Genomic DNA, 144,179 nt, shown 5'->3' with positions numbered 1-144,179 from the left:
CTCCCATAAGCATTCCGCATTCCAGTCACACCTAACCACTAGCAATTTTTGAAAAGCCCCAAGTTTCCTCCTGCCTTGGTGTCTGTGTCACAGTCTCATCCTAGATAGCTCCCCCTCACATTCTCCCAGCCCCTGCCCATGGCCCCCAATTAACTTTTCCCTCCAATTTTTTTATTTTGGAAAATTTCACAAAGTTTATTAGTACAATAAACACTTACATATCCTTCACCTGCATTCATCAGTTGTTAACATTTTGCCACATTTGTGTTCCTTTGTTCATTTGTTTCCCATGCATGTTTACTTTTGCCAAATCATTTGAAAGTAAGTTGCAGACATTAGGACGCTTTACTCTTAAATTGTTCAGCATGTATCTCCTAAAAATAGGGCATTCTCTTACATAACCACAACACAATGATCACACTCAGGAAATTTAACATTAAAATACTAAAATTTAATTGGAATACACAGTCAATATTCAAATTTCTCACAATTCCCCAACTGGCTGACTATTATTTATCATTCAAGACTAAGTTCGAATCAATTATATGCCAATAAAAATTAACAAGAAAGATTAAGCTTTAGAAAAAGGACATGCCTTTCTAACACACACACAATGCGTCAGGTGTCTCTCTTCCTTATTTTTACTGCCCTTTTCATACTTCTATGGAAGCACTTCCCACACGATCACATTGTCCATTTCCTTTTTTGTAGTATCTGAAACTCAGCTAGACTCATTTCAACTTCTCTTGCACTTCAGAAGTACCTGGCGTTCGTTGTTGACTGAATGGATGAATGGTGACATTCGAGATGTTCATTCCACTCTCTCATTATAACTGGTCAATGTGTCTCACAGCCTCTGGGCACCACTCATGTCTCCTCAGTTTCACCTCTTATTTCAAAAGCTGCCACTGGTGCCCAGTCCTGTATAGGCTTCTACCAGCCTTGTAAGCAGATGCGACCTGACAGCACCTTGCTTTGAGCCTGTGCTGTGAACTCCCCTTTCTGGCCCCAGGGTTACACTGGTGTGGGGACAAAGGACTCCAATGGGAACCACTTGGCCTTCAATCTGGCACGCACAATACGGAAACAGGGCGGTGAAGGTCTCTAGGGCCACCTCTGACCATTGAGAGACAGGAGCTCAAGGAAAAATGCTTCTCCCACTTCGGACCCCAAGGCGGCCGATTCTCAGATACATTCTGTAAGGTCCCTCAAATGCTCCCACAGGAACAAGTAGCAGATATTCCCGTGGTTGCCAATTTGAAGAGGATCCACAGATGGGCTTTCTCTCCTTGCTGGGGTCATTCCCTTGTCTCTCACAGCCTGTTCCCTGCGGTCACATTCTCAAACGAGCTGCCTGCATCCAAGTCTTTGGGGCAGTCTCTGCTTTCAGGAGAGCCCAGACTGACACGGTGTGGTAAAGGGACAAGAACACAGGCTTGGGAGTCAGACAGGCTTGAATTTGAATCCCAATTTGGGCATTCACTAGCTATGATCTTGAGCTGGTAATTTAACTTCTCTCAGTCTCACGTTCTTCAGTTTATAATAAGGATAATAATACTTTGCAGGACTATGATAATTAGAAATTAAAAATTCCTTCCCGGGACTTCCCTGGTGGTCCAGTGGTTAGGACTCTGCGCTTCCACTGCAGGGGGCACAGGTTCGCCCCCCGGTCAGGGAACTAAGGTCCTGTATGCTGCGTGGCGTGGCCAAAAAAAAAAAAAAAAAAAAATTCCTTCCCTTCCTCATATATGATGTGTGTGTATACGTACATAGATTCCTAGAGTAATACTTAAACATAATAAACCATGTTGGGTGTCTGTACAGCCTAGGAACCATCTTCCTCCTTTCCATTTCCCTTAAAACTTACCACCTCTCCCCCTCAGCTCCTTGGGAGTGGGCTCATGTGCTCACATGTCTACTAGGAAACTTTGTGATCCTCCCCCTCTAGCCATAGCTAATTGGACTGTGAGTAGATGCTTTATCTTAGGAAACTGAACTTTAGAAAAAAAAAATAGTTAACCTCTCACATGGCTTTAGCTATAAAATATAAATCCAGGGTCTGTGGATTGGTCATACTCTGCCACGTGGATGATGACGCACAAAAACCTAGTCTACAGAAAGAAGCAAATATGAAGCGTAGCACTTCATTATGGTATTTCATGAAGCAGCAGAGACAAGGGAGAGGACGGAGAAAGAACTTCCTGGAGCCTTGATGGCTCCTAATACCAGCGTCCATCCCCTTCTTGAGGCCCAGCTGCATTCTTCTACCTACATCCCTTTTTTCGCATTGGCTACTTTTAGTTAGTCATTTTTATTAGCAACCAAAGTTCTAACTAATGCACTGAATACACTAATACCCTGAAAAAACAATGTATACAATTCTTTTAAAAAGTAACCATCCTAAATTTAGGAAAAGACAAACCACATTTCACAGTACAATGTAACATAGTAAATCTAAATTTCTGGAAGAAATTCTCAATCGGTAGATGAGAAATTTAAGAAAACTAGTATAGCATTAGTATCTCATAGGAATATGTTGTCTTATTTCTACCTAAGATTTTCAAAGCCTTGGGACCTCAGAAGCAGTCTTGATCAAAACCTCTATTCATTACCATAATCTCCATTATCAAACCAGAATGTATAAGGATTATTATGTTTGAAATATTAATCTGTATCTCACAAAATACTCCAGGTTGTTTATACACTTAGTGGGAAATGAGAATTACTCAGAAGAAAAATTTTACTTTCTCAACAGGAGAAGTGTCAGAAAGTTGCAAAGACCTCAGAAAAAGCAGCTTTTGGAAACAGCTGCCACACTCGTCAAAAACCAGGCGACACCAGCAAGTCATCAAAGACAGAATTAGTTACAATTTATCGAATCCTTAAGACAGTGAAATTTATTTACACAACAAATTAAAAACAAATTATGTCTTATGCTAATGTTTTTTAACATAGCTTTTTATGATTTTATGTAAATATTTTAAATGTGCACAGTAGGGAAGAGTAAAAATTGTATAATGTGATTTTATAGACTAATAAAATTTGCATTGAATTCCACATTTTTCAGGGTTACCTTTTTCCCATGGTTTCATCTTTATTTTTATACAAGCAGTGTTCTAATGGAAATAAGTCCCCCAATCCTAGTAAAAAATATTCTTTGGTTGCCACACATCAATCTAAATAAAGTAATCTCTAAGAATTAATTCTAAACATAATCATAGTGATCTTCAACACAAGTTCTGGGGCTAAAAAGGTAATGCCTAGTCTGCATTATTTTGTGCTGTTATTTTTTATGTGTGTATGTGTCTGGAGGGCAAAGATCATGCTTATATCTCTTGTATGTGCCCAATGCCTAGCTTTGTCTATAGCTACCCTCCAGTAAATGTTGATCAAAGAATCCTAGATTTATAGATTCACCTTGGAATTACAAGGGCTTTGGAGGTCATCTAGCCCAATTCTCTACCATCCTACTTCATGAAAAGCCAGTCTTTGCAAAAACATGTCCAGAGAAAAGAATGCCTCTACACCAAGATAAACAATTTCATTAACCATGACAATGCTAATTGTTACACAATTATTTCTTAAACTGAGTCAAACTTCACCTCTTTTTAGTTTTTCACCCATTGGTTCTAGTTCTAACCTAGGGAATTTTGTAGAATACAGTTATGGAAAGAACAGGGGACAATGGGGTGAGTTAGACAAGAAAAAGAGTTAATCCTCCGTACTGAGAGATGGACTTGAAACTCAGGTCTATCAATTTGGTATGTGTTGAAGAGGTCACTGAGCCTGGAATACTGTTACACCAGTGCCCCAGAGGTTCCTGTGCCTGACTCCCTCCTCTTTTCACACGTCTGGCATATTCTGTGTATGCCTGAGAAGGATGCATACTAAAACTGTAATGACATATATACCTAAATTAGCATCATACAACCTCCCCAAATCGAGCCTATGCAAAAGCTATTTAAAAAAAAAAGGATAATGGAAGGAACAAGGATTTAAGCTACTGCTTCTTGCCTTTCCCTTGGAGCCTTCCCAGGCAAATATGGAGCATAAAGCTTTTCTTGTCAATTGTGACTTGTGGCAATCTGGAAACTTAACCCTTGCTATGTTGATTGCCTGACTATATTTTTCAATGGGAAAAGTAAAAAAAGATAAAATATTCTAGATACTCTGTTATCTATAATATGATGCGATTCAGTTTATGTTCACTTGGCTAAAGTGAACAGTGCTGAATTTTAAGAACTAGTGTCTATATCTTGCATCTCATTGTTAGCCCAAATTGTGGAGTTTAAAACCATTTGCTCACCAAGATGTCAGCAGGAAAATACAAAAGAGATAACTGAAACGAACACATAATTCACATAAAAAAATAAACTTTTTTTTTAAGATGAAAAAACGTTCAACCTTGTTAGCGTTACAGAAACATAAATGAAAACAGCTGAGCTTTCAGCAATAACACTAGTTCTCAGTGAAACACTAAGTCTATCTTTAGCGGCCATGGGCTATGAAATCTTCCTTCCTCCAAAGACATTCTGACAGATACAATCAAGTCTTAGTGTCCCACATATACTCCCAATGTTAAACTTAGTGTCCCACATATACTCCCAAATTACCATAGACTGGGTGGCTTAGACAGCAAACATTTATTTTTCATGATTCTGGAGACTGAAAGTCCAAGATCAGGATGTCAGCATGATAAATTTCTGGTGGAAGCCCTCTCCCTGGTTACAGATGGCCATCTTGTATCCTCATAAGGTGAGGAGCAGGGAAAGAGGAAGCAAACTCTCTCTTCTCAAAAGGGCACTAATCCCATTAATGAGGGCTCCACCTCCTGACCTAATTACCTCCCAGAGGCCCTACCACCTAATATTATCACATTAAGTAAGATTTAATTATTTTTTAAAAATAATTCTTTAGGGGACTTCAGAACTGGGTTTTTTTTTTTTTTTTTTTTCCAGTATGCGGGCCTCTCACTGCTGTGGCCTCTCCCATTTCGGAGCACAGGCTCCGGATGCGCAGGCCCAGCGGCCACGGCTCATGGGCCCAGCCGCTCCACGGCATGTGGGATCCTCCTGGACCGGGGCACGAACCCACGTCCCCTACATCGGCAGGTGGACTCTCAACCACTGTGCCACCAGGGGAGCCCTCATTTTTAATATTTATTTATTTTCCTTATTTTTTGGCTGCGTTGGGTCTTAGTTGTGGCACACAGGATCTTCATTGAGGAATGTGGGACCTTTCATTACGGCACACGGGCTTCTCTCTAGTTGTGAAGCACAGGTTCCAGAGCATGTGGGCTCTGTAGTTTGCGGCAGGCAGGCTCTCTCATTGAGGCACACGAGCTCAATAGTTGTGGCGTGCCAGGCTTAGTTGCCCCATGGCATGTGGGATGTTAGTTCCCCGATCAGGGATCGAACCTGCGTCCCCTGCATTGGAAGGCGGATTCTTTATCACTGGACCACCAGGGAAATCCCAAGTAAGATTTAATGTTAAGATTTCAACATATGAATTTTGGGTGGGACACAAACATTTAGTCCATCGCAGAACTACAGGTGTTTTCTGTATCCCCTAGAGCAATGGTTCTCAAAGCGTTATCCTGGACCAGCTTCATTGGTACCACTTGGGAATTTGTTAGAAATGCAAATTCTTGGGCTCCACCTCAGACCTACTTACTGAATCAGAAACTGGCAGTGGGGCACAGCAGTGGATTTTAATAAGACTCCAGGTGAGTCTGCTACACTGTTAAAGACCACTACTGCAGACTGGATTATGTCCTTGAGGGCAGGGACCAAAACTTGTTGAAAGTTGAAACTGTGGCACATGGTTCATTGTTGAATACATAAATAACCTACAAATTTCCCCAGAAAACTCCGAATCTATATAGAATTATTTTTTAAAATTAAAATTACCTTTTGAGTACTTCACCAGAAATAGGTGAATCTGTTTCTGGCATCTCTCACAGGTGCAGTCACTAAATTGTTACATTTCCATTCTTCCTTAGATTAGGATTTTTCACTTTGGGTACTACTGGCATTTTGGACAAGATCATTCTTTGTCTGTGGGGGTCTGTCTCTTGCACTGCGTGATGTTCAGCACCATCCTTGGCCTCTGCTCACTAGATGCCAGTAGCGCCCACCCAATCATGAGAATCAGAAATGTCCCCACACATTGTCAGATGTACCCAGGGGTTGGGGACAAAATCATTCCCTGTTGAGAACCACTGACTTAGATCTTCCCTTACCAACGGAGATGAGACGCTTGCCTCACTCCAGGGCTGGTCGCTTTCCGTGCCTTTAGAATGGCTAGGGAAGCACACCATGGCCCGAGGGGTGGGAGGTGACTGGGGGTCGACACTGCTTTCTCACTGTGATGACTGTCATTTACAAAACAATGGACGATTTTACAGGTTAAAGCCCCAATCCCAGTCAGATCGCCAGAGCTTCAATGCTGATTTTCAATGCTTCCTCCAGGAGCAAATCCAAATAATTGGTCCAAATTCTGAAATGATGGAGGTGAGACTCAAAGCAGCTGTGTATTCCGTCCGCACCTCTTCAACAACATGGCACATCAAAGAGGAGTGCTCATAGCTGTGTTTGTGGTAGGCTGCCTACTCTAACACATGAAATCTAAATTTAGATTGCTACACGTGGAGAACCGACTTTGAAGAAAGTGAATGGAATTCCGTTTCAGAAAGATGGGCGCCTGGAATGCTGTGAAGCCCTGCTGCTGCCTGCTCAAGTAAGGTAAAGCTGAGCTGAGGAAATTTACAGAAACGTCCCCAAGCCCGAGATTCCACATAACTACTAAGAAGAGGCTGAGAAGGAGACTGTGCATAAAAAGGCTAAAAATACCTCCGTTTGGAAACAGCAGATTGTGAAAGCGTATGTGACTGACAGTTATTAAATAATTAAGGGCATGACTAAGATGTATATGCATTCATTCACCAAAGTCTCATATTGAAGAAGGAAGGCAGTACGGTCTGATGGATGACTCCTATTTATGCTTAAGACCTCAGGTGCCCTAAGACTAGATCAGGCCCCTAACACATGCTCTCACAGCACGGTACCAGAATTCGTAATGATTTACAGTTATTTGTGCGATTATGTGATTGCCTCTCCTTCTTTATACCCTGGAAACTCCACGAGGGCAGGGATTATATTCCACTCATCACTGTAGCTCCAGAGTGTAGCTCAAGAAATATCTGTTGAGTGAGTAAATGAAGAAAGACGTGCTCCCAAAGAAGCTGCAAAGGAAAAAGCTAGAAAGATGGGAGAAGTACTAGGGCAAAGTAGGATCCTGTAAATCGAAGGAGAGAAAAGTTCCAAGGAGGGCGATCCGCAGTGTCTAATATCACAAAGGCGCAACGAAAGATAAAAGACAGCACACCGTCTATTGGTTCTGGCAAACATGAAGGTTGTTGGCAAGTTAGCAAGAGCTATTTTATCAGCTTTGGGAAGAGAAGTTAATTGTAGTGGGTTGAGGAATCAAACAGGCATCAGGAAGTGGGGATAGCCAATCACCGGCCACTCTTTCAAGAAACTTGAATCTGAAGGGAAGCAGAGCTAGGTCCATGACTAGAAGAAAATGTGGAGTCAAGGGACCGGATTTTCCAGAGTGTAAGAGTGTAACATTGGGTGAAACTACTTGAGATAAAAGCCAATATCAACAAGGAAGTTAGAATACATTCCTGAAAAGCTAGGACGGATCGGATTAGGCTTAAAGAGGTAGAATTGCATTTCTTCCCCTAAGACAGAAAATGAGGACGATTGGGTGGGTTCTCACGGAAGTAAATTTCTAAGTGTTACGGACGAGGCTCAGAAAATTCTAGCATCATGCCCTCATTCTCTGCTCCCCAGCCCCTTTTTTTAAATGTAAAGCAGGTGGCAAAGTCAACTGCAAAGAGAGAGGGTAGTGGTTAACAAGATGAAAGGATTTGGAAAGTGATAAAAATTTGGAATAACTACTTAGACCAGCAGAGGCTGGAGTTCACACATCAGAACTGGCTTCAGGTCACAGTTATATACGTGGTGCAAGAGACAAGAGAGCAAGGTATTGGAAGAAATGAAAGATCAGTACAGCTAAAGCTAGTGTGAGGTGGGAAGCATCTAGAGAAGTGGGTAGGAGCCAGAAAATGACTGGATTTATAGTTCACCCTGAATTCAAATAACTGAAGTGCTTAAGTAGGAAAGTGACAGGTTTAAGAAGACTAAGAAATATTTGAGAAAAAAAAAAAAAAGGAAGAAAACCAAGGCATTCTGGAACCAGGGAAGCCAAGAGAAGAGAGTATTTCACAAAGGTGGGAACGGCCAACAACTTGTCTGGGGCTCAGAACGAGGAGGTAACTCTATCCAGTGGTATTAAATCATGGAGGTAGCTGAGATTACCCAGTCTGCATGTGTCAAATGAGAAGAGAAGGACCAGAAGTTTCTTAATGTTCCAGGCAGTGGTGGGAATACACGAAAGGTTTCAAAGGAGACTGGGCAACTGTCCCCAGAGAGGTGGGACAGTGGACTCAGGGAAGCTGAGGGAAGACGTTTCCAAAAGGAAGAATGAATCAGTAACAGTGAGATGGCTGCCAAATATGGGTGACAAGGAAATCTCTGAGGACCCTGTTGAGAGTGAAGTCAGTGAAGCTGCAGGAAAGAAGACAGATTATACTGGGTCGGAGAGTGAGAAGAGAGTAAGAAGTGTGTGCATGTGCAAACAGAGCACAGACCACTCCTCCAAGGCCTTTAACTGCAGTTAAGAAAGAAAGGGGGAGGGACTTCCCTGGTGGTGCAGTGATTAAGAATCCGCCTGCCAATACAGGGGACACAGGTTCGAGCCCTGGTCCGCAAAGATCCCACACGCTGCGGAGCAACTAAGCCCGTGCGCCACAACTACTGGGCCTGCGCTCTAGAGCCCGCGAGCCACAACTACTGAAGCCCGTGTGCCTAAAGTCTGTGCTCCGCAACAAGAGAAGCCACCGCGATGAGAAGCCCGTGCGACGCAACGAAGAGTAGCCCCCGCTCGCTGCAACTAGAGGAAGCCGCGTGCAGCAACATAGACCCAACGCAGCCAAAAATAAAAATTAATTAAAAAAACACGAAAAAAAAAAAAAGAAAAGAAAGGGGAGTAGCTGGAAAGCAGCCTGTGGCTGAAGATTTTTTTTTATTAGACAGGAGACTTAAGCATGTTTAAATGTTGGTGGGATGGACTCAAAGACCTGAAGAGACACCTCATTCTTGGAGTCGGTGGGGGTCAGGATTTGGCCAACACATTTAAAGAGGATAGAACTGCCCCCGGGTTGGCTGGAGTGGGTGCTGCTTCTACGATGGCAGGGGCTTGACCCTGATGACAGGGAGCAAATCAAGGAGAAAATCTCTGCTTTCCTCTGTTAGTATGTAAACTAGAGGATTCCGAAAGGGTTATGGTTAAGAAGGTTTATAGAAGGCATAAAATCATGAGATTAGCTCCAGAAAAGGAAAGGAGGCAGATTAAGCGTTAATGACTGCATGTCAGAGTTAGACCTGGGGTGGATATTCTGGTTTGGAGTCAGCCTCCAGAGCACAATGCATAAGGCTCCACGTAGCAGTGAGAGCAGGAAGTCTCCTAGCCTTGCATTCTGAGGGCAACTACTCAAGCAAATTTACTTCAACAAGGAAGATTTGCTTAGATGTCAAAATGGATTCCTGCATTTACAGAAGCATCTAGCAGTTCTCTTGTTTAAAGAATAGGGGAAAATTCCCACAAACTTAATGTCTGACAGGGTGTCCCCTACACTGCCTGGCCAATATTAATAACATTGCCTGGCTATTAATAATACAGCATTTTCATTCATTTGGTACATTATAGCCATGTGCTTCAAAGTCTAGTAGCTATTTTTCTGCAAATCTACATTTAGGTTGATTCTAGTCAAAAGTAACCTGAGACCTTCACGTTAGAGGTGTCTTTAAAACAAGTGTAGGGACTTCCCTGGTGGTGCGGTGGATAAGACTATGTGCTCCCAATGCAGGGGGCCCTGGTTCCATCCCTGGTCAGGGAACTAGATCTCACACGCATGCCGCAACTAAGAGTTCACATGCCACAACTAAGAAGCTGGCAAGCTGCAACTAAGGAGCCAGCTGCCGCAACTAAGACCCCATACAACCAAATAAATAAATAAATAAATAGTTAAAAAAACAAGTGCACATGGGAGAGATGTATTAACAACTGAGGATAAAGACACTTCACTGCTGAGATATAGCTTAAAGATTCTATGTATCCAGTTCATTCATTAACAACTTGTTTAAGCTTTATTAGCTGGTTTTCGACTCTATAACTGTGTTCTTCCTTAATTTACAGGGCAATAAAAATTAAAATAGTAACTGGAAAACCTATTTTGCTTTTCAATAAAGAGTTTATTTTAATAACTTCAGGGGCATTGTGCCCAAAACGTTTTAGCTGTGGAAATAAAAATTCACATTTTTTTCGAATCAATTTTATCGAAGTGATAGATTCTCGAAGGAAATGTATCCAAATGATCAGGGATAGCACATGCTTAAGATACCAACCACTGCCCTGTGCCTGCAAAGATCTGTTTTTCCTCAATTCCAAGGACTGTTGGTAGTAAATTTCAGTAAGTTTATGATAACTAAGAGTAATCATTTCTACCCTACAGAAAGGTTCTTCTGAGAGTTTTCAAGTGTGGTCAGCAGTGGCAATATTCCAGAAGTCATATATAAAGAATACCCTTAGGTACACTCAGCAGTTTTTCAAATATGTACTTTTAATATTCGTGAGGACAATTTCTCACATTGTCCTGCTGGTATAAACAACTGTACTCTGTGAAGCCTCATGATGACAGAAACTGGAGGCAGAAATAGAAGTTGAATGCCTAAATCTGTAATCCAGAACTCAGCGTAGATCACTCAGCAGCAATAGCTGTAGCAATTCTATTGCAAACTGAGTTAATAAACTCTGACACTCTGGTTAACTAAGGCATAAAATACCATGGTCTCTGAATGGAGCAAATTAAAACGAATGACGATAGCTGTAATAAATGGAGTACATAGTTCTTGCTGAGCACTGCGGTATCTCCTCTACATAGATTACCTTTCATACTCATTTTGTTAACCCCACTTCAGAGATGAGAACACTGTGGCTCAGGAAGATTATGTGAATTACATAAAATCGCAAAGTAAGTGACAGAGTCTGGGACTTGAATCCAAGTATGGCTGGGTTCAAATTAAGCTTCCTTTTCTGATTTTATATTACGTCAATAAACTCACCTGTGGCCCTTTAAAATATTATTTGGCCCTGTGACCTACACAGGCAAGCCGTCGTTTATAAACAACCCACGTCTAAATGCCCTCTCCCCCACTGCCTTTCACTGTTGGGGCTCCTGGTACACCGCCGTGGGAAATGCTATAAGCTAAAGAGGTTTTAAATCTGAGGGTTTAAGAAAGGAAGAAGCAGAAAAGCAGGCATAGCCTAGGGGAGGAGGCTCCCAGGGACAGCTCTCATGTTTACAGGTAACCTGCAGGGCCGAAACTATGTACCCCCAAGCCGCCTGAATATTTCCTTTCACTTCATGATACTGCCTGGAATTCTGCCAAATTAGGACTTTATTTGGGCATCATCTCAGTTTTTAATGCACACGCAAATCACCTGGGGATCTTGTTAAAATTCGGAATCTGATTCGGGGGGTCAGGAGACGGGCCTAAGGAGGCTGCGCTTTGAACACGCTCACAGGTGATGCTGATGCTGGGCCTCAGACCACAGTTCTAGTAGCAAAGATGTAGAAAATGTCTGATTTACATTCTCTGGCCGCCTACCATGGCTTCTCACTTGGGGTCAATCTCCTCTGTGCATCACAGTGGAAGGGATGAGTTGCAAATCAGCAAATTAGAACGAGTACCTCACTCTCCTGTATCCTGACAATTAGGTGCGGGCATGTGGCCTGGGTCTAGCCAACCAGAAGCTTCTTTCCAGGGCCATGATTCTTGAGGCCACGTTGCAAAAATGCAAGGACAGTTTAGAAATAATTCCCAGCACGAGTGGCATTGAGAGCTCAGTGTCAGTGGTGCCAGGGGCAGTGTCCTGTTCAGACTGTTCCCTGGCTTGCCTGCCTCTGTTTGGTCATTTCCTGAACACTGTGGAGAGTCTGCCAGTTACAAGTGCCCGGACACTGCCTTCAGCCCATAGGAGGGAAGCTGGGCAGCTATTTGATACAACACATCCCTACTTTCCTCGGGTCAAACTGCAGATTGAGGGGAGAAGTTCAAGTTCTTGATATTCTGAAATTCAAAAATCAGCATTTTGATAAACACTGCACTACAGCAGGAGTCATCAGACTTTTTCCGTAAAGCGCCAGAGAGTAAATGCTTTAGGGATTCTCAGCCACAAATGGTCTCTATTGCAACTACTCAATTCTGCCATTGGAGGGCATAATTAGCCATGGACAATATATAAACAAATGAGCTGTGTGCCAATAAAACTTTATTTGTTTTAAAATAAGTTCCTGAATTTCATATACTTTTCATGTGTCATGAAATATTATTTTTCTTTTGATTTTTGTCCAATCATTTAAAAAGGTAACCACCATTTTTTTTTAAACTATTATTTCCCCCACTGAATTGTCTTGGCCCTTAACCTGTGTTATTTATCTGTTTTTTAAAACAAATTTATTTATATTTTATTTATTTATTTTTGGCTGTGTTGGGTCTTCGTTGCTGCATGCGGGCTTTCTCTAGTTGTGGCGAGCGGGGGCTACTCTTCGTTGCGGTGCGCGGGCCTCTCATTGCGGTGGCTTCTCTTGTTGCGGAGCACAGGCTCTAGGCATGCGGGCTTCAGGAGTTGCAGCACACAGGCTCAGCAGTTGTGGCTTGTGGGCTCTAGAGCTCAGGCTCGGTAGTTGTGGCTCATGGGCTTAGTTGCTCCGTGGCATGTGGGATCTTCCCGGACCAGGGCTCGAACCTGTGATCCTTGCATTGGCAGGAGGACTCTTAACCACTGCACTACCAGGGAAGTCCCATAACCACCATTTTTTAACCTGCAGGCAATACAAAAACAGGCAGGGAGCTGGGTTTTGCCCACAGGCCATAGTTTGCTGCTCACTGTTTAGAAGCAGTAATACCTTGATCCGATTTATACCAACAAATTTTTCTCCTTGAAACTGTGCATTTATTTCTTTTTACCAAGAAAACAATAAGTTATCCTGAAAAATTAAGTTCATACCTATTCAATCCAGCATTTAGGTGATATCGTTTACTTTCTCAATATTTTGATCTTTATGGAAATCAATAAGAGCAACTTAAAAGGTGAGCAGTGATACACTAAGTAGTTGGCTGATTAAACATCTCCTAAATAAGCACTGTAATAGGAACCACAGACACAAAAAGGAATAATGTAGTAATTAACTTTGAGGATGTCTTGGTCTAGGTAGAGATCTGATGACCTAATGAGTTGATTTTAAAAATTTGTGCAATGCTCTTTTTCTGGGCAGCTTGCTATGCATGTTGGTAGGAAATTTTATCACATGCCGTTACAACCCTCTACCAGCCTGGGTCTTCTTGAACTAACCATCATTTTAGGTAGAACTACTAGGATCAAACTCTATGTCTCAGGTAAAGGGCCCTGGTATTAACAATGTCCTTCTTCCAGTCACAAGTCACACGACTGTGGTGAATAAAATTAGGTGATTTCCTTTATCTTTCCTTACTCAGCCCTTGCAGCCAATTTCCAGTGCTCCATTCAGACCAAACCCAAAAATGTCAAAAATATTAAACGCCTCCACTTATTTACTTGTTAACAAAATTTCCAATTACACACCCCTGAGGCATGGTAAATTCCTGCTGAAAAGGGGTGATGGTGGTGAAGTGACTGAAGGGGCTAATAAGTACTATGACCTATGGCTATCTTCCTCAGCTGGTGCTTCTTAGAACATTCCACCATAGCTCTCAAGCCCAAACCACAGGCATGCACTTCTAGCACCACTGCTTGTTCTTTACCCAAAGAGAGTTAATAGGCTTCAGAAATTAGACAGCATTGACATACTTGGAAAAGAAAGGAAAACTGGACAAATCCCAAAGCAGTTCACTGCAGCTGAAGATGAAGACTTGCCAGTTGGGCAGAGGTTTAACTGTACCTAGAAAACTAATCTTCCATGGTCCCCGTGGCCACACTGGCAGCAAGGCTCTAGTATTCCCACTCTGTGGGATCTTCAGGAAGTACGGTTTTCCTTTCCCAGTTCATCTTCCCATTCTCTGGAGTCTGGTTCTCGTACACAGTACATACTGGTTGAATGGTGGTTCTCCAAAAAGGTATGTCCACGTCCTAATCCTGGAACTTGTGAATGTGACCTTATTTGGCAAAATGGTCTTTGAAGATATAATTAAATTAGAAACCTTGAATGAGATCATCCTGGATTTAGAGTGGGCCCTAAATCCAATGACAATTATCTTTATAAGAGAGAGGCAGAGGGAGATTTGAGATAGACACAGAGGGAAGGCCATATGAAAGATAGGAAGAGATTGGAGTGATGCAGCTACAAGCAAAGGAATGCTGGCAACCCTGGAAGCCAGGAGAGATGCATGGGACAGTTTTTCCCTCAGAGCCACCAGAAGGAACCAACCCTGCTGATACCTTGGTTTTGGACTTTTGACCTCCAGGACTGAAGAATAAACTGTTGTTTTAAGACACCAAGTTTGTGGGTCATTTGTTTTGCCAGCATTAGGAAACTAATTCACAGTATAAAAAAGTAAAAATGGTTCATCCTAGGACATAGCCAAGCTTTAAGTAGCAAAGAGGTTGATAAAGGTCTGTAGTTCAGTATTCAGCAAAACAGGCATGTGCCTATGGTTACAGGAGTGCTGGGATTAGCTCTTTTAAAATAAAGCCTTTTCCACCAGCTGCGCTGTATTCCTAATTTCATATTTAGAGATTATTTAAATATATCATATTTAGAGATTATTTCCTTATCCCCTGTTAAAAAAGTGAATTTTTTTGAGAAAAGTCACACATTATCTTATAAGTTAAATCCAACAGTCTAGTTCCTTTTTCATTTTTAGCTGTTTATTCAATAGTATGTACTTCTATATGCTTGGCAGTACACTAAGCACCTTAAAGGCACTACCTTGTTTAACCTCTACAGAATTCTGTGAGGAAGGCACTATTTCTATTTTACAGATGAGGAAATGGAGAAAACAATGCCATTAAGGGTCTCACTTGTCTGAGATGATATATTTATTAAGTGGCAGAGCCAGGCTATGAGCTACTCTGAGTCTGGTTCCCAAAGCCTCTGTTATTAACTACTATAATGCTCTTCCTTTATCGCCTTCAGAGTATGGTTTGACGGATAAAGAGCAGAAAGCACAGGTCACAAGATAGGAAAGGAATGTGGAGGGAGGAGGAAAAGAAGATAAAAAACATAAAAAATAAGGTTTTAAGACACCAAAACCAAACCTATATACTTAGAACTTGAATCAGTTCTTGTGTTAATGAGGCCAAAGGTCATGCATTTCACCTCTGCATGTTTTATCCTTGCTCAAGTCTAGAGAAAGCTTAGGTTGTCTAAGCGGAGTCTGTAGCCATCCATGGTTCTCTAACAACCTGCCCAAAATTTATAAATGCATGGGCTTAATTAAAAGGAATATGAATAAAGCAGAACTGATGATTACAAATCCAGTGCATTCCCTGACGATGGGTGTTTGTCCCGACCCTCCCCAACCCCATTCATATGTTGAAGCCCTAATCCCCAACGTGAGATCTGGAGGTGGGGGCCTTTGGGAGGTAACTGGGTCATGAGGGTGGAGCCATCATGAATGGGATTAGTGCCCTTATAAGAAAGCCACAAGAGAGGCAATCTCTCTCTCCCTGCCATGTGAGGATACAGCAAAACAGCAGTCTATAAACCAGGAAGAAGGCCTCCACCATAACCTGACAATGCTGGCACCCTGATCTCAGACTTCCAGCCACCAGAACTGTGAGAAATAAATGTTTGTTGTTTAAGCCAATGGTAATTTATTATAACAGCCTGAGCAGACCAAGACAATGGGTCAGCAGCATTTTCTTTGTGTGTGAAGGAAAGCACTCTGGTCTTGATGACTCATAAGCAGGGAGAGTAGGAGTGAAAATGAAATCTGAGGCATTGCATAGAAACTACCCTTCTGCTTAAACAAGTACACTAATAAAGCAAGCAACAAATGATTCAGTTCTCATTCTTTGAAAAAAATCACTCGTGAACTTCTAGATGTTAGTGAAAACTTCTAAGTGTTGCAAAACTGCTTTAGTGCATAATTGGGTTCTCATTTCACTCTTGATCTAAGGTAACTTTCTCACTTTGAACTTCTGCATTTTATTTTATCATCAGTTAGTTTTCAGAAAGCAATTTCAGTAAGTGCTTAACTTAATTTACATCCACATAATGACACATGGGGCTCTACTAACATATCCTTCATGTAATTGGGCCTCCATAAATCTTGATCTTTCTACATGGTATACTTCTGATTTTGTGTGCAGCTTTCTCGTTCAAGCACTATATTAAAATGCTCTGCTTCCTACACTTGTAGAGACAATGAGAATAAAAGCAGTTTTGGCTACTTCATATCTAAGGAAGTTCATTCCGTGATTATTAAAAGCTTTTTGTTAAATGCCCATCGTTTTGTGCAACTGTGCTAGGTACTCTACCAAGACGCATCAAATAGGTAAGCCCCATGCTCCATAGAGATAGTTCACATTTTCTGGAGGAGTTCTATTTCATACAATTCTCTCTTCTTAAATAAAGGCAATTTGCATCTTCATATCCTCATAAGATTTTTCAAATAAATTAATTCTCAAAAAACAGTATCAGAGGTCCTTTAAAAAGTCTTGTTCAAAAGTCAGCTTCACAAATGTGTGTATTCATTATAAATGTTTTCATAAAGTCAAATGTAAAAGAGCAAGAATAGCTGGAAGGTGGTACAAAAATCTTATTCTGACTAGAAATGCAAGTCATAAGGAAATTTCTGACATATATAGACATTTCATCCTGTATTGCTTTACTTTTGATTATGGTAGGGAAGCACTTTTACAGGATTAGCAAAAAATGACTAAGTTATTTTAAAGATAACTAAGCTCAAGAATGAAATTCCACTTTTAATAGATGGCATAGTCTTGTGGTTTTGAAGCCACAAACAGATTAATGAAAAGCATTTAAATCTATTCAAGTCTGGAGAAAACTGGGATTGTCTAAGCAGAGACAGAAAACAGTTTAAGATTAGTAAGAAAAGTTAATAAATTTCAGTATTACATTTTACAAGTATTACTTTATATATTTTTATATTATAGTATTAGTAGTTAATATTTACATCCACCCATTTTAGTGAGTTATATATATATTTAAAAATTAATGGAAAACAGATATATTGGCTCTCAGTAAATTTAGTGTACCATAAGTCTAGCTGTATAGACCGTGAGACTACACTTGAGACTGCTTCTGTATTGATATGTACCTGGATAGCGGGTATTACTTTGGAGGAAAGAAAATAGCTTCAGGCCTAGCTCTGCGGGCTTATGATGTTGCAAGTAAGCATGATTTCATTCCAAGAACTGACTTTGAGTTAAAACTTAAAAGGATAAATGTGATGTCACCAGGTATGAAATGATTCCAGGACTTTTCATGAGTATTAGGGGTAAGTGGTATTAACACTCCAATTAGGAAGTAACTTTCTTTCCTCATGCACATCAGCAACAGACTGCAAGGACATATCAGAGATATGCAGAGTGTGCATCTTGGTCTTTGGAGACCAGACTGCTCAGTTACATTTTGTAACGGCATAAGAATTTAATTTTGAAGGCAATTCTAAATGCGAATTCTCCACCTTATTGATAGAAATTGGACTATTATAAAAGCATAAAAATTAAGTAAAATATATAATTAGCATTATACTAGCACAGGCAAATTTAGAATTCAGGACTTCACAATCATGGTTAAGATTATTGTAATGCAACTCTGTTAATTAACTAAAATTTCCTTTAACTCACACATGTCTTTTATTTCTCAAAACATTTTTCTAGTATTTCACCAGAGCATAATATCAGAAGAGTAAATCTTGTATCAAAGAACTTTGCTAATTCTTAGTAACTCTGGCATAAGGTTTAAGGAGAAACAGAATGAAATTTTCATAAACTTCTGCTTTCCTTAACTCCTAAGACCACTCTAGAGAATAAGTATTCATAGATATTATTTAAAAATTTGGATTGAAAGAGACCAGGATTATATGTCATGGATTTTATCAAAACTTAAACAGTTTCATTAGAAAAGCCCAGAGGCCTCCCACACTCGTGGTTTAATTTCACAATTATCTAGATATCTATCAACAAAACTCTAAGTAGTTGTTAACTACAGATGTCAAGGTCTGACAGTTTCACTTTCAGTTTTCAGAATATCTACTGTTTCAGTGGTGTAAGAACATCATTAGAATCTCTACAAAATAATTAGTTATAATTGTACCTTCCATTAAATTCAGTACTAGAGAAATCTAGAAGACACAATTCACTATGGAATTTGACTAAATTCTTCTGGGGGGTTCTGAATTTCAAATGAAGGCATCTTTGCAAGTCAGACTGAACTCCTCATTACTCTGTGATGCAGGCTCCTCCAAATGGCAGCAGAAATGTATTACTGTCTAGAAATTCTGCAGTGGTGCTAAAATTTTATGGTTCTGTAGAGATAAGGACAAATTAAAAGAAATATATTCTTAGTAGAATAGTATTATTTAAAATAAAAATGCTGTCATGACTGCTTACCAGGATAGCTTCTCTAGAATACTAAGTTCTTTGCGATTTTCAGTACATTATTTACATATTAGAATTGTATTTTTTCAATGTGCAAAAAATAAGTGGTTTCAAAATATGACATTTTTGTGTATTATTCAACAAAATTAAAATATGTCATTAGTAGGTGGATATGCTCAAATACAAATATGTTTGATAAGCTTTGATTATGAACAAAGTATGTCGATTATAAAAAAACTCAACTATTCAAAACTTCATGCAACTATAGTGACCAAATTAATACTGGAGGGGAAAGAAAGGGAGACAAGTGATTCTAGCATTTTCCATAAGGAAGGATCCAAGGGTGAATGGTAAAATCACTAACCATGTTCAAGACTATCAGACATGTGGGTCTGGGACAGATGGGTGGAAGAGGAAAATAATGAATATACCAATGGACACCGTGGATTTGAGATGCCCAAGATGCCAGTGGGATATTCTTCAAAGTTCAACTCATAAGTGACTTCCCCTATGAAACCTTGCCAAACACTGCCACCTCCAAATGGAATCAGTTTCTATTCTAGGATCACACAGCACTTCGTATTTTGATAATATAACTATATCTTGTTCGTAGGTACTCGTATGATTGCACTATTTAATAGTTATTTGTCTTCATATTTCTCCTGTGGCACCAATTATCTTATCAGAGCTGTTTACAAGTTCTTCCCCAAACTCACCACTTGAAGGTCCATCTTACTCATTTTTGTATTCCTAATGCCAACACAGTGAGCATCTACACATAGATGATGCTCAGTAAACAATTGCTAAATGAATCCTCTTATGATAATAGCACAATGTTAATATAACTCCCAGCCAAAATTTCTTCTTAATGTTTTACTTAACAGAATGTACTCATTTAATAAACATTTACTGAATATTAATTTCCATGAACCATGCTAGCATGGAAATATGAATATGAATATGATAAGCTCCCCATTCTCTTCAAAGTCTTGACTAGTGCAGCATTATGGATCAAACTTTTCATTAAATGCCTTCAGTGGTAAGATTTCATATTTGGGGGGCTTCCCTGGTGGCGCAGTGGTTAAGAATCCGCCTGCCAATGCAGGAGACACGGGTTCGAGCCTTGGTCCGGGAAGATCCCACCTGCCGCGGAGCAGCTAAGTCAATGCACCACAACAACTACTGAGCCTGCGCTCTAGAGCCGGCGAGCCACAACTACTGAGCCTGCGTGCCAGAACTACTGAAGCCCGTGTGCCCTAGAGCCCGTGCTCAGCAACAAGAGAAGCCACCGCAATGAAAGGCCTACGCACCACAACAAAGAGTAGCCCCCGCTCTCCACAACTAGAGAAAGCCCGTGCGCAGCAACGAAGACCCAACACAGACAAAAATAAATTAATTAATTTTAAAAAATTTCATATTTGGAATAACACGTACCATGGGCCGTGCCAAGATTCTGATCCCTCTGAAGCTATGCTTTGCCTATTTCACAATGTTGCTGAGGGTTCTCCTGATGCAGAAACTTACCCTACTGTATCAAACACAAACATTCTTTTTATGATGCAAACTGCAGGCTATCTAGTCCTTTTATATGATGCTTACATATTCCCAGCTTGGTTTATTTTCCACATAATGTGCTCTTTGTAATATGCATATACCATATAAAAATTCTGTTAATGGCCTAGTACCAAAGCTGTGTCTGTTGGTGAATCAGTTATTTTCTGTACAATTCTACCTTATTTGATATGTTAAAATCTATCAAAAATATAAATACAGAGCAAGAGTATCTTTATGGTATGTATATACTTATTATTTTAAACGTTAGCTTACAGAGTTATAAAGTGGGAAAAATAGTTTTTTTATTGTGTTACTAAGTCAAATTCATGCTTGCTTAGCTGGTAAAAAATAAGAAAGCAATTAATATACAAGCCAAGATGGTGGCTAAACCTGCTTCAGTTTTGTTTGCTTTTAAAATATTGAAAGGGATAAATACAAACCAAAGGCAGCTCATATTTTCAATGGTAAGCACCGATGAGGACATACCGGCACTACTGACCCCACTGACACCATTAAAATACTTGTGAGTCTAAAGGTTTACATGACATTATTGGTACCTGAAACAGATTCTAAATGTCTTACAGAGGGACTGTATCCAATTCATTAATATTGATACAACCTACAAACCTGAAGTGCTTAGCATAGTGCTTTATATAGTTAAGACTCAATATATACTTCATTAACTGAATTATAAGACAAATGGTCTCTCTCTTACCAACAGAAATTTTCACTTAGGGGAGTCCATGAGCTGAAGGCAACTTTGAAATCCTGTAAAAGAGCGAGCTACTCCTCTCCAAAAGTAATGAAGTCTGACAGTTTGAAGCCTATAATAAGATACTGACTTAACACTAATTTTCTAATAATATGGTATTGCTAAATTCCTAATATGGGGTCATTGATAGGAAAAACATAAAAAGGAGTCACATGTATAAATGTGTGCCCAGGGCCTAACACGTGACCCTGACAGTGTGCCATTTCCATTCTAAATAGAGAAAAAACAGAATCCCTGTCTCTAAGCCCTAGTCAATTTTCTTATCATCATTCAAGACCAACATGATTAGCCTCTCCTTTCGAGTTTTAGACATTTTATATACTACTTCTTCCTTTACCCAAATCATACAATAATAAAATTCTGATGCTTCTTTCTCCATTTTATTTAGTGTAATGTTTTTACAACTTAGACCCAATTTTCAAACCCCACAAATAGATTCAGTCTGATATACTGTAAAAAGCACTGGATTGAAGTCAAGAGGCTTGGGAGACCTAAATTCTAGTTCCTCCTGTACCATGAAAGAGACAAATCCCTAGGCTTTGCAAGGCTTCAGCTTCCTTGTTTATAGAATAAGGGGATTGGAAAATCATCTCTTTGGGCCTATTAGGCAATAAAATGCGATGATTCTGGAACTGTTTCCTTTTCTCACCTAAGAATACAAATCTGACACACAAGAGGCTAAAGAATTTGAGTGTTAACGATTCCCTATTGCTTGAAATACTCTCTTCCTTTGGATTCAGGGATAGAAATCTCCTGTTTCTTGTATCTCTCTTTGCTGTTCGTTTGCTTACCTCTTAAGTACTTTTCCATTTTTGGCAGTACTACCTCCGTTCACTCTACATTATTTCCCTAGGTGATTTTACCCAAACTGTGGCTTCAACTACCATCAAATGCTGATGCCTCTCCTCAATCAGTATTGCCAACCACCTCCTGGATGCTTTCCAAGTGCTTCTGATTTACTATAATCCCAACGGAACTGTCATTTCCCCCAACAAATTTGCTTTTTCTGTATCCTTGGTGAGAAACCTGAGAGTCATCCTAAACTCTCCCTTCCCCCTTGCTTCCCACACCAGATCAGTCACCAACTTGTGCTGATTTTATCTCCTAAATATTTTCTGGAATTGTTGTTATGGCTTGAGTATTTGTGCCTCCCCCCGCACCCCATTCATACGTTGAAACCCTAACTCCCAGTGTGAATGTATTTGGCCAAGGGATGCCTCTAAGGAAGTAATAAGGTTAAATGAGGTAATAAGGGTGGGGCCTGACTCGACAGGGTTAGCGTCCTTAAAAGAGACATCAGAGAGCTTGTTCTCTCCACATGCACACACAGAGGAAAGGCTAAGTGAAGGCACAGCAAAAAGGCAGCCATCTACAAGCTGGAATGAGAGCCCTCTCAGAACCCAAAACTGACAGCATCGAGAGCCTGTACTTCTAGGCTCCAGAGCTGTGAGAAGATAAATTTGTGTTGTTAGGCCACTCAGTCTACGCTATTGTGTTATGGCAGCCCGAGCAGACTTCTCTCCATCTGCTACCATTACCCCAGGGCAGGTCATCACAATCTCTTCCCTATAGTCTGGCCACTCGCTCATCTACCCAGCACCATTATCACTATGGGTTAGAGTCAGATCACTGGGATTGAGTCCTTGCTCTGCCCCTGACTGTGTAAACTTGAGCAAGTTACTTAATCTGTGTGTCAGTAATTTCTCTGTAAAATGAGACTATTAACAACAGGGTTGCTTCAACAAGGTGATACATGTAAAATGCTTAACAGTGCTTGGCATATTACATGCATTCAATGAAAGTTAGCTGTCATTATCCTCCACATTATCAAAATAAGCCACCTCAACCACAAAGTTGCCCATGTCAGTCCACAGGCTCCCCACCAGTGACAGGATAAAGTCTAGGCTCCATACAAACCTGCAAGTTCCACTACAAGAACTCATGTGAACCTTTTACTCCTACTCTGGGCTCATTCGTATCATTCCTCATCCACACTGTGCTCCAGCAGTACTGAACTACAGGTAGCTCCCCGCAGGTTCTTTAATTCTCAGAACTGCTTTCCTCTGCCCTCTGCCTGTAATGCCCCTTGTCTCATCTTTGCTCTTTTCATACTTTATGCAAGTCTCTGTCATAACACTTGACCATTATAATACAAAACTGATCTATTTGTTGTCTTTATTTCCCATTAGACAGAAAACTCAAGATCAGAGACCAGTTCTTATTCTTTTTTTTGTATCACAGTATTTAATAACCTGACATACAGTTAACATTCAATAAATGTCTGACAAAGTGAACTGCGGAATTCGGACCATGTTTTCCATACTTAGCACTGCTATCTTAGTTCAACCTTTTATTTCTCATTTGAAGCAATGCAAAGAATTTCTTGTCTCTAATATCTCTTTTATCCTTACCACCCCTTAAAGAGCCGACCTGTCTTCCTGAAACACAAATATCTTACCTTACATATCCTAGATTCAAAACCTCTGGGCTTCTCACTACATAAGAACAAAATCTAATCTCTTTAACAAGGAACACAGGTCTTTCAGTCTACCTCTCTGCCTTATTTATCTTTACGCTCCTGAACTCTTGCTACACTGAACTTCTTACTGCTGCTGGAACAAGTTCCACCCTTTCATACTTCCCGCCTGTGCATACAGGTCCCTTTGCCAGGAATGCCCTTCTCTCTTACACCTGGAAAATTTGCATTCATTCTATATAACCTAATTTTCATAAGTCACCTCCTGTACTAAGCCTTTCTTGGATTTCTGCTGGGAGAATTAGTTGCTTGCTCCTCTCTGTTCCCATAGTACATTTTTTATTCTGATATTATAATACTTACTAAAAGTTATTATAACTTTGTCTGCCTTACCCATTTGAGTTCAAGGGCAAGGACTGAATCATACTCATCTTTGTATATCTTGGGACCTAGAACTGCATCTGACGTACAGTAAGCACTCAATATGTACAAACATTTAAAAATAAATTAATGAACAGAATGGCTAGAAAAAATGAGATGAACCTCTTAAACGGCTTATTGAGTATCATACTGTCATACTGAGAATACATACCGAGTAAAATCATATTAGATCACTATTTTACAAACTGTAGGTCATGATCCATTATGAAAAGAATTCAAATAATTGAAAACCTCAGAGGGCATCACATACAGTAGGGGTGGGTACTAGTTCACACAATTTTGTTTCAGTTGCTTGTATGTATGTGTTTGTGTACTAGTTGACATGTAAAATGCTTTTGCCACTGAGGAGTGTGGTTTTAAAAATCAGCTTGGAAAACACTGCATGTGATCATTTCTTAGTTTAGTATAACTTATTATTTTTTTAATGACCTCAACTATAATATAATGCCCATGACAGAGTTTGGGGAACATTCAGTGAGATGTGAAAATATGTTAGGCAGACTGGGTTCATAGCATAGCTCACAGTGATACCTTATAAAACTTTCCCTAAACAAATCTACTGTATCTATTTAATTCAATTACGACCTTTTACATATTTCAATGTTATATGTGGCAGTATAAGAAGAGATATTTCAGTAACCTTGTTAAAATCCTTAGATATCACAGGATATTTGGAATCAGCTTGGGTTCATGTTTGGACATTAGCTTTGGCTTGTTTTATTTATCAATTCATCCACTGATTCAAGTTAACTGAATCTGTAAGAGAGTAATTTACAAACAATATCAATTTATTGATTTATAATAGGAAATACTAATTCAGCCACAAAGATTTATTAAGTATCTTCTCCATGCCAGGGAGTGAGCTATATATGCAGGAAAGCAGATGCCAATTGTTTATATTAGGCATCTTTTCCTAGTAGAAGGATACTCTCAGGAGACATGGCTTAGCACTACACCTTGCACCTAACAGACATCAACAACTATTAGTTGAAAAAATTAGAGGCTAGAATGACATCCAGAGGCAAGAAAGAGGGTAAAGCTGGAGAGACAATAATAGGTTTTTATCTATTTCCCATTTTTTCCATTACCACTGGTCATCATCATTGAGACACCCTTTCCCTAGAAGCCACTGGCTACATGAAGACATTCTTCCTCTTCAGCATTTCTACTGTAGATAATGCAGACTTATAGCTGTGTGTCTACCTGCCTTTTACAAAAAAAAATTTTTTTTAAACAAATGCGAGAGAATCAAATCCAAAAACTGAATCTTATAATTTAAATTACTTAAAGAAGTAGATATATGGTGGCTCCTTCTAATCATATTCCATAAATAGCACAGCCCAGCTTTGATGAGAGCTGAACAGTGTAACAAGTTTGTCCTTCAAAGGCCTAGAGAAGGGTTTAGCAAACAATGGCTCATGGGCCAAATCTTGCCTGCTATTTTTGTAAAGTTTTATTAGAACACAGCCATTCCCACTCATTTTTGTATTGCCAATGACTATTTTCACATTACAAGAGCAGAGCTGGGTAGTTATGGCCCACAAAGACTAAAATATTTATAACCTAACCCTGTATTAGTCAGCTTGGGCCGCTATAACAAAATACTACCATAAACTGGATGGCTTATAAACAACAGAAAATTTACTTCTCACACTTCTGGAGGCTGGAAGCCTAAGATCAGGGTGCCAGCCCAGCTAGGCTCTGGTGAGAGCCCTCTTCCCTGCTGCAGACTGCTGACTTCTTGCTGTATCCTCACACTGTGGAGAGCAGAGAGAGGGAGCAAGCTCTCTTTGACCCTTACAAGGACACTAATCCCATTCATGAGAGCTCGACCCTCATAACCTCATCTAATCCTAATTACTTTCCGAAGGCCCTACCTCCTAATTACATCATGTGCGGGTAGGGTTTCAACATATGTATTTGGGGGATACAAACACTCAGTCCGTAACAGATCCTTTACAGGTAGTTTGCTGATGCTTAGAGAGTACAAGTACTCTATGTCGCTGACTAAGAGCATAGCTACATGTATTAGAAACCAGACAAGCAGGTGATAAGGTTAATAATCTATAATGGAAATTGAGGTTCCTAATCAGGACTCCTGCTTTGATATAAGGCCACCTTAACGAGGAGGGAGACACCTGTAGACAAAGTCAGAATTTTCTGCAGGAAGAAGTTCTGAGTTCATTTCAACATGTGAACAAGTGCTCAGTTATGTATTTAACCTGTTAACCATGCTTCTATAGGTGGTTCTCCCTGGCAAAGACTGCTTTTTTCAATAAGCCCCAAGACCTTCTGGGAAGGTAGGAGAGATGAGAGAAAAAGTGTTTCAGGACTTTCTGAAGGGAGCGTTTTATGATTTTCAACAGAATTACCGTATCATGCCAGAACAAATGGGCATCAAAGCTGGAGCCAACAACAAGAGGGTAGAGTATAACAAGACGTAAGTAAGAGAAGTAGGGTAGTTTAGAATTATGGAGTTTGATGTGGTATGCTTCAAAAAAATTGTTTGAAAAATACATTATTTTTTAAGTAGAAAGAAAATTAATTTTATGGTACCATTTAGGTGGTGAAAAAAACACACAAACCAAAATGGGAAGAAGTGATGAAGAATTACTATCCAAGAAGGAAGGGAAATAACTGCTTAAATCAACGTGTACATCTGTTATCTGACACGGCTCCATATCAGGACAGGTACTTAGAAGTGTTTCTGCTGAACAGGATGATCCTCTTTTCCTTACACCCCACGTCCGATCCACCCTCAATCTACCCATTCTCCACCATCTCCGCTGTTAAGACTGAGTCTGAACTGTTGCAATGCCTCACTCGGACTGCAGATGCCTCATGTTCCACACAGCATTCAGACTGATCTTCCTAAGCACAAATCTAATCATGCTCCTTCCCTGATCAAAACCTTTCAATGGATTCCTATTAAGGAAAAAACCCAAATCCAAGTTCCTTACCCTCCTAGTCAATAAAACTAATAATCCCAACTAGCTCTCTGAACATTTCCTACCATTCTATTCCTAGATGACTCCAGATTCCAGTCACACTAGCCTTACCTTCCCGCTGCCAGCCAAATATAATCTTGCCTCAACATGTTTACACTTGCTCTTTTCTCTGACTATAACCTCCTGCACCCATTATTCAGTCTTTTTAAAAAATATATTTATTATTTATTTATTTTGGCTGCGCCGGGTCTTAGTTGCGGTATGTATGTATTTTTTAATTTTTTATTGATTGATTGATTGATTGCGGTACTCGCGGGCCTTTCACTGTTGTGGCCTCTCCCGTTGCAGAGCACAGGCTCCAGACGCGCAGGCTCAGCGGCCATGGCTCACAGGCCCAGTCGCTCCATGGCATGTGGGATCCTCCTGGACCGGGGCACGAACCCGTGTCCCCTGCATCGGCAGGCAGACTCTCAACCACTGCGCCACCAGGGAAGCCTGGGATCATTTTTTTAGTTGCAGCACGCAGACTTCTTAGTTGCGGCATTCGAACTCTTAGTTGCAGCATGCATGCGGGATCTAGTTCCCTGACCAGGGATTGAACCTGGGCCCCCTGCATTGGGAGCACAGAGTCCTACCCACTGGGCCACCAGGGACATCCCCCTTTATTCAGTCTTAATTCAAGGTTACCTCAAAGAGGCTTTTCTTGACCACCCAGCAAAAGTAGTTATCGCAGTCACTCTACTACATTTTCCTCACAGTACTTGCTAACACTAAGCTAAGTACTAAGTAGTACTATACTTGGTACTTAGCACTTACTACTATACTAAATAGTATGTGCTTGTTGTCTTCCCCCCACCTCCTAAAATGTAAGCATTCCTTGAGGGCAGACACCATTTCACTCCTGTATCACTGATACCCAGGACAGTGCCTGGAACATAGCAGTGCTTAATAAAATTTTGTTTACTGACTAACTACAAAACATTCTACTTAGATCATCTCATTTTCTCAGCAAAACACATATGCTTTGAAATGTAATTAATCAAACGTTATTTTGCAGGTATTTTCTAATTATTTAAATAAAATATTTACTATTTTGGTCAACCAGAGGCATTATATTGGAAAGTGTTTTAGCAACTGGATAGCCTCAAAAATGCTTACATTAATACCAAGTTTGCAATGATGGAAACATCTGACATGTGCACTGTCCAGTAAGGTAACTACTTGTCACATGTGGCTGCTGAGTATTTTATATGTGGCCACTGCAGCAAGAACTAGATTTTTAATTTCATTTTAATGACTTTAAAGTTAAATTTAAATGGCTACATGCAAGTACTGGCTATCAGACCACACAATGCAACTCTAATTGTGAAAGTTAGATGTGAGCAAGGAAATGACAGACTGTTAAATGTTGTTAGAAGATGAAATGCAAGGTGGACTGGGGCAGAAGCCATATTACAAAGAAACCCATTTTAAGGTTGAATAATATAAAATTTCCAATATTCAACCAGTTTTGATTTTAAAAAGAAACACCTGGCAATTTTATATACTATACTGTGCTATGAAATTTAAAACATTTTGTATTCTGCTAAGCTCTGTGCAAAGCAACAGGGATTTTAAGATTTAAGACAACCCAGTCGATTCTAAATCATTATTAACAGTATAAATAAGAAATAACCTCTACATAATCTACATTCCATTTATCATCAGATTCAGAGCTTACCTTATGTTTCACAATACTGTCCTACTGTAGGCAGCCGAACAACTAAGGTAGTTTGAAAGGTCCATTACATTTATACACTAAAGTTAACGGCATTTAAACTGCACAGGTGAAAAGCATCTGTGTTCTTTTCCTCTCAATTTTAAGAGAAGACAAATTGTCAAAATTAGCTTATTTGAATGTCATATCAGAGAATTATTTTGATTAAAATACATACTTATCAATAAAATATTTCTCTTTCGTCAGTATTTACCAACACAGGAGCAAGGACATATATACAGTGACTTGAAAAAAAAATCTTTCCCAATCTTATATTAGATTTTCGGATCTTCTTGAATTCCTTTCTGTTCTCTAGGTGCCTTTTAAAATCTCATTTCTGACAATATAAAATCATAGTTCCTTTGCTTTAGCCTGGTATTTGGTTACTGTATTAACAAAATATAATATAGAATTTAGAATAGATATTACATTTTATTTTTATATTGAGAATTACATGAAAATATCAATCTTTCATGTGATATAATTTTAGTTAAAGATAAAGAACATCTTCTACAATAGTACAACCATATCCATTCCCCTATGTTATATTTGGGAAAAAAGGAAATGATCTTTAGTGGCACTCTTATTAGAAATTATCCCAGTTTCAGCATATTAGCATTTTATTTCCAAGTTTAAATTACAGTATTTTAGGCAGTCATGTATAATGACATTTCCCTACACCAGAATCACAAAGTTGAGTGGCTGAGAATATATTAGTCTTCAGATGAAATGAACTGCCTAGGACACTGCCACATGGAAGGAGTCAGGAACAAAGCCATAACTATGATCACAGCATCAGAAGATTCAAAGTTGTTTTATCTTCAGCTTTTAAGAACATTTTTCACCTTAAAAGTTTTAAGCCTTTGCCTGTGATACTGTTGGGAATGATGCATACAAAAATAATAGCCTTTAGTGCTATTATTTTTTTAAAAAAATGAATTCCTAGGCATTTCATATAGTACAAAACAACTGCAACAATCCAAGATTTTAAGCATTAAAAGAAATAAACTCTTATCGCCCAGTCTCTTAAAGGGATTACCTGCACTAAATTATTCAACTTGATCTTGTCATTTTTAATACACAATAGGTAAAAATGCCAAACAACAGCAAGATAAGTTTTTCTAGCAGGTGGATGCGACTCTTACAGGAACAACAGGAATTTCCTTTTGGGCAGAAAAGAGCATTTAGGCTTTCGCACTCCAGTGTGGTTACAACTATTCCCAGGCAGAGGCTCCTCCTGACCTCTGTGGCATGTCGGCCTCTGTGATTGTTTTTTAATATACAGCAGGGCACACGAAGTCTGTTATGTTCTTCTTTGTATTCCCAGGATCCACGCCAGTGTCTGGCAGATAATAAGAATTTAATAATGTCTGTTAAATAAATTTAGCAATAGTTGGAAGAAAATCCTTTGCTTCCACAGAAAGATACCACTGGCTTTCTGGGGAGGCAAGTTCACGATGAAGCTAGATGAAACCACCTAAGGTCACCCCAATGCCAAGACACTGATTGACTTTTAAAAATCCAGTTGTTGAGTCAATCAATACTATTTACAGTAACGTGAAAGATAGAAAACTCTTATTCTAAACATTTTCTAAGATTCTACAACATGTTTTGGTTTTCCATTTCAGCTTCTAATAATTCCTTTGAACTAAGTTTGACCTAAATGTTGCTTTAAATTGATCCTTTGAATGGAATATTGTTTTCTCACTTTAGAAAATTTAAAAGGATACTGAATCTAATTCACAAGGAAACACCAGAAAACCCAAAATGAGGAGCATTCTTCTAAAAAAAGAGGAGGAAGAACAGAATGTTCTTCCAGAATGTCAATGCCATAAAAGACAAAGTCTATGGAAATGTTACAGGTTAAAAGAGACTAAAGGTACACAACTAAATGCATAACCCCATACTCAATCCTGTACTGGGAAGGGGCAAAATGGCATAAAGGACATTACTGAATCAACTGACAAAACTGGAATACCAACAGTAAAGTATCAATGTTAAACTTACTGAAGTTTGTTAACTGTACTTCTCAGGAATTAACACACTTAAGAATTTAGGAATGTAGGGCTATGATGTATGTAAGTTACCCTTGAATGACTTAGAAAAGATACAGTGTGTGTAGATACATGCATGTATGTATCTACAAACACATGCTCTGAGAGAGAGCGAGCACACAGGAGTATAAATGATAAAGCAAATGAGACAAAAAATCTTAATAGACAAATCTAGGTAAAAGGTATATAGGTATTCTTCTTGTTGTTTCTTTCAACTTACCAACTTATAAGTTTTGAAATTACTTTCAAATGAATAAAAACAGGTAATCAAAAAAGGACATTCTTTTTTCTCAGTAAATTCTTTAGAGGTGGCCAACTCCAACAGTTCATCCTGGTTCTGCTGTGAGTCTTTTCCCCCATTTGTTTAGACACTTGTTAAAATGTTAATTCTCATACAAATAATTGTTTTTGTTTTATTTACATTGTTCAAACATTCTAACTCCTTCTGCATTTACTTTCAAATAAAATAGCAGAGGTAATTTACAACCTTTTCAAACAGAAGCAATAGGTGCAACCCAGTTGTTCTAGGCTTTATATAAGTTAATCATATACAATTAAAAATATTTTCAGAGCACTGTAATAACCTCTGTAAGGCCTACAAAAGTGAGTTTAAGACCCCAACTCTGCCCTTCGGTAGATAAAAATCCAGCGGGAGATAAAGATATAAACTATGATCTGAAAAAAGGGGCAGAATCAACAAAGGTGGTATTTCTATTGTTGCATAACATATTTCCCCCAAACTTGGTAGCCTAAAACAATAAACATTTATTATTTCATAAAGTCTCTGTGGCCAAGAATCCAGGAGGGCTTAGCTGGTTGAGCTGCAGACAAGATGTGGGCTGGGCCTCCAGTCCTTCTAGGGCTTGACTAGGGCTGCAAGATCAACTTCCCAGGTGGCTCCCTCGCATGCCAGGCAAGTTCGTGCTGGCTGTTGGGAGGAGGCCTGAGCTCCGCATCACATGGGCTTCTCCACAGGGCTGCTCTAGTGCACGCGTGACATGGCAGCTGGCCTCCCTGAGAGTGACTGATTCACTCACTCGCAGGGAGGCCAGAGAGCACGATGGAAGCCACAACGTCTTCTATGACCTAGCTTCAGAAGTCACACGCTGTCATTTCCACAATATCCTACTGGTTACACAGGTCAATCCTACTTAGTACAGGACGGGACTTCACAAGGGCATGAATAACAAGGGGCAGGAATCACCAGGGGCCATCTTGGGAGCTGACTACCACAAAAGATAGAAAATACCAAGGGAGTACCAAGAAGGTGCAAATAACTCCATTCCTTGGGCTGCCAGTGATAAAAAAAAAAATTAGGTTATCTCTGTGGTATAACCTTTTAAATTTAGTTCTTCACTCAGAAAGTAAGCCAGTAATTGTAACAGAGAATACAACAGCCTGGCAATGTTCCTCCCTCTTTTAACCACGCATACACTAGAATGTATCCAAAGAGAGCTTTACAGTTTTTTATAATCAGATACTGGGGCCCCACGACTTACACTCATATGTACTACTTCAGGTGGGCACATAAGTCTCAGTCCGTACAGAGGTGTGCCGTACACTCCTTAATATGAAGTTAAGTGTAGAATTGCCCCTAACCAGTAAATACCTCAAACACAAGAGTCTTATCACATTCACATTCACATAATTACAGAATCCTTGAATTACAAGGGATTTTAGAAAACCTCATCCCTTCTTTTAAAGAAGCAGGAATGAAAACTTTAGGCAACACAGATCCAGACCAATGCACATGCCCACAATGTTCCAACAACCACTACCTAGTGTATACTCAACACGTATGCTTAAATTCTCTCTAGCAACAACAGACCTTCAGCAAATTCTTTCTCAACTAAATGTACTAAGATGGTTTCAACCCAAAATAATGCATGATGTACTTGTGTTTCTAATGGAAATGATGGATTAAATTCTTATCCACTTATAATTTATTGTTCTTCTGTGATTAGTGGAAGGCACATAAAAGATGAGTGGAATAATGCAGCCAGCATAAACAAGTACTGTACTTGATATGAACCTCATTACTCTATAATCAATTGTGTATTATGGCATAAAGCATGTAGGTGAACAACTACTGGACCAGTCAGAGAACCTTCATTTTAATATCAGTTCCGCTCCTAGATAGCTGTAGGAGGTGAATGACTTCTTTATACTTTCTTGGCCTCTGTGTTATTTGTAAAACAAAGGCTTGGGTTGAATTGTGTCCTCTAAAAAGATTCACAGTACCTGTGAACACAACCTTATTTGGAAATTGAATCTCAGCAGTTGATAAATTAAGATGAAGTCATTTAGGGTGTGACTGTGTCCATATGAAAGGGGGAAATTTGGACACAGAGTCAGAAATGCACACAGGGAAAATGCCATGTGTACATGAAAACAGAATTTGGGGTGATAACGTGTATAAGCCAAGGAACACAGAAGTCTGCGGGTGAACAACCGAAAGCTAGGATGGAACAGATTCTTCCTGACAGTCCTCACAGTGAGCCAACCATGTGACACCTTGATCCTGGACTTCTAGCCACCAGAACTGTGACACAATAAATTTCTGTTGTTTAAGCCATCTGGGTTTTGGTACTTCGTTACAGCACCCCTAGCAAACTAATACAGAAGAGACGATCTCTTAACATTCCAGAAGGTCTAAAATTGAGTAATTCTATGAAATACTACAGATGTTCAGGAAGATTTCTCATATTCAATTGTTTACAGTATACCACCAGTCTTTCAACAGAAAACAGAAAAGATCCTCTGTAACTATATTCAAGGGATGGCAAACTTCTTCTACAGAGTCAGATAGTAAATATTTTAGGCTTTGTAGGACATATAAGATCTCTGTCACATATTATTTTTTTAAAACTCTTTAAAAATGTAAAAATCACTTAGTCCAAGGGCCATACAAAAACAGGCCTCATTCCACATTTGACCCACGGGGAAAGTCTGCTCACCCACGATGTGTAGGGCTAACAAGCCTCTTTTTCCTTAGGTTCCTTTTCCTCATAGTTCCAAGCCCAGGGAAACGATTTCACATTCTTTTCACAACTAGATGGAAGATATTTTACACTAGATAAGGCATGCTTCCAAAGTTCTTAGAGCTAGCTGTCCCTTCTTGACTATTATAACTATTACACTATAATAGTCCAGAACTAGCAGCTTTCCCCATTTCTCCTTCAGTTACTCTCCATTAAGAAGGAGGCATGCACATGCAAATTACTTGTGACTGTCAACTACACACTCTCAGAAGCACTAGTACCCCCATGCTATTTCCAGGGACATTCCCAAGAATACCCCAAGGATATGCTGCTTTCACATCTCACAAAATGATTAACATCTAGAGGTTTAAACAGTTAAGGTACTTTTCATAATCACCAGGTACTGTGGATCTGATAGCAGGGCTAAGTATATAGAAAGCTAGACAAGGGCCAGAGACTTAAAGTTTCAAGGTGATGCCACAGGCTATTACTGTTGCTTTTCCTTCTCTTTTTCTAAATTGGGCCACTGCTGTTTTCTCACTAAAGGGGCTGGTTTCTGTAAAGTGAATAACTAGTACCTCGCATAAAATAGGTGCTCCATAAATGTTAAAGCCCTCTCTCCTTAACTGGGCTACTCATGTGTTTTACAAAGTGAAGACAGAAAAACAAGATGGATGATTTTCCTGTTGCTTAGGAAAAATAACTAAAGCTTGTTTAGAGAATATACCTGAAAATGCAAGGTGAAAGAAGCCAGCTTTCTGGTATGCATGCATGTTGGAATGGCTCAGGGTGATGTAGGGTCAGGTGAAAAGGATTGAGAAGTGGAAGGAAAAGGGGTTACCATGGCCATAGTGGTAAAATAAAGGAAGACACTTCTAACCGAATTTATTTCAAATACCACATCATATAACTTAATTGATTACTTATTAAGAAAAGATTCCTATAACCCATTCCTGATTTGTTCTCCTATAACAAAATTTTCGGTTTTGAAAAAACAACAAATATTAAACAGCATCTATAAGAGTGGAAAATGGGCCCTATATTAGTTTGCTTGGGCTGCCATAACAGAATACCAAAGACTGAGTGGTTTACACATCAGTGATTTCTTTCCTCACAGTTGGAAGCTGAAGTCCAAGACTAAGGTGTTACCAGGTTGGTTTCTTCTGAGGCTTTTTTCCTTGGTTTACAGATGGTTGTTTTCTCACTGGGTCCTCACGTGGTCTTCCCTCTCTACATGGTACATCTGTGTCCTGATCTCCTCCTCTTATAAGAACACCAGTCATAATGGGTTAGGACCCACCCTAAAGATTTCATTTTAACTTAATCACGCCTTTAAAGAACTTATCTCCACATACAGTCATATTCTCAGGTACTGGAGGTTAAAGCTTCAACATATGAATTTTGGTGGGGGGGGCACAAATCAGCCCATAACAGGCCCAAACTTTAATTTGTCAGCACTGTAGTTTGCATTTATAGTACAATGACTGCATCTCTATTTATCTACATGTCACATAAGCAAATGAAGTAATACAGCATGATGACCTCAATTTATTAGAAAGCATCTCTTCTTCCTATAGAAACCCAAATCTATGAATTGCACACAAAGTGTGGTGATCTACTTGATAATTTGCCAGGGCTGGCCCACGGTAGTAGGCGGACCACAAGGAGCACCAAAGTTCCCTTTCCGAATCACCGCTTCCTCACTGGCTTGCCATAAAATCTAAAATTCTTATATTTTATTCCTTCACTGGCATTTTGTTTCCTCTGAAAATGTAATATATTAAGTGATCATTAGCCACTAACACCTTAGGGTAGAACAACTAAGTTCGCAGTCTTAAAATAACTAATTCCATCATAATGGAATTTTCTTTATTATGGCTCTGCTATTGGAATGTTAATGACAGTCTTCTTTAATAATAATTCTAGTATAGGTCATTCAAGTTTTTTTTTAAGATAGAGACAAATATCATGTATAAAAACACTTCTTCAACTAATAAAGAAACCTGAGAAGATTAAGAGGAAGGTGATGAATTAACATTTTTGAGTACCTGCTCTGTATCATGTACTCTGCTATGTACCTTAGAAAGCAAATAATTCAATCTTAAAAATAATTCTATATAGTAATATTAACCCCATTTACAGATGAGGAAACAGGCTCAGATAAATTAATATCACAGAGTTTGCTGATAGGTAAGGAGAGATTAAAACCCATGTCTGGTTCTGTGGCTTGCCTGTTGGGTACCTGTGGTCAAACTACTAGTACTGAGCTCCGGTTTCCTCATTTTAAGAAATGAAGGTAATAATGGTACCCTACTTTTTATAGCACTATTATGAAGTTTAAGTGAGTAATGTGCATACATAATAGTGTGGTGGAAAGCAGCAGAAGTGATGTGCAGCTTCTGAGACTAGGCCTAAAAACCTTGTCGCCTTTTGCTCTTGCCCTCTTGGAACACTCCTGCTGCCTTGTTAAAAAGTCCAAGGGAGACTATGAGTGAGGAAAGATGGCTTGGAGACAGAGACAGGCCCAGCTGAGATGCAGCATCCTGGCCTCAGACCCTTCAGCCCCAGGCCAGCTGCCAACTCACAGCAGCTACATGAGTGGACCCAGGTGAGACCAACAGAACTTTAGAGTCACCTATAGAATTAGCAGAAATTAGAAATCATTTTTAAAGTCACAGAGTACAGTAGATGCTAGGGATACTTCTAAGCATCCTACAATGCACAGGACAGCCCACTCCCCCCAAAAGAATTATGGTCCCAAATGTCAATAATGCTGAGGTTGAGAAACTCTGTTATAATGTGTCATAGAATGGTGGCAAGGATTAAGACAGTAGTGGGGAGAGGTGGAGAAGTGCTTAGATTCTGGATATATTTTTAAATATTTTAAAAGTAAAGCTGACTGTATTTGCTGAGGGATTAAATGTATAGTACAAGGGAAAAGGATTCCTATCAAAGATGACACCAAGGTTTCTCATCTGAGCAATTAGAAGAATGAAGTGCTTCGTACTGAGATGAGAAAGGATGTGGGAGTAGCAGGTAGGGAAAAAGTGCTTTGTTTTTATTTGGGAGTGAGAAGTAACTGATGGAATTCAAGCATTCGATTTTGGACATACTAAATTTGAAATATCTATCTACTTGGCGCCAAGTGAATAAATATATCAGGTAGGCAAATGGATATGAGTCTGAAGTTCAGGGGCAAGGTTGGGGCTAGAGAAAACTTGGGACTCTTTAGCATCTGTATAGTATTTAAAGCTACAGAACAGGCTAATATTATTTAGAGAGCAAATGCAAACTGAGAAGAGCTCTGAGCTCTGAGGCGTTCCAATGTTTAAAGAGGAGGAGCCAGTAAAAGATACTAAGAAGATGAAGAAGACAACTTGAGGTAGGAGGAGGAGAGAAGAGAATGATCAACTGTGTCAAATGCTGCTCAGATGTCAAAAGGAAAATGAGGACCAAGAAATGCCCACCAAATCTGGCAACATGGATGCCAACACTGATGTGGAAATGAACAGTTTTGGTGGGGACATAGAAATGAAAATCTGAGTCGCCTGGACTCAAAAGAGTTAATAGTAAAGGAAGGTAGAGATAGTAGCTGTAAATAGTGATCCACTCTCTCCAGGCCTTTGTAAAGCTGAGTAAAGAAACAATAATATCTGGAGGGGATTTTTTTTTCTTCCAACTTCTTGTTCTACATATGCACATACAGAAAAGTTTACAGTATGACAACTCCCCTTACATCCACCCCAGAGATTCAAATTTTAACACTATCATATTAGTTTTCCTGTATATACATATACACATACACACACACACATTTCTGTTATTGAAGATAACTTCACCTCTACATATACTTCAGATATACCTCATTTTAAAAAGGCCTTTCTCCTTCATAACCATGATAAACATTAACACACCCAGGAAAATAAAAAATATATTCCCAAATATATTCTATAGCCAGGCATACTCAAATTCTCCCAATGTGTTTTACAGCAGTTTTGTTTTTCTTTTTTTCAAACCAGGATTTAATCCAAGGCCATGCATTGCATTTGGTTATCAGGTTTCTTTGGTCTCTCTCAATGACTTTTTAAAAAGACCTGTTTTATAAAATGGATTGGATTGATTCTTTGTTATGACATTTAACTTGTTCTTCTATCCTGGAAGGGAAGTTTTTGAGGGTAGTAAATACATTTATTATTCCTGGCACAATATCCTAAAATTAACATTTCCCAATTTTCTGATATCTCTCTGCAATGCCCTTCAGTTTCAGAAAATTCTCAATTTACCCCAAGATTTTTAAAAAATATTTAACTGCCACCTATTAGTTCTGAAGACTCAACTGAGCAACTTTCAGGGCTTATACACTCTATATTCAGAAAAAATATACTACCATCTTTCATTTACTATAAGAATTCAAGGGAGATCTCATCTTAAAGCTAATCAGTACCCAAACCATACAACATTTTATTGATTAACCACAACAAATTACATTTAGAAAGTAAAATGAATTATCTGGAATTTCTTTCCTGATTAGCAAAATAGTGCCTCCTAATACTTGAGGGTGAAAGCTGCTGTTAAATATGCCTACATGACTGGAAATTATAACAGCCAGATGAGTTCACTGGGCTGGTGCTGGTATGTTCTGTATGCCCTTCTGTCTATGTAGTAAACAGCTTAAATACAGATGAAAAATTTGATTATACTCATATTTGGGCTTCTATAACTGGTCATTCATGTATAAATTCTTTAAACAACTTAATGAACATTCTTTAAGCAACTTAAAATGCAAATCGACCCAACAATTTTTACAGCTATAATTCCAAGGAACATTTAGGTGTTGTCAATTTATCTTAAAACATTTCTGCCATAATCTTCAAATTACTGTCTTTTCCACAGTGTTGGAAAACATTAAAAATAGAATGTTTTATACAAATGAATTTTATACTCTAATTCAATGAACATTTCAAGTTCCCTCTAACTTGCATTGCTATTTTTTTATCTTACAAAACCTGAAATTATTTAGCATTTATATGAGATCTAAATTATGATGAAATAAGTGAGTTCATCTCATATGATGAAATAAATGAGTAAAATAAAATGGTTAATGATTTTTAGTGCCTTGGCATTGGAATCTGAATCAAACCACTGGCGCTTACTTAGAGAGATGGAGACTCCTTTGGGCCTATGGACCATCTCAGGGCGGTAAATGCCCTTCACCAGCCGTCTAGTCCACCTCAACCTGATTACAAACCCTCCCTTGAATAAATCAGAAGCTGATCAGACTTTAAGAAACACCTTCCCTAAGACCAGGATTATTAATTCATATAAAAATCAAAACTGTAGCTATTATTACCTTATAATAAGTCAGCCTGTAGATCACTTGAACTTTCACAGACTATCTGGAAGACCATAATCATACTATGTAAACTCAGATTTAGACGCAGAGCTAGATGGGAGGGAGGGACCAACCAGCAGCGGAAAATCATCCTCTCAATTTATTCTCCAGCTAGGAAATTATACAGTAATATATACAAAAATACAGTTATTTCACAGAACTACCTTAATACTTTAATAATTTTAATGGGATAGTCAACATTACTGAATTACTTGCTCTCATATGAAGCAACGTGAGGTAACAAAATCAAACTAACGTTATGTATTTGTGGTAGCCGCCTACAAGACGGGCTCCAGTGGGCCCTGCCTCCTGGTACTTACAGCCTGTGTACATCCCTCCCACATTATATCAAGGTGGATCTGTACAACAGAGCGACGGTGTGTCACTTCTAAGGCTATATTATAAAAGACACTGAGGTTTCTGCCGCTCTCTCAGACACTTGCTCTGGGTGAAAGCCAGCTGTCATGTTGTGAGGACACTCAAGCAGCCTTCAGATGAATGCAACCACATGAGAGCCTGAATTGGAACCACTCAGCTAAACCACTCCCAGTTTCCTGACCATCAAAAACTATGTGAAATAATAAATGTTTGTCTTTTAAGCGGTTTTGGGGAAATTTCTTACAAAGCAAAGGATAATATAATAATATATACTAATTTGGCTGGTTGAAGTTATAACTCTGTAACTTCTCATTTAGGTATTAAAAATCACAGCATGCTGATGCAATGTAAGGTAGTAAAAAAATCCACTAACAAATGCCTACTGAGTACCACTGAGGGCAAAAAAGCTCTCTCATACTCCACATGAAACTTCCTCAGGGTAATAGTCACGGCTGACCTCTAACTTCTCATTAACTCCTCCCTAGGTAGGAGGGAGTAACTGGTCTGATGACAAATTTGAGAGGAGGAATTCTGAGGCTCAGCTACTTCTCCTCTCCTTTCCATTTCACATTTGTCTGACTAAAGAGAGCCATTTGTTCTGGTCTGCTGTCACACAGTAAACGTAGTGGGACAAGCTTTACTCTTGAAGACATTGAAACCCGAGGTTTAAGTCTGAGTGATTCTGGAGCGCAACACTAGGAAGCTCACTGTTGCTGCAAACCTCAGCCGCATTTTGCAAACAACTTTTTCGGTAATTAAACTTACATTTGGGCGGACTCTGGGGGGGTTCACGCCAAGGAGTACTTCCCACAACTTCTACTGCCCGTGTCCTTGTCCCCACGGTGAGCCACTGCCACCCCCCGCCTCTGCAGGAGACCCTCCAACACTAGCAGGTTTCAGCATCAGAGGAGCCCAGGAGGGGGACCCTCCCGATCCCCAGCTAATGAGACTGGACAATATGCTTTTGGCAGAAGGGGTTTCAGGTCCTGAGAAAGGCATGTAATGAATTCACTCCACACGTGATGAACCTTCCCCGAGAGCAGAGTAGAACACGTCCCATTTCCCCAAGAGATGGAAAGAATGGTGGGCATCATCCATCGAAAGTTTAGTTCCATTCAGATGCAGCTCAAACAAAGCACTTGTGAAGCAGTTATGATTTTAAGATCAAGGTTCCTTGATGCCAGACGAAAAAGTCGTAACTTCAGTAAACAGACCACAGAAATCTTGAATGAATACTTTTACTCACACCTCAGCAACCCCTACCGCAGTGAAGAAGCCGAAGAGGAGCTGGTCAAGAAATGCAGCATCACAGTGTCACAGGTATCCAACTGGTTTGGCAACAAACGAATCAGGTACAAGAAGAATATCGGCAAGTTTCAGGAAGAAGCCCATCTCCACGCTGCAAAGACAGCTGTGACAGCTGCACATGCAGTGGCCGCAGCCGTGCAGAACCACCAGACCAACTCGCCCACCACGCCAAATTCTGGTGGGTACCCTCCGTCATGTGACCAGTCAGATGGGGGGATATGCACTGATGGCCTTGGAGGAAATTCACTGTACAGTCCACATACTTTAAACGCTAATGGAGGCTGGCAGGACGCAACAACTCCATCTTCTGTGACTTCTCCTACAGAAGGCCCAGGAAGTGTGCACTCTGATACCGCTAACTAATCTCTGGCAACACCTTTCCCTGAGCTGACATGCCTTGATAAGTGCATTCAGAGTAACAGGAGGAAAAGGAAAGCGTTTTTGTAGCCCACCATCTACAGCTTTACTGTAAAACCTTGTCTTAATTAGAGAACTTGGTGAATCTGTTTTTTAAGGAATCATAATCATTTGAATTTATACTTAAAAACACACAATGTTAAAAAAGCCCTTTAACCAATTAGGCCAAGATTTAACACTGTTGACAGTCCTATAGCTATTTTATTATAATTTATTACCAATATTTTACATTAATGGTTTCTCACTTGCCAATTACTTGGCCTTAAGGGTAAAAAGTACAATATATGCTAAACCTCAGTTGCTAAAGCAGATACAAAGACTCACCTCACCTAAATGGAACTTCTTGCATATTTCCACTGCAGACTTTGATTGTCCTTCTTTCATATCACTAATGGAGTTGGAATAAAGGAGCTGTTTGGCTACCTGTTAATGATGGTTGTGTTTAAGAATCTTCCTCGTCACACTTGGGTTTCGATCTCTTATGTTATAATTAGATCAGAGACTGGTAGCATCTTTTCTCTCTCTGAAAGCACCAGTGCCCAGAGTCTGCTCAGAAATTAAATTATGGATCCAGACTGTTTTGAGAGCTGAAGATACTTGCTGCTGATAGAGGTGACCACGAGATCCGTCTGGGGTTTTATGGTGTGCACTGGGTGCTGCACAGACTTGTCAAGGTTTGCTATGTCCTCTGGGCATTCACAAAGGCCCTGCTCTCTGGAGTGCTGTATATAGTGTAGCAAAAGAGTATTTATACATCTCACCAATCAAAACACAGCTTTATTACCGCATGCGAACTCATACAAACCAACAGAATTTCAACATGTTCTGTAGCTTAGAGTGCTTACTTACTACCTCTGAACAATACTCACGCTGTAGTTTGTCTCTTTCTTATCTTTTTGCATCTTGCAATTAACTCTTTGTTTCCCTTAATAAAATGTAATGTACATTGTAATCTTTTAAAAGAAAAATCAGGGTTGCATTTGCAACTTTAAAAAAACTGCGAGTGGTCTTCCCTGGTGGCGCAGTGGTTGAGAGTCCGCCTGCCGATGCAGGGGATACGGGTTCGTGCCCCGGTCCGGGAAGATCCCCCATGCCGCGGAGCGGCTGGGCCCGTGAGCCATGGCCGCTGAGCCTGCGCTCCGCAATGGGAGAGGCCACAACAGTGAGAGGCCCGCGTACCGCAAAAACAAAAAACAAAACAAAACAAAAAAACCTGCGAGTGGAAACATTGGGTCTTAAATTAACACAGGATCAGTAAAACTGTTGTAAGTAAATAAATAAAATAAACCTACATTTGAATCTTCATCTATCTGACTTCTGTGTCCTATTTCTAAACTGGATCCAAACTTCAGTAGGGAAAAGAAAAAAAAAGGGGGGGGCAACTTATCAACCTTTAAACTAAGTACAAAGTACTATTATGGGTATTTTGTGCCCTTGTGGAGTTTACGGCCTATTTGGGTATAAACTAGAACACCTGAAGGGTTACATAATAATATAAGAATTATCTAACAAATATAAACTATAAGAAGCACATAATTACTACCAAATATGTGGGAAATTATGATCACCTTTGAGAATCAGAAAATCTGAAGGAGAAAGGTAAAACACAGATGCCCTGACCTCCCCCCATGCCAAACCCATGAAATCAGGAATGGGACCCAAGCAATTGCATTTTTAATAAGTTCTCAATACAATGCTGACCCATACTAATCTATCAATAAGAACCCAAGATATACAAAGCAAGTGCAATAACTCTGGAAAAAAGGAGCATGCTATAACCTAGCAAAGGAAAGATTATAGCAAACAAAACTTGAAGCAAACTTTAAATGATATGCAGGATTTAGACGAGGTGGAAGAGTATGAGGGGAAAACAACACTTGCTGAGGGCTTATTAACAGCAGACACTTTTCTACATATCACCTCATTTAAGACAATTTCATTTCATATATGGAAAAACTGAGGCTCAGACAGATTAAATAATTTGCCTGAGGTCACAAAACTAGTTAAATGACAGAATGGGATTAGTAGATATTTTCATTTTAAAGATGAAATTGAGCCTCAGGGAGATAAAATATTTTGTCAGAAGTAACAAAACTGAAAAGTGGCAGAACTGTGATTTATAAGTGGCCAAGCTGAAATCAGGTCTGTGAATCTAAAGGCTATGCTTCCTTTTTTTTAATAAGGGGGGAAGGAGAAGATCTACATTGCTTAGGAAAACACACAAAAGAAGGAAAGCAAAAGCAAACTTAACAAAAGAAATATTAGACCATTACAAAACAGATACATCTTAACTTGTGATGCAGCCAGAGACCATACATTAAAGGCCACCAATGGCTTAAAAAGCACTCAAAAAATAATTGTTTAATCGTTATGGTTTTGTGTCAATTATTTCGTTTACTAAATAATTACTAACTGCCATCAGCAGTCAGTCAGGATCCAACTGTTACACTGAAGGGATGATGGAGCAACTAGTTGGAAAGCACCAACCTAGTCAAAACAGTCAAATTAATTTTATGATTGGCCTCAATTTTAGAATTGTAATGTTAAGGCCAGAGTAATTTTATTTATAACTGAAATTTTTTAAGATTGCTTTATGACAACGTTTTATAAGATTTTGTGGTCAATATTACTATTTTAAGAACTTTTAAAAAAGCGAAACTAAACATTTATTGTCTCTATTCTCCATGTATAGGGACTTCAGTTCTACTTTTCTATCTACAAGACCAAAATCAAAATTCAACTCTGTGAGGCCCTTCCTGTAATTAAAATTCATCATTTTTTCTTCATTGCTGCTATACAACATTGCTTGTACAACTCTATTTAGCATTTATTTCATTTTGCCTTGTATGAAAGCTATTGGTTTAAAAATGTTTCTGCTTCTCTTTAGGGATAAGGACTATGCATTATTCACCTTGGTATTCACGCAGCATTTAGCACAGTGCCTTGCACATTTAAAAAAAGCTTGTTGATGAGTAAGCTAACATTTTTCTCATTAAGAAGATGAGCACATAAATTACATATACATTTCCTAAATCAACCCTGAACGAACAAATACAAGAACAAGGGGAAATATACTTTTGAAAACATTCCACTTTAAGAGTGGGTTTGGTCAGCCATGTGAATTGGGAATTGTGGACCACCAAGATCATTCATACATCAACAAATATGTACTATGTACCAGGCAATGTATATATTAACAGTGATCAAAACAGATTAGCTCTTGCCCTCACAAAATTCACACCTAGTACAAAGAGAGACAATAGCAAGCATATATACACACACACACACATATATGCATGCTATGAAGAAAACAAACAGCAAGCGATAATAAGGAATTAGAGTAGGGGTGGGGGGTAAAAGGCTGCTCAGATAGGTGGACAGCTTAACAAGCGAAATTTAAGCTGAAACTTGAAGGGTAAGAGTCAGTTGTGCAAAGAGGAGAATAGTCAGCAGTTAAGGGACTAAAGGTGTGTGTGGGTCATGTGCCGCAATGCCAGTTTCAGGGGGATAGTTATTATAGCACATTCCCCAATCTTCTATTTTTTCAATTCTTTTGCTATTGTTTCTATCACCACTTCTTTTCTGATGGTTCAGATTTTCCTGGCTAAATTAAATGACAGCACTAACTCTGGGGAATGTAAGATTCCTTCCAAATAATCCTGATTCCCTTTCAGTCCTTATGACTGATAAATTCATCTCAAAGTGACAACTCTTTCCCAATTAGGAAAGAGTGTTTCCTCTATATCGGCTTTCATTTTTTGATTTGGAGCCCTCCTGATTGCTAATCAACGTGTTGTATGATTACTTCAACAATTACGTATAGAATATTATTTTGTCATCATAAAAATGCACTGCTGCTTTCGGAACTCTACATTGCTCTGGAGCCTAGGCAGAGTAAAGTTCCCTAAAGTGCTCCCTAATCACTGGGCATGCTCAGATCTGCTGGTGCTACATGTTAAATTAGAATAGAATGTGACATACTGGAAAAAGTTCTGGATTAGAAATTAGAGAATGTAGGTTCTAGTCCTAGGTCTGCCACTTTGTTATGCAAATATGGGTAAATTGTTTACTACTTTTAGAGCTTTCTTATTGGTAAAGAGGGAATACATAGATGTTGCATATTATACAAATTTGACTATATGTGCTTGGCAAAAAATTTAAAAGAAAAATATCAACTTAAATAGCACTCAAGGAGCATATGCCCTGGAGTGAGCATGAGCTGGAAAGCACAAATCTGCTGTTACACCAATTGGTCTCAGCTCTTATATGCCTCTCACTGAAAATTTTACTCTAACGCATGATTTTAGTGTTTAAAATTTTATATATTTTTTTGTTTGTTTAGGACAAGGTCCCTACACATAATCCTTTATCTAGGGCTCAGGAAGCTCAAACGAAGAAACAGCCATGCAGGTGATGTGATTTCTCTCACGTTTACTTCAGAACCAAATAGAATGCTGAGTCTACTATACCATCATATTATACTGCCATAGGGAGCACATAAGTCAAAGTTGATGGAACTCTAGAAGTACACTTTTGAAACCCTGATTTATCAATTTATTTATGATACTGGTTACTAAATAACATATTTCATGAACTATGTCACTATTCCAATAGAGCTGTGTCACTGTCATTCACATATGTAGGAAATGATGTACAAAGTTATTCACTGCATAACGCTTTTTTTTTTTTTTTTTTTTTTTTGCGGTACACGGGCCTCTCCCGTTGTGGAGCACAGGCTCCAGACGCGCAGGCTCAGTGGCCATGGCTCACGGACCTAGCCGCTCCGTGGCATGTGGGATCTTCCCGGACCGGGGTACGAACCCGTGTCCCCTGCATTGGCAGGCGGACTCTCAACCACTGCGCCACCAGGGAAACCCTGCATAACGCTTTTAATAAGATCAGACAAAACCCTAAACGTCCAAAAAGAGAGGACTGATGAAATGATACATCATATGATGGAATATGATGCAGCCATAAAAAGGAATGAGGAAACACTGTATACAATGATATACACAACTTCTAAGATAAGTGGAAAAAAAAGGTACATAAACTATATGTAGTATGTACCATTTATGTAAAAAGATAGAAGAGAAAATATATATACTACTTATTTGCTTGTATAAGCATACACTTGAGGGGGTGGGGAAATACACAAGAAACTGTTAGCACTGGCTGTTTCCTAGGCAAGGAAACAGGTGGCTGAGGGACATGTGTGGAAGAAAGACTTTTCACTGCATATTCTTTTTTTTTTTCGTTTCGAATTTTGAACCATGTGAATGTATTACCTAACCAAAGAGAAAACACAAAATTTACATCAGCAAGAAAGTAGTTTGTGATGAAACAGGATCACGTTCTTAGTGAAAAACATTTATAAAAAGTAGACATAGTTATAAGGGTAAATACCTGCAGGTAGACTGTTTTAACTGCAAGGGACCTTCCTTAAAAGATCCATCTATCCCAAACTTCTCACTGTATAAATATCTAAACCAAGGCCTTGCAAATTAAGTGACTTGTGTAAGGTCACAAAGAAGAGTCAGCATTAGAAATCAGAAATTTCAGCACCTGCTCTAAGACTCTTCTTTATCTTTCTGTCTTCTCATTTTGTGTGGGTAAACCAGGGCCAAGTTAAGTTTAGGCTATATAATGGGCTGTCATCTGTCTAAATTTTAGAGTCTTAAAGTACAAAATAACATCAAACCCTTAGACTACTAATTTCTTGTATGGTCACTATATGGCTATACTTACAAATAGGTTGTGCATATCTCTATCACTGCACATACCACAGTATGAAAGATCTATCCTTCTAACTCAACTGAAATCACTGAGGGCAAGAACTAAAATGTCTTAACTTTTTTTCTTTTTAAATATGCCATAGTTTTCGAAATTTTAGCCACAGCAATCAGGGACAAAAAAGAAATAAAAGGAATCCAAATCAGAAAACAAGAAGTAAAACAGTCACTGTTTGCAGATGACATGATAGCATACATAGAGAATCCTAAAGATGCTACCAGAAAACTACTAGAGCTAATCAATGAATTTAGTAAAGTAGCAGAATACAAAATTAATGCACAGAAATCTCTTGCATTCCTGTACACTGATCATAAAAAATCTCAACAAGAAATTAAGGAAACACTCCCATTTACCACTGCAACAAAAATAATAAAATACCTAGGAATAAAGCTACTTAAGGAGACAAAAGACCTGTATGCAGAAAACTACAAGACACTGATGAAAGAAATTAAAGATGATACAAACAGATGGAGAGATATACCACGTTCTTGGATTAGAAGAATCAACACTGTGAAAATGACTATACTACCCAAAGCAATATACAGATTCAGTGCAATCCCTATCAAACTACCAATGGCATTTTTCACAGAACTAGAACAAAAAATTTCACAATTTGTATGGAAACACAAAAGAGCCCGAACAGCCAAAGCAATTTTGAGAAAGAAAAACAGAGCTGGAGGAATCAGGCTCCTGGACTTCAGACTATACTATAAAGCTACAGTAATCAAGACAGTATGGTACTGGCACAAAAACAGAAATATAGATCAATGGAACAGGATAGAAAGCCCAGAGATAAACCCACGCACCTATGGTCAACTAATCTATAACAAAGGAGGCAAGGATTTACAATGGAGAAAAGACAGCCTCTTCAATAAGTGGTGCTGGGAAAACTGGACAGCTACATGTCAAAGAATGAAATTAGAACACTCCCTAACACCATACACAAAAATAAACTCAAAATGGATTACAGACCTAAATGTAAGACCAGACAGTATAAAACTCTAAGGGGAAAACATAAGCAGAACACTCTGACATAAATCACAGCAAGATCCTTTTTGACCCACCTCCTAGAGAAATGGAAATAAAAACAAAAATAAACAAATGGGACCTAATGAAACTTAAGCTTTTACACAGCAAAGGAAACCATAAACAAGATGAAAAGACAACCCTCAGAATGGGAGAAAATATTTGCATATATTTTGAAGCAACTGACATAGGATTAATCTCCAAAATTTACAAGCAGCTCATGCAGCTCAATATCAAAAAATCAAACAACCCAATCCAAAAATGGGCAGAAGACCTAAATAGACATTTCTCCAAAGAAGATATACAGATTGCCAACAAACACATGAAAGAATGCTCAACATCACTAACCATTAAAGAAATGCAAATCAAAACTACAATGAGGCATCACCTCACACTGGTCAGAATGGCCATCATCAAAAAATCTACAAACAGTAAATGCTGGAGAGGGTGTGGAGAAAAGGGAACCCTCTTGCACTGTTGGTGGGACTGTAAATTAATACAGCCACTATGGAGAAGAGTATGGAGGTTCCTTGAAAAACTAGAAATAGAATTACCGTATGACCCAGCAATCCCACTACTGGGCATATAACCTGAGAAGACCGTAATTCGAAAAGAGTCATGTACCACAATGTTCATTGCAGCATTATTTATGATAGCCAGGACATGGAAGCAACCGAAGTGTCCATCAACAGATGAATGGATAAAGAAGATGTGGCACGTATATTCAATGGAATATTACTCAGCCATTAAAAAGAAATGAAATTGAGTTCTTTGTAGTGAGGTGGATAGACCTAGAGTCTGTCATACAGAGTGAAGTAAGTCAGAAAGAGAAAAACAAATTCCATATGCTAACACATATATATGGAATCTAAAAAAAAAACACGAAAGGGTTCTGAAGAACCTAGGAGCAGGAATGAAGACGCAGATGTAGAGAATGGACTTGAGGACAGGGGAGGGGGAAGGGTAAGCTAGGATGAAGTGAGAGAGTGGCATGGACATATATACACTACCAAATGTAAAATAGCTAGCTAGTGGGAAGCAGCTGCATGGCTAGTGGGAGATCAGCTCGGTGCTTTGTGACCATCTAGAGGGGTGGGATAGGGAGGGTGGGAGGGAGACGCAAGAGGGAGGGAATATGGGGATATATGTATACATATAGCTGATTCACTTTGTTATACAGCAGAAACTAACACAACAATGTAAAGCAATTATACTCCAAAGAAGATGTTAAAAAAAAAACTAAGAAACGCGGCAAAAAAAAAACCCAAAAATGAAAAATAAATAAATAAATATGCGAATGCCTAGCACAAGTGTACTGCCAAAATTATTAATATAGGTTCACATTCCTTAACCAAAACCCAGGGGCTGAATGTGTTTTAGAAATAAGAAATTTCGGGAATTAAAAAACGTCACAAGGCACACAACCCATTATGTAACACCTCATATACCAGTGGCCAAGAATAGCACCCCGTAATCAAACATAATATTTCTTCAGCAAAACATATGGGATAAGTACATAATATATATAACTTTTCATTAGTTCAGGTTGTATTTTGCTACCAAATGAATTTTGTCTCCAAGCTTAAAACGTTTCTGGTTCTCAAAGCCTTCTGAATGTTGGAATTAGATATGAGACTACAGACTACTTACAACGGTGCTGCTAGAAAATATGGTTAGTCACTTCGACGCTCATCTTTTTGATGAGCCCGGAACAAGCAGTTATAGCAGGCAGCTCTTATATCCCATGTTTGGGCAGACTTGTTTTGTTATTAAGGAATCCAATCTAGCAGAGGGGGGCAAAAGCTGACAATGTGAGAAGAGGAAAAAAAAATCCTAATTGTACAACACTGTATTCCTATTGGGGCTGCTTATTAATTATTAATTTAATAAAAAACTCCATTTGATTAAATCATGTTATTTAAATGAAAATAGATAAATAAAACTCCTCCTGACAGGAGTTTTATACATTGCTAACAACGGTATGGAGGCAATGAGCTTGAATCCTACTGGATGGTAACTGCACTCTTGGGGACCAATGTTCATAGAAAGAGGCATTCCAAATATATTGGTGAGAAATAAGCAGAAATGTACACAAATTTTCTCACCTTCGGACCATTACTCTAATGTAAACGAAAGGGGAGTTTTCTAGTCAACCTCCCCTTAATCGTATTAACTCTTTTATGCCTTTTTCTACTTTTTACAAGAGGAAAAAGTCTGGAATCAAAACACAGCACACACTAAAATCCATTCTTTTCTTTCCACAACTCAAGCCCCACCTCCATTTTGTTTCTGTTACTATTACAGAATTTCTCCTGGCAAAAAATCAAATTTGCACTAAAAGACTATAAATCAACTTTGCAGACAACAATGACTGATATGATTGGGCATGTTGAGTTTCAATCTTAAAATTTTAGCGACATTTTAACTGAATCAATTATTTGTTCAATGTATGACGTTAACATTCAGCAAGTGTTCATTACAAAAAAGTGTATTCCATTCTAAAAATGGAAATACCAAGGGTGAAAAAGAAAAACCTTCTGAATTACCGCTACTATTTCAGGAAGAAACACTTACTACATCCTCGCATTTTCATCATAATTCATTAAAATAAAAGAAAATCTAATTAGCTAGATCTGACAACCAATACACCGGCACGTTAGGTATCTAGTACAACCACAAAAAAGGTAAACAAAAACCAACCAGCCTATTTTTCAGTTTTCTGGAGAAAAACAAAACAACAAACTCTCTGTTGGATTCTTGGCCATTTGCATTCAGAAGAACCGAAAACTAAAATTCCTTCTCACTGAAGAGTTTCTTGGTACACGGGACTTCCTCTATATCACCCTATCAAAATTATCAGTATTCCAGAATATAATTTGTTTGAGACCACTTAAAAAAAAAGCCACAGTCCAAAATTCCCACGGTGATTATTCTGTAAAGAAATGGTCAAAACCTACACATTGTTAATCCAGGAAACAACTCAGTCGAGCGAAGGACATCTGGAATATGCTGCCCCCAAGATTCAGAACGCAGACTCAGAAATAGCACGCGCGGTCACGATGTCCCTTAAACCACATGACCTTCCTACGAAAGCAGAGCCTTAAACTTAGAAACTCCATGAGAACTCCCCCCTCCTCTGAAGTTAAAACAAGGCAGGGCAGCTGAAATGAGCGCAGCAGGGACACGTCGGCCACTGCCTAGTAAGAATGGGTCCTGGAGAGCAAAGTCCCTGTGCTTCGGCTACTCCCCTTACCGTTAGAAGATCTGGGAGGGAGGAAAGGAGGAGATACACCCAGAATCCTGGTGGAAAAGCCCCTGGCCTCGCAGATGGGGTTTAGGGAGACAGGGAGGGGCAGCTCCGTGTATGGTGACCCTTTGTGAACACGCTCTGTGGCAGCTCGGCTCTCACCGAAGCTTTAGGAGAGCGGACTATGGGGGCCTCGCGCGGCCCGCCGTCGCGGTGACCTCGGCGCTGCAAGGAGTCGCCGGCCAAGAGCCTCCATCGCACCCTCCGCCGGCTGGGGTGCCCTTCCCTCCTCCGCCGCCCGCCCACCCACCCAAGTCACTCAGGGGCGCGTCGCCTTCCGACCCGGGCTCGCGCTGCCAGAGCGCAACGAGACGCGTTCCGGTTTCTTTCCTCAGCGTAATCCCTCCGCTGCCGACCGCGCACTAGTTTTAATCACGCCCCACCCCCTGGCCGCCGGCGTCACCTCCGCCACTCGAGCGCTTTCCAGCAGCTTCCAGAAATGTCGCCACCCCAAACCCGCCACTCACATATGGCGGGCTCTGCAGCCACCGGCCCCGCCCCTAGTCGTCGCCGCAGCTGAAACTGCGACTGCGGCAGCCGGGAGGACAGCCACGCCTCTCTGCGGAGGCCTGACGGAAGTGCTCCCGTCCTCGCCTTCCCCACCACGCTTACGTCCTTTCAGGCCCCGCGCGGGGCAGGAAGGGGAACTCTTTAGCCGCGGACTCAAACCGGAAGCTGCTTTTCTAGCGGAGGGGCCGGTGGGGGAGGAGCAGGTTGAGGGGAACGTGGGCTAAACGTTGCACTCTGGTGTGGAGCTCAAGCTGGAACAGGAGTTTGGAGCGATCCGGCGCGAAGAAGGGGAGAACCCGCGGCAGGTAAGGGAGAAGACGGAGTAGTTTCCTTCAGCTCCTGAAATAGGGAAGGGGGACAGAGCTGGGGTGATCTATGGGATAGTTGCTCGCTGAAAGGAGGGGCTAGGCTGGGAGGGGGAAAGGATGGGAGTAGGTTCAGGTGGGAAGGCTTGGTGGTTAAGGTATTGGAATGGAGTCACAGATTCATTCGTTTGAACTCAGAGAGGTAAATGCAGAAGAGAAACCAGAGTCTCCCCCGCCCCCGCTTTCCCAAGGAGCGTGGAGATGGGGAGAATTAATGAAACCCTGCTCATCCTAGGTTTCCAGGGTTGGGTTTTGCAAGTGACGTGTCTTAGTCTGTGGTTCTGGACGGCTGGGTTGGGTACCTGACAGGGCTGGGCACCGAAAGCCGACCCCATTCCTCGGTTTCAAGTCTGTTGTGGCCTTACCTTTGACAGTTCGCGTGCTGAGCCCACTTGGTCTTGGAGGGAAAGCTCAAACGGGTATAAGGCCTTCTTCGAACAGCTGGTTCTCTGGGTTTCCCCATTTTTCACATGGGGCTGTGAATTAAGCTTAATTGCTTCTTTCGCTATCCCCAGAGCCAACTTCACACTTTGGTTGTGCTGTACCTGGGTCCCTACTGGGTTAGTAATTGACATTCGGGCTTTTGGAGCATCAGTAGATCACAGAAGTAATGAAAAGGGGGGGGCATCATGAAAAAGATGCGGAAGTTGAAGTGAAGTAGAGGAGGGTAAGGCTGGAAAACCAGTGGTCTCATAAGTGCAGTGAGCTTTAGGTCATACTGAGCTGTTTGGACTTTCCTATAATCACACTGGAGTCAGTAGAGGATTTTAAGTTGAGTAGTGTCAGACTCAGACTTGTGTTATAGAAGCATCACTTTGGCATGATAGAGTGGGAATGGGATAGAAAGAGAGGTGGGGATTTGAGATGCTTCCAAAGAACTGTCCGTAGGATTTGATGACTTTCACTAAGTAAAGAAGAGGGAAGTGAAAGAGTAGAGAACCACTCAAAATTTTCATTTTCTTTTTTGTGCGCGTCGTGTGACATGTGGTATCTTAGTTCCCCAGTTCCCCGAACATGGATGGAACCCGTGCCCCCTGCGTTGGGAGGACGGAGTCTTAACCATTGGACCACCAGGGAAGTCCCGAGAACCACTCAGATTTTCCAGTTTGTGTGTTTGTATGGATGGAGATGCCAAAATCTAGGTGAGATACAAACAAGAGGAGCAGAAATAGGTAATTTTGAAGGGAGGACAATGAAGGCGGTCATTTAGAAACAAGTTAAGTTGTAGGAATCAGCCCAGGGTTCTGTACATAGGACCAAGTAAATTGTATTTGGAAGACCTGAGTAGCCTACCTTTGATATTTTTTTAAGTGAATTTTCTTTTGGATGTTCTGCATGTTAAGGATTTCAACCACCAACCTGCCTGTTTTTCCCATTGAATTGTTGGGTGATAGGATCAGGAGAGCAGATTTGAAGGCTCCTCATGTTTTACTTATGAGAGAGAGAGAGAGAGAGAGAGAGAGAGAGAACCAGCTGGAAAAGTTTTCTTAATCCCTCAGGTGGATGGAAATTTTCATCAAAAAAAATTTGTTCAAGATACATAGGTTACCAACTTCTCTTTTGAGAATACTGCATAATGATCCAAGCTATGCTGCATATTTTCTGCATAAAGTATAAAATAGCACCAAATAGTGGTTGCAATTTACTATGTGTCAGGTGCTAAGCATTTTACATGTATTATCACATTTAATTCTTAGAAGAAACTAACTTCACAAATAAATTTCTGAACCTAAAGCTCATGCTTTTATCCACTCTGGAACCAGAAGTTTGATACTTTACTATATAGTTCCCTTTAGTAAGTAGATTATAAATAGAACCAGCCAAAGTTAACAAATTAGTATTGTCTGTGAGGAGCTTAAAAAGAAAAAGTTATCACCACACTTGTTTTTACCCTTTTGGCAGTGGTTCTCAATGGGGTGATTTCCCCCCCTCCCCCTGGGAGGGGAGAGGAGGGAGGGACATTTGGCAATGTCTAGAGACATGGTCACAGCTGAGGGGTGGGTGCTGTTGGCATCTAGCACATAGCGGTCATTGGTGCTGCTAAACATCCTCTTAACACACAGGGCAGCCCTCACAACAAAAGAATTATCTGGTCCAAAATGTCGATAATCCTGTGGTTGAGAAACCCTGCTTTGGATATTTCTTTAGGAATAGCATATTGACATCCACTGATACTTTTTTTTTGAATATTTGAATTTTATTTTATTTATTTTATATAGAGCAGGTTCTTGTTATCTATTTTATACGTTATAGTATATACATGTCAATCCCAATCTCCCAGTTCAACCCACCACCTCCACCCCCCCACCACTTTCCCCCCTTGGTGTCCGTACGTTTGTTCTCTACATCTGTGTCTCTATTTATACCCTGCAAACCAGTTCATCTGTACAATTTTTCTAGTTTCGACATATATGCGTTAATATACTATATTTGTTTTTCTCTTTCTGGCTTCACCATGTATGACAGTCTCTAGGTCCATCCGTGTCTCTACAAATGACCCAATTTCGTTTCTTTTGATGGCTGAGTAATATTCCATTGTATATATGTACCACATCTTCTTTATCCATTCATCTGTCAGTGGGCATTTAGGTTGCTTCCATGACCTGGCTATTGTAAATAGTGCTGCAGTGAACATTGGGGTGCATGTGTCTTTTTGAATTATGGTTTTCTCTGGGTATATGCCCAGTAGTGGGATTGCTGGGTCATATGGTAATTCTATTTCTAGTTTTTCAAGGAACCTCCATACTCTTCTCCATAGTGGCTGTATTAATTTACAGTCCCACCAACAGTGCAAGAGGGTTCCCTTTTCTCCACACCCTCTCCAGCATTTACTGTTTGTAGATTTTTTGATGATGGCCATTCTGACCAGTGTGAGGTGATGCCTCATTGTAGTTTTGATTTATACTTCTCTAATGATTAATGATGTTGAGTATTCTTTCATGTGTTTGTTGGCAATCTGTATATCTTCTTTGGAGAAATGTCTGTTTAGCTCTTCTGCCCATTTTTGGATTGGGTTGTTTGTTTTTTTGATATTGAGCTGCTTGTAAATTTTGGAGATTAATCCTATGTCAGTTGCTTCAAAGTATATGCAAATATTTTCTCCCATTCTGAGGGTTGTCTTTTCATCTTGTTTATGGTTTCCTTTGCTGTGCAAAAGCTTTTAAGTTTCATTAGGTCCCATTTGTTTATTTTTGTTTTTATTTCCATTTCTCTAGGAGGTGGGTCAAAAAGGATCTTGCTGTGATTTATGTCATAGTGTTCTGCCTATGTTTTCCTCTAAGAGTTTTATACTGTCTGGTCTTACATTTAGGTCTGTAATCCATTTTGAGTTTATTTTTGTGTATGGTGTTAGGGAGTGTTCTAATTTCATTCTTTGACATGTAGCTGTCCAGTTTTCCCAGCACCACTTATTGAAGAGGCTGTCTTTTCTCCATTGTAAATCCTTGCCTCCTTTGTTATAGATTAGTTGACCATAGGTGCGTGGGTTTATCTCTGGGCTTTCTATCCTGTCCCATTGATCTATATTTCTGTTTTTGTGCCAGTACCATACTGTCTTGATTACTGTAGCTTTATAGTATAGTCTGAAGTCAGGGAGTCTGATTCCTCCAGCTCCGTTTTTTTCCCTCAAGACTGCTTTGGTTATTCGGGGTCTATTGTGTTTCCATACAGACTTTAAGATTTTTTTGTTCCAGTTCTGTAAAAAATGCCACTGGTAATTTGATAGGGATTGCATTGAATCTGTAGATTGCTTTGGGTAGTATAGTCATTTTTACAATGTTGATTCTTTCAATCCAAGAACGTGATATGTCTCTCCATCTGTTTGTGTCACCTTTGATTTCTTTCATCAGTGTCTTATAGTTTTCTGAGTACAGGTCTTTTTATCTCCTTAGGTAGGTTTATTCCTAGATACTATATTCTTTTTGTTGCAGTGGTGAATGAGATTGTTTCCTTAATTTCTCTTTCTGATCTTTTGTTGTTAGTGTATAGGAATGCAAGAGGTTTCTGTGCATTAATTTTTGTATCCTGCAACTTTACCAAATTCATTGATTAGCTCTAGTAGGTTTCTGGTGGCATCTTTAGTGTTCTCTACGTATAATATCATGTCATCTGCAAGCAGCGACAGTTTTACTTCTTCTTTTCCAATTTGTACTCCTTTTATTTCTTTTTCTTCTGTGATTGCCATGGCTAGGACTTTCAAAACTATGTTGAATAATAGTGGCGAGAGTGGACATCCTTGTCTTGTTCCTGATTTTAGAGGAAATGCTTTCAGTTTTTCACCATTGAGAATGATGTTTGCTGTGGGTTTGTCATATATGGCTTTTACTATGTTGAGGTAGGTTCCCTCTCTGCCTACTTTCTGGAGAGTTTTTATCATAAATGGGTGTTGAATTTCGTCAAAAGATTTGCTGCATCTATTGAGATAAACATATGGTTTTTATTCTTCAATATGTTAATCTGGTGTATCACATTGATTGATTTGCATATATTGAAGAATCCTTGCATCCCTGGGATAAATCCCAGTTGATTGTGGAGTATGATCCTTTTAATGTGCTGTTGGATTCTGTTTGCTAGTATTTTGTTGAGGGTTTTTGCATCTATATTCATCAGTGGTATGGGTCTGTAATTTTCTTTTTTTGTAGAATCTTTGTCTGGTTTTGGTATCAAGGTGGTGGTGGCCTCATAGAATGAGTTTGGGAGTGTTCCTTCTTCTGCAATTTTTTGGAAGAGTTTGAGAAGGATGGGCGTTAGCTCTTCTCTAAATGTTTGATAGAATTCACCTGTGAAGCCATCTGGTCCTGGACTTTTGTTTGTTCCAAGATTGTTAATCACAGTTTCAATTTCGTTACTTGTGATTGGTCTGTTCATATTTTCTGTTTCTTCCTGGTTCAGTCTTGGAAGGTTATACCTTTCTAAGATATCGTACATTTCTTCCAGGTTGTCCATTTTATTGGCATACAGTTGCTTGTAGTAGTCTCTTATGATGCTTTGTATTTCTGGGGTGTCTGTTGTAACTTCTCCTTTTTCATTTCTGATTTTATTGATTTGAGTCCTTTCCCTCTTTTTCTTGATGAGTCTGGCTAAATGTTTATCAATTCTGTTTATCCTCTCAAAGAACCAGCTTTTAGTTTTATTGATCTTACCTGTTCTTTTCTTTGTTTCTATTTTGTTTATTTCTGCTCTGATCTTTATGATTTCTTTCCTTCTACTAACTTTGGGTTTTGTTTGTTCTTTCTCTAGTTCCTTTAAGTGTAAGGTTAGATTGTTTATTGGAGATTTTTCTGTTTCTTGAGTTAGGCTTGTATTGCTATAAACTTCCCTCTTAGAACTGCTTTTGCTGCATCCCATAGGTTTTGGATCATAGTGTTTCATTGTAATTTGTCTCTAGGTATTTTTTGATTTCCTCTTTGATTTCTTCAGTGATCCCTTGGTTATTTAGTAATGTATTGCTTAGCCTCTATGTGTTTGTGTTTTTTACGATTTTTTCCCTGTAATTGATTTCTAATCTCATAGCGTTGTGGTCGGAAAAGATGCTTGATACGATTTCAGTTCTGTTAAATTTACTGAGGCTTGTTTTGTGACCCAAGATGTGATCTGTCCTGGAGAATGTTCCGTGTGCACTTGAGAAGAAAGTGTAATCTGCTGCTTTTGGATGGAATGTCCTATGAATATCAATCAAATCTATCTGGTCTACTGTGTCATTTAAAGCTTGTGTTTTCTTATTAATTTTCTGTCTGGATGATCTGTCCATTAGTGTGAGGTGTTAAAGGCCCCCACTATTATTGTGTTACTGTCGATTTCCTCTTTTATAGCTGTTAGCAGTTGCCTTATGTGTTGAGGTGCTCCTATGTTGGGTGCATAAACATTTGTAATTGTTATATCTTCTTTCTGGATTGATCCCTTGATCATTATGTAGTGTCCTTCCTTGTCTCTTGTAACATTCTTTATTTCGAAGTCTATTTTATCTGATACGAGTACTGCTACTCCAGCTTTCTTTCGATTTCCATTTGCATGGAATAGCTTTTTCCATCCCCTCACATTCAGTCTATATGTGTCCCTCGGTCTGAAGTGGGTCTCTTGTAGACAGCATATATATGGGTCTTGTTTTTGTATCCATTCAGCAAGCCTGTGTCATTTGGTTGGAGCATTTAATCCATTCACGTTTAAGGTAATTTCAATATGTATGTTCCTATTACCATTTTCTTAATTTTTATGGGTTTGTTTTTGTAGGTCCTTTTCTTCTCTTGCCTTTCCTACTTAGAGAAGTTCCTTTAGCATTTGTTGTAGAGTTGGTTTGGTGGTGCTGAATTCTTTTAGCTTTTGCTTGTCTGTAAAGCTTTTGATTTCTCTGTCGAATCTGAATGAGATCCTTGCTGGGTAGAGTAATCTTGGTTGTAGTTTCTTCCCTTTCTTCACTTTAAATATATCGTGCCACTTCCTTCTGGCTTGTAGAATTTCTGCTGAGAAATCAGCTGTTAACCTTATGGGAGTTCCCTTGTATGTTATTTGTCGTTTTTTCCCTTGTTGGTTTCGATAATTTTTTTGTGTCTTTAATTTTTGCGAATTTGATTACGATGTGTCTCGGCGTGTTTCTCCTTGGGTTTAACCTGCCTGGGACTCTCTGCGCTTCCTGGACTTGGGTGGCTATTTCCTTTACCATGTTAGGGAAGTTTTTGAGTATAATCTCTTCTTGGGTCCTTTTTCTCTCTCTCTCATCTCCTTCTGGGACCCTTATAATGCAAATGTTGTGTTTAATGTTGTCCCAGAGGTCTCTTAGGCTGTCTTCATTTCTTTTCATTCTTTTTTCTTTATTCTGTTCCGCAGCAGTGAATTTCACCATTCTGTCTCCCAGGTCACTTATGCATTCTTCTGCCTCAGTTATTCTGTTATTGATTCCTTCCTAGTGTATTTTTCATTTCAGTTATTGTATTGTTCATCTCTGTTTGTTGGTTCTTTTTTCTTCTAGGTGTTTGTTCTTTAATTCTTCTAGGTCTTTGCTAAACATTTCTTGCACCTTCTCAATCTTTGCCTCCATTCTTTTTCCAAGGCCCTGGATCATCTTCGCTATCATTATTCGAATTCTTTTTCTGGAAGTTTGCCTCTCTCCACTTCATTTAGTTGTTTTTCTGGGGTTTTGTCTTGTTCCATCATCTGGTACAGAGTCCTCTCCCTTTTCGTTTTGTCTGTCTTTCTGTGGCTTTCCTTTCACAGTCTGCAGAATTGTAGTTCTTGCTTCTGCTGTCTGCCCTCTGGTGGATGAGGCTATCCTCCACTGATACTTTTCTAAAAAGCATTTTTATTTTTGAAATTATTCCTTGGCTTGAAAGGTGTGTAAAGTTTATACAGCGGGAAACAATAGCATAACTAGTTTTTAAAGTGAATCTGTGAGCCCCAGTTTCCTAGAAAGTGGTTGTCATAGAATCATGGATTCTTAGATTTGGGAAAGACTTTTGCTTGAAAGTGTTTTACAACATCCCTGTGAAGTGGTGATTCACTCTGCTTAAATTTCTCCTTTATCTTGTTTTCCTTGTATTTTAAATCCATATCTGAACCACTGTTAACAATTACTTTTGCCTTACACTGAGCTCCAGTTTCATAATTTCAACTTTACTAAATGTGATTCTACTCCATGGGCCTACACTCAAAACATTGTACAATTGACAGTGTTTATATTTTTGTTCCGTTACAGATTATTTACTTTAATGTAAAGTAGTATTTTGTTCACAGCTTTTATTTAAAAAGTGGCACTGTTCTCAGTTGGTGATGTATTCTTGGCAGTTGAAAGCAATAGGAATGTATGGGGTTCTTTTGTCCTTGTTAAGTAATGGCACAATGGATCTGTGTTTTATTTAAATGTTTTCTTGGTATAATGCTTACATATTTGTTTCAAGTTGTGCGTAGACTAAAAACTTAGGTTTTCAAGCTCTTGTCAATATATTTAAGTAATAGCTATCTCTATTACAAGTTTTGATAAATTTGTTTACAAATGAGTCTACTGTGAAGACTGGTCCTATTGCCAGTTTTTGCCCTCTCTCCACAAATTTGCTAGATCTTTAAATAAATTTAGTTATTTTGTTTTCACTTCAAGATTACAATTTCAGAATATGTTTAACATAAGATATATAGTTCTCAAAATATACTTAATATGCATACATCTTATAAAAATTGTCTGTTAACTTTTTTTTTTCCAGGGTTCATTGAAAAATCCTTAGTGATATTGACATGTTTCAAGTGACATAAATTAGCCAATGACTCGGAATGATGGATTCCCCGAAGATTGGAAATGGTTTGCCAGTGATTGGACCAGGGACTGATATAGGGATATCTTCACTCCATATGGTGGGGTATTTGGGAAAAGTTAGTGAACTTATTTTTTGCCTCAGTGCAAAGTTGGTTTTTTTCTCTCCTATTTTTAAGACTTAAATTTGGTTTTAATTTTACCAGTTAATTTGAAAAAAATTGTATCTTCCACGGAAATCTTACAGTAATGGCGAAAGATTGTTCTCTGTTTACCTCTCTCTGTTTTATTGATATGTAAAAGTAGAAATAAAACATAGACCGTATAGTTTACTATTTGAAAATGTTGAACGTATTTTCAGTGACAGTTGACATTACTTTTTTTCTTGCAGATAAAACTGATGCTATTTTTAACACTTAATTTAATATTTAAAACTAAAATATATTCTTTTTGGAACAATAGCTGTATTAAAGCCTATATGCATTTATTTTATTTGCTGTCTTTAAGATATCTTGCCAGGACACTTCTAGGTAAAAAGTGTACATTTTTTTTCTGGTTACTTTTCCATTTAACTTTTTGTAATTTTATACAATGTAGGAATGTCTATATTTTAATTTACTTTTTTTCTCTTTTAGAATTATGATTCATCTAAAGTACCGTCAGATGGGTATTGCCCTGCTTGTAGGACGAAGGGAAAGTTAAAAGCCTTAAAGACTTACCGAATTAGTTTTCAAGAATCTGTGTTTTTGTGTGAGGATCTGCAGGTAAAGTATTAATCTTAGATGGTATTGAAGTTTTCGCCTTTTGCTTTTCTCTTCAGTGTTTAAATTTGTACTCATTTTGTAGTTTTTAGATTGTATGTTTTTAATATGTAGTTAGTCTCTAGATCTGTCTGGTATATAATTTTAAATATTTTATTTTGCCACTTGATTTCCTGAGTTATTACATGAAGATGTTTGTTTTTATTGTCATTAGACTTGTGAGAAGAGAGAGTATATTTCAAGATTTTTTTTTTAAACCTTGTGGAGCTCCTTTTAGCTGTTGTTATTCTCATGTGTTGTTTATTAACTTTGGGACTTATTGAAAAGGTTATTAGTCTCTAAATATTATGTACTTAAGGCTCTAAATATCTTAGAATTATAGTAATTTGTACCCACTGGCACAACTTTTTACACAGGAGCTCGTTAAATTCCATAATACTCTATATTTTACTGTACTTGACAACTTATGAAACTGTCATATACATACTTAATTCTCAAAACTTTGCAAGGTAGGTATTCCCATGTTATGAATAAGAAAACAGATGCAGAGGGTTTAGGAACACAACATCTTCATAAAGCAGCAGAGCAGTGATTGGAATACAGTCTTCTAATGTCAGATATGTATTATTCCAGGTAAACTAGCAGTTCATCAGAATCACTTGGAAAGCTTTTAAAAAATTTCTGGGTCTCACCTAGATGCTTATTCAATAGAGTTGGTCCAGAATTCTGTAGTTTTATAACTTTTATAAACTGTCTGATGATCAGCCAGTTTTGGAAAATACTAGACTATATTATACTGTTGGTGGTAGATACTTTTGTTGGGTAACACTTAAAGAAAATTTCAGGTATTCTTACAAATAGAAATAAATTATTTTTTTGCATTTATGCAATAAATATTTATTTGTGTGTCACCATGTTGGCACTGTTCCAGATGCTAGGATACAGTGAATAAAACAAAAATTTCTTGCTCTCAACAAGGCTATATTCTAGATTGGGAAAGAAAATAAAAAAGGAAAGCATACTTTTTTGTGTGAGGTAATGAAAAGTGCTGTAGAGAAAAATAAAGCCACAGGGACTGGAGTATCAGAGAGTGGGTAATTTGCAATTTTAAATAAAGTATAGGAGGAAACTTAATTGAGGAAGTGACATTTGAGCAAAGATCTGAAAGAGATGAAAAGGAACAAGTCCTGTGGATACCTGAGGAGTGAGCCTTCCAGGTGGGGAGAGTAGCAGATACAAGGTCCTGAGAGAGTGGAGGCTGCCTGTCCATGTTTGTGCTACTGCAGGGAAACCAGCAGAGCTGGATCGGAGTGAGTGAAGCAGAATAAGGGAAGATAGAATGGATCCAGTAAAGCCTTGTAGGCCGTTTGCTGGCTTTTACTATGAAATAAAGAACCATGGTAGGGATTTTGACAGAGGAGTGACATGATCTGGTTTTCATGTTGAAAAAAATGTGATGGGCAAGATCTGAAGCAGGGAAATGGTTGGAAGGCAGTTGTAGTATTCCAGGAAGAACAAGTAGTGGCCAGGTTGATGAGGCATGGTTGGATTCTATATGTATTTTGATAGTTAAAAGGATATGCTGAAAGAGTGGGGTACATGGTAGGAAAGGGAGGAATCGAGGATGATCCCCAGATACTTGGCTTGAATAATTGGAAGAATGGAGCTGCCGGTTGCTGAACTGAGAAAGACTTTGGGAAGAGGAAGGTCTGGGGGAAAGATGAAATCAGGAGCAATCAAGCTTGAGGCATCTATCTAATAACTGGGTATATGGAGTAAACAGTTGGATCTATGTGTCTGGTGTTAGGTGGAGAGTCTAAGATTGGATATATACATTTGGGAGTCATCAGCAAACTTACATGAACTTACATGGTTCAGTAAGTAATTGAACCATGAGGCTGGGTGAGTTTACCAAGAGTGTAGATAAAGAGTTGCAAAACTGAGCCCTGGAACACTCCAGCATTAAAAAGTTTGGGAGGTGAAGTGGAACCAGCAAAGAAGTGAGAGACATGGAGAGTGAGGTAGGCGTAATCTCAGGAAGGAAAGTATATTGTCCTGGATGTCAAGTGAAAAATATTTAATGAAGGAAGGAATGATTTACTGTCAATTCCAGTGAGAACTCAAGGTGGCTGAGGACTCAACTCACCATTGACTGGAGTGTCATGGGGGTCCTTGCAGGCCTTGATTAGAGTGGTTTTGGTAAAGTAGTAGTGGTAAAAGCCTGATTGGAGTGAGTGATGGAAAATGGGAGAGGAAGAATTGAGAAATATAGACGTCAGGTAGTACCTGGAGGGAAAAGTTTTACTTCTGTTTGTTTTTAAGTCGGGAAAAATAGCAGCATGTTTGTACACTGGTTATATCCAGTAGAGAGGGAAAAATAGGAGAAAGTGTCACAGAATTGCTGGAGGGATATCCCTGGAGCAAATGACGGGCTCTATTGCACAAGGGGAGGGCTTGACTTGAGGAGACTTGACAGCTCAGCTCATCTGTAACACCAGACTCTACAGAGTTTACTAATTAACTAGCTCAGAATAAAGTTGTAGAATTGTGAGCACTGGAAAGAGAGAAAAATAAAACTTACTGATTCTAGAAGAAAATTACTTTTTTCCCTCTTCTGAACAATACGTGATATTTCAGTAGAGTTCTTTAACCAAGGACTACCAGAATAGAGAAGTCTCTGTTCTCAGAACAGTGGTTTTAACTATTATGGTTAGATGTGTTTTTTGCATTTTTAGTTTTTGAAGCATTATTTTTTAAGCAATGAGGAAAAAAAAATAACCAAGACTTTAAGTATATACTTTCAAATGTAAAAAAAGAACTTTAGAGTAGTTATTGATCTAGTTTTTAGAAAATGTTTTCATCGTCAGTAAGAGCCCAGTGTATTTTATGAAGTACATTGGTTTACACCAGGAGTCAGCAAACTCTTTGTATATTACCCACTGGCTAAGAGTGATTTTTGTTGTTGTTGTTTTTAATTAAGTAGGGGTGCTGGTGGGATGTGCACACCATGATTTTGACTCTGCTTGAGAATGGTAAAGGTTTTTTTTTAATTTTTTGCCTTTAAAAAAAAAGTAAAAATTTTTTTAATTGTTAAAAAAACATAAAATTTACCACCTTAACCTTTTTTTTTTTTTTTTTTTGCGGTACGCGGGCCTCTCACTGTTGTGGCCTCTCCTGTTGTGGAGCACAGGCTCCGGATGCGCAGACTCAGCGGCCATGGCTCACAGGCCCAGCCGCTCCACGGCATGTGGGATCTTCCCAGACCGGGGCACGAACCCGTGTCCCCTGCATCGGCAGGCGGACTGTCAACCACTGCGCCACCAGGGAAGCCATCTTAACCATTTTTAAGTGTACAGTTCAGGAGTGTTTGCTATATTCACATTGTTATACAACATATCTCTAGAACCTTTTCATCTTGCGAAACTGAAATTCTGTACCCGTTGAATAACAACCTCTCTTTGTAGCCCAGGCAACTACCATTCTACTTTGTCTCTATGAATTTGACTACTCTAGGTACCTCATATAAGTGGAATCATACAGTTTTTGTCTTTTGTGATTTTACTTAGCATAATGTCCTCAAGGTTTATCCATATTGTCGCATATGACAGGATTTCCCTTTTTAAGGCTGAATAATATTCTATTGTATGTATATACCACGTTTTCTTTATCCATTTGTTTGTCCATGGACATTTGGTTTGCTTCTACCTCTTGGCTATTGTGAATAACGCTGCAGTGAATATGGGTGTGCAAATATCTCTTTGAGGTTTTGTTTTCAATTTTTTTGGATGACTCTGAATACAAAATTACTGCTATTGATTTTTAAAGTGTTCTCTGTCTTCTGACATGTGGTAGGACTAAGGAAATAATCTCAGGGTATAAAGTTGAGGGTCAAGTTGTTAATTGATGGTGATCGCACAGCTAGTTGGTAACAGAAAAATCAAGAACTTGTCCTATTAAACTAAAGAATTTCGAAGTAAGTACAGTATTATGCATATAGTGTTCGCTTGTATAGAAAATGCTGTACTTTAAATGAGAGCATTTCAGTTAGTTGTTGCTGTGAAGTGAACCATCTCAAAACTTAGTCACTAAAGTAACTTAATGGCTTCACTTATGATTCTGTGGGTTGACAAGGCAGTTCTTACACTTCACATACTGTTGGCTGGGACAACTAAAATGTACACATGGCAGGCTGTGGATGCTAGCTGCCAGCTGGGAGCTCAACTCAGGTAGTCAGCCAGGATCTCACTTCTTTTCCATGAGGGTCTCTCGGTGAGGTTAATTGGGACCCTTACAGTGTGATGGCTGGGACTAAGAAAGATTGTGCAGAAAGAGGGCTCCAAGAGGGCAAGCCCAATAAGCCAGTGCTTATTGAAGCATGGGCATCCTGGTTGCTAATGTCCCATTAAAGCTAGTCACGTGGCCAAGCCTGAGGCTGTGTGGCAGGGGGCTGACGGTACAAGGGCATGAGTATCTGGAGGTATAGTTCTTTAGTTCACTAGAGGCCACCAAGGGAGCAATCTACCATACTTGTGTAGAAGAAAGCATATTTTAAATGAGGGCACACGGTATGTAGATTTCTTGCATTCGTCTTATAAAATATTTTACTAGTTTTCACACTTAGGGAAAATTCATTGATTATTTTAGTGATTTGTTTACTCTTGATATTTGCCTGAAATTGTGTTCATGCATGGTGAAATTATTAAAATTCAGCCAGTTTGATTCTTAGACCCAATATGGGTGTAAAATTGATATGCTGATGTGCTCTCAGATTAATACTCAGTTTCAAAACTGAGAAACAATACAGATTACTCTGTGCAACTTTTTTGGTTTGAAAATACTTTTCTAGTTTTTAATGCTATGCAGTGTACCTATCTTAAAAAGAATAATACACTCATAAAATGTTGGAATTTTTAATTCACTCAACATTAGATTCTTTATTAAAGCAAAATTATGTACGTTTTCCTTGCTAGCTTACTCTAGAGTAACTCAGATTAAACCCTTGATTGTTCAGATTAACTAGGAAAAATTACTCTTTGGGGATGAAATTTTTGATTAAATAGCTGTTTATCCCTGGTTCCTTCAAATTTAGATTGATAATATTGTATACCCTCTCAGGTCAAAGTAATGCTAAAATTTTATACATATTTTTCATGATGTAGAATCTGTGAAGTTAAAGCTTGAGCTTATTTGAATTTTTAGTTTTTGTTATTTTTTTCTTTCTAGTGCATCTATCCCTTGGGCTCTAAATCACTTAATAACTTAATTACTCCTGATTTGGAAGATTGTCACACTCCAAATAAGCCTCAAAAAAGAAAGATCGTGGAAACCAACTATAAAGAGTCACCTCTTTTAGCAAATTCCAAAAAGACTAAAAATCATAATGGTATTGATGGTGAACAAGTTTTGAACAGTAAACATAATGAAGAAGAGTGTGATGAAACCTCATCAGACTTGCTTGGTTTACTACACGGTGGTCAACAGAATCCAGTTAGGACAACTGATTCCTTGGAGCAGAATGAGATTTTGGAAGCTGATATTGTTGACATGGCTGCTGAAGAAGATTCTACTGTGGTTGATGTTTCTGGAACTGGAGGGACTGCCCCTCAAAATGAAGGATGCACATCTGAACTGGAAATGCCGTTGGAGAGCAAGCATACCTCATTTTGCCAGACTTCATGTGTCCAGTGGAAAAACGCATATGCTCTCTGTTGGTTAGACTGTATCCTGTCAGCATTGGTGCACTTGGAAGGGCTGAAAAACACTGTGACTGACCTATGCTCTAAAGAGGAGTCTGTGTTCGGTCAGTTGTTTACCAGGTATAATCAAGCCAATGAGTTTCTGCACACCAGTCAGTTGGATGGAGTTAAAGGTTAGTAATAACATTTTATTTCTCTTTAATTTTTAAAGAGGTTAATGTTGAACGTTGTAGCACGTGAAAAGATGCCATCAGTAGCTTTTGTTTTACGTAGAACCTCGGAGCAAGGAGCATAGGGACCGAGTCTGTCATGAAGCTTGAGTGAACACCAGTTGTGTTATCATGACTGCCCAAAAGGCAGTCTTTTTCAAAAACTAAGAGTAAAGAATAAAGAGGCTATGGCTGTATCTTAGCTGTCAGGGTAATGGTGGTCAACATAGAGTACATCAAAGTACAACTTTAAGTTTTTGAGTTGCCGTAAAGCAGAATAAAGAAGTAAATACAAACCATCCATAATCCCACAACTCCCCCAAAATCTCTTTTCACAGTGAGGGCTATATTTTTATTTTCTATAAAATAGGATACCCATGAACCCAAGATAAATTAAAATATTTCCAGTGACTTGCATCTACCTATGTGTTCCTCCACATCCCATCATCTACCTCCCCCAAAGTTAATCATTATCCTGACATGTGTTATATCAATATGTTATATCATTTCTTGTTTTTTAATAGCTTTTCCTACATATATATGGCTAAGCAATATATTGCCTAATTTAATGTTTTGAACTTTATAAAAAAAGACATACTGTACAGTATTTCTTCTGGGACTTTTTTTTTTTATAAAGATTTATCTATGCTGGTTGTACTGCTTGTATTTGTGTTTCATTGATTTTTGTTGCTATATGATATTTCCAGTTCGTAAGTATATCAGTCTGTAAGTACATATGTGTATTTATTCATCTGTCATTCGGTTGTTTTTTGCAATTGTAAATACTGCTGCTGTGACTATTCTTAGGCAAGTCTCCTGGGGCACAAGAGTTTTTCTTGGATATACCATAGGATAGACTCTGAGTTCAGATTTACTAGATAATGGCTAATGGTTTTCCAAAGTGGTTGTACCAGTCTACTCCCATTAGCAATGTAGAAGAAATTTTCCTAATCCATATTTCCTCCCTTGGTTTTTTTCACACATGGTGATTTTTGCAATTTGAATGATATATAAAATGGTTTGTGGTCTTGATTTGCTTTTCCCAGATTTTAAAGAGGTTGAACAGCTCTTTGTATGTAGATTGACCCTCTGTTCCCTGTGTGAAGCCTGTTTGTGTCTTATCCCTGTTTGTTGTATTGTCATGTTCTTATTGATTTGTGTGAGTTTTTATATGTCCTTGTTGCTATATTTATTCAGACAGGTTACTGAATCTCCCACTTTGTATCTCATGTTTCTACTTTTTTAAAGATATCTTTTGATGACAGAAATTGTTAATCTTTCCTTTTATAGCTAGTAATGTCTGTGGTTTTAAAAAGAAATGTTTCCTTTCTCCAAGATCAGAAAGTCATTTACCTCTGTTTTCACTGAGAAGTCACAGAGCTTTGCTTTTTACATTGAAATTCTTAGTTCAACTGGAGGTAATTGTGTCTGGTATGTGGTAACGTTTCATTTTTTTCCATTGCATAGCCAGTTTTTCTAGCTCCACCTTTTTCCTCAATTGATCTGCCATGCCCCCTTTGTCATATAACATTCTATGTATGTGTGCAGCTGTTCCTTAACTCTGCTTTGTTTTCTTGGTCACTTTATCTGTCCCTGCACCAATACCACACTTCTAATTATTAGGGCATTTTAGGTCTTGCTATCCTCATCTTTATTCAACTTGACTTTGATCATGCAATCTTTTACACAGATCTTATACATTGTTTCCCCATTGTTGACTATTTTTCTGTCTCTGTACCAATGCCATACTCTTTAATTATTATGGCTTTTGGGGTTTTGGTATCTGGTAGGTGGAGAATCCTAACCTTTATGCAGTTTGACTTCGGTTGTGCAACATTTTACTTTATTAGTATACTCTTATACATTGTTTCCCCATTGTTAACCATTCAGGCTACTTATCATTTTTTTTTGCTATTATGTGTAAATACTGTGGCAGATATCCCTGTATCCTTTGAATCCATTGCTGATTATACCCTAGAAGGGATGTTAAAATATTTATATAAAGGGTAGCCCCCACTCGCTGCAACTAGAGAAAGCCCACGGGCAGCAACAAAGACCCAACACAGCCAAAAGTAAATAAGTAAAATAAATAAATTTATATTAAAAGAAAGAAGGGGATCCCCTTGGGGATCCTTTAAAAAAAAAGAGTCTTTCTAAATGGCTTTCCGAAGGGTTATACCAAGATAATAATTCCATTTTCATATGTAGAAATAAACATCCCAGAACACTGTAATCACCTTTGCGTAGAAACGTTTAAAAAGTTGTAATTTTTTTAGATAAAAAATATTTTGTTTCAATTTGAGTTTCTTTGAGATTGAAGTTTTTTGCAATTTTTAAAATTCAGTTTCTCACAAGCATATTTGCTTCTGCCTTTTCTCTTTATTCCTGTTTTGTATAATTATAGAAACCCCAGTACTAAGTTGGTGACAGTTGTTTGTTGTAAAAGAACATACCTCATTCAAATTTTGACTTGAATATTAAATTAATATTAACTTTTAATTTTAATATTATATTAATTTTTTACAAGATAATTGTAGTTTTTACAATATAGTTGTAATTAACATTTGTTCAAGCTACATTACTTTGGGTAAGTTTTCTCTTTTCTTCAGTGTGGTCAAATAAAAATTCTGGTTAATGCTTACTTCATATTACAGAAGACTCCGGATGTTTTCATAGTGAAACATATAAGCAGAGTGTGATCAGGCTGTATGAATTATTTATTCATAAGAGATTTGAGTGAAAGGATCTATTTGTAGCTTAAAAGTAACTAGAGTCAGATGCATATGGCGGTTTTTATTCAAAATAATTTTCTTATTAATCTTAGGTAGTTTTCTGCCAGAGTAATTGCATCTTGAGGACTTTTACCCTAAAGAAATGATGAAAAACATGGACAGGTGTGTGCCCAAAGATGTTTAACATGATAGTATTTATAATAGTAAAAAAAGAAACAACTTAAATGTCCAGCAATAGGGAATGGCTAATAAAACTATGGTTCAGTCAGAGTATAATTACTAGCCTGCACATTTTTTAATGAAGCAGATTTGTGTAAAAAAGAAAACAATGTAGAATTGTATGAAATGTGATGATGTCATTGAAGGCCCTTCAAAAGACATAGGAGGAGGAAAACATACCAAATGTTAGTTTGGGAAATAATCATGACTGTATTAAGACTCCTTATAAATTTGTCTGCTCCTGTGATCTAGTTAAGTTCAGTAAAAGTTAAACAGAGAGGATTAAATGGTTAGATTTTGTCTCTAGCATAAGTAATAATTTCATGAAAAGAGAGCTTCAGCTGTTTCAGAGATGGACAGAATATCTGAAATGTGGCTCTTTAGCTAGGCCTGAAAGACTTGCACTGAGAGTTTACTCAGGCAGAATGATGTTGAGCCAGGCAGTCAGTACTAATGATATTGTGCTGTTAACACATACTGAGGGAATATATGGTATACCACGGAGAGAGGAAGAAGAATTAAGGAATTTTGTATTTTCCGTTTTTGTCTCTGCAAAATTTGTTGACTCTGGTAAACTTTCATTTTGGTAATGTCTTAATTGTCTGTAGAAAGAAATAGGTTGATGAGAAATTGATAATGTTCTGTATTTTATTATCAGATGGAGATTGTAAAAAACTTCCTTCTGAAATATTTGCAAAGATAGAGACCTGTCTGAATGAAGTCAGAGATGATATTTTTATTAGGCTTCAGCCTCAGCTTAGGTGCACATTAGGTAAGTAATTTATGGAATTGAATTGTATTACTCATCTACCATAAAGACATACTTACATCAAAAGGAAATATAATACTGTTTTATTACTTGGGATGATCAGATTCTTGGAATCTGATCATTTAATCACTGGTTAAATCATTCGTGGATGGAGGTGTTCTATATAAATATGCAGGCATGTGTTCCACCCCTTCAGCGTGGATGCAGTTCTCAGAACCAGCTGAATACTCACGGGATACACCATCAGTTGCTTTCCCAGTACTGTCCCCCAGTAGACTACTCCAGCGTTTTCAGCCTTGACTGACTGTGTATTAAAAAAGCACCTAGGAAATTTATAAGTAAATAACTAGTGCTGGGAGCCCATTATATAAGAATCTCAGGATGGAGTTCAAGTATCAGTAATTTTTAGAAGCCTCCATGTGATTCTTATGGACGGATGGGGTTGAGAATCTCTGTTCTACACCAACCATAATAATTCTATTTCCCCTGCTAGTGATTGGTTTAGGAATGGACATATGGTACAATTTTAGCCAATGGAATATGAGGAGATATATACTGATGACCTTTTGGGAAAGTTTTCTTACTTTTAAAAAGGGCATAAGAATGAGACCTGCTTTGTCCTCTATGAATTGTCTTTTGGCCTCTGGGAGCAGAGTGGAACAGGGGCGCTAGAGTCTCCAGGTCTTTATAAATTTTTTTTGTATTGCAAAAAGGAGCTGGTAGTGATTTTTTTTTTTTGAGGGGGTGCCTTTTGTTTTATTTCTCTTTATGTTTTATTTCTCTTTATCTTTTTTTTTTTTTTTTTTTCCTGCCACACGGCTCGTGGGATCTTAGTTCCCTGACCAGGGATAGAACCCAGGGCCCCAGCAATGAAAGAGCTGAGTCCTAACCGCTGGACTGCCAGGGAATTACCATATTTCTCTTTATCCTTTTTTTTTTAAGTCTATTTTTTAAAAATTTTATTTATTTTATTTTTGACTGTGTTGGGTCTTTGTTGCTGCATGTGGGCTTTCTCTAGTTGCAGCGAGCGGGGGCTACTCTTCATTGCCTTGCGCGGGCTTCTCATTGTGTGGCTTCACTTGCTGCGGAGCATGGGCTCTAGGTGCGCGGGCTTCAGTAGTTGTGGCACGTGGGCTCAGTAGTTGTGGTGCATGGGCTTCTCATTGCAGTGGCTTCTCTTGTTGCAGAGCACGGGCTCTAGGCGCACGAGCTTCAGTAGTTGTGGCTCGTGAGCTCAGTAGTTGTGGCGCACGGGCTTAGTTGCTCTGCGGCATGTGGGATCTTCCCGGACCAGGTCTCGAACCCTGCATTGGTAGGCGTATTCCCAACCAGTGCGCCACCAGGGAAGTCCCTCTCTTTATCCTTGTATTAACTCTTCAATTAATATTGTGTTGTAGTAGCTGAATATATGATACTCCTATTAGTATAATACTCCTGTTAAATCATGTACAATATCAATGCCTTCAAGTTTTTCTCTCAACAAGTAGCATTTTTTTCATCAGACCCAGATAGTGTATCTGGAAGCAGTGTCTTTTTTGCATGGTTGTATCCCCTTATTTCTTTGTCCCACAGTTCTGTCCCCTAGTTTTACTATTTTGTTTTTCATGAACTCCTACATATTTAAGTTTACTCTGTTCTTGTAAACTGATTTTCCATATGCCAGATCTTTGGCATTGCCTCCTCTAGGACTAAAGGGCTATTCTAATTCATCATCAGGTGGGATCTCAGATGGGACGAATATTCTTTTTATCAAAGTATGATTTACATATAGTAAAATCCTTTTCAAATGTATACAGTTGTGTTACCATTTCCACAATCAAAATATAGAACAGTTCTATCACCATGAAAATGTTCCCCTGGCTCCTTTATGGTCAGCCCCTTTCCTTACCCCCAATCACTGATCTGTTGGGTGGATACTCATTTCAAAGGAGCCTTTTTCATAAGATTGCCAGAGTGTAGACTGAGGGGCTCCCGTGTTGCATTTTGCAGGTATCATTTCCCTCCTAGAGTGACCTGAGATGTTTTATTCAGGTTCCCTACTCCAGTTCCCAATTGAATTAAAGAGTGGTTTCTTCCCCAGTCTGAATCATCACCCTTCTTATCCCTGCTAATTGTATTTACAAGGTGGCGTCTTGCTCCATTGCTACCTTGGGTCTGGGATTTGTAAATTTTGTGCACTCATAGCAATTGGGCAAGCATACAGCTCTTCCAATACAGTAGAATCCTCTCATTTGTGTTTGTACTACTCAGTCAGCAGTGAGAGGTGCTACATTAGAGGCTAAGATCTTACTAATGAAATCTTTGTTTCAGGGAGCACTTTAGAGTCTTACAACGTATGTGTCCTCATTCTGAATATTAACGTGTATTTTAAAGTACTAAAGAAAGAGAAGTAGAATCTGTATTGACCTGGAATGTGTGTTAAATTTTTAAGATCAGCCAGCCACTTCCTCATTTTGATTATTGTTTTTAAAAAACGCATTGTAAACGGTCCTCTCTGCTCTCCCTCCCCCGTAAACTGTCCTCTCTGCTCTCCCTCCCCACAGTTTAAGAAATATAACATTACAAATACAACTGAAGCCCTTTTTGTACTCTTCCCCAATTCTTCCTTACCTCCCCACAAAGGTAACTGCTATCTTCAATTTGGTGTTTTCTTTCCCTCTAATGTGTATATTTCTTTCTTTTATTTAAAAAGGAAAAAGCTGTTATTGTTATGGTTTCTACTTATTTATGTAAGTGTAAAGAGTAATTTAGCCTTTGAGTGTAGTGTACCAGTGTAAGGATAGACAGACCACTAGAACAGAATAGAAAGTCCAGATCAGAACCCTCCCTGTTTGGTTACTTCATAACCATGATGGAGGTACTGATGCAGGTAGGTGGGGAAAGAAAAGGCCATCCAGGAAACGGTGCTTGGGACAGTAGTTTCCTGATACAGGGGGAAAATTAGATCCCTACTTCACACCGTAATTAGAAAGAAACTTCAGCATATTTAAAAGCCTGAACATGAAAAGCAGAGTTGTAAAACTCTGGAAGAAAATACAGGTGAATATTTTACTGCTCAGTGGGGAAGAATTTCCTAAATAAGATACATAAAAGAAGAGATTGGTGACTGTGATTACATTAAAGTTTAAAACCTCTGGGCAAAGATAGAACAAAGAAATAATACCCAGGATATCTTACAAAGAACTCCTGTACATCAGTTAAAAAAAAAAAAAAAAAGACAAAAACTGATAGAAAAATGGCCTGAAAACATTAATGAGAAATTAACAGAAGAGGAAACTTGACTAGCTAGACAGCAAGGAGTCACTGAAAGGTTTGCATCCTGGTAATAAACGAAGGTACTTTAGGGCAATATGCAGACTAGGTACTAGGTCCCCATCTTTCAACGGTCTGACTTTTGATTTTTTGAGTTTACAATGATGTTAAAGAGATAAATGCATTCAGTAGAAACTGCACTTTGAATTTTGATCTTTTCCTGGGCTAGTGGTAAGTGGTGTGATACTCACTTGTGACGCTGGGCAGTGGCTGCAGCTCCCAGCCAGCCATGCAATCATGGGCTAAACAACTGATACACTTACAACCATGCTGGACCCAGACCACCGTTCTGTTTTTCACTTTCATTATAGTGAAATTATAAATTATAAATTTATAATTTATAAATTTATAAATTTATAAATATCTCATAAATTATATGAGATATTCAGTACTTTATTTTAAAATAGGCTTTGTATTCAATGATTTTGCCCAACTGTATTCTAATGTTAAGTTTTCTGAGCACGTTGAAGTTAGGCTGGGTTAAGCTGTGATACTCAGTAGGTTAGGTGTATTAAATGCATTTTCGACTTAATGATATTTTCAGCTTACAGTATAAAGGTTTATTGGGACCTAACCCTATCATAAGATGAGGAAGATCTGTAGTTGGGTAGGAGTTGGGGATAAGGTACTAGAGGCAAAGAAACCACTTAACCAGGGCTTCCCTGGTGGTGCAGTGGTTAAGAAGCCGCCTGCCGATGCAGGGAACATGGGTTCGAGCCCTGGTCCGGGAAGATCCCACATGTCACAGAGCAACTAAGGCCGTGCGCCACAACTGCTGAGCCTGTGCTCTAGAGCCCGCGAGCCACAACTACTGAGCCCACGTGCAACAACTACTGAAGCCCGCAAGCCTAGAGCCTGTGCTTCGCAACAAGAGAAGCCACCACAGTGAGAGGCCCACGCACCGCAATGATGAGTAGCCCCCGCTCACCGCAACTAGAGAAAGCCCGAGTGCAGCAACGAAGACCCAACGCAGCCATCAATCAATCAATCAATCAATAAACCACTTAACTAATTTAGGCTGGAGGTTCTAAAAATTAGAATTAGGTATTGGCATTATATGTTCTCTAATAGGATGCTTTATACCCATAAAACTTATAATCAAAGGAAAAATAATTAAGATCAATTTAGGAGCTATGTAAATTATCTAAAATGATTTGTAATCATGTAACTTATTTAACTGTGTTTTGAGCTCTTTCATGATACTTTGATTCATTGAAAACGTCATGTATTTTTAGACCTAAAGATTCTATGTCCTCATGAAATACAAATTACTTACTTTTCCACTTAATATTTAGTTACAATAGAGTAAGCATTTAAAGGCTGATAACTAATTGCAAACTCATGCTGTACTATGCACTGTTTATGCATACGATGTTGCATCTGTTCATTCTTAGGAGATTGATTTGTATTTATTTCTGTTTAGAAAAAATATTTTATGTTTTTTGTACGAAAATAGCTGTGGGACTGCACCACAAAGGTGACTATTAAAATAGCCTTTGTGACCACCGATATTTATAGAGTGTGCTTAGGCAATAAAACCCACTGTTCTGCCTTTTGGTCATGCCAAGGTGACTCCTCCTGGCTGTGTTCCAGGCAACTGTAGTTCCAGCCCAGGGGGAGAACTGAACCACGGAAGTGAGACTGTCCCAGGGGAGGGAGAGGATAGAAGAACTCAGGTTCTTTCTCAGGCCAAATCAGTAAGGCAGCATCTAAGCTCCCCGGAGGATAGGAAGGAGAGAAACCAATTGGAGGATGGATGTAAGAGGAGAATATAAATCCTCCCACTAACTTGCTTGCTGGTCTCTAAATTGGAAAACAGAATCCACAGTTGGGTTTTTGTTTTAATGACAACAAAATTCAGATCTTCTTTAGCCTTAAAGTTGTTGAAGTTTAATTTTAATTGTTAAAAGATTAAGAAGAGTAGTAGGTAAGGTGTCTGGAGATTGGAATCTGGTCCTCTAAGCCTGGTTTGTCCTGCCCTCACCACATGTAGAACAAGAGAGTCAGAATAGAGATGGCTTTTTAATGGTTTTGTCCAGCTCTGAAATTACTATTGTACAGTGTTTCACCAGTCATCTTACTTTTAGTATCTGTACCAAACAAACCTGTACATATCTTCGCTTTGTTTTTATAATACTCTAGGGCTGTTATAGTTCTGAGGATATGTTTTCCCTGAGAAAACCTAAAAAGATCTGAGGAGACAGTATGAGCCTTTTCTATCTTTTGTCTTAAGAAGTTTTCATAAGTGTCCACCAAGACAAATGAAAGATACTGAGTGTTAATTAAATCTTTATGATGGACATTTTTAGAAAATGCTTTGAAAACTTCCCTTGCCCAACCGTGAATAACTTACTCTGTCATACATACATATTCACATTTCACATATATTCACACTGTGAATGTAGTGAGAAAAGACAACAATTTGTAATTTTGGTTTATCTTTTTTCAGTTAATTATGAGCAATAATTTTTTTTTTCTTCTTCAAGGTGATATGGAAAGCCCTGTGTTTGCATTTCCCCTGCTCTTAAAAACAGAACCCCACGTTGAGAAGCTCTTCACATATTCTTTTTCTTGGAATTTTGAATGTTCACACTGCGGACACAAATATCAAAACAGGTTAGTTTTTCTATTTTTTAAAATGGATTCATTCTATTGAAAATAGCTCCAAGTAATAAAATTGGAAGAAAACTTGCTTCCACTTGTAGCACTGCTCTCTCTACCCTTGATAAAATTCCCCACCATATATTGAAGTTTCTCCACCATTAAGGTTTAAAGGAAAATTTTGAGCCTCCGAAATTGCAATTTGCTTGCTTCTTCATACTAGAAGAGTACAAAAAAAAAAAAAATGGTTTGATAGATTACTAGAAGGCATTTTCTTAAGAAGTTCTTTAGTGGGAAGTGGGGACAAATGGGAACGTAGCGTGTTCCCCTGTACTCCCCTCCCCTCTGGATTCCCCGCTGAGTAAGAATACCTCTTAGAATTCTTTGAAAAACTGTGTGTGTTTTGTTTACTCCAACATTAGGGACTAGGGCCTTTGTTTGCTTGTTTTTAACATCATGGCAACTTGATTTTAGGCTCCCAGGAGTCTGATAGCAGTCCTCAGAGGTAACTTATGCTTTCCCATTCCTTTCCTTAGTCCCATGAAAGACCAGCCATCACCAGAATCCTTCCACACGTGAGCTGTCTCAGCCGTACTTTCTACTTCCCTGATGCCTCTAGGTGAGGATTAGAGGGATCATGATTGTTGTACATGACCCTGAGATTGGTACTTGGGAGGAAGCATGGAGAAGAAAGAAGGTGCAAATTTATTTTGCCTCCATACACCTGCCACATAAGTAAGGAGAGAAGTTAGGTTTTAGAAGAGGAGTCAGGGAGAGAAAGTTCATCAGGCATGATACCCTCACTTTGTCCATGTATGAGAAAATCTCTGGCTGGCTGGCCTTTCCTCTTTTCTGAAAGTCAACTATTAGTAAACTAGAAAATTTGGAGTCTCTCAAAGTTATTAAATGAAACTCTAAGAGAGAAGTATTGCTTTAGATATCCATTATCTTAATCAAGATTATTTTTAGGTATTTAGGGATCAGTTGAGGAGAGTTGGGACTGAGAGAACACTCTAGGGAATCCAAGCTACAGAACCAGGAAACATTTGTATTTTCACCAGTTAGCTTGAAAGTACTAGAACAGAGTAAGAGTTAGCATTTCACTCATACCTAAGACTTAAATAATTTTGTGTGAGTATGAGAACAAATACCTGCTTCTAGGTCTTCTGTCATTAATTTCTATAAATTACCTGACTCTCTCCTCATTTGACAGTGTGAAAACTGAAGCTTTAAAGGGGTTAAATTGATGCCCAAGGTGACACGCTAGTAAGTGGCAAAATTCAGGCTTAGGTTTTCTGTTCTCTAAGACTTTCCTGCTCACTGTGGTATACTGCCTAATCACCACCTGGATTTTAAATAATATAAATAACATATACAAGTCTCATGATTAAAATCAGCTTCATGAGAGCTTTTCCAAAATCCCCATCTCAGTTGTTTGACAGCTTTTCATTGAACATATCCTGTGTGCCAGGAACTCAACAGAAGTAATCTTTATTCTGGCCAAATTCAGACCAGCTTAGTTAGGGAAATAACATATGAACATAATAGGGGGCCGGTGACTTAGTCGTTATTTTGATCTGCTGGCTTTGAATACAAGGTGGATAAGCGCATTTTGGAGCTGTATAGAAAAAACTCTGAGCGCTCAAGGCACAGAAGCCACCAACCACTTGGGTTTGCCTTTTTTTTTTTTTTTTTTTTTTTTAAGTTCTTCTAAAAGTCAAAGGAGTTACAGAGGAAAAGCTAATATGAAGTGGCATTTTACTAAAACTGTTTTCACTTAATCTGGTGGAAGAATACCCAGCAAACTCATTCATTTCTGTGCTGCTGCTTTTAGTGCCAGTTGAACAGCTCTTACTTAATTTAGAAGATATGTTCTGGAGGCAGTTAAAAACATGGCCTTTGGAGTTGGACTCCCCGAATCCCTGTCTCCAGTCTGTCATTTATCATCTGATGTATTTCACTTTCCTCATCTGTAAAATGGGGATAAGAATAGCACCTGCCACTTCGATTTGTTTGGCACGTGAGTTCTTAGCACAGTGACCTGTGCATAGCAAGTGCTCAGAGATGTTAGATGTCCTGTGGAGCATTAACACTTATTTGCCGAGACAAACTCCCTTTTCTCAACTAAAAAATAGGAGCCTTTACTTTACGTTTATCTTTGAGAGCTAAGAATTTAGCGGAAATATAGTCAGTGTATTTGTTGATACCTCTCTGTGGCTTTGCTTTTAAAATGTTAGCTTCCCTGATCTATTTTTAACGGCCTGTGCTTATCTCACTTATGATTTACCAGTATTTGTTACTGTTGAGAGAAGAAGGTGGTGTCTCCTAGATAATAAATAATTGCTCTTTTAAAGATATTACTAAAGCGAATCTAGTTGAGGTACAGTGTGCATCTGTAAAGATCGTCTTTTTAGATGCCTATTGCTATTAAGTATTCAGGCTAAAGTGCAAATTTAGAGCTTGTGTAAACTGTGAAAACATTATTCTTTCGCAGCTGATATTCTTATATTTTAAGGATCAAGATAATTAATTTGTCTCTATTCCTGATTGTATATATTTGTAAGTGCCCCTTCTTGTTTTAGTTTGTCAATAATGGATAGCCAGATTGTGAATTTTTTGAGTAAGAGATGAGCTCTTAATAAATTTGAAAGCCTTAGAACAGTGGTTCTCAACTATTTTTTGAGAAAAGTATTTTTTTGGGGGGAGGGGGGCTATTTTTGTCCCATGGCACATTTGGCAATGTCTGGAGATAACCAGTTGCTACAGCTGGAGGCTGTTACTGGCATCTAGTGGGTAGAGGCCAGGGATGAGGCCACATATCCAGCAATGCGCGGTACTGTGCTCCACAGCAAAGAATAACCCAGTGCAAAATAGCAGTGGTATTGCTCTTGAGAAACTCTGCCTTAACGTTTTCTTCATCTCATAGCTGGAGAACTATAGGTAATTAATGTGGAGAGTCCTTACAAGAGCTTTACTAGAGTAGGGTTCGGGAGGAACATTGATATATTGATTTGAGGGGATAGGAAAGTATGAATAAACAAATAAAGGAAAGTACCTTTTTATTTTAAATGTTGATTGAGTTAACATAAATGAATTTAACTTAATCAAAGTTTTGTCTTCTTTTTTTATAGATGTATGAAGAATCTGGTCACCTTTACAAACGTCATCCCTGAGTGGCACCCAGTTAATGCTGCCCATTTTGGTCCATGTAACAATTGCAACAATAAGTCACAGATAAGAAAAATGGTATTAGAAAAGTGAGTTTAAATTGCACTACTATTTTTAGAACAAAATGAAGGTGGATTTACTTTTTTTTTTTTTTTTAATGTGTAGAATTAAAAGTGATGACTACAACCTACTTTCAGAAGTTTGAGTTAATGTATGTTTGTGAATTGCCAAAATGTTTCTCTCTATCAGGAACTCTGGCCAATAAGCAAGCTGTTCAGGCGACATACCACTGCAGAGCTGACTTAGGGTGATTGTCTGACCCCACTGTCCTACTGTCTTACCTTCTTTTGCCTTTTTTCTCTCTTTAAGGATATTAAACTTCCATTTTTCTCACCTCTGCCAAGTGCCTGGAGTCATTAGAATTCTGGAATGTCCTTAATCTAATTTCAAGAACTAAGATGATTCAAAGATGAGCCATAGGCTCATCTGTCTGAATTTCCCTCTTCTTCCAGTCCTCGGCCTGCTAATTCCTCATCCTTTTGTAAGCTCTCTGCTGCCCTTGAGCAGATGTATCATTTTTTTTTTTTTGGAGTACACGGGCCTCTCACTGTTGTAGCCTCTCCCGTTGCGGAGCACAGGCTGTCTGGAGCTGACTCAGTGTGCCCTGCTGACTTGCATAGCAGGGCAGTTAGCACAGTTCTCTTGTGCTTGCTTTCTCTCTTTCCTATTTTTTCTTCTCTTCCTGAGGGTAGATTCTTATAACAGGAGGAGTTGAATCTCATGTTAGGGAGGTGAGTACAAATGGATCGTAGCTTGAAATCTCTTGTGACTCTTGGTTCCAGTTCTGTTAACCTGTCCCATCCAGTTTTTTATGGTTGAGTCAGAACCTGACTTGCTCTCTTCAGCTCTGAGCACTGTCTTTGACATTCAAGGGTACTGTGGGTAGGAAGAAGTGTGAGAACAAAATCTGTTATTGCCAAGCTAGAGGTAAACTTCAACCCTCACCTGAGAGGCTGGAAATGAGACAAGCTGGAATTATGGGTAGGAAAATACCGTGACTTTTAGGGTTTAGGAGATGTAGAAAGGAAAATAAACTAGAAAAGGAGGAGGCATCTGCTTTATTTTGTTGACTCCAAGAAGCCAACGTTTCTAAGTTGTACTGTTTTAAAATTATGCCATTAAGAAATAAATGCTGCTTATTTAACATTTTCCACGTGTAAACTCACATAGAAACTAGTAAGATTGTGTAGTCTACGGATCAACAAGAGAAGGTTTTAGTAACTAGCCTCAGCAAATATATTGAAAAGGTAACATTTGAGGCCAAAAGAACTAAATATTAGTACTTGAAGAGGCCTAAAGCCTGCCTATCCAGCTGTGAGAGTAAATCTCTGGTTTTACTGTGGATCACTGATTCACAGACACAGTTTCACCTTTTAGCATGTTTGAAATGGGAATACATCTAAAAATCGATGGCATGGTATAGTTTATTTGGCAGTCTTCTTTCATAATGGTACATTTTATATAATCAGTGGCATCTCAGATCAATGTGTGGCAAAAAACAATGAGAGTTTAGTGTTATGGACGGTTTTGCAGGACTTTTAATTTTATCAGTACTTAGGTTTTAAAGACTTGATTATTATCTAACAGAAAGATTGACAAGGGATGATTTACAAATTATCTCTCATCAGTTTGAATAATCTGCATTTTGGACATTGATTCAAGTTTATTTCAGCTGAATAAATTTTGGTAAGCTAAGTAAGTTTTAACAGCTGTTTAAATATTGGGAAGAGGTATTCAACATTTTTGTAAATCCTGAGAGCTTTGTTAAATTTAATTATTTGAGGCCTATTTTGGGTTCTATTTTCTGGTTTGTTATGTTACTGTAATAATAAAATGTATCTTTGAAATTATGGATGTCTTAAAGTTTATAGTAAATCAACCATCATGTTGTATTTTCTTCTCTACTTCCTCACAAATAAACTTTTTGTAAGTAGAAATTTTAGTTTGATGGGTCTCTCTACTTCCTGAGAAAACTGAGAGAAATAGGCCAAAGTATTAGCATGTTGTGGTTTTTAAAATGTTTGTTTGAATATCTTACGTTTGTTATTTTGTTTCACATATCACCTGTCCCATCTAACAAAGGCAATTAATTTGGGCACTGCACTTGATGCCAAAGAGAATTCTCAAAGGTCTGGATTTTTTTCTTTTGATTCTGTGAAGTAGTTTCCGAGAGCTCTTCTTTAAGCCAAAGCAGCATCACGGCTCACAGAGCAATTTTTGTTTAATGGTCTGTGTTAGAGCCTTATTGCATGATGGCTTCCAACTGTCAGTGATACCATTCGGAGAAGGGTTTACTGTTACATTCTTCTTAGAGTGAGTTCTCCATTTCTAATTAACGCACACATCTGGAGGTTCTCAAGAAAAATCAGTGCAGTTGGCCTTGAAAATGTTATGTGCGACTTACTCGCTTTAGACCATCTTTTGTATAACCAGACACATGGTATTACATTTGTTTGACTTCTCTTACCTTTCTCTCCCACAGAGTATCTCTCATATTCATGTTGCACTTTGTGGAAGGCTTACCGCATAATGACTTGCAGTACTATTCATTCCATTCTGAAGGCTGTCTTTATCAAATAACTTCTGTAATTCAGTACCAAGCAAACAATCATTTTATAACATGGATTTTAGATGCTGATGGTAAGTGTTTAAACGTTTTTCTTTTATGATAATAGGCATGGACACTAAACTGTAGTTTGTTCTTTTAAGACAGACTTTGCCTTGGTTCTTTTTTCTCTCTTCCTGTCCTTGCCTGTTACTATTCTGCCCCTCTCCTCTATTCTGTCACTCTGCTTTAGAATCACTCCTAACTTTTAACTTTGCTTGTTTATATTAGCATATTTATGGGTATACACATGCATATGCATATTTCTTTTTTAGACAGAGATTGAGGTGATATACTACTGTTGGTTTACAGCTTGCTATTTTTCACTTAATGCCTTTGCTTTCATTTTTTATTATATGAGGAATATGTGTTCAGTATAAAAAATGGTGGCAATTTTGAGTTTTTAGATCTATAACCTTGTATTTCTTTTAAAAAGAAAGTGCATTGTTCTGGAGGTTTTTTAGTTGAGAACAAAAATAAAATAAGTTTTGCTGAGTTTGCAATTGTTAGTAATATAAATAAAAGTAAACATCTATTTCTAAGACTATTAGACATTGCAGACTATGTAACCTTCTCTCACTGTGAAATAGAATATCTGAAATCCGTAGTTTGCTAACAGCTACAGTCAAGGTAAAGCCTTTATTTAAATAATTAAACTTTTCAATACAAGGTTAACTAGTACAGCTCATGAATTTTGCTTTTTCCCTTCTGTATATTTAATGTGGTTTATCATTGAGTTTGTTTCCCCTCACGATGTTCACTTTGTCTTAGACAAGATAACTCAGTCTCCTTAAAGTGTTATATCAGTCCATTGATAAGGGGTCACTTTGATTTTGTTCTGTTTTTCCATTTACAATTGTTAAGAAATTTTTCATATTTGATATTTTCTTCCTGGGGATGATTTGGTTAGATGACACAATAACGTGTTTATAAAAGCACTTTGCAAATTGAAACTCGTTATAAATATAGTTATTACCTTAAAGTTTTACCCTTCTTCAGAATTTGGGGTGGGGGAAGTGGTTCTCAATAACATAAAAAAACTTAGAAAAAATTTATTTCACTTTTTTATTGCATTCTAGAGAATGAAAAGTCTGCTTCAGGTAGAAGAGGTTAGATGGTTTCCAACTTTGACAGCGTATAAAAATTGTATGGTTAGCTTATAAAAAACATCCTGGCTCTCTCCTAGACCAGTGAATCAGTCTCTGAGAATTCAGCCCAAATATTAATCAGATGATTCTAATGTGTATGTGTAGTGGAGAACCACTGACCTAGGCAAAGAAAATATTCTCAAAGTTTTAATGGGTATAGGATAAAAAGTGGTGGGTTCAGATAGTTTATAAGGGTGTATCCACATAAACTTAACAGATGGTTTTGTTTGGGGTTTTTTGGTGTGTAGAGGGACATTAACCTCTTTCCCTTCACCATCATCTCATTCCTACTTGACAAATGAGAAAACGGGAGCTCAGAAATAAAATAAGAGCAGACACCTCAAGGCCTAAGCTTCTTTTTCTAACCCCAAAAAGAAATGAAATAAGAATTGAATTAAGTGTTGGCATTTGAGTTAACAAGCTTCATTTATCTTGAAAATTCATTACATTATGAAAAACTTAATCTATTTTCTAATATTGTTAGATATATTAGGTGATACTGTACTGTATTCTAAGTTCCAGAAGTTAAAGATACTTCTGTCTTGATTTTTGTGGGCATTTTAGAAAAGAGTAAACACTACCTCAATTTTTCACATTTCTGGATGTTAGTGTATAACTTTTGTTATCCAAATAAGGACTTTTAACATTTGGCAGAGAAAAATGGTGACATAAGGATAAGGCCATGTTTTCAAGCATTCTCCTTCGGTGGATATCCAGTGATACAGCGGTTAAAAAGGCCAGAAGAAAGTTAACCCAGGATGGTGGTTTTTTTGAATGTCTAACATCTTTCACTTTCCCTCCCCATCCCCCAGGAAGTTGGCTGGAATGTGATGACTTAAAAGGCCCATGTTCTGAAAGGCATGAGAAATTTCAAGTTCCTGCTTCAGAGGTACATATTGTTATCTGGGAAAGAAAAACATCCCAAATGACAGATAAAGCACCTGCCTGCCGCCCACTTAAAAAGACTTACGATCAGCACGCTTTCGGAGATGAGAATCAAGTATCAGCAGCACTGTGTTCTGTAGGTGATGCTGCCTCCGCTGAACTGTCCTCAGGAACTCACCCCACAAAAGTGTCAGTTGCTCCTAATACTCTTTCGCAGGATGAAGCCGTAACTTTTGAACATCATTTATTTTCAGGTCTGAAAGGTTTGGTCGACAAGAATATTTCACCTTTGACATTTGAAGAAATACAGGTTAACTCGGAAGGTTTTTTATTAGAAAATAAACCTGTGGCAGAGAATGCAGGGGTTGTCAAAACACATACCTTGCAATCGCAAGAGTCACTAATGGCTTCTTTAGTATCGGCTCCATGCAAGGACAAGCTTACCCAAGACCAGTTTGTGGATTTAAGCTTTTCATCTCAACTTGTAAATACAAATGTGCCATCAGTACAGCTGAATACAGAAGATACTGTAGTTACTCAGCCTGTGAATGATATTCGTGCTACTGACCTTACACAGAGAGTAAACTCAGTAGAAACTGAGGGTACAGTTGCCCTAGAGAAGGATGCTCCATCGAAACAATCTCTTTTACCAAAAACTGAGAAATTAAAACCAGAACAACATGTTACATCTCAGGTGTCTGATTTGAAGGAAAAAGAAACTGCAGCATCTTCTCAAACCGTAACAGCTAAGCTGTCACAGAATCCATTTCTGAAAGAAAATCCGAAAAAACCATTTGTGGGAAGTTGGGTTAAAGGCTTATTAAGCAAGGGTGTTTCTTTTATGCCGTTTTATGTTTCAGCTCATAGTAGAAACACTGTGACTGATTTGCAGCCTTCAGTTAAGGGGGCAAATAATTTTGGTGGCTTTAAAACTAAAGGTACAAAACAAAAGGGTAACTGGGCATCCAGGGAAGCTCATAGCTGTGCAAGTAAGCCTCCTCCAGTTAGTAACCCTGCACCAAGCCATCCATCACCAGTTAGCACAGCTTCTGCTCTCCCTGCTGATGGTAATGGTGATTTGGAAGTTTTGAAGAAATGTGAAAACGCCTCATATGGAGCTCACCTCAACCACAGTTCTCATGGAAATGAAAATGGTGTTTCTTCAGCAAACCGTGGAGACTCAGTTGAGGGTCAGATTCATAAACTTCGTCTAAAACTTCTTAAAAAACTTAAGGCAAAAAAGAAGAAATTAGCTGCTCTTATGTCTTCCCCCCAAAATGGAACACTTCCAAGTGAAAATTTAGAACATATGTCCCATTGTGGATCTCCAAATGATTGTGAATCAATAGAAGACTTGTTAAAAGAACTACAACATCAAATTGATATTGCTGATAGTAAATCTGGATGCCCCACAGTTCCTAGTGTTTCCTCATACAGTAGTCAAACTCATGAAGAAATTTTAGCAGAATTACTGTCCCCTACAACGGTTGTTTCAACAGAGCTCTCAGAAAATGAGGAGGCTGACTTTAGGTACTTAGAAATGGGAGATAATCATATCCCAGCGCCAGTACCTAATGAATTAAACAGTATTCCCCAAGACATTCATCTGAGACAGGACCATAATTACTGCAGCCCCACTAAGAAAAATCAGTGCAAAGTTCAGCCAGACTCACTCACAAATAATGCCTGTGTTACAACATTGAACTCGGAAAATTCCATGAAGACTGATATTTTTGATGAGTTTTTTTCTACTTCAGCGTTAAATTCTTTAGCAAGTGACACGTTAGACTTCCCTCATTTTGATGACTATCTGTTTGAGAATTGTTGAATGCTTGGTAACTGTTTTTAGTTTAATATTTATTATTACTCTTGGAAAAATTTACTGTGTTTTTAGATAGTGTCTACACACTGGCCTTGTCATGAACAAAATGTAAGCTACTGAAGGTTTTACCTTTGGTTATGCCCTCAAAGCAAACGATCTGTTTCACAAGTTTAAATGATGAAGAATTTGTTCTCCTTGTTGGCTTCATTTTGTGTTTGTAGGAGAATGAGGATCTCAATGTTAAAAATGAAAAGGAGTTTGTAGTTTCTGGCAGTCTGTACAGTTGGGTACATTAAATTTCTACATTTTAAATTTTAGTTATGTTGGTTCAGGCAAAACACCAGTTGATACAAACTTAAGTCATTGTATATGGTACATGAACACATGACTGTTTTGCTAGTGGTTTTGTGGTCTTACATAAGAGTCTCAGCCTGTCTCTTCTACCAGTAGAGTGGTGTAGAATGTAAGCTCCCCTCATACAACTTGTTTCCTCTTTCTCTCTTTACAAAAGATGGCAGGAAACTTGTTACTAGAACTTTATATAATGTTAGGTGATCAAAAAACTGATCTGTAACAGGAAAAAGTAACCTATTTTTGTGTTGATGTGCTAAGAGTTTACATTATAAGTATCATCTTTCTCCCCCAAGACATTTATTTCTGTAACCAAAGTGGGACACCATCTAGCAGTTATATTTTGGGAGAAATAGCCAGTGCATGTAAGGCTTGCCTACGTTGGATTTTTACTATCAATGAAACATTAATTCATTTAAACCTCAACGTTCCTACGAGCAAGGTACTCTTATCACTTTTAACAGATAAGGAAACAGCACAGAACTAGTAAGTTGTAGAGCTGGGATTGAGTATAGAGTGGCTACTACAGTGCTTGAACTTAGTGTATGTTTTACCTCTAGCTTCATTTAAAGTTTGGGTGCCCAAACAGTACCGCTGCTGTAGTGATTTGAGTAAGTAGCAGAGTTACTAAGGTTTGAAGGTGGCAGTCTTGGGGGAGAATACTTTGTTAGGGACTCGGTACTGCAAAAATGATTTGTCAAAATTACTCCCAAACCTCCCCCTCCCTTTTTTTCTGATTGCAGAAGTAAAAAGTCATGTTTATTGTAAGGAAAAACTGGGAAAATACAGGAAAACACCAAGAAAATTTCGGAGCATTCATCTTAACACTTAGTGGTAATAACTACTGCAAACATTTTCATATTTTTATGCATTTAGACTTTAAGAAATAAATATGAGATTCTGTTGTACCTGTTTGTTAATGATGTGTGTTAATGTTTAATGAGCATCTTTCCATCTTAGTTTTTGACAACTTTTGGATAGCTATATAATGTTACATTGTGTGTATTACCATTGTTTCACCAATTTATATTTTGAGGTGATTTGTATTGTTTTGTTATTGTTAATTATCCTTATTGATAAAACTTTTCACAAATCCAAGTTTTATTTTCTGGGAGTGGAATTTCTGGGTCAAAGAATATGGACTTTTTTGTTTGCATGGCTTTGCCGAACCCTCACCAACACCAGGCAGTAGCATTGAAGGGGGAAAAAACCTTGGCTGGTTTTGGTTACATTTCCATGATTATTAGTGAGGTTGAATATTTTCTGTAACTTTATTGGCCAGTTGAGTTTCTTTGAGGAATTGCTTCTCCATCCTTTACTTGTTATTATTCATTCAACTATTTCTAGATTTCTGCTGAGTGCCAAGCACTGTTGTAAACCTCAGGTATAAGGCAATAAAAATAAATAAATAAATAAAAGGAAATTCTTGCCTTTTAGTAATTTGCCTTCTAAACAAGGAGGTAAATATATAATGTTGGGTGGTAATAGGGGATGCATACGGTTGACTCCTGTTATTTGCGGTACTTCTGTTGTATCAAGTCACCACAAACACTGAATTAGCAAATACTGGACCACTGCTCTTGGGAGAATACAGTTAGGTTCCTGTGAGCCTCTGGTCACAACATTTTTGTCACCTGATCAACAAATGTTGTTTTTTGTGTGTTTCTGTTTAAAGATACCTTATGTAGTATATATTGTTGATTTATTAATATTGAACACAAGGTCACCAGCGCTGTAACTCCTGCCTGAATGGAGCTCATCCCACACATGTTTTTTTCCATGAGGCATGTCACACCTTTCTTGCACTTTGGAATGCTAGACAGCACTTGAGCACCACACTTGGGGGCCATTTTAAACAAGTGAAATAACCAACGAAAAGGACAAAAAACGTCCATAAGACATTTGGTCCACGCCAGTGGTCCTTGAAATTTGGTCCAATCCAAAATGTCCATGAGCATGTTTGGTCCACGCCAAATGATCTGTACCACATAGCAAGAGCCTTGATATTTGGCGTGGACCAAATGTACTGCAAGGGCTTCAGATTTTTCATTGCTGTGTACATGTACAAGAGCACTGCAAGTATTGATTTTTAGGGTTACAAATGAATTTTGGCAAGTAGGCAAATTCACAAGCATAGACTCTTCAAATAATGACAATTGACCAATGTCAGGTGGTACTAAATGCTATGGAGAAAAATGGGTGAGTGATGGGAGGACTAATTTAGACTGAGTGGACTTGGAAGGTTGCTTGGAGTGACATGACATTTGAGCAGGTGTTTCAGTGAGGTTAGGGACTTAGCCACGTGACTGGACGAAGGGCATTCCAGGAAGAGCAGAAGTCCTGAGGAGCGAGGGTGCTTGGCAGGATCGAGAAGAGGGAAGAGGCCAGTGTGCTTGAGTAGAGTGAGGCAAGGGAAGGAGAATTATAACGAGATCAGAGAGGTTGGCAGAAGCCAGATCACGTATGGCTTTGTGGAGCATAGTAAAGACCTTGTCTGTGCTTGAGAAAAACGGGAAGCCACTGGAAGGTTTCAGGCAAGGGAATAACACGGTCTAGTTTTTATATATTTTTTTGCGGTACGTGGGCCTCTCACCGTCGTGGCCTCTCCCGTTGCGGAGCACAGGTTCCGGACGCGCAGGCCCAGCGGCCACGGCTCACGGGCCCAGCCGCTCCGCAGCATGTGGGATCCTCCCGGACCGGGGCACGAACCCGTGTCCCCTGCATCGGCAGGTGGGCTCTCAACCACTGCGCCATCAGGGAAGCCCACGGTCTAGTTTTTAAAGGATCACTGAAGTGTGGAGAATGCAGTTGGTCAGAAATAGAAGTGCTAGTCTATAACAGTCTCAGTTAAGACAGGGTGACCCGCTGTGGAGGTGGTAAACAGCTGGATCACTTGCCTTTCCAAGGCAGAGCCAACAGGTCGTGTTGATGGTTGAAGGTGGGCTAGAAAGAGGAGGCAAAGATAAACCTTAGATTTTGTTGCCTGAACAAATGGGTTGCGCTATTTACTGAGATGGGACAGACTTGGGAGGGAGAACATTTAAAGGAAAGAACTTATTCAGTTTTGGATGCGTTAGGCATAAGATCTCTATTAGACTTCCAAGTAGAGATAATTTAATAGGAAAGTGCATCTGCCGTGTTGGGCCTCAGGAGAGGGCGCCGCTGGAGATACTCTTTTAAGAATTATAAATGCGTGGATCCTATTTAATGCCATGATATAGGATGGGGCCATTTAAGGAGTTAAAACAGCCCCGGGGAACAAAAGGGGCAGTTAGGAGGAAAACCAGATGAGTGGTGTCCCGAAAATCAGGGGAAGATCTATCAGATCTGCTGCTGGCTTGTCAGGTGCTGCTGGGAAGTAGAGAAATAGGACTGAGCCTTGACATTGGCTTTGGTAACAGGGACGTACATCCTTGGTAACTTAGCCAGAACAGTTCAGTGGAGCTGTGAGAATAAGTGTGAATGGGTTCAAGCGAAAAGGGATGGTGAGAAAGGGCAGATACAGGTACATTCTTTTGAAATGATCTAAAATATGCTGAGAGGTTCAAGTGTGTCTACATTCTTTTGAAACATTCACTTGACACCTGGTGGCGGAATGTGAGGTCAAGGTTTTTGTTAATGCTTTTAAGATGGGAGATGTCATAATATGTTTCTATATGAGGCTGAGTGTTCCAGGGAGAGAGACAACGGATGTTGTACATGAGAAAAGGGACAGTTGCAGGAGCACTTTTCTCCGGGATGAGGTCCAAAATAGGAGGAGGGTGTGACCTTAAGAGCTAAGAGTTTATCCATTTTAATACTAGGAAAAACAAAGTATATAGGTACAGTCGTTAGGAGATTTGATGATTAGAGGATAAGAAAGGTCTTGTGATTCTTTTCTTGGGAGATATAGTAAAATCAGCTGAGGGCGTGAGGGGAGGAGGGGTTGAAGATCAAGGAAGAGAGGCTTGAGTCTCCAGAGCTAATTGACTAGGGACATGCGGTGGGCTCGCTAGGCAGTGCTGAGAGCCCTCCAGAGGTTTATGGTCATAAACTCTACTGAGACCAGCTAAGATGGTGGTTTATTTCTCTGCAATCACGTGTGCTGCTCAGGTGCAGGACAGGGTAGGTGGGCAGTTGGAGTCAGCTGAAGTTGGAGGTATTGTCAGACAAAGTGGACAGAGAAGAGAAAAGGAGGTCAGGTTTTAGGAAAGGAACATGATGATATGGTGGATAAGGAGGGAGGTAGGGACATGGGACAGATGATGGTCATTTAAAAAGTGGTGGCACTCGGGCTTCCCTGGTGGCACAGTGGTTGAGAGTCCGCCTGTCGATGCAGGGGACACGGGTCCGTGCCCCGGTCCGGGAAGATCCCACATGCCGCGGAGCAGCTGGGCCCGTGAGCCATGGCCGCTGAGCCTGCGCGTCCAGAGCCTGTGCTCCGCAACGGGAGAGACCACAACATTGAGAGGCCCACGAACCACAAAACAAAAACAAGAACAAAAAGTGGTGGCACTATATGGGAAAAAAATCTGGAAAAGAATGGATATATGTATATGTATAACTGAACCACTTTGCTCTATACCTGAAACACAACATTGTAAATCAACTATACTCCAATATAAAATCAAAATTAAATTAAAAAAGTAAAAACTAAAAAGTGGTAGCAGATCTCAATGGATTGGAGGTGGGTTCAAAGAATGCCAGAATGGGACTCATGGAGGAAGTAAGCTTGTTAGACAGAGGTGTGCTTGAAACTGAGCTTTCAGACACGGTACAGTTGTGGGTGATGACAGGGTCTGAAGAATGACAAGGGAAGTGCAAGGCCAAGGTTGGGTGAGAAGTCCATGAAAAGTGAGGAGATACAGGAGCCAAGAAGCCAGGACGGTGTGTGGATAGTCTCTGGGCGGCAAAGACATCTAAATGGCAGCAGGAGTCCTGGCGGAAAGGAATATACAGTAAGCCAGGAGCTAAAACCCTCAGGGAAAGGCAGGAGACCATGAAAAGGGCGGATGACAGCAAAAGGAACAGCACAGGGGGTTCAGTCTAATGGTTTGTGCTTTAAAGGCACCGGAGGGTTATAAGGAAGATGGGGGAACCGTGGCTGAAATAACAGCAGGGAACCAGGAAGATAAAACAGCCACCACTTGACAGGGCTATTCAGGTTTCACCCAGCACAAAGGAAGGGAGAGACTGTTTACAGAAGTTGAGGACAGGAGAGGTCCTGTCAGTGACAGACCATGCACTCCAGAAGGCGCTGGGGGGGATGGCTAAGGTGTTGGTTGGAGTGAGAGATTGGGAGAGATTAGATCTAGAATTTAAAGTCCTGGGAGGATCGGAGTTCATAGGCTGACAGAGCTAAACAAGAGTGCAGGTTGTGATGGGATCTCTTGGGGACAGGTGTTTGGGAGGATCCTGAGTTCCAAATACAGCCTTCCTCTTGGGATTGGCCTCTTGGGCAGTTTGAAAGGTAAGGAAAGATAGGAGTTTTTTGAAGGGGGCCACAGGGAGCAAGGTGCCTGAACAAGGAGCTCTGTGGGAGCTTCAGTCCTGCGGTGACTGAATTGGGGTCTTAATGCTTTATACCTGCTTTTTACGTTTAAGGTATTAAACTTTTCCCCGGCACGTGGCAGTTTTGATTTCTAGTTGATTATCATTTTTAATGGTTTGACAAAAGTTTTACATTATTTTATAGTCTTTTCCCTTTGGTATTAAGTTTTGTCAAGATTACTTCTACTGCCCCAAATATATAAATATTGACATATTTCTTCTAATGAAACTAGGTTTCTTTTCTTCCTTTCTTCTTTTCCCTTCCTCCCTTCCTCCCTCCCTCCCTCCCTCTCTTTCTCCTTTCTTTCTTTCTTTCTTTCTTTTTCTTTCTCTTTCTTTCTTTCTTTCTTTCTTCCTTCCTTCCTTCCTTCCTTCCTTTTTCTTTCTTTTCTTTCCTTTCCTTCTTTTCTTTCCTCCCTCCCTGCCTCCATCCCTCTCTCTCTCTCCCTTTCTTTTCTTTCCTTCCTCCCTCCCTCCATCCCTCTCCCTCTCTCCCTTTCTTTTCTTTCCTCCCTCCCTTCCTTCCTTCCTTTCCTTCCTCCCTCCCTCCCTTCCTTCCTTCCATGAATCTTTAATTCTTTTGCAGTGTATCTTGATGTGGTGCCATGAGGTTTCTTTTCCCCCCCAACAGTATATTTGTTCAAATACCATTTATTGAATCACCTCACTGTTCTTTAACCATTCAAAATACACCATTCATATTATATCTTTCATATTATGTTAACAAGTATTCAATTCCTATAGTGTATTGAAGTTATGTGGGAAGAAACTTAGTGATCAGTTATAGAAGGCAATTAAACTGTAAATATCAATTTCCTAGGGGGGAAAAAAAGGCTAGGAGGAAAGTCTATCAAATTTTAGCCAATTTTTCTTCCAGTTAACATTATTGCAGTAATCCACTCTGCAAGTCAGAAAAAGTATATGAAAAGCAGAAGATACAGTTTATTAGAGTTTTGTTTCTTCCAGTTTTACTGAGATATAATTGACATACAGCACTGTAGGAGTTTAAGGTGTACAGCATAATGGTTTGAATTATATATATTGTGAAATGATTACTGCAGTAAGTTTAGTTATCTTAGTGTTTTCCTGGGTACCGCAAATGCAAACAACACAAAATGGACTAGTTTTTCCAAACTCAGAATCTGGGTGATCCGTGTCCGTATGTGTCATGGCAGGGGAGGAAGGGTGGAATCGAGCTGGCAGGTTAGAGGGAACATCCCAAAGGAGTGACCTTAAACTAATGACTTCTGAGCCGTTTCCAGAGGCATCTCCTCCTGTGGGCGCTCCTGCCGCAGGTAAAGAGCCCCATACCATTGGTGGCTCTGAAACAGGCCTGTTCAGTGAGCTTATCTGTGACTGTCTTTCTGGCCCTCCTTTGCTTTTCACCTCCAGGAGATCCTCACCCCTTTCTCCCCACCCGTGCTCCTTCAGGAAGCCACAGAAGAGGCAAAGGCGGCTGACAGGCACTACAGGGTGCTTCTGAGTAAAGCAGACCCACAAAAGGCGCTTATTAACTTCTGCAAGACAGCAAAGTGCCAAAGCGACAATAAATCTGGTACCAGAGAAGTTTAATCAGGAGATTAAATGTAACCACAGAAGCGAGAGGTCATCAGGAGAAAAGGAGCTCCTATGAAATACTTCAAATCTCAAAATGAAAATGCATTTTCTGTTTAGTTATTGCAGGCACTTAATAGCTTGATCAAGCACCCTTCTTGCCAGCTTTCTCATTATTATAACCTTCCCACTGCCTTTGGAGGCAGAGATGATCTAAATATGCTGAGAAGTTCAAGTGTGTCTACACCTCACCTGATACTTAAAACTCCCCCAGCCCCAAGGCAACATAAACGGGGCCTGTTCAGCAGGATGTCGAGATGTTTGAGTTGTAAACTGGAGTCCCAGTGATATGGACCTTGTGGTTACTGTAAAGCATCCCTGTGCTTGGTAACTAATAGGGAAATTCTATATTTAAAACTTCAGTTCTATATTTAGTTCTTATCCATTGCAGATTTTCACCTCTGTAGTGGTAGTATAGTGAATTCCTTTTTTTTTTAACATCTTTATTGGAGTATAATTGCTTTACAATGGTGTGTTAGTTTCTGCTTTATAACAAAGTGAATCAATTATACATATGTTCCCATATCTCTTCCCTCTTGCGTCTCCCTCCCACCACCCTCCCTATCCCACCCCTCTAGGTGGTCACAAAGCACCGAGCTGATCTCCCTGTGCTATGCGGCTGCTTCCCACTAGCTATCTTTTTTACATTTGGTAGTGTATATATGTCCATGCCACTCTCTCACTTCGTCCCAGCTTACCCTTCCCCCTCCCCATATCCTCAAGTCCATTCTCTAGTAGGTCTGTGTCTTTATTCCCGTCTTACCCCTATGTTCTTCATGACCTTTTTTTTGTTTTCTTAGATTCCATATATATGTGTTAGCATACGGTATTTGTTTTTCTCTTTCTGACTTAACTTCACTCTGTATGACAGACTCTAAGTCCATCCACCTCACTAGAATTCCAATTATAAAGCCAGCCTATGTTCTTGTACCGGTGAATATATTGGATAATTAAGTATAAATAAACTATCATTATGCTCACACATGTATATAATAATCTATGATCTACTTTGCAGTTTATTACTAAGGTAGTTGAAGATCTCCTTATTTTAAAGTGTGTATTTGATTTACTTGTTTAGGAATAACTAGTTTGAGTCATCTTTGACAGACAATAATTTTTGGTTTGTTTTTACTAAAAAAAAGAAGAAAAAAAGGCTCAATTCCTATGAGGGGGTGACTAAAATATGATAGTTTGCTGGGTGTCATTAAAGTAACTCCCAAGAAAGAAATACAAATTGGTATCTGGTGATGGTGTAAATCCCTATAGAAGGGATCCTGGAAGGATCACTATATTAAAGCCCTTCACAGCCAGTACCTCCAGTCGCTCCAGACTGTAACAATAAAGCATTAAATGTTAAAACCTCAAGGTAGTTTTTTTTGTCTCAAGTCCTTTATTACTAATTTTACATATGTAATTAATTGCTCAGAAAAAAAAAGAAAGAAAGAAAAGAACCTGGCTACTGACTTCTCTTTGTGACTTGTCAATACTATTAGACTCTTCTAGTTCTTTGTGTTACCTTAAAATCTTCAGTTTAGTAATTTTTCCATACCTAAACACTTTGGATTTGACATGCTTTATGACCTTTATCAGTAATTAGAATACAAATCCAATAAATAAAATACAAAGCCGGGCCTTCAAAATCGGGGGGCCAAGAACTCTGCTCCAGAGCCTCTGTGACTCTTGGACATTGTCAATAAGATTTTCTCTGTGAATGTGTACATTCTGGGGAGAGGGTCCTTAGCTTCCCATTCAGATTTTCATAGGGCTCTGTGGACCCCTAAGTAGTCTCTTGGGAAGTTTATCTTAAATAAATGAAGTTTAACTTAAAATGAAGATTGTTTCTGAGACTAGGTTCTAGATAAACTCCACGGTGGAGAACAGGCCACAAGTTAGGAAAGCTAAGAGTATGGACAATGTATAAGTTTTCTAATTTCAAGGTTTCTTTAAGACCCCTCCAAAGTCCCACATCAAGAAATGGTATCACCATTTTCTGGGTCTCCCAGGCTCTAAATGCGGGCTTCACCCTCAAACTTCCCTCCTGTTTCAGTCCCTAAATCTTGACCAGGCTTCCCTTGTATCAATCCATGCCTTCTTTCCTTTACCCACCTTAGCCCAGAGCGTCACTGCCTCTCCTTTGAAATATAATTGCGTCTAAACTGTCCTCTGATCTCTTATTTCTTATTGACGTTGTTGCCAACCCAACCACCTAAAATAGATTTCATTCTGTCCTGAAACAGAAACCTTTAATAGTGACTCTCTTACTCTACAGGGTAAAGTGCAGCCTCTTCTCTCTCTCTCTTTTTTTTTTAAGTTTTTATTTTATACTGGAGTATAGCCGATTAACAATGCTGTGATAGTTTCAGGTGCACAGCAAAGCGACTCAGCCATACACATACATGTATCCATTCTCCCCCAGACTCCCCTCCCATCCAGGCTGCCACATAACATTGAGCAGAGCTCCCTGTGCTATACAGTAGGTCCTTGTTGGTTATCCTTTTTAAATATAGCAGTGTGTACATGTCAATCCCAAACTCCGTAACTATCCCTTCCCTCCACCTTCCCCCCCGGCAACCGCATTCTCGAAGTCTGTGAGTTCATTTCTGTTTTGTAAATACATTCATTTGTATCATTTCTTTTAGATTCTGCAAATAAGCTATATTATAAGATATTTCTCTTCCTCTTACTTCACTCAGTATGACAATCTCTAGGTCCATCCACGTTACTGCAAATGGCATTATTTCATTCTTCTTTATGACTAATATTCCACTGTATATATGGGCCACATCTTCTTTACTCATTCCTCTGTCGATGGACACTTAGGTTGCTTTCATGTCTTGGCTATTGCAAACATGCTGCAATGAACATTGGAGTGCATGTATCCTTTTGGACTATGTTTTTTTCCTGGGTACACGCCCAGGAGTGGGATTGCAGGGTCATATGGTAGCTCTGTTTTTAGTTTTTTTTGAAACGATAACTCTTTTTTTAAAATTAACTAATTAATTTATTTATTTATGGCTGTGTTGGGTCTTCGTTTCTGTGCAAGGACTTTCTCTAGTTGCGGCAAGCGGGGCCACTCTTCATCGCGGTGTGCGGGCCTCTCACTATTGCGGCCTCTCTTGTTGCGGAGCACAGGTTCCAGACGCGCAGGCTCAGTAGTTGTGGCTCGCGGCCCCAGCTGCTCCGCGGCATGTGGGATCCTCCCAGACCAGGGCTCGAACCCGTGTCCCCTGCATCGGCAGGCAGATTCTCAACCACTGTGCCACCGGGGAAGCCCTGTATTTAGTTTTCTAAGGAACCTCCATACTGTTCTCAGACAGCCTCTTCTCTTGGTCTTCAGGGCCCTTCCACAAGCTAAGTTCGTTTTCACTGCTCCCTATTTAAGTACACTTTGTCCATCACCCCCATCATGCCCTCATCTTGTCCTGAAATTTCCCCAGCCTTAGATACCCCTCCTCTGCCTCTGGCCTGTCCAGATCTTTCAGGGTCATTTCAGATCCTCATGAAGACACCATCCAGCCCATCTAAGTTGACTTCCTCCTTCAAGGCCTGGGAACATTTTTCTGTATTTCTCATGCTGACCCTTCATCATATGCATTTTTATCTGACTGTCAGTCTCTGTTAACCACATACCCCGAGAAGGCAGGGATTGCTCTGGTCCTGAGCATGTGTCATGGGACAGGCCTGTGCTAGATGAACGGAGACATGGTTCCTACTCTCAAGAGGTTATATTCCTGTGCAGGGGACAAGTAACTCCCTGGTTTCAGGGTACTGTGATGCATGCGTGGAGGATGGACCTCTAAATCAGATGGAGGCAGTGTCAGGGGAGGCTTCCTGAGGGGGTAACTCTCAGCAGATGTTACCCAGGTAAGCAGAATGGGGGAGGGGGAGGGGCACATCGGGGTGTAGGGACAGGTGTCTGGCCGGGAAGGGGGTGTAAGTCAGCCTGGGCCATTCAAGGAACTCCTGGTAAGTGCTTATAACCTCTAAAAGGTCTCAAGTGGAAACTGGGCAGGAGACACAGCTGTGGATCATGAAAGCCCTTGTGCACTAAGCTCAAGAATTTGAACTGTGTCCTGAAAGAAATCCTTTGGACCCTAAATTGATCATTAATAACAGAAAATGGTCTCTTCCCTCAAGGAGCTTATAACCTAGTGTAAATATACTCAGCTTCAAGGTGGAAGGACATGCTAAGTCCCCATCACTTCAGTAATAGCAAATATTACACCTTCTTCATCTTGAAATGTGAGACTCAATTTCAACAGTGTATAAATGATCTTATGACAGAATTCCACTGCCACCCCCTCCCCGTTTCTTACTTCCACTGTAAGCTATCCTTTTTTTTAATTGAAGTATAGTTGATTTACAATGTTGTCTTAATTACTGCTGTACAGCAAAGTGATTCAGTTATACATACATATATATATACATTCTTATTTTTATACTTTTTTAAAATATTCTTTTCCATTATGGTTTATCATAGGATATTGAATATAGTTCTTTCTGTCACTGTAAGCTATCCTTAAGTGTAGGTGGCAAGTTTGGAATTTTGAGAAGCATCAGAAAGGCCCCTACCTAAGAACACTTTTTGGGGGTGGCTACCTGTCATTCTGCCTGGAATTCCACCATAAGTGCAATATTGTGTCTCCTTCCTGAGGGGTCCTAACGAGACAGTAGAGGATATTTTGTTATCAACCATAATTTGATAAATAATTGTCAGCCAGCATTTGCCAAGGCATTCCCTAGGAGACACCCTAGTGAGACAGTCAACTATTCCTTCTTCTAGGTCTCAAAATTCTATCCCTGATAAGAACAACCTAGAGAAAAAGCACCTACCACATGACCTCAATCTTGGCAGAAATGAATTACATATTTATGCTATCATATTATCATGTGGTTCTCTATCTTTATAGAAACTCGTATGTATACAGTGATATACATTTCAATTATTTCTCAATAAAATCAGAAAAAAAAGAAAGTCATATGCTTGAAAAATATTTGTGTCTTCTGTGAGCCGAGTTGAAAATACGTCATTTGAGACGTTTTAACAGGAACCCATACAAACAATTTCTGCTTGAGTTTAATTTCAGAAAAAAATCTGCCAGCAATCTAAAGAAAACGTTAAGGCTTTGCGTAGATTCAAGTCCTTGATCCCAAAGCTGTAACACAGCTTAATTCAGCAAATAGTTTCTTGGTATAACGGTGCCTCCACATACTTTTGACTCTGAGATGTCTCCTCTTGCATGTTCGCACCTGCATTTGCTTCTCAAATGCTTTTGGCCGCAGATATGGCAAAATTGAATAACTACATTTGCTTTTTGGTGGTATCAGATTTTCTGAGAGAAACCAATGGTATTTATTCATTCACCTGTCAATGGGCAATTGAGTGTTTTTTGTTTGTTTGTTTTTGCCATTACAATGTCTGCTGTTGATGAACAAGGTTGGGCAGGTCTCCTGAAGCATATATGCACAGTTCCCTCGGATATTCGGTAGGACTAGAATTAGCAATCCACCGGCTCCCAGTTCTGCAGCAGTGTCGCTCCTGGATTCACTGCGTTGGGCACCGAATACTATTAGGAGGACGTTGTCTTCCTCTATCCTAGAAACGTATCAGTGTCGTACTCCTATTTGATTAAAAATCTCGGAGCTGTAGTTTTAAAATGAATCCCCGTACAGGAAAACAAGCTTCTCCGTCCCTGGGTGGGCTCGAACCACCAACCTTTCGGTTAACAGCCGAACGCGCTAACCGATTGCGCCACAGAGACCCGGTTGCTGGGGCCGCGCTGCGGTGTGTACAGATTTCCGCGGCCGCGACGGCTCTCTCGCCGCCCTGGGCGTAGCCGCGCTGGCACCTCGGAGGAGCGCGCCGAGGAGGCGGCGGGAGGATTCGGGCTGCGGGCGGAAGCTCGGGTGGAGCCGCGGGGCTCCTCGGGGCCGGCGCGCGTCGCGCGGGCCCCGCCCCCGACGTGAGAGCCGGCCCCGCCCCCGGCTCCGGGGGCCCGTAGGGGACCGTCCCCTTCCTTGTGCGCGCTGGAGCGGTTGTTCCGGGCGGCCGCGCGCAGTGACAGTGAGCGTGACGACCACCCGGCCGACTGGGTGCCCGGCCGCGGAAGCTGGAAGGGGTGAGGTCGCGCGTGCTGTCCTGCCGGACCACACGCGCTCGAGCTGTGCGAGAAGCCCAGAGGGCTGTGCGGGCCTGGAGGATGGAGCCACATCCCGGAGCCCCCCGAGCTTTAGGGCAGTGGTCTCAGCCTTTGCGTGGTTGTGTTATTGCCCCTCTCCCTCTCCTTTGGATATTTCCTCCCCTAATCACCAACCCCCATAAAATTTTGGTACCATAGATACACCGCGTATGTGTGAATTTGCCCTGTGCACTTCTGTGATAGGTGCATAGAAAGAATAAGATTTTTTCACCTCAGAGAGACAATTTTCCCCTTGGCGAGGATAGGGCCAGCGTTGAGAATGCCTGGTTTGGGACATCAGAAGAGCCCTATGGCAGTTAAGATATGCCTTTAAGTTTGAAATGGCCTCTGCAGGGTCCCCCCCTCCGCGTTCCCTGACTTCTGCACTGAGGCCTTTGAGATCTGGAATGACCCGTCTCTGCAACGGCGGGGAGTGGGGGCCTTAGCATTAGTGCCACACCCTTAGAACTTCCTGGCTTTCAGTTTACTTTTGCGAAGCCAGATCTCTTGAGCTTCTTTGGGATCGCTCCCCTTGTCTTCTCCGCCCACAGAATAGGAAATTCACCCCAGCTCTCCACGTGCTAAATCCAGTCCTGTGTGTTCCCTGTTTCCCTTCAATTTAACTGTGAGGGACCCTCCTCCACCTTCTTCTCCTTCCCGCACCCCTTCCTGTCCCCTTCCTCCTGGTTCTTTTCTCATCATTTTAACCTTTTTTTTTTTTTTTAAGCGCACAGTTCAGTGGCATTAAGTACATCCACGCTGCTCTGCAGCCATCACCACCATCCATCTCCAGAACGTTTCCATCATCCCAGCCTGAAACGCTGCATCCGTTAAACATTGCTTCCTCCTTTCCACATCCACCCCATCCCCCCGACCTGGCAACCACCGTTCTACTTTCTTTCTCTATGAGCTTGATGACTCTCAGGACCTCATGTAGTGAAATTGTACAGTAGTTGTCCTATCTTGTTTCACTTAGCATGTCTTCAAAGTTCGTCCACATTGTTGCATGTGTCAGAATTGCATCCCTTTTTAAGGCTGAATCATATTCCATTGTGTGTATGCACCACATTTTCTTTACCCCCTTATCAGTTGATGGACACTTCGGTGGCTTCCACATTTTAGTTATTGTGAATAATGCTGCAGTGAATATGGATGTGTAAATATCTCTTTGAGACCTTACTCTCAGTTCTTTTGGGTACATATCCAGAAATACAACTGATGAATCATATGGTAATTCTGTTTTTAATTTTTCGTACCACTTTCCACAGCAGCTGCACCGTTTCACATTCCCACCAACAGTGCGCAAAGGTTTCTATTTCTCCACATCCTGCCAACACTTGCTATTTTCTTTCCCTCTTCCCTTCTTCCTTCTTTACTTCTGCCCTCCCTCCCTCCCTTCTCTTTCTCTCTTCTTTCCTTCCTTCCCCCTCCCTCCCTCCCCCTCCCTCCCTCCCTCCCTCCCTCCCTCTCTCCCTCCCTCCCTCCCTCCCTCCCTTCCTTCCTTCCTTCCTTCCTTCCTTCCTTCCTTCCTTCCTTCCTTCCTTCCTTCCTTCCTTCCTTCTTGTCTGTAATAGCCATCCTGATGCGTGTGAAGTGTTAACCTCATTATGGTTTTGATTTGCATTTCCCTAGTGATTACTGATGTTGAGCATATTTTTTTAAATTTCTTTTGGATCTGGGTTCTCCGACCCTTCTACTTGCTTCCTCCTAGCAAGAGCCAGCTCTGCTTCACTGAGGAGAAAGCTGAGTGATGGAGGCCAGCTTCTCATAAAGGGGAGAAGGGAAAGAGCTAAGTGGAGCTGCAGAGTTGAGCCTGTGCCGTTCAAGGAGAGGGGATGAAGGAGGAATCTTCTGAGTAGGACTATCTAGAGATCCTGTTGTCAGGAGGTTCTTGCCCGTCTGTGCTGGGCAACTTTTGGAGTCAGTTATGTTTAATCTGGTTCTGTGGAGTTATTTATGCATGTGGTGCTTATGAGTGGCGAACAGGTGAAGAAGGAATTGATGACCTCCACTTTGGAATTCCTGGAACAGATAAGGTTTTCCAAACTGCACCTTTAAAAGTTAGCTTAGGGCTTCCCTGGTGGCGCAGTGGTTGAGAGTCCGCCTGCTGAGGCAGGGGACACGGGTTCGTGCCCCAGTCCGGGAGGATCCCACATGCCGCGGAGCGGCTGGGCCCGTGAGCCATGGCCACTGAGCCTGCGCGTCCGGAGCCTGTGCTCCGCAACGGGAGAGGCCACAGCAGTGAGAGGCCCGCGTACCGCAAAAAAAAAAAAAAAGTTAGCTTAAACTTATACTAATTTAATGGAATTTTTCAATTGCATTTTCAGTTTCTTCTTAAGGACTGTGGGAAATTCTTTTTTTTTTTTTTGGCCATGTGGACTGCAGGATCTTAGTTCCCCCATCAGGGATCGAACCCGTCCCCCCTGCAGTGGAAGGGCAGAGTCCTAACCGCTAGACTGCCAGGGAATTCCCAGGATTGTGGGAAATTCTAATTTAAGTGTTTAAATGATGACCTCTTTCTCTCTTTCTCTTTCTTCTTGTGATTCCTCTTAAAAACACAGTGATATCTTTCAGATGTATAAGAAATAGAACCTTATCTTTCTATCACTCCATTCAACTTCTGTTTTGATTTCCTGTTCTGCTGCTGCGCCAAACGCAATCTCTGTCAATTCAGGATTCCCTCTGTCCCCTTCCCTGGAGTTGTTTCCAAGTGCTGAAGCTTTGGAGGGTGGCCACTCATCCGGTCCTTGAGTCACATGTGCACACAGTTTGCTGAAGAGGTAGTTTTGCTCCTATTGCAGGTCCCATTCCTTTCCCCACTGAGGGAAAGGAATATCTTGTGAAATTGGCTGTTGCATCTGTCATTCCATAAAGTCACTCCTGGAGCAGTCTTCTCTACTTATGGGACCTGTTATGGACTGAATGTTCGTATCCCCTCAAAATTCACATGCTGAAATCTGTTCGCCAATGTGATGGTGTTTGGAGGTGGGGCCTTTGGGAGGTATTTGGGCATGGGATTAGTGCCCTTTTAAGAAGAGGCTGGAGAGCTAGCTCCATCTTTTTCCTCCACATTAGGACAGAACACGAGGTCAGCAGTCTGCAACACGGAAGAGGCTCTTGCCGAAGCCTGACCCTGCTGGCACCCTGATGTAGGACTTCCAGCCTCCAGAACTGTGAGAAATAAATTTCTGTTCTCTATGAGTCACCCAGTTTATGGTACTTTGGTATAGTAGCCTGAGCTAAGACCCCAAACTTCCCTCTTCTCATCAACCCCACCTGGACACCCCCATTTCTCGAGCCCCAGATGGTGAGGTATACAAGTGGTTGCAAAAAAAATTTTTTTTTTATAAACTTATTTATTATTTATTTTTGGCTGCATTGGGTCTTCGTTACTGCTCACGGGTTTTCTCTAGTTGCAGCGAGTGGGGGCTACTCTTCTTTGCAGTGCGTGGGCTTCTCATTGTGGTGGTTTCTCTGGTTGCGGAGCACGGGCTCTAAGCAGGCGGGTTTCAGTATTTGTGGCACGCGGGCTCAGTTGCTCCGTGGCATGTGGGATCTTCCCGGACCAGGGCCCGAACCTCTGTCCCCTGCATTGGCAGGCGGATTCTTAATCACTGCGCCACCGGAAAAGTCAGGCTGTAAAATTTTAAGAGGCACCTGTGTGGAAGGGAGAAAAAGAAATAAACACTGAGTGTGCTTGAGTCCCAGCTGAAAGTCTAAGGGTGTCTTTTTAGTCATACTTGTTTGAAAATATTATCAACTTTTCTCTGTTAGGCTGAGCTCTGGGGTCTCTCTTGCTCCGTATTCATGTGGGTACAGTGCTTTTCTGAAAGGAACATGGCATTAATGGACCAATTATGTTTAAGTAATTATAGGTCCTTCTCAATTATAGGTCATTCCAGGAACTAGATGATTGTGTCCACTGAAATGACACCCTCAACTAGAAGCTCCCACTAAAATGTAGGCCCTCCAGGGACAGAGATTTTAGTCAGCTTTGTTCCCCGCTGAATCCCCAGCACCTACCACAGTGCTCAGCACATAGCAGGCACTCAGTAACTCCATGCTGAATAGATGAGTAAAGTAAAACATAAACCATAAAGGAAACTGGGAAAAAATAAAGTGTGATGGAAAAATTAAATTCCTAATATGTAAAGTGCATCTATCAATTAATATGGAAAAATACCTCTTTACAACTCAACTAAAAAATTCAGACAAACAAAAATGGGGACATGAACAGAAGATTCCCAAAAGAAGAAATACCCTCGACCAATATAATCATAAAAGTTTAACCTCACGAGTTATCGAAATCAAAATGAAATGAAGTAAAAAGTTTCCTCTTCTCAAATAGCAAAGAAGAAAAAGAGATACTACTAAAATTCTATCAGTGGCATAGTTACAGGCCATTGTCACACAGGACTGATGAGGGTAAACCTGGCCTATTATTTCTGGATAGCAGTTTGGTAACATGAACATTAAATGATGTTCATTCTAGAAATTCGATGTTAGAAATCTATCCTAAGAGAGGGACCAGGGATGTGGCCCAAGTTTTAAGTATATCATCACAGTATTATTTATAATAGTGATAAATAGGAAACAACTTAAATATCCAGCAACAGGGGAAAATGATAAATTGTGGTATATTTAGAAAATAGAGTATTAAAATATAGACATCAAGAATAATATTTTAAAACATATAGTCAGGGTAAAGTGTTAAGTAAAAAAAGGTAGGCTACAGAACACTATAATTCTAAAAATAGTATTTTCAAAGAATATTTGACAGCAGGGTTATGATGAGATGTTAAGTTAAAAGGTCAGATGGAGAACTGTGTCATCACGATAACTCTCAGCTGCATCTTCTTTCTGTGTGTCCCATGTTATTACACACTTTATACATAACGTCTCATTTAAGCCCATAACAAGCCTGTGGGGCAGATACCGTCAATATTACTCTTATTCTAATTTGGCGGGTGGGGGAATGGGAGCAGAGACGGAGCATCTGTTCAGGTTGCAGAGCTTGTGAGTGTGCGGCCGGTCTCCACACCTCGAGTCAGGCTCCAGCAGCTACGCTTGTAACCTTGACCCACACGGCCTCTCACATTGCATATGAGCACGAATCATGTGTGTGTGTACACATGAGTAGTGCGTATGGTTACCTCTGAGTAGGGATTATAATTTTCTTGCTTCCCCCTTTCCACGAGTTTCTCAAGCGTCTGCGGCAAGCTGTCCTTGTAAGGGGCCAGCAATGAAAGGCAGCAGAGGCAGTTTCCCTAAATTGCAGGTAGAGGGTGGTAGGTGGTTAGGCTCCGCCGATCTTCTCTGTCTGGGGGCAGAGGAGTGCCAGTTTGTGAGGTGGTAACTCAGGGCAGTCCCGTGCCTGCACACATGGGTCCCTGTCAAGCATGGTGTACCCGTCACGCTGCTCTCCCTTCTCCAACTCTTTTACCCGCCTGAGAAAAGGTGTCTGAGGGACACGGAGACCACTCCTAAGCGGAATTTTACAATGTGCGACTCTTAAGTAATAAATGTGCTTTCATTTAAGAACTGGTATCTGGGCTTCCCTGGTGGTGCAGTGGTTAAGAGTCTGCCTGCCAGTGCAGGGGACACGGGTTCAAGCCCTGGTCTGGGAAAATCCCATATGCTGCGGAGAAACTAAGCCCGTGGGCCACAACTACTGAGCCTGCGCTCTAGAGTCCGCGAGCCACAGCTGCTGGGCACGTGAGCCACAACTGCTGAAGCCCACGTGCCTGGAGCCTGTGCTCCGCAACGAGAGAGGCCCCCGCAATGAGAGGCCCGCACACCACAATGAAGAGTAGCCCCTGCTCGCCTCAACTTGAGAGGGCCCGCGCACAGCAGCGGGAACCTAACACAGCCAAAAATAAGTAAATTAAATAAATAAATTTTAAAAAAAAGAACTGGTATCTGAGATTTTAGGTGACTTTTTAAATTTTTAAAAAATTTATTTATTTATTTATTTATATTTTTTATTTTTGGCTGCGTTGGGTCTTCGTTGCTGTGCGCGGGCTTTCTCTAGTTGCGGCGAGCGGGGGCTACTCTTCGTTGCGGTGCGCGGGCTTCTCATTGCGGTGGCTTCTCTCGTTGCGGAACAGGGGCTCTAGGCACGTGGGCTTCAGGAGTTGCAGCTTGCGGGCTCAGTAGCTGTGGCTCGCGAGCTCTAGAGCACAGGCTCAGTAGTTGTGGTGCACAGGCTTAGTTGCTCCGCGGCACGTGGGATCTTCCTGGGCCAGGGCTGGAACCCGTGTCCCCTGCATTGGCAGGCGGATTCTTAACCACTGTGCCACCAGGGAAGCCCCATGATTGAGTTTTTGAAGAAAGAAGTTCTACAACTCTCCTTACATAACAGATGCTCAATAAAATTTTTGATGCTGTAGGCTGTTCTAGGTGCTCTGTTCTACTGCTGTAGCCCTCACTAACAAGGCTTACTTTCTGCTTTCTAATCTAAATATTGCTATATTTAAAAATCCTGTTTCTCAACTGAATCTTTTGTGAAGAATAATAGTTATTCTCGCTGGTGTGTTACCAAAGGCATGCTTCACCTTGGCCTAATTAGGATAAATGATAGCACCCCCTTTTATATTTAAGTCCAATTTTGCAATAAAAAATTGCTTATATGAGCATGGGGCTTATACAAAATAAAAATTGGATTTGTGCAATGTTCTGGAGACCAACAAACTAGAAATAATTCATTTATTCAGCACATATTTACTGAATCATTACTCTGTTCCCCAAAGAAGACAGAACAATGTCTTCGGGGTAAGAAATGATTTCATAAACACACCATAATAAGTGTAAACGTGAAATAAAGGGTTGATGTATTTGATTATATTTAAAATGTAGTAAAACTTTTGTTAAACGAATAAGCAAAAAATAAATTTAAAAGACAAAATCATAGACTGAGTGAGGAATTTGCAATGCACGTAAGCAGCAAAGCCTTAGTATGCAGAATTTATAAAGAATGCCTACCAATTAGCGGAAGACAAACAACAAAACAGAAAATCAGGCAAAACATTAATGGAGAGGAAATCCATATTGTCAATAAACTCATGAGAAGACACTACCCTCGTCTAATAATCTGGGAAACATAGAATCATAATGAGATGTTATTTCACACCCAGCAGATTGGCAGAATTGAGGAAGCCTGACAAACTCAGTTGGTGCTGTTTGGAGCATTTGGCCCTCACTTTCATCTGCTGTGGATGGAAATCAGGACACATGCCCTGGAGAACGATCTGTCAGTATCCTGGTGACACTGGAGAGACTCATTCCCTCCAATGCACGGGTTTCGCCTTGAGATATACATAGACAAGGATATGTACGAGATGGTGTCATCCAGTATTGTGCACAGTAGTGAAATATTTTTTTATTTTTATTTAAATATTTTTATAAGTCCTAGGTGTACAGCATTACAGTTCAACATCTATATACACTTCAGAGTGATAACAGGACAAGTCTAGTTACCATCCATCACCATGCACTTGGTCCCCTTCAACCATTTTCCCATCCCCTAACTCCTTTCCCCCCCAGTAACCCCAAATCTGTTCTCTATCTATGAGTTTATTTTTATTTTATTTCATTTGTTCATTTTTTTTTAGATTCTACATATGAGTGGAATCCACATATGAGAAATTATAAGGTATTTATCTTCTCCATCTGACTTATTTCACTTAGTGTTATGCCATCAAGGTCCATCTGTATTATCACAAATGGCAGTATTTCTTTTTTTGGCCGAGTAGTATTCCACTGTATTGTATATGTGTGTGTACGTGTGTGTGTGTGTACACACGTATATATATATATATATATATATATATATATCTCAATCTTCTTTATCCATTCGTCCATCTGGACACTTAGGTTGTTTCTATAACTTGGCTATTGTGAATAATGCAGTAATGAACATAGGGGTGCATGTATCTTTTCAAATCAGTGTTTTCGTGTTCTTTGAATAAATACTCAGAAGTGGAATATCTGGATCACATGGTAGTTCTATTTTTAATTTTTTGAGAAATCTCCATAGTGTTTTCCACAGTGGCTGCACCAATTTACATTCCCACCAACAGTGCACGAGGATTCCCTTTTCTTCACACCCTCTCCAGCATTTGTTATTCCTTGTCTTTTTGATAACAGTCATTCTAACAGGTGTGAGGTGATATCTCACTGTGGTTTTGATTTACATTTTCCTGATAATTAGCGTTGTTGGACATCTTTTCATGTGCCTGTTGGCCATCTATATGCCTGCTTTGGAAAAATGTCTATTCAGAAGACCCTGTGTCCATTTTTCAGTTGGGTTGTTTGTTTTTTGTTGTTGTTGAGTTGTCATAATAGTGAAGCATTTGAAATGACTCAACTTCATCAAAAGGATGGTGGATAAATAAACATGGTATATTTAAACATTGCAATACTATATAGCAGTTCTAATAATGAATTGGGTCTTTACTTACCAGTGTGTATACATTTTCTAATGTGATGTTGCACAAAGGATAGGTACAGTACATTACCATTTCTATAAAAGTAGTCAATAGACAAAGCAATGCTATGTATTATTTATGGATACATGTACATGCGGTCATAATGTGAAACATGCATAGGAATGATAAAAACCAAATTCAGGGAAGCAGATACCTCTGAAGAGGCAAACAGGAGAGTAGGGTCATGGAGACAGAAGGCTCTCCCATTGTCTGCCACCTTTTGTTCCTGGAAAAAAACTGAAGGAGGTATAGTGAAATCTTAGGATTTGATAGTGTTCCAGGGTGGGTACGCAGATTTTTGTTATTTTTTTTTTTTACTGTGGGAAAAAACCACATAAAAAATTTACCATCTGAACCATTTCTAAGTATACAGTTCAGTAGTGTTAAGTATATTCTCATTGTTGTGTGAAGAGCTCCAGAACTTTTTCATCTTGCAAAACAGAAACTCTATAGACATCAAACAACAACTCTTTATTCCCCGTCCTCCCAGCCCCTGGCAACCACCACTCTGCTTTCTGTTTATATGAATTTGCTTCCGACTCTTCATATGAGTGGAATCATAACAGTATTTGTCCTTCTGTGACTGTCTTCTTTCACTTAGCATAATGTCCTCAAGATTCATCCATGTTGTAGCATATGTCAGAATTTCCTTCTTTTTTAAGGCTGCATTATATGTATATAATATGTATATATGTATGTACATGTGAATATATATCTGTCTAGACCACATTTTCTCTATCCATTCGTCTGTCAATGGGTATTTGGGTTACTTCCACCTCTTGGTCGTTGTGAGTAATGCTGCAATGAATAATTTGCGATGCGTGTGTAAATATCTCTTTGAGATCCTGCTTTGAATTCTTTTGGATATATACCCAGGAGTGGGATTGCTGGGTGTACAGTAATTTTATTTTTAATTTTTTGTGGAAGCTCCTTACTGCTTTCCATAATGGCTGTGCCATTTTACATTCCCACCAACAATGCTCAGGGGTTCCAATTTCTTTACATCTCGGCAAACGCTTGTTATCTTTTGTTCTTTTGATAGTGACCATCCTAATGGGTGTGAGGTGATACCTCACTGTGATTTTTATTTGCATTTCTCTGATAATTAATGATGTTGAGCATCTTTTCAGATGCGTTTTGGCCATTTGTATATCTTCTTGGGAGAACTGTCTCTTCAAGTCCTTTGTCCCCTTTTTAAATGTGTTACTTTTTTTGTTGTTGTGGTTGAGTTGTACGAGTTCCTTATAAATTCTGGACGTTAACCCTTTATCAGATGTATGATTTGCAAATATTTTCTCCCGTTCTGTAGGTTGTTATTATTTTAACTGATTTTTGTGTTTGAAATATTTCATAACAATATTTTAAAAGGCAGGCGAGAATTCCTTATCAAAACCATCGAAGACACGGTTGTTGCAGATATAATGCCTTATTCTAATTCTGTCTTTCTTTCTTGGGAGTTTCATGTTTGACTTGATCGTACAAGTTGAGAGTTTGTATGAGTTTGTATGTAAATGGGAAGATTTAAAATACTGCAAGATGTAAATTTTCTTAAAATTAATCCATACATTCAGTGCTATTAGGGGAAATCTCTATGTGTAGTATAATATATATACACGTACATATATGTGTATTTGTACAAGAAGATCTTGAAAGAGACACACTAAACCACTTAATAGCTACCTTTGGGGAGTGGGGATGCATCAAGGTTTCGACCGTTGCCAAGAGTCCAGGAAGGGCCATGATTTGTGCTGAGCATTGCTCTCTGGTAATGGAAGAGAGTTCCTCAGGCGAGTGGGTGAAACTGGCCTGATGCTGGATGGTCTCACTGGGGCCTGTTGCTCTAGCCCGGGTTTGCATTCTTTGGGAGACATAATCTGCTACAAGGCTCTCCCATTTGGGGGAAGCGCAAGTTCCCAGACGTTTGCCTCTCTTGGTTGGGGCCTCTCGAGTTAAATGATAAAATTGAGGTGATGGTTTAAGTGATACATACAAGGAACGTGGCAGAAAATGCTGAGGTTTGAGAGCTTACGTTGGGTGGGGAGGAGGGAGGAATGAAGAGGAGTTCTGGGGATGAGAAGGAGACTGAGTGGGAGATACAACAGCGTGAGTGGGGAGGACCTGTGTGCTCGGTGGGCTGGGGCTTTATGTGGGGCTTACAAGGGATCCAATGAAGAGTCCCAACCCTGACAGTGAGCTAAAGAAAATAGCATTTTAACATCTTTCGTTTTGCAATGAATGGTTTACAGTCTCCAAGGCCTTTTAACATACATTTCTTATAACAGCCATGCGAAAGCAATGAGGCAAAAAAAAAGTCAGTGCCCATTATGTGAATTTAACTGTAATGATAGAATGTAGGGCTCATCTGCCAGTATTGTAAGGCCCAGTATTTTTTCAGACAGTATTTGGGGCACTAGCTTACAGGCAACAGAGCACAGTGGTTAAGGTTGTACCCTTGCTAGCAGGCTATTCAAATTCTGTCACCACTTACTACCCTGGGCACCAGGGCATGTTTCTTTACTTCTCTGCCTTAGTTTTCTCATCTGTAAAATGGGGATGATGATAAAAAAAACACCTAGACCTTAGAATTGTTATGAGAATTAAAAGAAATAGGCAAGTAAAACTCTCAGCAGAGTCCTGGCATCCAGTAAGCATCAATAAGTGTTTGCTCTTATTGTTACAATTACTTGAAGTGGTCCCATCTTATAGCATCTTCTGGACACTTTCTGACCAGGTAGCTCCTGTCTCCTAGTAACTGACAAACACTGCTGAGTCGTAATAAGCAGGTGTTTGATGCCTATGTTGTGACTGAATTTCCAAACCTCATTACTCGAGACACAATTCTCCTATTTGATTTTTTCCATTTATTTATTTTAACATCTTTATTGGAATGTAATTGCTTTGCAATGTTGTGTCGGTTTCTGCTGTGTAACAAAGTGAATCAGCTATACGTATACATGTATCCCCATATCCCCTCCCCCTTGCGTCTCCCTCCCTCCCTCCCTATCCCACCCCTCTTGGTCACATCCATTTATTTTTGTTACAGTAGTGCATGTGCGTGACGACAGAGCAAATAATACAGAGCAGGTTATAGTGGAAAGTCATGGTCTCCCACCTTTCCTTCCCCGCCATGGATTCACAGCTCAGAGACAAGGTTCTTTCTCCCTTTCTCCCTCCCTCCCTTTCTTTCTTTTTTTTAAAAAAACCGTTTCTTTATTCACCTCTGCTTCTGGTTACGCTGATAACTCAAGACTATATATGTGTTATCACCTGTACTGACCTATTTAGAAGGCCTTGACATTAACTTTTAACATTTCAATATGAAGATTTACTTTGCAATGTCCCAGTCCACCATCCCCTTCCCAGTATTAATATTCATATTTGTGGTAGGCAGACTTTTAAAATTTATAATCACTCTTTTGTGGTTCTCTGAATGTTCCATTTTTATAGCAACCTGTTATTGTTGCATGGGTACAGGCAGGCTGGGAGGTCTCATGGGTCAGCCTGCAGGACTTTTCACTTAATGCCTGGCTCTCAGTATGGTATCACCAGCTGCAGCTGTGCCTGGCCCTGAAGTGGAGCCCCTCATTTGCCTGGAGAGCCCCAGTGGTCTGCCTGCATATGACAGGAAAAGTGAGTGCCTGATGTGAGCTTCCTCGGCCGTTGTCTATTTTCAGGCAAAGTGTCTCCACCAATTAGGACTTCAGACTCAGAGCTCTGGGTAAGGTGGGCAAAAAGAGGGATGTCGGGCTGCAGGGGCCTCCAAATAAGGGCCCAAAGAGGCTGAATTTTGGGGTGAGCTCTCCTTGAATATTTTGTTCAGTATCTTTGGGTTTTGTTCTGTTCTGTCTGCCAGTAAATGCTGGCTCTCTGGGCAGCGGTGGGGAAGACGGTGTCTAAAAGCTAGTTGTCCATATGAGGCATTCACATAATCTCTCTCTTTCCAGCCCACGTCCTGCTTCTGCCCTCTAACCCAGCTGCTGACTCCAAGCCCAGAAACATGCCAGGGTTCTGTTAGATAGATCAGCTGCCAGCATCTCTGCAACAACTACAGAAAATTCTAGACTGTGTTTTCTCTTCAGGCTTTGTCGGTCAACTTGCTTCATTGGTCTTGCATCTTCCAAAAATGTATAGATAATCTCTCTTATGTGGGAGTGGCAGAAACTACTAGTTGACCACCTAATATTCATATTATTGTGCTTCCTTACTAACAGAACCCCTGCATTGTTGAGAGTGGCAGCTTAATAATACATCCCATGTCAATGGAAGTCATGGGAGAGACTGCCAAGAAAATTCTTAGAAGAGACAGACTCAGCTAGCTGTTCTTTCTGTTTATCTTTGCCCCTTCCTTCTCCTTCCTGTGTGGAATAGGGCTGTGATGCCTGGAGCTACAGCAGTCATCTTGGCACAATGTGGGAAAGGACAAGAAACTCTCAGAAACCTTAGCCCTGGCATTTCTGTATATTTCCAAATATTTGCTCCCCTATAGGAGTGTTAGATATTTTTGCCTGTTGCTGTGGGGCTGTAGGAGGAGTATGCTTCCCTGCCTCATTGTCAGGTTTGGCCATGTGACTTGCTTTGGCCTATAGAATGTGAGTGGGAGAAACTTGAATGTTTCTACCAGCATGTTTCTACCAGCGTTTTTGTTCTCTTCCCTTTGCTATTAGGAAGGCATGTCCAGGATAGAGGCTGTTCTTTCAGCCTGGATTCTGTGATGAGAAGACATCTAGAGGAGACCAGTAACATACAAAGTGAGTTAGAAATAAACCTTTGTTGCTGTAAGCTACAGAGATTTTAGGTTACCACAGTATTGTCTAGTGAAAGTTGACTTATACAATATGTAATAGGATAAATAAATATGTGGAACAGGATGTTAAGTGTTGGTGTTGCAAAGCTGAGGGAAAAGGGTCAAATGTGCTCACACATTCTAAAGAGAGATGCTGGCTCAACCTGCCGCATTTACGTGATTTAGGGAAACTAGTCCTGAAACTCTCCATTACCGCTACAGTTTGGATCCTCTGGGGAACAGACACTGAGTTATGAGTACAAGAGGTTTATCGTGGGGCGATGGCTATAAAAGATGATGGAGGTTGCAGGAGTGGACGGGGAACCTCAGACTGTGATGGAGATCTGACGGAGCACTGGCCAGCCCAGTGGGGAGCGCTGGACCAAAGATGGCGCATTAGAGGAGCAGCACATGGGGCAGAAATGGCCAGGCCCTGTCCCCCTGATACGGCTCGGAAGTGACCCCTCTGCTGGGGAGTTTGTGTGTCTGTCCCTTCGAGTGGGTGGTCCCTCTCCAGATGACCTCCTACAACTCCAGTCGGTCCTGTTTCTGGCAGCAGGACAGCTCCTGCCTATGTCTGCTTGGATTTCTCGACTTCAGGCAGCCCTCTGGGCAGGGACCCTTTCAGGCTTACAGCAGCTGCCTTCCACTGTGCCTATTTGGGAAAACGCTGTGCATCTCTTTCTTATTTGTTAAGTTGTGGTTAAAACACACACACACACACACAAACCAAAAAGAACCCCCAAAACCCACATACCATAAACTTCACCATCTTAACCTTTTTTTTTTTTTTTTTTAAAATAAATTGATTTATTTTTGGCTGTGTTGGGTCTTTGTTGCTGTGTGTGGGCTTTCTCTAGTTGCGGTGAGCAGGGGCTACTCTTTGTTGTGGTGCGCGGGCTTCTCATTGCGGTGGCTTCTCTTGTTGTGGAGCACAGGCTCTAGGTGCGTGGGCTTCAGTAGTTGTGGCTCGCAGGCTCAGTAGTTGTGGCTCGCGGGCTCTAGAGTACAGGCTCAGTAGCTGTGGCGCACGGGCTTAGTTGCTCCACGGCATGTGGGACCTTCCCAGCCCAGGGCTTCATCCCAGGTCCCCTGCACTGGCAGGCAGATTCTTAACCACTCTTCCACCAGGGAAGCCCTTAACCATTTTTAAACGTACAGATTAGTAGAATTGTATGACACGCACGCCTGACATGTATATACATAGAAGAAATCCTGGAAGGCTCCGTGCTGAGGTGATAACAGAGGTAATCAAGGGGTGATGATAGGTGTTTGTCCGTTTGTTTATTTATTGATTACATCTGCTTTCCAATTTTACTATAATAAACATGTACAATTTCATTATCAGAAAGATAAACTGCAAACATTAGTTTTTTTTTTGCGGTACGCGGGCCTCTCACTGCTGTGGCCTCTCCCGTCGCAGAGCACAGGCTCCAGACACACAGGCTCAGCGGCCATGGCTCACGGGCCCAGCCGCTCCGCGGCATGTGGGATCTTCCCGGACCAGGGCACGAACCCGCGTCCCCTGCATCGGCAGGCGGACTCCCAACCACTGCGCCACCAGGGAAGCCCCAAACATTAGTTTTGATTGAAAAAACTGAGCCCAAGTCTTGCTTCCCAAGGCTACACCCTTCGGGCTGTCCCTGGCTGCTTTCCCTGGAACCATCCCACTGTGCAGGGGGCGTAGTCCACAGCCCGGATGCTGACCTCGGCCTGTGGGGCCTCCCTGGGCAACCCCTGACTCTCTGCTCTTGGGTTTTGGGGCACACGTCACTTCCAGGAGGAAAGGACGGCCGCCTTGCCTTGGACATGGGTGATGACTCACAGAGCGTGGCTGTTTTCACCCTGGAGGGCTCGATGAAAAACCTGGTACAGGACTTCCCTGGTGGTCCAGTGGTTAAGACTCTGCGCTTCCACTGCAGTGGGTGCGGGTTCGATCCCTGGTCAGGGAACTAAGATCCTGCATGCCTCGCGGCCAGAAATTAAAAAAAAAAAAGACCCTGGTAGGAGGAATGTAAATGAGATCAGGACTTATCTGACATTGGAGAGGATGCTGAGAGGACAGATGGTCAAAGTCTAGCTCAGGGAAGAGTCTCCTTTGGAGCAGGATGAGGACTGGCTCTTGGCAATGCAGTTGAGCCCAGACGCAGGAGCAGAAGGAAACACACGGCACAGGGAGGTGGCAGGAGAGAGGGAGGTTACAGAGAGGGCAGCAGGAGAAGGGCTGGAATGACAGTCATTCCAGAATATAGAACAGAGGAGCCGCGTCAGGACGCCCCCATGCCAGGTTCAACTTTCACACCCCAGATTAAAGGCCATGAGGATCTTTATACTTCCTGTTAGATGTCACCGGGTGGTGACCCAGAGTCCTGAACTGGATGACAGCGCCCCTCCAGTGCTGTCTAAGCACACTCCTTTCCTGTAATCATTCCCACATAGCATTTTATCACCTTTCTTGATTAGTCTTAATATAATACACGTATGAGAATATCTTCCCTTTTGAAATATTTGCGTTTCTTTCATTGCTTCGGAGGCTGTGCATTATGTTGTGTGGTGATTTGCTCTGCCAGTAAACGTGTAGTCCTACCATGAGCATGTTTTATTTGTGTAATAAACCAACATAGAAAATAAAGAATGCGCTGACTATGAATTAGACTTACTGATAGGTACCAGGATGACAGAGGTGAATGAGATGTGGTCCCTGTACTTGAGCAACTTGCAGTTCGGTTGGGAGACTGGGCATGCGCGTTAAAAGGATTAAAGTAATAAAAGTGTTTATTAAGTGCTGGGTGGGGGCCACAGGACACAAATGCCGAAGGAGTTGCATGCAGGGAGAGAGTGCGGCTAACACAGGTGATAAGAATAGATAAATCTATCGCATGCATTTAGAACCCACCCTTGTGTGGTGGGGTATGACTTTGGGGGTGGGGCACTGGCAGCGGCTTCTCAGGCTGGTTCCCAGGGAGGCGGAGGAAGATGAGGTCGTGGGCAGTGAAGGGGGAAATGGCCACCTTAGGCTGCTTCCTCTCCTTTACAAGCCCTTACGACGGGTCTGTTCAGTCAGCGTCCTTTTAGGAGCCACTCCGGGAGAAAGAAGGCAGGAAGGAAGCTTCCAGCACAAAGATCCAAAGGGAAATGTGCTTTATATGCAGAGCATTGTTTTGCTGTCTTTCCAGATGGAGTGTCTCCTAAAAAAGCCCATTTCTCTGACAACGGCTCTAAAAGGAGGAACCGTCCTTCGCAACAGACGCATGCATCTCTCATTCCTCATCCACTGAGTGTCAGACCCTGTTCTAGGTGCCACCTGGCTTCTGTCTCTCAACAAGCGTGCCTAACTCTTCCCTGAAGTCTCAGCCATGATTTTATTTTAAAAAAGGAGGCCATTGCCTCAACCTGGGTCCACTGGCCTTTCAGAGATTCTAAATTCCCTTTTGCACGTCAGGCTGGGGTTAACGGCTCTTTCTTGCCGCCACTGAGAAATCCGAGGGCTCTCCTGCCAGTGCTGAGCAGACACTTTGAAAGGCTCACTTCCTGTCTCCTGCGTGTGTGAGTGGCCACTGGAGGCCACGGGAGGGAGGAGGGAAACCTCAGAAGAGTCGGCCCCAAAGTAGCAGCCGCGTGGACCGTCCTGTCTGGCTGCTTCCCCAATAAAACCCAGGCAGGGGGAGAAAAGCCAACGTTTTGTGACGGAATGAGCAAAGGAGGGGAAACATTGAAAAGTGCATGAGCAGGGCCCCCGGGGAGGGAAGGGGTGGGGGGACAAGCAGGTGGGGAGAAGTGGCTCCAGAAATTGGGAAAGAGCCCATCTTACTGGAAGAGAAGGATGTACTGAAGGAGAGCGAGAAGGAAACAGAAATCAGCCTGTCGGGTGGGCACTGGCAAGGACCACCTTTCTCATTCTACAGATGAGGAAACTGAGGCCCGGAGAGGGGAAGTGGTTTGCACAAGGGCAGGGCCTGGAAGGAATCATCTTCTTTCTCGCTCTCTCTTCCCTTGCTCACCTCCCCTTCTGTGGTGAGGCAGTACTGGCAGACAGGCTGCTTGGAAGCCCTACACGGACAGGCGTGGGGCAGCCGTAAAGCACAGGAGGCTCCTGGGTGAGGTTTGAGTCTTGATTCCAGGTCAGGAAAGGGAGATCTTTGAGATCTCTGCCCCCCTCCTGGCAACGCCCCTCAGAACTGTAGCTGGGGTCCTGGAGGATGTAAAGCTGGCTGTGAGCTGGGGTTGTGTGCAGAGCTGGGGACCCCCGCAGCTGTGCACGCAGGTGCTGAAAGTCTCCGTCAGCACTCTTTGAAGATACGCACATCTTTTCTATTTCAGTAAGATCTTATGGAAAAACCCATACAAAACGTTTGACCAATCTAATATTTAGCATCCTCACAGAGAGACCTCGGAGATAAGAGATGCAGGCCCCTGCCTTCTGCTGTGTTTCCACCTCCTCCGGGGACACTTTTCCCGTCTGCAGAGTTCATCTTGGCTTCCCATTGTGCCTGCTCACTGGTATTTTTAACTCTACCTTTCTAGTATTTTTATAGTACCTTTCTAGTACCTGAGCCGGCTCAGCCTGGATCTCAGTTATGTGGACCTCTGTCTGCTTCCTTCTCTGGACTGGACATTCTCCAAGGCCAGGAGGTCCCCGTCTCATTCATACCTGTGCATCGCCCACCTCTGTCAGTGCACAAATATGGGATGATTTGGAGTTTGAAACCAGCTGTCCAAGCTGGAACGTTTGCCATGAGCTCTCCAAGAGTTCCGAAGGGTGGAAGGAAGAGGGATTTGGGTGCCGGAAATGGAAGGTTATTCTAAGAACGGGTGTGGCAGGAAAGACAAATATAGCTGGTGGAGTGGAGAGTGAGTGGGAGGAAAGAAAGTGGAAGTGGAAGAGAAGGGGCGGAGAGCGAGTGAGCAGAGAAGCAGGAAGGAAGCGGAGACACAGCCCACAGGGCAGTGCAGGCTCCAGGCTCAGCCCTGCCCGCCAGAGCTTGCTTGCTGTAGACGCCCAAAACCTCAGCCTCAGACCTTCCTGCCCTTTCTTTGTCTATCATTCTAATGCTGGGTCATTGAAAAAGATCTTTGGCTTAATTTCCACCAATACTCTGATTTTGGACATTTGGCAATAAGAGGTCATGGCCATGGCACGCCATGCCATCCTACTAAGAGGAAAATAAATACCTCAATATAAACAATTTTTATTTCTTGAAAGTTTTTTGTAGTATTACAAACTCCCATGACCGTTCTGGCTCTAACGTCGTTCTTGCCTCTTAGGGGTAAGGTTTGTAATTTGATGCAAAATAACCACGATGCATATGAGTCTGTACGTGTCTTGTTGCCTAGCCAGGCGTGTGGGTGATGAGTTTTCTTTTTTGTTTTTTCATCATTACATCTTCTCCTGCCCTGTGTTTCTGCTTCACATCCTTTAAATTTGCTGCTGTTTGACAACCACAGCCTGGATCTGGTTTCCCAGGAGTTTTCTGGTAGGAATGAACTGCTCTTGGCTCTGTGATAGGGCCCTGGGCTGGCTTACTGGGAGACCATTGCTGTAACCTCTGGGCCAGAGGTGCCTGAGGCGTGAACTGCCACCACTTGCTCTTCCCTCGGCTTGAGCGCCATCAAGAAACCTAAAGATTTCCTTTGATGTTTTATAAAGTCACTGATCCTCATTTGTCAAAATGTGTCCCAAGGAAGTTTCCTTGAAAGTGAAACCAGTCCATAAGCTCATCTTCTCAGGAACCCACAGAAAGTGTGTGGCCACCCTCAGTGGCCCAGGTAGCTGCTCTCTCCTTCCCCATCGGATGTGCAGGTGAGTTGAGTTCTCCTAAAGATGACCCAGCTGCCTAGACACACAGTTCTCCGCGACCCCCTGGATGCTGGCGGGAAGCCTCACAGCCATGCCACCCCCTTTTCCAGGCCCCCCAGCACCCCCCCCCCCGGTTGTCTGGCCGGCCATTCCTGTTCTCCAGCACCCTGTTTCAGAGGAGAGCTTCCCTCTTGTGCTGGGCTTCTCCTCCCTGGGGACAGTCGGTGGCTTCTGCATGTCCAGAAGGGTGCAGCTCGTGACCGAGACCCAGTCTGGGTCCCACCTCCTGGTAACAGGGAGGACATCACTTTCCTGTGCAAAGGCTTCCCGCTGGACCCTGAGTTCTCAAGATGTTGCAACTCTCCCTCCCAATCATTGTTGTGAAGATTGGACGGGGGCTCAGTGGCAAGCTCTCTCCCCGGTCCCCTGCCTCGGGCTGCCCCAGTGACCCTGGCGGGGAGTCTCTTCTCTCACAACCCATTGCCACGCTGCAGTGTGGCCTGGACATTAATTCTGAGGATGCTGTTGACTCTTCCAGGAACTGAAGTTGACTTTTTCCATGAAGGTAATTTCTGCAAGGAGGGGAACGGAGAGGACCAAGTTCCCTGAAATAAATCTTTGTGCTCAATTATTGGAAGGGAACACGTTAAAGAAGAAATGTGGGCATGTAGGTTTTATTGAATTGTTGTGTGCTGCGATATGTGAGCCAGTATACGGAGGTGAATGGGCCACGTTGCCAAAAGTTCGTTTCCCTTCCATTCACCTTGTGGCTATGGAAATCCCCTTGTTCTTATGTCTGCTGGAAGGAGAGCACGATATTCTCATCATTTGCAAAGAGGAGGGTGTTGTGGAGCATTTCTGTGGGCAGAAGGGTGAAGTAGTCAGAAAGCTCCGGGGATAATTTTCATAGGCTTTTCAAACTAGTAAACGTTGGTCTTATCTTTTTATGGGAAACAGGACATAGTCACTAAACAACTGGGACGTCAATGGAGGGACAGTGAAAGGAAAGGGAGAAAGAGTCACCAAAGTGCCCACTCTTCTCCAAATCCCTCTGTCTGTCGGCTGCAGAGTCTGAAACGAGCGTTTCCTCTGTACACAGCCTCCTGCCCATCCTCCCTCTCGCTCCCTCCACCTGACTGATAAGGCTGTTGTGAGGATCCATCCCATAATATGTGAGGTGCTTAGAACAGTGCCTGGCACGTGATAAGTGCTCAGAAAATGTTAACTCTTCTTATCACTAATAATCTGACATATATTTCTTGAGCGGGGTAGTGGGTCCATGTTGTTCGTTTTATTAAGCTTTAAACTGTGCATATATCTTATAAATCCTTTTTATGTGTATCATATACTTCACATACATTAAAATACACGCCTTAAAAATAAATGAAGATGGGGGACCCTGACGCCCAAGGAGATGGGAGGAACCCCCAAATGAACTGGTAGGACGTGGGGGGTTGAGGGGGGTGGAGAAGTGGAGGCCATACAGGATCGGGGCCCCTGAGGCCGGGGAGATCAGGAAAGGCAGGTGGGAGGGACCCTCTGGGAGGAGCGGAGGGCGATTGCTTAGCCCACTCGGGCCGGGGAGTCTGCTGAGCTCCCAGGCCAGTATCCCCCCCCTCCAAAGCCCCCTCCAGGCCGGCCGTGTGGGTCCTGGGGGCATAGGAGGGAGGCCAGGGAGATCAGAAGAGGCAGGAGGGAGGGGCGCTCCGGGAGGAGAGGGAGAGGAGCGCATGGGTTAGCCCCGCCCACTTGAGCCCAGGAAGCCTGCTGGGCTCCCAGGTGAGGTCCCCCGCCCTCTGAGACCAGGGGTGGGGGGCACGCCTGGGCCCCTTCTGTTCCTTGAGCCTAAACCCCACCCCCATGGCCCCCAGGGCCTTTTCCAGCCCTGTGGGTCCTGAGCATTGGCCCTGCCCACCGCCCAAACCTCACGCTACTTAGTCCCCGCCCTCCACAGCCAAGGGCTTTCCCCCTTTGTTTTCTTTCTTTTCTCTCCTCTGTTTTACTATTGTAGTACTGATGTACCTTCCAGTTGTTGATTCATCTATATTTTTATTTTTATATTCTTTCTAGCATATCTGTTAGTTTCCTAGTCTGATTTTATTTTTTACTTTATTATTGTTCTCTTTTTTCTTCTGCCACCCCATGTGGCTTGCGGGATCTTGGTTCCCGAGTCGGGGATGGGGCCGAAGCTCCTGCAGTGGAGCTCTGAGTCCAAACCACTGGCCTAGCAGAAAACCTCAGATCCCAGGGAATATTCATCGGAGTGAGGTCTCATGGAGGTCCTCACCTCAGCACCAAGACCCAGCTCTTCCCAGAAGAGAAAAAGAAAGGGTCTGAGAAAATATTTGAAGAGGTTATAGTCAAAAATTTCCCTAACATGGGAAAGGAAATAGTCATCCAAGTCCAGGAAGCACAGAGAGTCCCATACAGGATAAACCCTAGCAAAATCACACCAAGACACATATTAATCAAACTAACAAAAATTAACTCCTAAGAAAAAATATTAAAAGCAGCAAGGGAAAAACAAAAAATAACATGCAAAGGAATCCCCTTAAGGTTATCAGCTGGTTATTCAGCAGAAATTCTGCAGGCCAGAAGGGACTGGCAGGCTATACTTAAAGTGATGAAAGAGAAAAACCTACAACCAAGATTACTCTACCCAGTAAGGATCTCATTCAGATTCGAAGGAGAAGTCAAAAGCTTTTCAGACAAGCAAAAGTTAAGAGAATTCAGCACCACCAAACCAGCTTTACAACAAATGCTAAAGAAACTTCTCCAGGAGGGAAACACATGAGAAGAAAAAGACCCACAAAAACATCCAAAACAATTAAGAAAATGGTAATAGGAACATACATATCAATAATAACCTTGAATATAAATGGATTAAATGCCCCAACCAAAAGACACAGACTGGCTGAATGGATGCAAAAGCAAGACCCATATATATGCTGTCTACAAGAGACCCACTTCAGACCTAGGGACACATACAGACTGAAAGTGAAGGGATGGAAAAAGATATTCCATGCAAATGGAAATCATAAGAAAGCTGGAGTAGCAATACTCATATCAGATAAAAGAGATTTTAAAATAAAGACTGTTACAAGGGATAAGGAGGGACACTACATAATGATCAAAGGATTAATCCAAGAGGAAGATATAACAATTATAAATGTTTATGCTCCCAACATAGGAGCACCTCAATGCATAAGGCAAATGCTAACAACCATAAAGGAGAAATCGACAGTAACATAATAGTAATAGGGAACTTTAACACCCCACTTTCACCAATGGACAGATCATCCAAACAGAAAATAAATAAGGAAACACAAGCTTTAAATGACACAATAGACCAAATAGATCTAATTGATATTTATAGAACATTCCACCCAAAAGTGGCAGAATACACTTTCTTCTCAAGTGCACACGAAACATTCTCCAGGATAGATCACATCTTGGGTCACAAATCAAGCCTCAGAAACTTTAAGAAAATTGAAATCGTATCAAGCATCTTTTCTGACCACAACGCTATAAGATTGGAAATTGCTTACAGGAAAAAAACTGTAAAAAACACAAATACATGGAGGCTAAACAGTGTGCTACTAAATAACAAAGAGACCGCTGAAGAAATCAAAGAAGAAATAAAAAAATACATAGAAGCAAATGACAATGAAAACATGACGACCCAACACCTATGGGATGCAGCAAAAGCCTTTCTAAGAGAGAAGTTTATAGAAATTCAGTGTCACCTCAAGAAACAAGAAACATCTCAAACAATCTAACCCTACACTTAAAACAACTAGAGAAAGAAGAACAAAGAAAACCCAAAGTCAGTAGAAGGAAAGAAATAAAGATCAGAGCAGAAATAAATGAAATAGAAATGAAGAAAACAATAGCAAAAATCAATAAAACTAAAAGCTGGTTCTTTGAGAAGATAAACAAAATTGATAAACCTTTAGCCAGACTCATCAAGAAAACAAGGGAGAGGATGCAAATCAATAAAATTAGAAATGAAAAAGGAGAAATCACAACTGAAACTGCAGAAATACAAAGGATTATAAGACTACTACAAACAACTATATGCCAATAAAATGGACAACCATCAAGAAATGGACAAATTCTCAGAAAGGTACAATTTTCCAGGACTGAACCAGGAAGAATTAGAAAATATAAACAGACCTATCACAAGTAATGAAATTGAAACCATAATTAAAAATCTTCCAAGAAACAAAAGTCCAGGACCAGATGGCTTCACAGGCGAATTCTATCAAACATTTAGAGAAGAGCTAACACCGATCCTTCTCAAACTCTTCCAAAAAATTGCAGAGGGAGAAACACTCCCAAATTCATTCTACAAAGCCACCATCAGCCTGATACCAAAACCAGAAGAAGATACCACAAAAAAAGAAAATTATAGACCAGTATCACTGATGAACATTGATGCAAAAATCCTCAACAGAATACTAGCAAACAGAATCCAACAACACATTAAAAGGATCATACACCATGATCAAGTGGGATTTATCCCAGGGATGCAAGGATTCTTCAATATATGCAAATCAATCAATGTGATACACCATATTAACAAATTAAAGAATAAAAACCATATGATCATCTCAATAGATGCAGAAAAAGCTTTTGACAAAATTCAACACCCATTTATGATAAAAACTCTCCAGAAAATGGGCATAGAGGGAACCTACCTCAACATAATAAAGGCCATATATGACAAACCCACAGCAAGCATCATACTCAATGGTGAAAAACTGAAAGCATTTCCACTAAGATCAGGAACGAGACAGGGATGTTCACACTCACCACTCTTATTCTACATAGTTTTGGAAGTCCTAGCCATGGCAGTCAGAGAAGAAAAAGAAATAAAAGGAATACAAATTGGAAAAGAAGAAGTAAAACTGTCACTATTTGCCGATGACATGGTACTATACATAGAATGTCCTAAAGATGCCACCAGAAAACTGCTAGAACTAATCAATTAATTTGGTAAGGTTTCAGGATACAAAATTAATGCGCAGAAATCTCTGTCATTCCTATAACCAACACTGAAAAATCAAAAAGAGAAATTAAGGAAACACTCCCATTTACCATTACAACAAAAAGAATAAAATACCTAGGAATAAGCCTATCTAAGGAGACAAAAGACCTGTATGCAGAAAACTATAAAACGCTGATGAAAGAAATCAAAGATGACATAAACAGATGGAGAAATATACCATGTTCTTGGATTGGAAGAATCAATATTGTGAAAATGACTGTACTACCCAAAGCAATCTACAGATTCAATGCAATCCCTATCAAACTACCAGTGGCATTCTTCACAGAATTAGAACAAAAAATGTTACAATTTGTATGGAAACACAAAAGACCCCGAATAGCCAAAGCAATTTTGAGAAAGGAAAATGGAGTTGGAGAAATCAGGCTCCTCAACTTCAAACTATACTACAAAGCTACAGTAATCAAGAGAGTATGGTACTGGCACAAAAACAAATATAGATCAATGGTACCACATAGAATGCGCAGTGATAAACCCGTGCACATATGGGCACCTAATTTATGACAAAGGAGGCAAGAACATACAATGGAGAAAAAACAGCCTCTTCAATGAGTGGCGCTGGGAAAACTGGACAGCTACACATAAAGAATGAAATTAGAACACTCCCTAACACCATACACAAAAATAAACTCCAAATGGATTAAGGACTTAAATGTAAGACCAAGCACTATAAAACTCTTAGAGGAAAACATAGGAAAAACACTCTTTGACATAAACCACTGCAAGATCTTTTTTGACCCACTTCCTAGAGTAACAGAAATAAAACCAAAAATAAACAAATGGGTCTTAATTAAACTTCAAAGCGTTTGCACAGCAAAGGAAACCATAAACAAGACCAAAAGACAACCCTCAGAATGGGAGAAAATATTTGCAAATGAAGCAACAGACAAAGGATTAATCTCCAAAATATACATACAGCTAAAGGGGCTCAATATCAAAAAAACAAACAAACCAGTTAAAAAATGGGCAGATGACCTAAACAGACATTTCACCAAGGAAGACATACAGATGGCCAAGAGGCACATGAAAAGATGCTCAACGTCACTAATTATCAGAGAAATGCAAATCAAAACTACAATGAGGTATCGCCTCACGCCCGGTCTGAATGGCCATTATCAAAAAATCTAGAAACACTAAGTGCTGGAAAGGGTGTGGTGAAAAGGGAACCCACCTGCACTGTTGGTGGGAATGTAAATTGATGCAACCACTATGGAGAACAGTATGGAGGTTCCTTAAAAAACTAAAAATAGAACCACCATATGATCCAGCAATCCCACTACTGGGCATATACCCTGAGAAAACCATAATTCAAAAAGAGACAGGTACCACAATGTTCATTGCAGCACTATTTACCATAGCCAGGACATGGAACCAACCTAAATGCCCATTGACAGATGAATGGATAAAGAAGATGTGGCACATATATACAGTGGAATATTACTCAGCCATAAAAAGAAACGAAACTGAGTTATTTGTAGTGAGGTGGATGGACCTAGAGTCTGTCATACAGAGTGAAGTAAGTCAGAAAGAGAAAAAGAAATACCGTATGCTAACGCATACATATGGAACCTAGAAAAAGAAATTGGTACTGATGAACCTAGTTGCAGGGCAGGAATAAAGATGTAGATATAGAGAATGGACTTGAGGACATGGGGTGGGAGGGGGAAGCTGGGGCGAAGTGAGAATAACATGGACGTATATACACTACCGAATGTAAAATAGATAGCTAGTGGGAAGCAGCTGGATAGCACAGGGAGATCAGCTCGGTGCTTTGTCACCACCTAGAGGGGTGGGATAGGGAGGGTGGGAGGGAGACTCAAGAGGGAGGAGATATGGGGACATATGTATGCACGTGGTTGATTCACTTTGTTGTACAACGGGAACTAACAAATACAGTACTGTGGAGCAATTATACTCCAATAAAGATCTATTTTAAAAAATGAGCATTCATGAAGTTTGCTTTAGCAGTCGTAGGTCCCAGGGTTCCGGGACAGCAGTGAAGGAAAATATTCCACCTTATTACTAGACCCATGTGCCAAACAATGGGACTAGCCAGGTGTTCTTATTCATGGATCAAAAACTACGGTAATGATAAGAATAGTCCTGATTCCTGGGAATTAATATCTGAGCCTGTCTTCATTTTTTCCCTTCTTTTTGGAAGACTGGCAGGTGCTAGATTCCTTGGAGTCCCTAGTGTTGAATCACTGGTGTACCTGTCCCCTCCAGGCCGGCCACCGTGGTCCAGAGAGGGGACAGCCTGCACTGGGCAGTCCAAGGTGAGGACTGGCCCATTTCCTTTCTGAGGGAAGCGCACTGCCGAGACGTTGTACCTAGAGAATTTCAATGCATCCTTGTTCCTATTTCCTTTCTTGGCTCTCAATTCCCTGCATAGAAAGAGGGAGAGATTGGCAAGGATGTTTTGTTCTGGGGATCAGGGGATGGTGTCCAGATCTTGCTGGACAAAAAAGACACAGCTTTTTAATCTCTGGTGTAGTTTGTGGTGGTTCCTGTGCTCTCAGCAGCTCCTGTAGCAGAAGCGAGGGTCCTGCCCCTCACACGCTTGCAGAGGACCATCTCCCGAATCACTCTCAGAATTTGCTGCTGCTGCCGGGCTACCAGCTGCGTTGTAGTCATCTGTGTGCTCATTTGTCTCCTCCACTGGATTACAAAGGTCTTAAAAGGAGAAACTCTCTTGTTCATCTTTGAATCCCCACAGTAGGTGCGTGAACGAGTGAATGAATGAATGCATGAATAGGAACCATCACAAGAAAGCTGAGAAGAAAGTGGAAGGATTGGGCCATAAAATCTTTATAAAATCTTATTTTAAAATACTTTCAGTAATATTCTAATGCACTGAGTTGACAGAATAGAGATTTTTAAATGTGGCGCCATTTTGTCCAGTCATTTGTGAGAAGTTATCAATGTTTTGCTGGGCTGAAAACTCCGTGGAAGCAAGAACCATGTCTGTCCCCAACAGCTAGCACATAGTAGACCCATAGTATGATATTAAGTGAAATAGTCTATTCCCAGTCTGGCAGGGAGAAAGACACATTCAATTCAATTTATTTTTTTATAAATGTATTTACTTACTTTTTATTTTTGGCTGCGTTGGGTCTTCGTTGCTGCGCACGGGCTTTCTCTAGTTGCGGCGAGCGGGGGCTACTCTTCGTTGTGGTGCGCGGGCTTCTCATTGCGGTGGCTTCTCTTATTGCGGAGCACGGGCTCTAGGTGCGCAGGCTTCAGTAGTTGTGGCACGCGGGCTCAGTAGTTGTGGCGCTCGGGCTTAGTTGCTCCGCAGCATGTGGGATCTTCCCGGACCAGGGCTCGAACCCATGTCCCCTGCACTGGCAGGCAGATTCTTAACCACTGCGCCACCAGGGAAGTCCTCAATTTAATCAATTTTTTATAGAGCATCTTCTTCAAGTATTTTGCCAAGGACTGGGTGAAAATGTGAATGTCAGGGATTTTCTCCTTAGGAGTTTTCAGTCTTTTGGTGGTAGATACATTTGCCCCCAACTATAATACAAGGCAGAGGGTGATAAGTACTGCAACGGAAGTAAAATTGCTAAGTGAACCAGGAGTTTATTAAAGCTTATGGGATCTGAGATGCCTTCATGGAAGAGTGAGCTCTGGCAGAAATGGGAAGATTTGGGCAGCTAGGGGTGGGAGGAGGGTCATTTTGAGTGGCTACCACACAGGGTGCACAGGATGGGAGGGTGAGGGTCACGATGGAAAATCACGGTAGCCAGCCTCCAAGCTGGTGCCCAGTGATCCTTGCCTTGGGGCATTCATGCTCTTTCACAGTCCTCCCAACACTGTAAGAAGGTTGGTCTGTGCGACCAACTAAATATAGTGGAAGTGATGGTTTGTGGCTTCTAAGACTAGGTCATAGAAAATGTTTCCACTTCCCTTACTGGATTTTGGATTGCCTGCTCTGGGGAAGCCAGCCATCCTGTCATGGGACACTCACGCAGCGTAGGGAGAGACCCACGTTGGGGAGGAACTCAGGTCTCCTGCCAATAGCCAGCACCCGCTTCCTGTCCCCATGAGCGAGCCACCTTGGAAGTGGATCTTGCAGCCCGAGATCCAGCTTTCAGACGACTTCAGCCCCTGCTGACAACTTGACTGAAACCTCCTGAGAGACCCAAGCCAGCACTGCCCAGCTAGGACATGCCTGAATTTCTGACTCACAGAGGGGGAGAGATAATAAATGTTTTCTTTGTTGCTTTAAGCCACTCATTTGGGGGGTAACTTTTTATGCAGCAAAAGATACAGAAATGAAGGCTAGGGGAATCATTTGGGAAAAGCCATGAGTTTCAAGGCTTTGCCATGGCGTTGTGTGCCATGGGAGCAATGTTTTTTGTTTGTTTTGCTTTGTTTTTTAAAAAAACACACAACGGGAACTTCCCTGGTGGTCTGGTGGTTAAGACTCCACGCTTCTAATGCAGGGGGCCCAGGTTTGATCCCTGGTTGGGGAGCTGAGCTCCCACATACCGCAGCTAAGCCCACGCACTGCAACTACTGGGCCCGCGGACTCTAAAGCTTGCGTGCCACAACGAAGACCCAGCACAGCCAAAATAATAAATTTTTTTAAAAAAATTAAAAAATAATGAAAAGAAAACAAACACAAAGAATGATAATTCTGATGACGTGCACAGTATCGGTTGTCAAAAGGAGTGACCGGAGGTGAGAAGGTAATTTCAGAGGCCACCGCTGTAGTCCAGACAAGTCGTAATGAGAGTCTGAACACACACACTGTTAGGGGGATGGAAAGAGACACCTCAGGGGCAGGTCCATGAGACCCTCGACGTAGGGAGGAGTGTGAAGGAGCAGAGGAGGGTGACTCCTTGGTTGGGAGCCTGGGGACGCAGGAGGGCCAGGATCTCATTTACCCCAAGAGGAAACAGGAGTGAGCACCTGTGTGGAGGTCTGGCGGGTAGGAGAGAAGCAGTGTAGACGTCCAGCAGCGGGGACTGGCTACCAGGCTCGTTCACAGACCAGACTGGTTGAGAAACTTCTCCCGGAAGGATGGGGCTTTCCCTGTCAGAACATCTCTTCCTCGATGCCAAGTGTTCCCCGGTGACAGTGTCTGCCATGGAGATTTTTAGTGTGTGACCTTTCCCAGCCTGAAGAGCAGCATCACCTTCCTGGAACTTGTTCTCCAGCAGACAGTCAGTGACCCTCAGAGGAGGGAGCTGCCGGGGCTTGACCGGCCAGAGTCTGTGGCAGCGCCAGTGTGTGTGGGAAAGAGGAGGCCAGACCCCGAGTTTTACAGAAAGCCTCCGTCTCCCTCCCTTGTAGGGTACCAAGTTCAATGCAAATCAGAGGCTGAAAAATAAAAAGACCTGTCCATAAATCCCAAATGGAAGGGAGCTTCTCATGGAATTGCCTTATATGACAGTGACATCAAGCCTGGAGGTAATACTTGGCAAGATAATGTTAGGAAACCACCAGGACATAAACATTGCTTTTAAAGATTCTAGAACAGGCCTGAACCAAAGCACTGTGGGATTCGTAACATGCTTTCTTGCAACAAATAGAGTCTGATTTGGAGCAAAGCAAGAAAGCACCGAGGGAAACTTGAGAAAGAGTGAAGAGTGTCTCAGACGGGGTCTGCAGTCCCCGGCCACAGCCGGGGGGTGGGAGGATACACCTGGCTGTAGTCCCGGAGTTGTGAGAGTCCTCTGCAAGGGATCGTGTGTTAAAACCGTGTGTTTTCATGTTTATGGTCATCTAAACAGATGGAGATAAGCCTATTCTGTGCTCTCCAATGACTCCCTCAGTTAGGAGTACTACTTTGCCACCTCAGGACCCGTATCCACAAATGGGTTTATAATCATTTTGATGCCAAGTGGCATTTTTAAAAGTAGTTGCAGATTAATGGAAAAGACAAGAGATGGATTTCATACGAAACAAAGTACTTGCGTCAAGTGAAGGACAAGAGACATCTCAGTGCCTGGCATGAGTGAAGACATAGCAGCAGGTCACACCAAGAAGCCAAGGAAGTTGCCTGACAGGCAGGGCCACCTCTGTGGTTTGATGGAATTAGGGTCCAGCAAAACAATAACATCTGTCACTCTGAACTAACGTGGTTCCCTGGAACTTTAGGGTTTGGAAACTTTTTGCACTTAATTTGCAGCTGGTCAGGTGGCAGGAAATGCAGGTGAAATGTGCTCGGACAGTCCCCTCAGGGCCCTGAGCTCCACGTGCCCAGTTCTCCCTGGCTTTCTGGGAGAATCCCCTAGAAATACCACAATCACTGTTCCTGCTGAGCTGCAGTCTGATGAGCACAATTTCTTTTACTTTCTAAAGCAAAGTTTTTCTAGGAGACGTGTGACTCCACCCAAAGAAGAAAGAGCCACTATTGTGGGGAATATAATCAACAAAATCACCACCAGCACCATCATCATCGTCAAAGCATTTATCAATACTTGGCACCTGCCCTCGGAACTGCAGTAGGTATTAGTGATAGCATGTGTTGTTGCTGTTTTTCAGTGGGAACTGCATGGATGCTTTGGGATCAGAACACAAGGTCTTATTGCTAATGCTGTGAAAGCCCCACATACGTCTACCCCAGATGGTGAGGGGCAGATGCACAACTGTGAAATTTTGTTCCTGGAGCCCCAGCTGGGCTGGGCTTGGGGTAAAGGGGCCAGAGGACAAGACTATATGTGTTGGGTGGTAATAAATGGGCAAGGGCAGTGGCCTTCCATAAGAAGGTCCTATACTGCTGTGAAAACTGCTTCGAGGTGAAACCATACCCCTGTAGTATGTAGCGGCTGGAAACTAGGATGGGGACACAAACACAACGAGAACTCTAAATGGAGTCAAGGCACCAGGTATAACCCTTCCTCCCCTTAGCAGACCCAACTCATACATTAATTTGGGCCTCTTAGAACTTCAAAGATTTAGGTACGTTCTTTCACACACCTAGTTTCCTAGCTGTGAGTTTCTAAAGCTCGTCCCATGATGCCTGGAATACCCGAAAGCCTACCTCCCCTTGTCCCTTGAGTGTCCCCTCAGGAAGAGGCACATGTGATCTATTTCCACCCTGTACACAAAGCTCCATCTTTTCAGTAGTCTTGCCACCCACCCGCACAAGAAAATCCAATTAAACTATGGGATCAATGCAATTAATTTGACTGTGCTTGTGAAGGTTTAAGGACTTATGAAAGGAGGTCACACTGTATACCACACTGCCTCTGTCCTCTCTTCATTTCACCTTTATTATCTTTATTTTTGCTCTGGTTCTTCCTTCCTGAATCAGTGACAGATTACATTTGGTAGCATTAATAAAAACCTGACCACAGCACTTAACCAAATAGGGTAATTTGTTTTTTGGAGGTGTTGTTTGCATGATGTAAGTTCCACATATTTTAAGTGCACAGTTCAATGAGTTTTCACAAGTGTAAGGTAGCTATCTAAAACCACCTCCTCAGAATAGAAAACATTTGTATCACCCTAGAAAATGACCTCATGTCCCTTCCTTGTCAATCTGGGTCCCCTGTCCCCAGGCAAAAACAGTTTGGATTTTTGTCACCATAGCTAAGTTTTGCCTGTTTCTTCTAGCACCTCATATGAATAGAGTAATACCGAATGCATTCTTCTGTGCTGGCTTCATTTGTTCAAAGTAACATTCATGAGATTCATCCCTGTTGTTGAATGTATCAGTTTTTCCTTTTTATTGCCAAGTAGTATTCTGTTGAATAAATATACTACTATTTGTTTATCCATTCACTTGGTAAATATTTGGACTTTTTTTTTCAATTTTTGCTTATTACAAATAAGGTGGTTAAAAATATTCTTGTACAAGTCTTTTATTTATATCTTTTTATTTTTCTGGGGTGAATAACCAGAGGTAAAATTGTTGGGTAATAAAGGCATGCATATTTAAGTTATAAGAAACTCTGCCCAGCAGTTTTTCAAAGTGGCCGCACTAATTTATACTCCCAACAACGATGTTCAAGAATTCCAGTTGCTCCATATACGCCCTGACATTCAGTGTTGCCAGTTAAAAACATTTTAACCCTTCTAGTGGATGTGAAATTTCACTGGGGCTGTAATTACGTTTCTCTGATGACTAATGACGTTGAGCATCTTTTCAAGTGCTTATCGGCCATTTCTAGCTTCTTCCATGACATGTTCATTAAAGTCGTTTGCTCAGTCTTTAAAAATATTGAGTTATCATTTTCTTTATTTTTTTTTAATTTTTAAAATTTACAGCAGTGTGTATACTCTGGATACAAGCCCTTTGTCAGATAAATGTATTGTGAATATTTTCTCCCAGTTTGTGGTTTGCCTTTTCATATTCTTAATGTCTTTTGCTGAGTGGAAACGTGAAATTTTGATGAAGTTCAGTAAATCAGGTTTTAATTTTACGGTCAGTGTGGATCTATTTCCGGGCTCTTTATTTTGTTCTATTGATCTATTTGTCTACTCTTAAGCCAGTTTCCACTTTCTTGATTCAGATAAGGTTATTATCTTGTTCCCAGAGATAGATGGACCGGGGTGAAGCTGTGCCAGGGAGTTGTGTGTTCAGAGCAGCCTCTCTCCAGCTTCCTGCCCCACCATCTTCACCAAGTGGATTTTTGTTTTCCAGTAGCAAGATGGCTACTTCTTTGGCATCACATTCTAGCTCCTAGTGGGAAGAAGGGGGCAGACAGGCTAAAGGCCAGCTGAGTTTGTCCTTTTTTTATCAGAAGAAGAAGAAGACAAAAAATCCAAACCATCGTAAAGACCTTCTTGAGGTCCCATCTATAATTCTATTTACATCTCATTGGTCAGAACTGACCACATGGCCACCTCCTAGTGGCAGTGGAGACTGGGAAGATGAATGTTTTCACGCTCTGCACTGGTTGCATTTGTGAACCAGGGACCGCAGCAAAGGGGGAGGGATTATACCTACTAGTTTGGGCAAATCAGAGCCCCTCTTGGAGCTGGAGGTGGGTCGATCTCCCGTACACAGTGAGGCTGCTACAGGGTGGGGAAGAGTGAGACAGCCTCCATCACCCTTCCTGTTCCCACGTGTCTTCTGGGGATAAAACTGAGGAGTGAGGACAAAGAGAAACTTCCAGAATATATATTTTATTGTGTTTCATGTCTTCGGTTAATTGTGCATCCGCTTCTCAACCTGGCAAGGGGTACACAGGAGGGCATAAGACTCATGAGGAGAGTTCTTCAAATGACACGACCTCCTATCCACAAGGCCACCCTCGTCTGCAACAGAAACAGCAATCCCTTATTCAGATCATTAATTAAATTAGGAAAATTTGAATCTTTGAATGATACCTGCCTCTTTAACACCTTCGATCAATCGACGTCTTAGAAACTCAAAGCCAAGCAAAGGTTTGGGTCCAGAGACGTCGATGAGCACGCCATACTTCTGTTCAGAACCTGCTCTGTGTTCACTCAGTGACAGAGTGAAGGGCTCTTGCAGGATGACTGTCTCGCCATGTCTCAAAGCAGGCATTGCTCGCGTTTCCAGTGTGAATACTGTACCTTTTCTTATCTGTAGTACTTGGAAATCCATCCACACCTCCTGCCGTTGAGTCGTTGGTTTAGTCTTTAGTTATCCCATCCTGGTTCCTAGAAGAGATTGGGTTGAGTGGCAGTAACCAGGCAAGAGCAAAGTAAGCCTCGACCAAAACAAGTTTCCATTTGGTGGGAGGAATTGCGGCCCGAGCACCTCCTGTCAGGGAAGACTGGGGATTGGGAAGAATCAGTTTGAGCTGTACTACCACGTTGAGGGCTCTGTTAGTTTCCTGGAGCTGCCATAACAAAGTACCATAGGCTGGGAGGCTTTACACAATAGAAGTTTGTTCTCTCACAGTTCTGGAGGCCACAGAAGTCAGAAATCAAGGTGTCGGCAGAGCTGCGCTCTCTCTGAAGGTTCTAGGGGGGCGTCTGTTCATGGTTTTCTCTGAGCTTCTGGTGTTGCTAGGAATCCTTGGCGTTCCTTGGCCTGTACACGTATCGCTCCAATGTCTGCCTCTGTTGCCACACGGCACTCTCCCTCCTGTGTCTCTGTGTCTCTTTTCCTCTTCCTTTAAGGACACCAGTCTTACTGAGTAAGGGCTTACACTACTCCAGGATGAGCTCATCTTAACTTAATTATGTCCGTAATGATCCTATTTGCAATAAGATTACATCCTGAGATTCCAGGGCTTAGGACTGGGACCCATCTTTTGAGGGGGACACAATCTGCCTGGGAACAGCTGCTAACACATGTTGCAGAGTTTGTAAGGAGAACCAGGACCAAGATGCCAGAATTACTATTTTGTAAGGTCCAGGAACAAAGCCACGTTAACTGGAAGAACATGTTTTCTTCATGTCAAACTAGACTGGATTACTTCCTAGATAATAATAGAGGCCGTTAGCAGCATCGCTCCTTGCTGGGGAGTTCAGACTGGAATCAAACACCCCCATCTCATTGCTCCTGTACTAGAGACCAGCTTCAGTTGGAGAGGAAGAAGCGGACCCACAAAGACACAGAGTGAAGGCAGAGAGTGTCCCGAGGAAGTGAGGGTCCCTCTCCTGGGTGTGCCCAAGGCTGACTTCCTTGAAGCCACGCGTGGGCATGTGAGCCCACAAGCTTCCTTTTTGCTTTTCATTTTCACCAACCCTGCATCCCAACGGTTGGACGGAGGAGAGGCTCCGTGTGTATCTGATCAAAAGCTGAGGTGCTAGATTTTCCAAGACACACAAAGGGACACCTTCTGGGGATGGGAGTGGAGAATGTGGGTGCTAATGGTGGTGGGACGGCTAACTACCTAAAGAGGGGAAGGGGCTAGGACACCAGGCTGCAATTACGGAGAGGGACACAGAGGTAGGGAAACAGGAAGTGTCCATACGGAACACTGTCCTTCTGCAGGCCTGAGTCTCTGAGGCCTGGTGCGAGGAAGCGAGTGAGACAGCACTGCAACTTCTGGTCTCCCACATTCATTGCTCCTAACCCCACAGGTAGAAAACTGTACCTCCCCCCGTCCTTTTCTGGGCTGTGTTTGGTCTGGGGAAGCTGGTGAGGCAAGAGGCACCTAGAAAAGGGACAGAAATCACTTCCCGTCACAAGGGAACGTGGAGGTGTCACAGCTCTGGCAGAGGCGAGGCTTGGGGGATAGCTCTGCAGTTCCCAGACCCCCCATCCCACCTCTCCTCCACCCTCCTCCACTCCATTTCGCTTCCTGCCCCCCAGTGAAAAGGGGGAGTCCTGACATATCTGGACAATCCTCCGAGAGCTATATAGCGCTCGCTTCACTGTGAACCCGGCACTGTACAACTCCAGGAAGTCAACAGAGATAACAATGCTAGCATTTAACCACAGCTCTCATGGTGTCCACAGGAGCATCTGAAAACCTGAATCTGGGAAATTTTTAGGCACCTTGGGAAGTGCTGGGAAAATCGGCTGTCTTTGAGGTGCTGGCACAAGGGGGTGTGTATTGGGGGCACCTTCTACACGTCCCCTACAAATCTGCCTGGGTCCTCTGACCTCACGCAGGGGTTTTAAGAGCTGACACGCGCAGAAACAGCGTTGGCAACCGGAGTGGTCCCAGAATCTCCATCCAACTCAACCTACTTCCAAACCAAGTTTCTTCTAAAGTTTTGTTCCATAAATCTGAATCATGGGGCCACCCTTCTAGCAAACTGAGAGTTTGAGGGGTTCTTATCTGCCTTGCGTTAATTAACTGTGATCTCCCTGAGTGGTACCTCTGCGCCCTGGCTCTTTATAAATGGACGCTGAATAAGCATTAGGGTAAGTGATGGATTCACTAACCTTCGGACAGAAGACCTGAGCCGAGTGTTCAGCTTCACGAAGAGCTTAGAACATCGCTCCGTCCCTTTGGAGGGAGAAGCCAGGTGGTCCTTTCTGCTCTCCTGAGGAAGACACTTGGATACAGTCACTGTATTCCCGCCTCATGAGTGGCCTCTCCAGGACCAAGGGCGAAGGGGGTGGAGCAAGTGGGGGGGGAGACTCGAGGAGTAAGTGTGGGTATCACCATGTATGGACACTGGTGGGATCGCTCAGCATGAGTGGTCCATTTTCCTAGGCCTCATTCATTCTTTCCTGCCCTCCCCGCATTCCCAGGCTCCTCCTGAGAGAGGCAGGGGGCTGGCAAGGGGCCTGGCGGGAGGACTGCCAGCTGCCCTGGGTCGGAGGAGCTCGTGGGACCCAGCACTTCGTGGGCAGCCTGCAGACGGCTCTCACGATGCTTTGGGCGGGAGGACGGTAGACTTGGGGAGCATTGGTAGGAGGTTCTGTTGGGGGCTTTTGTGGCCTCTGAGAAGCCAGCTTGCCACTGGGCCCTGAGCATGGGGCAGAATGTCTCCACTTAGCTTACAGGCTGTGGTTCCTGTTGGGAAATTCATCTTACTCTGTGAGCAATGCCACTCCCAGCATCATCATTACTCACTGTGGTACTGTGCTGGGTTCCCCTTTTGGGACTTGCATCAAGGTTGTGAGAGACTGTCCTTTGGCTGGGGAGAGGGCACCTTGTGGCCAGATCACTTCTCGATTGGCTATGGCTCACAGGCTGGAGCAGGGCTGCCCTCACCCCTGGCTTTGCCACCTTGCTCCTTCCCCAGGTTGATGTGCACCATGGACGGGTTGCCTGAGCCTCCAGGGCCTCCAGAAAAAGTAACTAAGTTTCACTGGCTTTGGAGTCAAGGGGTCTGGCTTTGAGTACCATGTTTTTATTTGCTTTGTGACTTTAGTCAAGTGACTGGGGTTCTCTGAGTTTCAATTTCCTCATCTGTAAAAAGGGCGATAACAATAGGGTTTTGTCCATGTTAAATGATGCATTGGATGAAAAGCACTTGGTACAGTGTCTGGTGCATTTGTTGCAATTTGCTATATGTTAGCTTTTTTTTTTTGCGGTATGCGGGCCTCTCACTGCTGTGGCCTCTCCCGTTGTGGAGCACAGGCTCTGGACGCGCAGGCTCAGTGGCCATGGCTCACGGGCCCAGCCGCTCTGCGGCATGTGGGATCCTCCCGGACTGGGGCACGAACCCGTGTCCCCTGCATCTGCAGGCAGACTCTCAACCACTGCACCACCAGGGAAGCCCTGTATGTTAGCATTTATTCTAAGAAACATTGTAAGACCACATAGTTGTGCCCCAGTGCACTGACCAGAGTGAAGGTGGTGAGGGTCTTCTCGAGCACTGGGGGCAGAGAATATCTCCATGCCTAGCCTTACTTTCTCCTGAGCCTAGAGGCCTCCCTGTCAGTACACGCAGAGGAAAAGGCGGCAGTAACCTCCAAGGCCTGTAGGTGGGCCAGGGAGGCTGGGACGTGACTTATAGGGTGGGAAGTGGTCCAGGCGCCCTCCTGCCCTGCCCCGGTGGCTCCTCCTGGCTTGAGCCCCCGTGGAAGCCGTCCTCATGGTGGGACGGGCCCATCCATCAGGATGTGTTTCGAGGCCAGAACAGTTTGGAAAGCTCCCTGTCAAGTTTCCTTCTGTAACACAGCGTCCCTTTCTGCTCTTGGGCTTCTTTTCAGGAGCTAATGTTCAGGCAAGTGGCCCCTTGACTTCTAAGATGATCCCTTCCTGGCTACCAAATGCAACATTCAAAGTGATGAGAAAAATATATGGTCATAGTCAAATAGGAATGTCAGCATTTAAGGGCCTGATCACTGTGATGCTGAGCTGGGGGTAACATCTGTCAGCTCGTGACATCAAGGCAATGCCCCCCCATCAGAGCTGAGCTGCCTGCAGAGGTCCGAGTCACTGGGCCTGTGGTGTTGGAGTGATGAGAGCTACCAGCCCAGAGGAGACGATCCCCAGGGGCCAGGGGAACCCCACTGGGAGACATGCTCCTTTGTCAGTTTCACAGGGTCTAGGCTAGTCTTTATGCTTTCCAACCATAAGCAGACCTGTGGGGCTACACCAGCGGCTTGAGGTCGCATCACGAGGTGGGATCAGGGTGGACCTGGCTTCCCAATGCAGCTTCCAGAACTCCCGTAAAATCCCTGAGCTTTGAGGTCATGACAGCCCCCTCCCCCTATATTCCTAGCTGCCCCCTGACCTCCCTACTCTCCCTCCCCCAGGTTCACTGAACATGTGGCCATGGCCTCACAGTCTTCCCCTCCCCCACACTCCTGCCCTCATCCTGAGTGACAGCCGCATCTTTCGGACGCCTCAGCCTGGGCATCTTTATTTTTGTGCTCCGGTTGCTTCTTAATTCTTTTCTTTTTTCCTCTCTTGCCATCAAGTTGCCCCTTCTTACTGTTGCCATGGTACCTGTTTCCTGCTGTCCCTTCCCCTATCAATGCAGAGCAGACTGTGGTGAAACCCCATGGGCTTGGAGTCACACTATCCCGGGTCTGAGGCCCGTCTCTGCTCTCGGTGGGCTGTGCGATGGTGGGATAGTGACCGAAAATTTCCTCAGTTCGCTCATCTGTGACATGGTCACAATAGAGAAGGGTGACAAAGCCTTTTTGTAAGAATTAAGGGTTATGATGGATATAAAGTGCTCAGGACAGTATCTGGCACACATAGAAAACAACCAATAAATGTTAGTATTTACTGTTATTATTATGATTCTCTAGAGTCAAACAAGCCTAGGCTAGGATTTCAGCTTCACCACATGCTCTTGTGACCTCTCTCAGCCTCAGTGTCCCCAGCTGTAAAATGGGACAACAATGCCTCTTCAGAGGGTTGTTATCAAGATTAAATAATGTGCTGTGGTTGCTTGCACTTAGTTGCATTCAACAAATGTTCCTCAAGTCTCACCCTCATTCCTCCTTATCTCTTCCTGTATGTGTACACTTCAGAGAACAAGTCTTGTTACAATCCTGCATACAATGACCAGGCTTTTTAGGGCATTTCAAAGAATCAACTGGTGTTTAGTGAATATTCTCTGTTAAATTTGCTTGAATTGCTTAGGGTTGTCTTTGCCGTGTCATAGTTCATGGTGCCGTTAACCGACAAGCTCCAGGTCGAGTGAGGAGTGACTGGGATGTTTTGTTGATAAACCTGTGTCAGTTCTAACTGGTGAATGTGATTCAAACACAGTCAGAGAACAATAGGGCTGTGGTTCAAATGCTTTGTTTTTCTTCTTTTTAAAGATACTTTTTTTTTAAAAGGGATTTTAAAAAGTATATTTATTTATTTGTTTATTTATGGCTGTGTTGGGTCTTCGTTGCTGCGCATGGACTTTCTCTAGTTGTGGCGAGCGGGGGCTGCTCTTCGTTGCAGTGCACGGGCTTCTTATTGCGGTGGCTTCTCTTGTTGTGGAGCACGGGCTCTAGTCATGCGGACTTCAGTAGTTGCAGCACGTGGGCTCAGTAGTTGCGGTGCCTGGGCTCAGTAGTTGCATTGCATGGCTTAGTTGCTCCGTGTCATGTGGGATCTCCCCGGGCCAGGGATCGAACCCATGTCCCCTGCATCGGCAGGCGGATTCTTAACCATTGCGTCACCAGGGAAGTCCCATGGTTGCTTTAAAAATATGTTTGCATTTGGAAAATGTGATTGGCATTTTTTTCTAACTTTATAATATCACAGACTTTTTTTCTAACTTTATAATATGACAGAGAAAATCAGATGCTATGGATTACTGAAAACTTAGCCACCTAAGAAGATCTCTAAGTGGTTCTCAGCACCCTTCGTATACAGTGTAAATTATAATATCTCTCAGGATATGTGAGAACATCTGTTTTTCTTCTAATGCAGTAAACATATCTTTTAAATAGACTTAATACAACATTCAGGAATGATAAGCAAAATATAATCACAGTCGTGGGGAATGTGAGCACTTCATATTAATAACATTGGAACCTCATGTTTAATGCAGTGTTAAAAGTTGACAATTAAGCATGTAAGAGTCAGGAAATTCAATTAAAATTATCACAGTAATAGGGATTTAGCCACATCCTATATTAGTTATGAAATCCATTTAACACCACAAACAGTAATGTTTTCAGCGAGTTTATTTGAAAGGAAAACAGGAACAAAAACACTTTAATGCTGTATATACTCTGTTAATGTGTCCGGGTAATTTTGCCAGAGGAAGAATCTTAACTTTTGAATCTTTGAATGCCCAGTCATTTGATTTGAGTTCTATGTACTTGCTTGTTGCATAATTTCTGTCAATAAAGACAGAACAACAAACAAAGGAGTTCTTCTCTCTTCTGCCTACTGATCCCTAAGAGAATGGGCTGTCTGCACCCTGAGGGAATCCTCCAGCGAACACAACCGCCATTCTCATTTCTCTCCCCACTTCTCTGTGGGCACAGATGCTCTTCGGTTGTAGGAGTTGAACTTCAGTGTGGATGCTGCACCTCTAATCTCGAGCTGGGAACCCCCTGTGGCCGTGTATCTGGCGGGAAACGAAGCTTGTAATTTAGTTCTCCAGTCACCACAGAGGGTTCATGGACTCTTTGTTGAACCTACCCCATACGCCTTCCTTCTGATAGCGGGGCACACCTCCCTCTACTTCTGTCAGGAGACCATAGGAAATGGGCATCCGTGTTTAATACACGTACCTCTGCCATCAGGTCGAAATTTGCTATATCTCAATAGTACAATCCAGTGGATCATTTGGGAGATATGATGCTTATCAAAATTCATCACTCAAGAAGAGCCAAAGTCAGCCAAGCACTGGGGACTTCAGCTACGTGCCCAAGTGACCCCTGATGAGGTACCATAAGAATGATGATAGTGAAAGGGTCTCAAGAGGAACTTCTCAGGGAATTGCGCCCACACTCATCCAGACCCAGAATGTTGTCAGAAATCTGAGAATCACACTTATCTTCTCTTCCTTATCCCCCATCCCTCACTAAACCCCACAGTTACTATTTTATAGCCCTCATATCCACCATCTTATGCCCGAAGCCATTTTTCTCCATAGATGTCTAGAACATACCCCCAACTGCTCTCCCGTCTCCATGCTGGCTCCTCCAACTTGCTCTCCGTACTGTAGCCAGCGTGATCTTCCAAAATGCAAATACAGTTGCGAGACAATCCTCTTAATATCCTCGAGTGGCTTCTCTTTGCCTCTGGGATCATTTCAAAACTTCTTATTTTATTTTTGGCCACCCCGCACAGCTTGTGGGTGTGGGCTTTTAGTTCCCTGACGAGGGATTGAACCCAGGCCCTTGGCAGCAAGAGTGTGGAGTCCTAACCACTGGACCACCAGAGAATTCCCTTGAAACTTCTTGATGGCACTGGTAGGGCCCTTTGTGACGGGGTTCCCCAGGGCCCTCTCACACCACCTCTTCAGTCTGGTTTCCAGCTAAATGAAAATAATTTCAGCTCATCAAGTGCATCATGATCTTCCTTTTGCATACAAATTCAGCCTGCTGTGAAAGCTGCTCTGTCACTTGAGCCTAAAGACTCTGCTGATACAGTGCGATTCAGTGGTGGTTGAAGTACTGTTGGTAGGTCACTGGTAGTGGTAGGTAGGAAGATGCTGTTTGGAGCCTTTGGCAGGCCTCTACAGGTGAATCCTAGCATGGCTCCTTAGGATGTTGGAGCAAAGCTATGTTATCCTCCGAAGATAACTATTCTCCTTTTAAGAAACACCTGGCTTGCTCTTGGTAATAAATGCTGACTCTTCACCATGGGCCATCATGGTAGCTTGGGAACTGAGTTGTCCATAGTGAACTGAGTGTCATCTGACCCAAGCCAGAAAGTTGGGCTCACAGAGCCACATTCCATCATCAGATGCAAGGGGTATACGTATAAGAGACTGGGCTCAAGCAGTGCCTGAAGCCACAAGTAAATTGCATGAGCAAGTGGGTTTCAGAGGCAACGTGGCCCTGCCAACAGCTTGATTTTGGACTTCTGCTCTCCACGACTGTGAGACAATAAACTTCTGTTGTTTTAAGGCACCCAGTTGCGGTACTTTGTTACATCTGCCCTAGAAGCAAATACATACATGCACATAGACTATTTAACCACACAATTGTGTTAGGTCATATCCCTATAGCAAGTGTATATATATATATATATATATATATATATATATATATATATATATAGTCTCTAGTGGTTCTGCTTCTCTGGTTGAACCCCTGCTGATATAGGACATATATTTTTACTTCTTTTGGAAAAATACCTAAGAATTGCTAGGTAATAGTAAGTGTGTATCTAGCTTTTTAAGAAGCTGCCAAGCTTTTTCCAATGTGTTTTTATTTATATTTTGCCATTTTTACCTTTAGCATTTTACACTCTCACCAGTTACAAATTAGAATTTCACCTGTTCCAAATCCTCGCTAAGCATTCTAAGAGCTTTATAGTAGGATCTCACTGTGGTTTTACTTTGCGTTTCCCTGATGGCTAATGATGTTGAGCATCTCTTCATGCACTTCTGGGCTGTTTATCTATCTTCTTTTTTTGAAATATCTGTTCAAGTCATTTACCCATTTTTAAAATGAGTTGTTTATATTCTTATCATTGGCTGAAAATAAGTTCCTTATATATTCTGGTTTTAAGTCCTTCATCAGATTTATGTATTACACATATTTTCTCCCTGTCCGTGGCTTGCATTTTTATTTTCTTAATAGTCTTCTGAAGTGCAGAAGTTTTCAATTTTGATGAAGTTGAATTTATTGATTTTTTTCCCTTACATAGCTCACACTTTTTGTGTCTTATCTAAAAAATCTTTGCCTTCCTCATAGTCACACAGACTTTCTCCTATATTTTCTTCTAGAAGCTTTATAATTTTAGTTTTTATGTTTAGGTTAAAGACTCATTTCTAGTTATATTTTGTGTGATTTGGGGGCGGGGTCAAGATTCATTTCCCCCCCATATGAATATCCAGTTGTTCTAGTGCCCTTTATTGAAGAGACTTTCCTTTCCTCATTGAATCACTTTGTCAAAAATCAGCTGAGCATATATGAGCATCGCAATTTTTAATCCTATTAGAACTGAACTTTCCCAAGTCAGGTCCTACCATTTCTGATCTCCTTTCCTTGGTGAGTCTATAAGGCAGATTACACTGATAGTTGGGCGAAGGAATCTATGTCTAACCTCTGTTTTTGTACATAGAACACAACATGATGTCTTCTGCACTTGTGGGTTACTTGCTTAACTTTCCTCTTAAACTCATAACAGTACACTGTGTTGCGTGTTTGTGACAAGAGAGAAAGAAGCTTTCCGGATATACTATCTTCGTTTCTTGCAGCCTACGGATTTCTGCTTCTATTTGTTTCCTTGCACTGATAATATCAGCCTGTAACTTGGGCTTCTAGAGAACTGAGGTCATATCTGTACATGTCATTTTGACTTGTGAGGCATCTAGCTCAGTGCCCCGGGCATGCGTGGACTTTTATCGGTAGCATTGAGGTTGTAGCATACTCACTACCCCTCAATTTCCACGAGGACTCATCTCTATCTAACTCAATTCGGTTCGGAACTGCGGGCTGTTCATATAAAGAAAGGCCATCTGATTGTGGTCGGGGAAGAAGACAGGACACTTTAACCAGGCTGATTGGTTCTCTTGGAGACTCCCGATGTATGACATCTGGAACAAACTGTGGCCTGATCTTTGCTCCTATCACTTCTCATTCAGATCAATAGTGGTCTGAATATTCTTTTTTTTTTTTGGCCACGCCGTGCGTTTGCGGAATCTTAGTTCCCCAACCAGGGATCGAACCCCTGCCCGCTGCAGTGGAAGAGCAGAGTCCTAACCACTGGACCGCCAGGGAAATCCCAGGTCTGAATATTCTTTAGATTAACTGAAATTAAAAGGAACTGCTCTGTAGCCACCTCCAGTGTGTGCCTACAGACTGGGCTATATCTGCATGCCCCTCTAGAGTTGACCCGCAGCCTGGGGGCATTCTGCGCCCTCTCCCTCACTCCCAACGTTTATGTGCGGGGAAATCCTCGTTGGCCAGAAAGTGAAGGCGAGAGACGTCATGAAACGGCAACACGCCACCCACCCGTGGTGAGATGAAGGATGCATGAATGTTGTTGCCTGAAGTGGGCCCGTGTTACCATGGTGA

The 144,179-nt window shown here is 41.1% G+C and overlaps 1 protein-coding gene, 1 long non-coding RNA gene, 1 other non-coding gene and 1 pseudogene across 9 annotated transcripts; 3 read left to right on the top strand and 1 right to left on the bottom strand.

Moving 5' to 3' along the window:
- The first annotated feature begins 36,218 nt into the window (after positions 1-36,218).
- On the top strand, positions 36,219-41,540 carry LOC111175204 (pre-B-cell leukemia transcription factor 3 pseudogene; annotated as a pseudogene).
- Positions 41,541-52,023: 10,483 nt separating this feature from the next.
- USPL1 (ubiquitin specific peptidase like 1) lies at positions 52,024-88,806 on the top strand. Of its 7 annotated transcripts, none has more exons than XM_089899685.1 (10): positions 52,024-52,150; positions 53,207-53,352; positions 60,400-60,547; positions 61,082-61,210; positions 66,431-67,076; positions 70,722-70,835; positions 76,631-76,760; positions 79,877-80,002; positions 82,456-82,613; positions 84,539-88,805. In XM_089899685.1, exons 3-10 carry the CDS (start codon positions 60,467-60,469, stop codon positions 86,437-86,439), a joined length of 3,285 nt encoding a protein of 1,094 aa, XP_089755811.1. In that variant the 5' UTR covers positions 52,024-52,150; positions 53,207-53,352; positions 60,400-60,466; the 3' UTR covers positions 86,440-88,805. The 7 variants fall into 7 exon arrangements, with proteins under 7 accessions (XP_089755811.1, XP_089755807.1, XP_089755808.1 ...); XM_089899681.1 differs by having other exon boundaries at positions 60,400-60,565; XM_089899682.1 differs by having other exon boundaries at positions 53,207-53,382; positions 60,400-60,565.
- Positions 88,807-99,615: 10,809 nt separating this feature from the next.
- On the bottom strand, positions 99,616-99,689 carry TRNAN-GUU (transfer RNA asparagine (anticodon GUU)). Its single transcript has one exon. It is a non-coding gene; the product is annotated as a tRNA-Asn (tRNA).
- A 178-nt stretch (positions 99,690-99,867) lies between these two features.
- On the top strand, positions 99,868-133,697 carry LOC111175207 (uncharacterized). Its single transcript, XR_002644657.2, has 4 exons — positions 99,868-100,046; positions 103,182-103,279; positions 107,717-107,757; positions 116,552-133,697. It is a non-coding gene; the product is annotated as an uncharacterized LOC111175207 (long non-coding RNA).
- Positions 133,698-144,179: the final 10,482 nt, after the last annotated feature.

Source organism: Delphinapterus leucas, chromosome 18 (assembly GCF_059928025.1).
Source record: "Delphinapterus leucas isolate spDelLeu-1000000601 "Yukka" chromosome 18, BTC_Dleu_Yukka2, whole genome shotgun sequence".
NCBI classification, from domain to species: domain Eukaryota; kingdom Metazoa; phylum Chordata; class Mammalia; order Artiodactyla; family Monodontidae; genus Delphinapterus; species Delphinapterus leucas.
This window is presented reverse-complemented; position numbering and strand designations above follow the sequence as displayed.

What these genes read in the sequence shown, in the direction of transcription:
- USPL1 (XM_089899687.1), top strand. Translation starts at nt 60,467, where the DNA reads ATGATGGATTCCCCGAAGATTGGAAATGGTTTGCCAGTGATTGGACCA. An exon ending in TTTTGTGTGAGGATCTGCAG is followed by an intron (nt 61,211 to 66,430) that starts GTAAAGTATTAA and finishes TTTTCTTTCTAG; the next exon opens with TGCATCTATCCCTTGGGCTC. An exon ending in GGACACAAATATCAAAACAG is followed by an intron (nt 76,761 to 79,876) that starts GTTAGTTTTTCT and finishes CTTTTTTTATAG; the next exon opens with ATGTATGAAGAATCTGGTCA.